The sequence below is a fragment of the Gallinula chloropus genome (assembly GCF_964237585.1).
Source record: "Gallinula chloropus genome assembly, chromosome: 8".
Classification (NCBI taxonomy): domain Eukaryota; kingdom Metazoa; phylum Chordata; class Aves; order Gruiformes; family Rallidae; genus Gallinula; species Gallinula chloropus.
Window position 1 is genome coordinate 7094605 of NC_140093.1, and position 105431 is coordinate 7200035.

Consider the following 105431-nt stretch of genomic DNA (forward strand, 5'->3'; position numbering starts at 1 on the left):
AACCAGAAAAGCATGTGATAGGTCCAAGACAGAATGATGGGGAAAAAAATAAAGATTTCCTTTCCTTATAATAGGTTGTATATCTTACGTTGATATTAAATAGTTTCCTCAGACAATAAGCAGCATTTATCATTATGAGGCTCTAGCAAAGTTCTAACTTCCAGGCCCATCAACGGTGACAATGAAGAAACGGATTCTTTCTCTAAAATTAATCAGTTCCTACTATTCAGAGCTTCTAATGCATAGGCTTAAGATTTGAGAACAGAGTAACTGTCTAGCAAAACCTCATACACAATATGAGTGTAAAAATAAACACAGGTCAGTCTTTGAGCAAAATTAGTATTTTCAAGCAAGCCTTAAGACAAGAGCAATTTGTCCATTTTGGTAACGTTTTCCACCTGTCTCGAAGGCCAGTTGCTCAATAAACTGCTTGATTCCAAGTGCTTGGAGAAAAGGTTCTGCTGACTACTTACAGTGAGAAGCAGAGCGAGCAAGCGAGCATATGTAGAGACTCTAGCCAGTATGTCGGAGCATCTGACTGAACGAAATCAAGCTACTTCCTTCTTAATCTAGGTAAGCGTTTGTTAGTGCTTATGAAGACGCTAATAGTCTTGTTGCACTTGCTTCCTGAGGTAGTACATAATCTTAAAAAAGCAAAATTAGAGAGTGAGACTACTGCTTAAAATAAGTATCCTCACTATCAGTGTCTACAGACGCTTAAAAAAAATGTAATTAAGGAAAATAAGGTAAACGTGGCTGTACTGAAGTAACTAAACGTAATTTATTTCAGGGATTGCTTCATCAAGGAAATACTTAATCTCTCCTTTTCAGTGCGAAACTGCAGAAATTACGCACAGAGCGCTCGATCTCCAGAAATGCTTTCTGTTTTTTCATTTGAGAAACTCTCCTTTGAAGCCTGAGGCAGTCAAACCGCTGCGTTAGGTTTTAAAGGCATTCTAAATGATGCAGACAAAACTGCGTGGATGGCCACGGAGCGAGGGGCTGAAGCTAAGGAACACAGGATTTCCTCATCTTTCTAAATTTACGGTCCCTGTATATAAACAACTTGGCCGATACGCTAAATACCCCAGCTGTCTGTGTTAATTAAGCACTAAAGCATTTGCTGTGAACTAAAGAGATGAAAAATAACGTAGCAGTCAGTACGCAAAGCAGAGGGAAGCCAGGGCGCTGGCACCAGCCTGGGTTTCACAAGGCACACGCAGATCTGATTACCAGGGATTATCAGAGCAAAATGGCGGCTGCGCCGTCCTGCCGCCGTCACCGGGCCCCGCGCTGCGGCGGGGCTGGCGGGCGCCGCGGGCCACGCGCCGCCGGGAAGATGGCACCTGTCGCGTCACCCCGCGCCCGGGCACCCAGCGCACCGTCCCGCTGAGCCGCTGCTTTCGTCTTTCTCCTTGCTAAGAGAAAACCCCAAAGACATGGTTTTAATCGCCAGGTAGCTCAAAAACAGTGAGTTGCTTTACATTCGAACCTAACGTTGCGTAAGCCTTTCTGTTACTGCGAGGGGAGACATCATGTCGCGGGTTAATATGCATTGCGTCCTCGGCTAGAGATTTAATGTAGTGCGGCGCGCAGCTATACCCATAAACAGGAAGTGTCTTCAACTTATCTGCAGCTGACGGCGGGCCGAGCGTTTGATGTGCCGGCAAGGCTCCCTGTTTCAGCAGCGGCGCGCCGGCGCTAACGGGCCGCACCGGGGGCTTGCGTTTTATGTGGTTCGTGCGGGATTGAGAGACAACCGCGTTTGAGCGGCGCGGTAGCAGTTCGCGATTAATGTCGTCGCAAGAGCCTTTATTTCCTATCTTGCCTTCGGTACGAAAAGGGGACGGGGCTTATACCGCGCGCGTCCAGCTCCACCGTGTGGGCGAGCGCTGCGAGGGAGCTCGCCCGGGCCGCGGAGCGTCCGGTCCGCGCCCCACAGGGCCGCAGAGCGCCCTGACTGCCGCTTCGGCGCGGGCCTGAGGGCGAAGCCTTTCCCAGGGCAGGAACTGCCGGACGCGCAGCGGAACGTGTTTTGTTTGTTTGGGGTTTTTCCCATTATTTTTAGGGGCGGATCACAGCCCTGTCGCGAGGCCAGGACTCGCTTTGGCTTTCGTAATGAGGAACGTCACCCAACAAAAAAAGCGCCAAGCCCGTTCCCAGCACCGAGAAGGGTTTAAAGGCTGTTTTCCGTGTGATGAGAAAGGCTTGTCGAAAGCGTGAAGTAGGAAGTGAGAACGTGAGTTAGGGATGCTAATAATAGGAAAGAGTTGCAAGTCTGGAAGAATGGCTTATCTGGTGCCTTCAGAGATCTCTGCTCCTACGACCGCAGCTAGCACAAGTTAGCTGACATGGCGGCGTTGGGCTGACGGTTGGACCGGGTGATCTCAGAGGTCTTTTCCAGCCTTAAAGATTAAGTGATTATAATCTATGATAAAATTCTTACACTAAATTCCACACCCCCCAGCTGTCTGAATTACGTTAAGAGGTAAGAGTGAGTGCGAGGCCGAATAAAATGATGTAAAGGCTTCTGAGGCTGTAATGTAATAGAGAAAGTAAATACCCAGTAGTAACGAGGAAGGGTGGAATGTTCAAAAGAGAAACAGTATAGATGCACTGCTTGAAATAACATGGAGCTATGTAGACTGGAGCACTAAGCTACATGCCGCTGCAAGCTATTAAACATAATTAGACATTAGTAAAACTTCCCTGCATGCCTGAGGCGGTGAGGAGACTGAAGGCATCACGACAGAGGCAATCCTGCATTGCCGTACTGCCCAGGTGGGGCTGGTGAACTGATTCCATAAGAAACCTGAGTTATCCATCAGAAGAGCAGTAGTTGGTCAGTAGAAGGTGCTCAGGTGGGCAAGGGTCAGGATAGAGCTGGTGGAGATGTGGGGTGTGTACTTGGGGTTGTTTGGGGTTTGATTTGTTTGTGGTGCTTAGCTGTTTCTGCTCTAGACCAAAATCGTGTCCTTTAGGGGAGTTAGTTACAGATGAGCGTCCCTTCTCAGTTGGGGCAACAGTCCGTAAACAAAGCAGAGAGAGCCTTCAGAGTATGTTCATAGAGTGGAAGGAAACTGAACATAAGAAAATTATGGAGTGAACGTGTTTCCATAGTGTCATGTTGGTAAGTACAAGAAAATCTTTAAAATCCTGGTGGAAATACGTGGAATAAGAAAAGAGAGAAAGAACAGTTCATCAGCATCTTGTGGTTTCTTACGTTCCCTGGGTACTAGCAACAGGCCCTGCATTGCCTTACAAATTTAAGTGACTTAAGTGAAATAAAAGCATTTCTTCTCATACGTAATAGGATACACTCGTCTGGCAGTGGATTTCAAAAGTCAAAACAAATATTCTTAGATTGCAACAGTTTTCTTTGGGAGCAAAAAAAATGTGTACCTGTTAAATTGTGTATTCATCAGCCAGAAAAACTTGTTTGATCTCTTCACTTCAAAGTTACAGTAATATAAAAGTTAATAGTAATATAAAAGTTAACAGTAGCTTCTTCCTTCTGCAGTGTCCACCTAGAGCTGGCTGCTCTAATGTTTCTAATTAGTTGTGTCACCTGTGAGGCCTAAGTACACAAATTTGTGTTTGGATGCATCAATCTCTGATCTTTCCATTAACTTTTAACATTACATGTTTTCATTTATGACTCTTGTCCTGGGGTAGTATTCTGTTGGTGTCAGAAAAGAGTTTAATCAACCTACTTAGGTTTCAGATAAATATTTATATCTTACTTCTTAATGTGATTCAACAGTTTTTAACGACAGGTTATGTCTCTTACTGTTTTTGCATAAAATCTGCAAATAAGGTAACTCCCAATCAGAAATCCTGCTGTTTAGATGCTAAAGCTCTTCATAGGTGCACCACAGTTATACTGCAAAGGTACTGTTCGGGTTCCAAAGAAATTATTTATGTCTGGATTGACAGCTAAATGTATCAAAATAACACACACATTTGTGTCAGAAAGGGTGGTATAGTTGGCTGAAGGGTTATGTTGACCTTCAGTAGGTCAAATGGTATTTACATATGTTTTTGGCCAACAGAATTTCTTCCATAATTCTTAAAAAAAAAATCATACAGGAGAATGCTAATGTTACAAACACACTTTCCAGTGTTTGAATCGAAAATGTTGATAATATATCTGAAAAGTTTGATCTCTGTGTACCTCTGCCCTAGCAGAGCTCCCGTGGCAACTGAAGAGCAGCTTTTCCATTTGCAGTGTGAAGTGCAAATGGAATGTAGAACATCCCGTTTATGTGTGCGCTAGGTAGAGCGTCCTGATTGTGTAGCATTTCAGGCACCTCTTTCACAAGTGTAAGCAGCAAGCCAGGTAAAATAAAAGGCAGCAGAGAGTCATCACATGTGAATAAGTGGACCGTTTGGGTAGTGCATAGGTGAGGTGAGAAGCAAAGAGTCTTGCCTCTGAAAATTAATTTGCTTGGAATTTTTCTCTATAACTTCCCAGTGAGATATATAGCAGATGGTCCAGCACACAGCAAAAACATTAAATGTCCAAACAGTAAATCACAGTTTCAACTATTTTTACCCAAGGAATCTAGTTGGGTGATTTATGGGAGTACCAAAATAACCAGGACTTTAAAACTGGCAATCTATTTACATGCTTAGTAGAAAGTGAAAATAATCACTTTTCTCCTTAGGAGGATAAATTTAGAAATAACTACTTGAATAATAAGACTTCTACTAAAACCACTTGGGTTTGTAGGCCTCGCTTATAAATGCTTCTTAGTATAGATGTAGCAGTCTGATATATTTAGCAAACAGAATGTCATGGTGTGTCTTTGAACTAAAACCAGCTGTCTCCAATAAAGAAACAGAAAAAACCCAGGCAAGTTCCTGTGGGGCAGTTCACTGGGAGGTAGAGTTGACATCATTTATTTCCTATACTCAGGCAGTAACTCTATCAATAGCTACTGTTGTGAAATGTTTTTGATGTCTGACAGTTGGTTTCTTATACCACATCACATGAGCAAGTCAGATGTAATCTCAGACATTGTCAATGAGAAAAAAGAATCAATTATGGGATAGTGGCTGCTTGCTTGAAGAAAGGCAGTCTTGTCAGTGTTCCTTCTGTAGAAGATGCGATATGCTAGAAACTATCTACAATTATATATGGGTTTTCAGATATCAAATCAAAGCAGATAACCTTACTTAACTACTGTGAATTTCAGGTTATTGTTCCAATATCTCTTATTTTAAGACAAGCAAGTGCAATAAACAAACACATGGTAAACGATAATTTTAAGATTTAAAGGCACGCACCAATACATCTGGATGTACAGCTGCTGTGAATGACAAGTTAATCAAAATAATACATCTACATTTGTATCAGTTCTTTTGATGGACTAATGTATTGGTATCCGTGGTACCTATAAGCATTAGTGCATGTCCCATAGTACTTGGTGATAAAAAGGATTACTTCCAATTGCCTTGGATGTGAGAGCCAGTGCTTTGCTTTTTGTTTAGTGAGTGTGGATCAAACTTTGCTTCACTGCTTGAATCAAACCCATCTTAATAAATATTTAATGTGAACATTATTAATGTGAACTATTTGGGGGTAAGGGTCACTGTAAAACCTTTGAAGCTTAACTTTTAAGCTTGGAGCAGTAGATGGAACGTCTAGAAGGTATTCCTACCTCATTAGAGGAAAATCTTGCAAAACATCTGTAGTTGGTCATTTTTTTTAAGATGCGTTTTGATTCCATGAGTTGAAAGAAAAGGGTCTTTAATAAATACACAGATTTATTTTTTTTTTACTGCAGTAATTAGTAAATGCCAGTAGGACGACTATTTCTTCATGACTTAAAGTCAGAAATGGGCATTAGTAGTTGAAAACACTACTCAGATGGGAAAAAAGGAACAAAACTCATTATATAGTGCAGATCTGAATTTGAATAAAAAACCCAAATCATCTGGTTAAGTCAAAGAGATTTTTCTCCAAATACATACTGTCAATTCATCTGGTTTTTCAGTCTGTTTTTCATTCATGTTTTGCATCTTTTATGTCAGTTAAACAAACTAGAATATTCATGCAGTAACAGCCTGGCTAATCTAAACATTTTTGTCAGCATTAAACCTCTTTATTATAAATTGGCAGTTATTTAACAGTTTTTACTCTTGTAATTAAATCTTATTATTTGGTAGAAATTAAGAACACCCTATCGAATTATGAAGTGTGAAAACTCTAAACTACAAGTGAAAAAAAAAACATTCTATTACTCTGTTTTATTCACTGAATTTGAAAATTCTGTTACTTAAATTTTCAGTCATTTTAAAGTAAATCTAAACTATCTACTAAAATTTAATCATTATTTAAAAATAATGTTCTGCGTATGTAAATAGTGTTACACATATTCTGGTGTTGTTTACAAAATTGAGTTGCATCTGTGTTCATTTATAAAGTCTTACCCTGTAACTGACACTCTACTGCATAGGATCTCAGGGCCTGGTTTTAGATATCGGCTTAATAAGAGGATCAGATGTAGTGGTGTTGTAAAGCCATTGTCTGACAAACAGCCTCAGAAAACAAAGTCCTTGGTATCTGCAGCACTGCAGCAGTTTGGCCTTGCCCATAATGTCTACCAAATACCTCAACCACATGCTGAGGGAGTTACCTCAAGGGTTCCCTGCATCACTGGCTGTGAACCTGAGCAGATGAACCCCTTGGCACACCAGAAAGCTGGTGGCTGCGACCCCCAGTGCCCGTGGGGTGGGCGACAGACCCAGGTGGGGACAGAGAAGATCCTCTGCATCTTGCTGAGATGCTGCTGGTGTGTCTACATCCTTTCAAGGCTTCAATATGTACATAGAGTAATTTCCGTGTTGTTGGTACAAGTGAAGGTGAGATGACTTCAGCCTGAAAAGGTTGGACAAAATTTTACTCGTTCTTAAAATTTAGAAGTTAACAAATTAAAAACATATATAAAATAAATATAAGACTATAAGCTTGACCTGTAACTGCAACGGATGGAAAACACCTTCTAAAAACCACCTTTTTTTTTCTTGTAGATGACAGTCATGTCCCATTCAAAGGACCTCAAGGACGACTTCCACAGTGACACTGTGCTTTCCATTCTAAATGAACAGCGCATTCGGGGCATTTTATGCGATGTCACCATAATTGTGGAGGATACCAAATTTAAAGCCCATAGTAATGTGCTGGCAGCTTCAAGCCTCTACTTCAAAAACATTTTTTGGAGTCGTACTATCTGTATTTCAGGTCATGTACTGGAGTTGGATGATCTCAAAGCTGAAGTATTTACGGAAATACTGAATTATATCTACAGTTCCACAGTAGTTGTTAAGAGGCAGGAGACTGTAACGGACCTTGCAGCTGCAGGGAAAAAACTGGGAATATCATTCCTAGAAGATCTTACAGATGTTAATTTTTCAAGTTCCCCCTGCCCCTATGCATACTGTGTTAATGAAAAAGGGGCTGTCAAAGAGGAAAAGCATGAAAAGAGACATGAAGACTCCGCTGTGACAAATGGACCACGAATTACAAATGCATTCTCAATTTTTGAAACAGAAAACAATTTGTTTTCTCCACTTGATTTGAGGGCAAGCTTTAAAAAGGTATCTGACACAATACAGCCTCCCACCATCAGCCTCGACAGAAGCGATGTTTGCAAAGATGCTGAGCCAGCTAGTACACTGGCTGAACACTCCTATGCAGTTTCTTCAGGAGGAGATAGTTTTCAAGGAACACCTTTCCTTGAACAGAATAGCAGCCCTTCATACAATGTGGGTGAAGACCACTATGAAAATGTGCAAGCCACACCACTCATTCAGCCAGGAAAACAAGCAAGCAGTACTCCCAAGACAGCCTGTAAGCCCCAGGCTACTGGTTCGGCTATAGCAAAAGTTCCGCCCTCTACAGTAACCACTACAGAAGCCCAACATGAAGCAGTTACTGATCAGACAAATACATCCTTTCCAAAACCTCAGAATAAAACAGGAGACTTCCACGTATCCAGAGAAGAGGAAGACAGTTCTGCTAATGGTTCTGGATCCACAGCGACTGTCACTCCACCTGTTTACAATTGTAACTGTTGTGCAAAATCATTCAATGACAGGGCGTTACTCAGTACTCATCTTCAGCTCCATTCAGAGCATCAGGAAACTTTCACATGCAAATTCTGCAGCAAACAATTTGCAAATCTAAATATACTGGAAAGTCATGAACAAGTTTGCATGAGATCAAGTAGCTTATCGGTTCACAATGGAAGTGAACAGAGTTTTGCAGATAACTATACTGCTACGGAAGGAAGGAATGGAAGTTCATATGCAAACACAGAGCCTCTATTGTCTGAAAACAGCATCACTGATTATTCTAATGCAAACTGCACTTTACCAGAAACAGATCATTTGGTTAAAGTTGTCGATGGGCAGATACTATATACTTGCATCGTTTGCAAGCGTAGTTACGTAACGCTGTCTAGCCTTCGAAGACATGCAAATGTGCATTCGTGGAGAAGAACGTATCCTTGTCACTACTGCAATAAAGTATTTGCGTTAGCCGAGTATCGCACCAGGCACGAGATCTGGCACACTGGGGAAAGGCGGTATCAGTGCATTTTCTGTCTGGAGACTTTTATGACTTACTACATACTAAAAAATCATCAGAAGTCTTTCCATGCGATTGACCATCGTCTCTCAGTCAATAAAAAGACAGCGAATGGAGGTTTAAAGCCAAGTATGTACCCATACAAGCTTTATCGACTTCTCCCTATGAAATGCAGGCGACTACCTTACAAGTCGTACCGAAATTCCTCATATGAAAATGTTCAAACAAGCAGCCAGGTTAATGAAACTGCTTCTACTACTACCTGTTTCATTCCGAGTTCTCTCAGCTCTGAACTACCGCCACTGAATTTTCCAAGTACCATAATAGCAAACAACAGAACTCTTGCCTTGGATACATCTTCATGTAACGATACAGTATCTTCCGCAAATACTCAAAATTCTTCCTCTTGGGGAGTAGGTATCTTAAATTCTGATCTGCAAAGGGACTTTTTCACAGCTGAAAAAAGAGTTTCCACTGCTGCAAATGACTCTGGCTCTCAAGAGTGTGATTCCTCAGTTGTGTCTTTAACCAAGGTGAATGAAAATTCAACATCTGTCATCAGCTACGGCAGTTCTGCACCCTCCGTTATAATGCACAGCAGCAGAGTTTCATCAGTAATAATGCACAGTAAAACAGTCACTTCTATGGAAAACAGTAAGACAGAATCGTCAAATAATCTACCTAGTCAGTCTGTAAGTGATGATTGTAAATATGGGTCAGATAATTATGGGAAGTGCATTACAAAATCAAAAACTGTTAAGGAGAAAAAGAAAACACTGCTGTACAGCAGAGCAGAAGCAACTGAGGATACGCAGCACGTCACAGGATCTGGAGGTTCATCTAGCAAAACAACGAACCCTGTCCAAGAATCAAGTAAAACTGAGACATACATTGCAAAACCTGCCTTACCTGGGACATCTACTGACAGCAACGTTGCGCCTCTTTGTCAAATAACAGTCAAAATTGGTAATGAGGCTATTGTAAAGAGACATATATTGGGTTCTAAGCTGTTTTGTAAAAGGGGACGAAAATCTAAACACGAGTCCAAACAGGACAATCTAATTGAGGAATCGGAAGTGGAGATAAAAGAGAGAAGCCCATCTCAGCTCTACAGCTCAGAGTGCCTGGAGCTGACAGAAATGTGTGATGACGTAAGTGACCAGGACTCCAGTGATAAACCCTGGAGACCCTATTATAATTACAAGCCAAAAAAGAAATCCAAACAGCTACGAAAAATGAAGAAAACCAAATGGAGGAAAAAGCACGGAAGCAAGAGCAGCATTATAGAAAGCCACAACACATGCAGTCGAGAGTACACGCTCAGGAATACTCCTGAGGAAAAGGTGATCAATCAAGAAGAGAACGCAGAAATGCCCAGTCTTCATTGTGAGCTCTGTGAAACAGATCAATCTTCCACTGCAGAAGTTCAAGATCACATACACTGGCATGGAGCTACTTCAAAGCCTTACATTTGTGAATTATGCCAAAAACAGTTTCAAAGTCCATCCACTTTAAAAATGCATATGAGGTGTCACACTGGGGAAAAGCCCTACACTTGCAAAACTTGTGGTAAATGTTTCTCAGTTCCTGGAAATCTGCAGAAACACGAACGTATCCACCTGGGTGTCAAAGACTTTGTCTGCCAGTACTGTAACAAGGCATTCACTTTAAATGAAACACTCAAAATACATGAAAGAATTCATACTGGAGAAAAACGCTACCACTGTCAGTTCTGCTTCCAAAGCTTCTTGTATCTTTCTACCAAAAGGAACCATGAGCAAAGGCATGTACGTGAGCACAATGGAAGAGGTTACGCTTGCTTTCAGTGCCCCAAAATTTGCAAGACAGCGGCTGCTCTGGGGATGCACCAGAAGAAACATCTCTTCAAAAGTGCGGGTCCACAAGACAGAAAAGAACAATTTTGTAATGACAGTCCTAAACTTCTGGAAAACCCACATTTCCTTGGCTCAGAAGGAAGTGAAGTAAAAAATATACAAAATGTAACTCCAGAAGTTATCATGTGAGTGACAGTTGTGCAAAAGAGAAGAAAAATTGGAAACTTTATACTGGGGAAAATATAGATGCATTGAATGGGGAAACATCTCTGCTCCAATTAGTATCACTTAAATGGTCAAATTTCTTTCATGTAAATGTGTCAATATATGCAAAAGGAGAAAAAATAACACAGAAAAGAGAAACTATTATTTGCAATAATACGAACTTAAGGTGAAAAACCCAAAATGCTTTTCCACAATAGACTTCTATCATATATATATATATATAATGAAAAACAAAAACTATGACCAACCAAAACCCTTCTACTCCACGTTACAGGACACTGGTCACTGAACTATTTTACAGTGCTGGTTTTGAGAATCATTCTGAGCAAAATAAATATGTAGGTTCACAGTACTCTCTAGAGGAATTTTTGCTGCAGAAACCATATATTGCAATTTTAAGCAAAAAGTAATGTGTTTATAAACAAAATAATTGTAATTTAGTGTATTCTAAAGTGAAGTTGGGAAGTGTTTCATGAACTTGGGTATGCTGAAGTACAGTTGAGTTCGGGCGTGCTTTTCTGTAACTCAACACTTACAAATCATATTCAGGAGTTTAAATCTCTTTTCCTTTCCATATTCAGTTTTGTAGTTACCATAATAACCGTTAAGTGTGAGTGCTTGTGTGGAAAGTATTCCCGCTTTATGATATCTCTGAGATGTTTAATAAAGATTCAGTGGAACTCATGATAGCCAGTCTTCCAAACTGCATAAATCCCAATGTCAGTGGCCTGGTAGAGCTATTCAGGTGCATTTGTCTAAAAAAGATTATTCTCATGAAACAGCCTAGCTTAAAGAAATAATGTAAATAAATGTCCCCCTCTTTGTGGGTCTGCAACTCCTGTCTTTTAGAAATACCATTCTTCTCAGCAGAAGAAGAGGAGATTTAGACAGTGTCTTCCTCCTCATCCTGGAATAATACCTGGACAACAGATGACAGAGCAACTCCCCGTAAAAACTTTTATTTTTGGGAGGGGTAGGTAAATTCTCAGATTCTTGCTTCCATATATATCCCTGAGGCAGTCCCAGTGTATAATCAGGGATAGGGCCAGTTGTTGGGGTTCCCTGTCATTCCCATGCCTTAAATATAACATCTAACCTTCCTATGTCCCTTCTCCTCAGTGATTCCCCCCAACCACGGCAGCACCTTGCCACAGGCAAGCTTGGTCACGGTGTCACTTGGCCCAGCACAACGGGCCTGTAGTGTGGAAGGGGCTGCTGGAGGAAGAAGTGTCAGCCCTTCTGCCTCCCTCATCCTGCCACACCGAAGGGTTACGGTGAGCCTTATGTTTGCTCAGAATCGGGAGAACAGGCTTCTGAAAGTCATCACCAAAATAGTACAGTGAATATCATTGTGTGAACATGTGATTAATTTTAACTGAAATTTAAGACATTTTTTAAAAGTCAAAGAAGGTGTTAGGTGTACAAGGTGCAGTTTATATGATAGGGCTCTGTTGTACTGTATCTGCATTTCTAATTAGTCGTGTACGTTCATCTCTATGAAACGTTAAAAAATTATGTCAGGACAAAGGTTAGTGAACCTCAACTTCATTCTATGTGCAAATCTGGTACACGGTTTGTTTACTTATTTTGTCTTCAATATTTTAAAAGAAACTATAGCTTGGGTACAATAAAACTACAATTGAAATGATAATACAGTATTGATTGAAGTAATAATATAGTCCACTTACTTATTCTATCATTGGTGAATGCTATGAACCCCATGAGAAATTTTTGGTTTCATGGCAGCTTTGGTTCCATTTAAATGAGGATAATAGAAGAGTAAACACAGGAAAGTATGATGATATTTCAAAGGAAGTACACAAAGATAACTTCAAAGTGGACTTGTATGGTGATAATTATAGACCAAAGCAAAAAAGGTAGAATATTTATAAATATAAAGATAATTTTACAAATATTTTATATAACTGTATAGTTCATAAGAAAAATATTGATAGCTTGTGTTAGGTTTGGGGGGGCTGGGTTTGTATATTTTGATAAAAACACAATGACTTTGTAACTCTGTATATTCTCCACAGTTTATAGCAAAGCAGTTTTAAGATGGCAATGTCATGTTTATAGTTCAATTGTGGCACTTTTACTACGAGTAACACATTGCAGTAACAAGTCAAGTATTAATGACCAAATTAGAATTAAAGTAAGTGTAAGAGAAGGTAAATACTATACGTTGTCAAAGACTGTAATTTGCTATATAATCGCATCTGTATTTTTGTTTAGAGGAAAATATTAAATGCAGATGTTAAGGATTGATAAAGAGTCTAATTTTATTTTTAGAGTGATTATAACTGTTTTTGCTTAATTAAAATAACATCTTCCTATTTTTCTGTAAGTCTCTCCATTTTTTAAGTTATGTTAATACTTACATGATCTATAAGATCCAGAGATACATATCTTCTAATAGTTGTTTCATTAGAAGATTAAGCAATGCAGTTACCAAACGTTCCCTTTGTTAAGGTCAGAACAGCGAATTGAGAACACACCAGAGCCCAAGGGAAGTGATGGTATCTCCTGGCATCGTACCATTAAGGGTGAACACAACACTGAGGTGAACAATATCTACCTGCTCAGTATCTTACAGGACTTGGAAGTCAGGTGAATTGTGTTTAATACTTTGCAACATCTTAAACGTGTTTTTGTGAGGATCTGAAACTTCTACAAAGTCTTTTCGATCTCGATCGTAACCTTGCCATAGAGAATGTGTATGGTACACACTGTACTTTAAATCTCTTGTGGCTCTCATCAAGAAACAGAGTTCAGAATGTAAATACCTCATTGTGCAAGGAAATACGAAGATACGTACAAAACAGAAGATTTGGCATATTCAAAGTACTTCCCCCTTCAGCTAGGTGTCACTAGTCTGTAACTTGCATTAAAAATTAAATCCGAGCTAAATTATGCAGGTCATTTTGGGATGGCCATCAGGAGGGGAGATGTATAACTAAAAAAATGTAGAAGTTTGCTACATGTTAGAGGTATTTTTTTCTCTGTTTCAAATGCTAATTAAAAAGAGGCGTGGACCATCCCAAAGTTTACGTATCTAAACAAAATGTTAGTCAGTCCTCACTTATGATACACCCAAAGTTAGAACAAATACACTGAATGATACTGCTATCTTCTGTGAAAGGAGATAACGTGACACAGCTAAACTACAGGCAGAGGCATATGAACTAAGCCAGTCAGTGTCGTCATTGCTTTTGTTTGTGCTAAGCTTCCTTAGTATAGCCGTTATCGCTGACAAGTCAGCACCCTGGCTGACATAAAAGGTAACATCCCAAGAGCAAAGATCCCCCAGCTTACATCCTCATTGTTAAATGAAGAAATCTTTTCCCTAAGTTTGCAACTTAGCATGCTAGTGTTTGTCTGAACTGTGTCCTTAGCCAAACAGACCCATCTAGCATAGAGGTGCTCCTAGTATGTAACTTAGGCCAAAAAAGAATGTTGGACAGTTGAAACAATATCCTGAATATAGTATGTTAATAAAAAAGCACTTTTAAAATAAAATGGATTGTCAGGAATGATGTAATGGCAAAAGTAAAAGTTGCATTGGTAATGTTGATAAGAGGTCTGTGCTTTGAAGGATGCTGATGCTAAGTTACACAGTAAACTCCAGCCCTGATGACTTCTGGGAGAGCGTGGAAAAGCTAGTTATACTAGCCAACCTTTAAAATGTTGCACGCTACAGTTTAAGCCTACATCTTCATTCTCAGACTCCTACCCTGCTACATTTCTCAGATCAAAGCTCTGACTGCTCAGTTCACCAGCCACCACCAGACAGGGTAGCTGACCTAAGTAGCCAACTGTAGATAATCAAATCTTCAATTTGTACTATAGAGGATCCTCATTTCTAACAGGGTAAAATTCGGTTTACTCAAACTTGTGTCTCTGTGCAGATCTGGGTTTTGCATGCATACAAGTACACCTGTTAATTGCTGTGATGAAGCAGCTTGTTCCCCACTGTTCCCCCTGCTCCCTACCTTTAAACACATGCCTGTCATACCCCAGCCACAATGGGGAGCACAGGGATGAGGAAGGAACGTCACCTCTCATGAATGAGCAGCATGGGAGAAGTTGTATGCAGGAAAAAGCCCCCCAGCAACACGAGACAGCAGCGCCTGACTGTTAGATTATATGGCTCGAGGCTATGTCTCAGTAATAATGCAAGATCTGTTCAGGGGAAATAAAAAAGGAGCACCACAGCAGAGGGCTGAGTTAGAGATAAATGACAGATGCTGGCCTGAAAATTTCCCACCTTCCCTTTGCTTTAATAGGACAGACTGAAGTGGTGTTTCTAGGTGTCAAGTGGAGAATACCAGTCCTCCACTGTGTTCTAACGCAGCTTTAGCCCACACTGCACTGCCTCTGGTTTGGGATGCGCCGGCCACTCAAGGCCTTTGCCAGACTGTGCCTGCAGGGCCCGCAGAGGCTGATGCAGCCCCGGAGCACACCCGGGGTGTCACCACAGCGGGCAGGCCCCTGCAGCTGGGTGCCTCATGCTGGCCTCAGAGGCCACCACTGAGGTGGGACTGGGCTGAGCTCCAGATGGAAGCAAGATCCCCATTTCGCATCAGGGCTCTTTACTCAAGAAACGCCAGCATAAAACACGATGTGAAGGCCCTTTTCTTTCTGGAGGGAGGCAGCCTGCTTCAGCTGTGCCAGCACCCCGTGCCGCGGAGCCCCGCTGGCTGTGGTCTGCCGGCAGCGCCGGGAGCTGAACCATTTCCTACTTGCTTCACGGCACTCCTTACGTGGCCGAACAGGCACACGTAAGCAAGCGACGGCAGAGAAGATTCCGCAGAAGGCACCACGTGCCTTTCCCAGCGAGGGGCACTCCGGATACCAGAAATCAGAGCCCCGTCGCTCGTTTCGGCCGCTCTGTGCCACGAACGCTGCAGCAGCAAAGACACACGCTCAACGTGCCTGGCAGGTCGCGCCCCTCTGCCCCTGTCAGAGGCACGCGAAGGAACGGCTGTCAGGCAAAGCTGCGGAAGCAGCCGATACCCCCAGGCACCGGCGAAGCGCAAACAGGACGCGAGGCCCCCTCGGGTCCGAGCCCGCCACCGGGAATCGCCAGAGCCGAGCCTGTGCGCGCTGGGCGCCACCGCCGCGACCGCAGGGAGGGCGGCACCGCCGCGCAAGGGCCTGCTGGGAGGCGGGCTCTATCGCGCATGCGCCCCGCTGCCCCTCGCCCCGCTTCGGTCTCTGGTGCCCCCCGAGGGCGGTGGCTAGCGTGGGGCGGAGCGGGGCGGCTCGCGGGTGTGTGGCGGGGCCGGGCCGCTCCTCTCCCTTCCCCCCCGTGTCCCGCTGCAGTGCGCAGGCGGCGGTGCTGGCGCGATGGCGGCCGGGGATGGCGGCGACGAAGTGCGGGTGCTGCAGAACCTCCGGGGGAAGATCTGTAAGTGCGGCGCTGAGGCCGGAGCGGGTTGTGGTGGGGCTGGGCTGGGCACGCGCCCGGGGCTGCCGCGCTCAGGTGCTCCTTCCCGCCCCGGCTCCACAGCGCGGGCCGCCGTCACCCCCTTTCCCAGAGCGGGCGCTCGCCGTTCGCGCGGCGGTGGTCGAGGCGGTGGGGCGCTGAGGGGACGGCGGCTCCTCACGGCGAGCAGAGCCCCGCCGAGGGGACACACACACACACACGGGACGGACGGCGGGGGGCCGCGGGGGCCCGGACCGCGCCGGGGCGGCGCCGGGAAGGGGCTTTGTGGCGGGCGCGGCCGGCACGTGCTGGCGGGGGCGGGCGGGGCTGGGCCGGGGTCTGCGCGGCCCCGGCGCCGGGCGGGGGAGGCCGGGATGCGGCGGGGCCGCTGGAGCCCCGGAGCGGCTGGGAAGCATCCGTTGCTCCGAGGTTTTCCTTGAGTCAGCGGGCGAGCAGAAATGCCCCCTCCCGCCCGGACCTCCTCGGGCATCGGAGTCTGTTTGTTAAGAGAAATTGCGAAATTATTGATGTGCAGGAAGTTGGTGGTGGAGGGCTCTTCTGGAAACGGTCATTAATGCTTCTGTTTCTTTGTGCGGCCTGTGCGCCAGCGGGAGGGAGGCAGGGAGAGGGGCCGGCGACTTTATTTTGGTGGTTAGGAAGCGCTGACTAAAAATACCTATACGTTCAGTAACGTGGGAAACTGAAGGATGAGCTGGGGAGGAGGGGCCGGGGGAAAGGAAAGCAGATAGCGTGGTGCGGCTCGGAGGACTTCAAAGCGAGTAAGAGAAACAGGATGTGCAGTGGCTTCCTGGTGGGGTATCAAAACGCATTCATACCATTCAGATGCAACCCATTTATTTCCTTTCTCACGCAGCCCATCGGCGTTTTTCAGAATGAAGCTGAACGCGTTGAGCTGGGCATGGCACTGGGACCGAGAGCCAGTTGTGAAAAGCTTTTGAAGGGTTAGGGGCCGGTAGAGGACTGGAGTTGTGTTTGCTTAGATACTGCCATGCGGTACAGACTTGCATATGTCTTTGGTAAATAGAAGATTGGGCAGTGGAAAAGGAGATGGAGTGAAGTACAGTTGGAGGTGCTCCGGCTCCCGTGTTGGTGGCAGAGAGCAATTGCCTGTTGAGTAGACAAGGCTGAACACATGGTTACCAAGCTCGTACGTTGTTAGCAGTCATCACAGTAATAATACAGGGCAGCTAGCCTTTTTTAAAGAAAACACTGTTAGCTTCGTGGCCAGGGCATTAATTACTGAAGCCGACTGACTTACTGACACCTTTCTGCTTCTTGACTTTTATCATAAGGTTGTTGTCAACCCAGGACAGCACAGCGTTCAAGGAGCTTTACCTTTTGTGATACTTGAACATGATAAAAGTTTTCCATGAAGCATTAAAAGACGAAACCTAAAATGTGTCTTCTTGAGACTAGTTTTATTGTCCTGTTTCTGTGCTCTGGATCGAGCCTACGGATGTACAGTAACTTGTAATGTTCAGTTACCTGGCAAAAGTAAAGGTAAATGGAGGTTTATGACCTGCTTCCTAGAGAATACACAAGCAGTTGGTCGCCAAAGATGGGCCTGTAAGAACCGTAGGACATCCTTTGGAAATGAGTGGAAGTAATTGGTTGCAACAGTGTGAAAACTGCTTTGTAAACCTACTTGTTTCTTCTAATGAAACAAAAACACTGTTAAAAAACCCCCAATGAGTTAAGTATGCTGTGGAAGCTTGTGAACACTCAAACCCCTAGATGCTCTTTTCGCTTCTTTGTATGGCACATACCAGCAAGAACTGAAAATAGAGACGGTATTTTACTAATGTGGTTTTTAGGGGAAAACTCCTTTGAATGAACAATAATAAACAAATGTAATATAATCCCTCTTGATCTGGCGGGATTAACAGTGGCAGACCTCACTTTAGAAAGTTGATGTTAGTAGTCTGTAAGGATTCCTTGTGACACGTTTCTTAGAAGTGGAATACGTTCTGGTTCCTAAGTTTTGTTTGTGTTTAAAACTCCTGACTCATTTTGTATGTGTTGCATGAGAGAGCGTGGTAGTTTTAATGAGGTAATGTCAGTTCTGTGTAATCCTGCACGTATAGAAAACACCATCTGCAGTAAGCTCTGATTTATACCGTTGTTCTACAGTGCACAAATAGATGGTAAAACCTAAGGTTAGTGATGTTATACAAATTATCATAACAAAACTAAGGCATATATTTAAAGGTGGCTTAAGTAGATGCTATGTACCAAGCAGTGAAAAAATGGAGTAGGAACACATTTGCTGGTGCTTTCTCTGTTTTGCAGCCAGGCTCCTGCCTGCAGTTTTGAAGTTAAGAGGCAAGATAAACTGGTCTTACTAGTTTAAGACCCCATAATATTTTTTGAAAATGTGGTATTGCACTTCAGCAGGCTTCCACCAGAAATCCACTCAACATCTGTCTATTCTTGATGATGACTCTTTTGTATTGGTGCCTCTATTTTATGTGTTGTAGCTTTACAAAGGTACATGGGTATCGTGTAGGTTTATGTGTATCTCATACCATAATATGATTTTCTTGTTTTCATTTTATGATGTGCAGTTGTACATTTTTAGGTAGTAAAGGACTTCAGTTACTTGGAAACTTTTTTGTTTTCTTTTTTTTTTTTTTGAGGTATTTTGGTCTTTGTGTGTATGTGTGTACTTAAACCTGTCTTCATGAAGTACTTGGAAAATAGCTCTGTTGTCTCCCAGAGCTTCTGTGACAAAATTCAGCATGCTGCTTTTTCAAACTTTTTGGATCGAATTGTTAATTCTGTGTAGTTATCTCAGATTATGCTGCACTCTAGGAGTGGATTTTGTTGTGCTGTGTACTAAGTTTAGTTCTGTGAAGTAAAGACTTAAGAGATTGTGTGTATAAATGTCTTCTAAATGTCTTTGTTCTGTATCCCCATCTGAGGGTGTACACTAATTGTGCACTTTAACTTGACAGATGATACTGTGAATAGCATTTATCTCTCCTCCTGCTGTTGCTTTGTTTCTGATGCTCTGTTAACAGTGAACAAGCTTTAACTTCATGTTTTCATGTCGTGTCTACACTTAACAAATGATGTGGAGACAAAGGAGTGTGACAGGACTGTTGTATTTGGTAGGTTGCTCAGTTGCTGTTACTACAAACTCGTAACATTAAAGTAATGTGGAGGTTTGAATTTACTAAATGTTGTACACCCAAATTACTATTGCTCTAACACTTGAGGTTTTATTAGCATTTCAGCTTTTCCCTTTTGTTTAGATTTGGCCTGATTTTATTTAAAGTGAGAGTTTACTAAATATTTCTTTTAAAAGCCAAATGAATGTGCATAACTGCGCAAAGCGTGGGGTCGTTGGAGCTTTTGAAAATAATTCTTGTTATTTTTTGCTGTTTCCCAAATGAGCTGAGTGACAATGAAAAGAAGTTAGTTCATTTAGAAGTCAGGTAACTAATTGCAATTGTGAACTTGGCTCTTTTCAGAATAAAATGTTGGTGTTTGCTATTACAGTGATGTATTTCACGGTTTCACTATTGAATTAGGCTACCGAATGTGTCGTAGGGAGAATAATTCCTGTTTTAAGTTAGTCTGGTGAATGAAACTGATGGATTGATACGGTCAGTACAAAATAAATCTGTTACTGCTGCGGGCAGGTTCATCGCTTGGATGTTGTACTGTTTGAACTGCAAGTTGCAGCATCACTCTCTCTAGCTTTGAAAGAACTGTGGTGAAGAAGCTTGAAATACGGTTCTACGGTTAGATCTAAAATTGTTTTAGTTTCTCTCTTCTCCCCAAAACAACTTTATTTGGAGTTTCTGACTAACCTTTTCTACTATCTACGCTTTCTAACCAAACATACATTTCCTCAATACACTTCTCTCACTTCTTACCTTTTTTCTGTTGCCTCTTTTGAACGGTGAAGCATGTGCAGTCCTTGGGTTTCAGAACACACCGAAAATCTAAACGTTCAAGCAGATATCTGGTGGTGTTCATACTTTATTTTTATTCAACTGTTTCAGCCCTAGGTTTTTGAGGAGAAAGTAAGACTTGGCGTGAGCAGTCAAAGACTTTGTCGGGTTTTTTTAAAAGAAAGTAAGTTTCTTGGAATAGTGGAACTACTGTCTGGCTGAAAAGTCTTCCACAATCACAGGTATTAAGGTGTTGGGAAAGATGTGAAATGGCATGCTTTGTACTTCACATGACAAGTGTGCTGATGTTATTTTAAACTCAGAACTGAGAATCACCACCCGCCTGCCCTCCCCAAACCTCAGTAAATTTGTCCATGCCTTAAAGCTAAAATGGGTTATAAACCAGAGGTTTTTATCTCATTATAAAATAAAAGCTTCTATTTCTCCTGTTCCCTTGGGTAGAAAGTTTCTTTTAATAATAAAAGTGTGCAGCATGGTAGACTTAAGTCGTGAATTGTGTAGAAATATTTCATTTTTACTCTTCAGAAAGCACGATACTAATTTTATTTCAAAATCCACTGTAGAGTGCTTTTACAGTACTGATTTAAGTAATGTTATATTTTAACTATCCTGTAAAAATAGGATGTGGAAGCTACAGAGTATTAACTAAAAAAAGGTTCTTGTTAGGAACAAAACTGGCACATACAGTTCATGTCTATTAATTATAAGCTACAGTATGAGAAGCTTTCTGGGGATTGCTACGTTCTTTCATTAATTTATTTTTGTGTTTTCTTTCATGTGTTTCATGAAAAAAAATTTTTTTAAAAAAACCCAACCCTATTCTTTCATGCTTTTCTTGTGGATTTTGTTTGTTTGTTTTATTTTTCTTTCCCTGCAATGTCTCACTTAAGGGTAATTTTGAGTTGAGTCTCTTTTTGGAGTCTAATGGCATTAAAAATAGGTTCTGTTCATGTGTCTCAATCTGTCAACATTAAGTGTGGTGTTCAAAAGTAGTAAGTATACTTCCTCCTATCCCACACCCTCACTGATGCTTCTGAGAGCACAGCTTTTAACTGTGGAAGTTATTTAAGTGTCTGTTCATGCTTTCTACCAGCCTGTGTATCCCTGACTTGGGAAGCATCAGTCTGCCCCTGTTAACCTCCAGCCTTCTTTGCTCAGGTGGGGTTGTGGTGGCCTTGCCAGTGCCAGGCATTACTTAACTTCCGAGACTGTAATAATCTGTTTTAACACACACACACACACACAAAAGGGGGGAGAGGTAGGAAGAAAGAGAGGGAGTAAACAAAATTCTGATTTTACATCTTAACAGAGTAGCCCACAGAGCTTGCTCCACCGTGCCTCATACCTGCGGTTTGTTAACAAAGGAACATACTCCTATGTATGACACTCCAGCTCTAAGTTACTAAAACTCAGTGGTATGATGTCTGTTTTCATCGGATTGTCTTTTAATACCTTACATAAAGTTCAGATAATGTTTTTCTGTATTTAATTGGGAGAGGTGTTTCCAGTGGTAGTGAGGATAAACACCCCTGTCAAAGGTTAAGGCCTAATGCAGAACACAATTCTGGTCGCTTGTATTTAGGATAACCAAGTGGAACAGGGGCAGGGTGGCTAGGTACCAGTTTGGTACTCTCTCTTACGAGAGGCTCCTGAGAGGCTTGTCTTGTTTCTTTTAGCAGAATAAAAGGTGAAAAGGGTCTGTTTGCTGTGTTCAAAGACACTCAGAGGTGAAGGAAGCATGGGGGGGTATGGGGAGGAGGGGAACTGTTTAAGCTGAAGGACAGCGTTCCCTTAAATAAATATAGATCTGTATGGCATTCAGATTTTGGAAGAGCTTTCCTGTTTGAGCACTGGGAGCTTGTTGTAGCTATGACTGCTTAAAGTAACCATTTCTGAAAAGGGCTGCCTGTGATATTGCAACGACCTAAACTCGACACCCAGCAAATCTTTGTCTTCCTGTGTTGACAGTCATCCTGTCTCATTAGAAAATTTCTTTTCTCCTTGGTTCTTACCCATGTTGTATTTAGTCAGTAAGTGGGGGGTTCCGCCCCCCTTCTCCTAGACCAGACAATTAGGGAAAAAACGAGGCAGTACTCATAGTTGAACCTTTGAAAATATATCAGTCAACATAAAATCAGCTGTTCATTGTGGAAAATGAAAGAAAGATTAATCAGCTTCCTTTAGTCAAAATAATTGCAGAGAAAATACCAAGTGAACAATAGCTCAGACAGATCATGTCTTGGTCTTATGACCTAATGCCGTATCACCTCAGGCTGCAAGCTTCTGGGATTTAGCAAGCTGCACAGGGTCACTCGAGCCCAGGATGAGCCCTCTCAAGGGAAAGTGCAGGTGCTGGAGGAAGTGGTGCTCATGAGTCAGTGCTGTCATCCTCCTCTGGACTCTCATACGACCTGAAGCTGGATGTAGCAATTTCTGTGTACTATTGGGTATTACAAGTTAAAACTGAGTAGAGCAGTAAATTTTGGATACATGGCACAACTGTGCCTAATATGTTGTGGTTTCTCTCCTGTCGATACTTACAGTTCTTCTCATTTACAGATGATGCCAAACACCTAGTACCCAACAAAATGAGAGACTTTTTCTGTACCATAAACTTGGACCAAGAAGAAGTTTTTCGTACGCAGGTAGTTGAAAAATCTTCAAGGTAAGCTTGATTTCCACATGAAGGTGATAAGCAAGACTGCTTGAGTTCAGCATATAACCGAGATGTGTGTCAATGCGCCTGTGCTTTGGCTTACGAGCTGACTTGTGGAGGCTGCTCAGAAGTGTTACAGCAACGTGTAAATCAGGAGAGCAGTTGAAAGTAGACAGAATGAAGGCTTGTGAGTAGAACAGTGCTTCTAAAATAGAGCGTGCTAAACCATACCTCCCTGTTACTTTATTATGTTCCGTTGGGCAGCGTAACATTCTCTTGCTGATACTGATAATCTTGCTGATACTGCTCTTCATGTCATTTCCTACTTCTGACATGCAGTTGGTCTGTATTGGTGGAATTGTGCTTTTAGCGTCTGTCTTGTAAAACCTGTTTATAGAGTGAAGAAATGGGAACTTTTCCATGTGTAAGGATTTTGTGTGCTGTGGGGTGTCCCCATGAATAGGCCTCATTCTCTCCTGAAATTCTTGCTTTGGGAAGTAGAACCTGTACTGACACAGCTGTAGGTTCTGCTGCGGTTTGAGAGTCTTAAAGCAATCAAAGTTGTCATAACAGAGCTGCAGTAGTGTGGGCACTTTTATGTCTCAGAACTCTTTAAGGTCACTGATGACCTGTACTGAAGGGTTGCTGCAGCTGCATTGTTCAGAATGTCTGAGTGATAGTTTGTTATCTGGAGGAGCTATTAATTCTTTCTTGTAAAACCCAGAAAGTCTGTTCAAACTCCTGAAAACTTCCCTCCTCTTGTTTCCGGTGGTTTTATTAGTGTTTGTTCTTTGAGATGTCTCTCTAGATGTTTCCAGGTGAGGAACAGCATACTGCTCATATGGCAAATTTAAATAGGGAATTTTCCCTTTTCAAACCATTTTAAAACCACCTTATGCTTCTGCATGAAAAGCAAACTCTGCATATGTGCAGTCAGGAACAGATATTTTGCTCATCTTCCTGATAGGTAACTGCTATAGTCAGATCCAGAAATTTTTCAGAATTTAACTGGCTGCAGTTGAGATGGATTATCAACAACTCAATTGAGTAGTCCTTTGGAGAAGAACATTAGGGACTGTACTGATAAAGCAGAAACTTAAAATGTCCCTCAAATAGGCAGTAGTTTGATGGGTAAAGAGGAACTCAACACATGCTTATGAATGAGGCCTGTTCCATTTAATGCTTATGCAGACATTTAAATTATAGTCCACTTAAGAATTATTAAATTTACATACTTCAATCACCTGATAATAAAAGAACTGCATAAAATACATTGCCTTAGATCCATAAATTACTTTTTTTAAAGTAATAGTGAAGAGTTAACTGAAACTTGATTAAAAAAACCCAGCACCATTAGTACCTTACAGGGGAAAGGAAGAAAAATCTCATCAGAACAAAACAACAACTTGGGGCATCTTAAGTAACACACACCAGCACCTCCTCCCCCTCAAATTGAGGATTTTTCTGGTTATATGAAATGAATATTTCTAGATTGAAAACTTTTATCAGGAGTTAGATGTTGGTGTTCTGAGTCACTCTTTGCCCATAGGTGCCCTTCTGTCTCCACTGACTCCATGGGGAACTCTGCTTTATGGCTGTGTTAAGTTAGATTCGGAGCACAAGTAGTGTTCCATACAAGCTGATGAAGTGTGATCAAGTAAGTCATCCTCCATTAGCCATGACCAGAGTTGGATACTTAGACTTGATCGCTGGTGTGTATGCTGTTATGAAGGCTGACACTTGTTACAGAAACTTTAATTATACCACCCTGTTGCTTATTACTAAGCTAGAATACCGTACTAACCTAGAGGTACTGGCAGGGAAGATGAAAGGTCTTGTCTCTTACTAGTCTGAAAACTTTTTAAGTTGCTCTTCAGTAGTGTGTAGTGCAGGATAATTTTATTCATAAATATAACTTTGAATTTAATTGTTCTGTTTTATATCATTTGCTTGCTTTTTCTTACACATGTAATTCTGTCTGTTTTTGTCACTGTATTCTGGGTTGCAAGTTCATACAGGCTGTAATCTGATCTGTGTTCTATGAATATCCGCTAGTTAAATGCCTGCGGAAGTAATTATCACTGGAAGGAAAAGGATCTTTGACTACAGTGATTGAAAACTAATAAATAAAACATATTTTTTTAAATGTGCAAATAGGTTTGGGCTTCCACAAGCACTGGGACTGTTGTTAGAGTACAGATGTGAAACAAATGACTTTTCAAAGTTAGGAAAACATCAGCTAATGCTGAAGTGAAAGGGTATTTTGGCTAATGGCTCAGGAAATATTTCCTGATGCAGTGTGGGTTCTGGTGAAAGATACCCTCCACCACCACCTTGGAAAGAACATCCATGAGCCTCTTCAGATCTCTGTGGTCAAATATGAGGAGTTAGGATGGGGAGGGTTTGTGGTGCATTTTTTAACGTAGACCAAATTCAGTTTATTTTTTTTCAAACTGATCTATGTATGAATGCAAGGTTAGGGGTAGGTTATAGCAAAAAATTAATTCTCTTGTTGCTTTTACTTGCTTTTTATCACATCAGATCTAGGGGCATTGGTTGGTTTCCATCATAAAACTGCCAGTTCACTGTAACAAGGGAAGAGCAAAGGAGTCACACATTTAATCTCCTGTATTACTTTAATCCAGTGCTTCCTGTATGACAGTCTGGTCTTCCTTTGAATTAGCACTGTCTTCTCATTTTGTATCCGTCAGTCTTTAAAGTTCTTGCATCAAAGTCACAAATGAGAGTATTAAACTGACTGAATCCCTGAGGAACAGGTTTAGTAAGTTCTCCATTTTAATTATTCTCATTGGTATAACCTATTGTACCCCTTCAGCCAGTTCTGTATCTACCTAAGAATTTATTTACTAATCCTTTGTATTCTCCACCTTAAATTTTCTCTCTGTGCCTCATGCTTGGCTAAAGAATAATCAACTGATTCATAAGGCAGTGGTGTTAATCTAGGTAAGGAAAAATGTATCGACACGAGTGAAACAATGCATTGCCTTCTATTTATGCTTATAGTATTGTTCTGCTTTTTCTTGTCAAATCACAGACCTCGTGTAATGTTTGTCAAAATAACGACTGTTATACACCTGTGTAATTATGTAATACATTTCTTTGTGATTAAGTAGCTGGTGATGCTGGACCATGCACAGGGAATCACCGTTAAACTTGCTATGGGGTCTAAACAGCTCAAGATCAACAGTTAAGTACAGAAAGATAATTTCAGTTCAACAGCAGCAGAGAGGCAGATAAGCCTTAACAATTAGATGTCCTTTCTCTGCTCTGGATTCAAAGGAATATGATGGAAATACCTTCGTATTGGTTCCAGCTAGTTCACCCGCTCTTTGCTCTTGCAGCTGTTATATCTCTCTGTTTGTACTGGTGCAAATACTATTTGTGTAGCTATTAGGGGAACCATAGCATGGAATTGACCCAAGTTTGACATAAGCCTTTGTTTCATATGTTTTTTTGGTCTGAGTTACTGTGTCAACAAAATTAAAATGAGCAGCCACGGTGATAATTTAGGCTGCTTAAGGCTGCACTGCTGCTAAAGGTAATGCTCGTGAATTTATACCCTTAGTGGTGGGGCTGACAAGAGCCCAGCCCTTGAAATCAAAGCTGAATTTGTTGGCTTTGAAATTTGGTGGAAAAAAGGTGAGAAGCTGAAAAACCACACATACATTTTCCAACTGAGAATTCTTAAATTATTAGTCTAATGCAAAGGCTAGTGCTGATTTGTCTGCCTGTGATAACAGATCTGCGTTCGAACAAAGGGAACATTTTCATTTGTGAAATTTACTCATAATGAATTTCTGCAGTTCAAGATCTTGTTACTAAAAATCAGTTCTAGAGATTTGGAATGGTAGATTTTTTCACTGGTGGATTTTTCCCTACTTTAAGTTAGTTACTAGCTCTTCTCTTATTTTTAACTTATTTAATGAACCTTCGTCCTTTAAGCACTTGGTGGGTTTTTTGTGTCTGTAAGTTTTTGAAGGATAGAGAGTAGGCATGATATGATATTCTTTGTGGTATGGTTTTTGGTAGGTAATGCTATGAACTGATAGCTGCAAACAGCTTATTTATATTAGTTTATTAAACTAATACAGCAATACAGTGTCAGAAAGGTACTTTCCCTTGGGAACAAACCCGAAACAAACCACCTGGGTTTGGTGTAACTCATCACAGTCCTTTTCTGTAGAAAGAAAGCAGAGGCTAAAATTGGTTTAGTGAAGCTACACGCCTTTCCCTGGTAAAGTTAGTATGTTGTAATTGAAAATATATTTTAAGTCTGTAGGAATCCTCTAGTTCCACAATAGCAGAGTGAGATTTTTGTGGATGCCCTCGATTTCCAGAACTTACAGCTTGCAGTGACACGAACAACACTGTAGGGCTTTAACATGCAGGAGAACGTGCATTTGAGATGAACATTTCTCTTTTTCACTGTTCTGCTTCATAGTTGCTAATGCTTACGACTTTTCTTTACGCATCTGAATCTTTGAGCATCAAACTTGACACAGTAGTTTGAGCTAAACAAATGCTGTCAGTGAAGCAATTGATAAATTGTATTTTAATGCCATTTAATCATGTACTTAATGAGAAGACAGCAACATCAAACTTGCAAGAGTCTCAGGAAGTAATTTGGAGTGGGGAGAGCACCAACTAGAAAAAGGAGGTTGCTGAGGGCACAACAGTTTTGTATGAGCTCTGATTTTTTTTTTCTTTTTCTGAATATACATAAGTAATTTTCAAAGTTTTAACTTGCAGTGTTGCTGAGTCTTGTAATGAAACGGTTGTGGGTGGGTTTGATAAAGTGTAGTGCAAAAGGCCACAGTAAAAATGTAGTGGTTTAGTGTTGGTCTTGTGTATGAAGTACAAAAAGTGATTTTCTATTTTACCTTTGTCTTTGCAGCCCTTATTTTGGGGAAGAGTTTTACTTTGAGATTCCAAGAACATTCCAGTGGCTGTCCTTCTACATCTTTGATAAAAGTGTTTTACAAAAAGACTTGCGCATAGGTAAGGGCTGGGATACTCTGTATCATGCGTGGTTACTTCCAGTGTTGTTACCTGTAGTATTCAGGATACAGTTACAGATCTGATGCGTTTTTTAAAACAGTGTGTAGTGCACTGAAACAATGTTTCTTTAAAGTTTGAAAAGCAGGGATCTGCTCCCTTGCTTTATGTTATTACACTAGAATACGTTTATTTTGTAGGCTACTAAGACATTTTATACCCTTACAGTGTCATTACAGTGTAAATACTTTTTAAAAATTTTTCTTCACAGTTTCATTGGAATAATTTAGTAATTGTCAATATTTGTAGGTCTTTAAAGAATGAATTGTGGAATAATAACTGCAATTGTGAAATAATTCTTAACTATATACATGTTTTTTTTCAGTGTCAGTGTAACCTGTAACTTAGTGACTTAAAAAAATCCTGCAAAATGCTTTATGTAGCCTAGGTGAAAAATTACAGGATGTAGATTTCCTCATCCCCCAATGGCTCTATTGTAGCTGCTAGTTGGATATAGTTGCTATAAAGTCCTAACAATCTGCTGTGGAGGAAAGCTTCACATTACTTGAATTGAGGAAGGAAATGATTTGCACCAGGATGCCAGATAATTTGGTATAATAAGAGCTTTCCAAACAGCAATCAGAAGTGTAAAAGGCATCTACCTTCAGTTCCTTCAACACTGTTACTGTTCTCTCAAATCTTTATTATGTTATTTCCAGCTACAAGTATGTTCTTTATTTTACCTAATCTTGTAATTAGTGATATCCAGGTAAGATTTTGTAATTTACTTAATTTAGCTTTATACATGTAAAGCTGATTTTCTGATTTACTTATACTTCATGTTCTTTGTTTCCATAAGCTTTTCATAAGCATCAGGAGCTCAAAAAATTCTAAAAGATAATTTAAACAAAAATGAAGCCTAAAATCTATTTAAATACTTGTTCTGTTTGGATGAAAGTGATATTTATGATTACCTCTTCCTGCCCCTACCCCCCAGGAAAGGTGTCAATCAAGAAAGAAGATTTATGCAACTACACAGGAACAGAGAACTGGTTTATGCTTCAACCTGTTGATTCTAATTCGGAAGTTCAGGTAACACACTAAATTGCACATTTAGGTTTTTTTTTTTTTTAAATTTAAACATAGATAAATGGATGTAACTGTACAAGTTTATATTGAGCTGTGGTAGATAGAGGTTACCGTTGGTCTAATTCTTGTGAGACAGCTGTGGCTTTAAGCTTGACTAGAGAATAATGCATATTCTACATTTCTAAAATCACTGCATTGTTCCTCCTGATACTTATAACTGGCAGAAGACTTGAAGCAACTCTTTGGGAAATGTCTTAACAATATTTTGATTTATAAAATCGTTGGTGCAAAGGAGCTATGTATGATTTGGGAAAAAAAATAATCTTTTTTTTTAGTCAGTTTTGGTGTTATCCGACTGATTATGTGACATAAAATGGTTAAAGTTTCCAGCACAGGAGGTACTTGTGCTGTTCTTTTTGTATTTTGAAATACTTTCTGCATTCAGTATCAAATAACTTACACTTCAGGGTTGTATTTTGGTCTGTGGTTCAAGTTCTTTTGACAAGATGGTGCTAGTAATACTTAGAAATGAGATGACTCTAGAAGTTGTAGCTAGTCTGTCTTTGGTTTGAAGAAGAAAACAGTATTCCTTAGAATGTCTTAGTCGTGTTGCTGTGATAACCAATTTATGATATTTTAATACTTTTCTTAAAAGTCTTGGTCCTGGCAGTGTGTTTGTATTTTTCTAGTAATTTGGAAACCCTTCTGGGTAGGGGGAATCCTGCCTGTGAATGTGCACAGAATCCTCAAAAAACCCCAGGTTGTTTTCCAGGGTCAATCACCAATGAGTTGTTAGTTTAGCTTGCAGCTGTTGGATATATAGGAGGGCATGTGGCTGCTTTACATGAAGACAGATTTTCAAAACATCTGAATACAAATTTATTTATCCGTTGGAAAGGAGCCCTTGTTCAGTTAGAATATAATAGAATAGCTGGAAGGGACCTACAAATCTAGTCCAACTGCAGGTTGTCTCCTTACTCAGTTTCTTCCATCTAATCACGGAGTGTTCTGGGAAGTCCTTTCCAAATATAAACTAAAATGCAGTATCTGCCTCAAGTTAAATATTGTCTTGCTTGCTATGTTTTTTATCAGTCATAAAAGTGTATTGAATTAAGTACTACTTTTTGTTATAATACTATACAAGTAAAATGAAAAATCAATTATGGTGTTCCATTAATAGAATGTAGCAATTTCTTAAACATTGGAAATAAAAAATTTAATTTTCCGTGGCTTTGTAGCTCACAGTGGAATGTGAATCTAGTGAAGGATGACCTTTTCTGCTATGTGCTATTCATGTTAATCTTTCCTTGAGTTAGAGCTTTTAGGTAGGTTTCTCCTCTGTCCTGCTATTTTTCCCCCTTTGTATTTGTAAGAGCAGAGCTGAGACCAGTTCCCATCTGCCAAACTTGGCTGAAATGTTGTTGGTTCGGATGTGGCATGCCATACTGCAGTGTATTCCTAGGAGATCCCCAAGATTACTGGGGGGACATGGCAGAAAATAGTAGGCTTTCCCATAGTGTGTGTGCAGGAAAAAATGCAGTAATCTTTCTAAAGGTGGGTAACAGTTTGGAGAAAAAAATATGTTTTCAGATGTGCTCTTCTCCTTATGGCATCATACATGCAGTTGACTTCTTTTTTCCTCTGGTTCCCTTCCTGGGAGTGGCCTCCAGAATGCATGATGGGTGTAAGACAACAGGATGACTTAGAAATATTTTGTGTTCCTTGACTGTGTGCAGGACATGCTGCAGTTTATCTGGTTTTGATACAGGCCAACTTTGGTATCGTGAGCAGCCTGTATATCCGGGATGTTGGTGGTGGAGGTGCAGGTTGAACGTTGTGGTGTACAGCTTGTAAATGTAAAGAATCCATACTGAGTCACAAGTGCTTGGGCACTAGCTGTCATCTTCTTTACAGTCTTCAAGCATATCTTGAATTTCTTTACAGTTCATCAGTTCTGTAAGTCTGTATGGGAAGTTCTCAGCTTACTGACATTTACTTACTGGCATTTTCCAGAAAGGCTTAAAAGTATATTAAATTTAACATTTTGTCTTTCCTGGAATTACAAAGATTAGAACTTTTTGATTCCTACAGAACTGAATTGAGAAGGTGAGGAAATAAAAAAAACCAAACTAGTGATTTTCTAAAACCACCTTAAGTGTTATAAATGTGGGACCTCTCTAGGATCATCACAATCCACTCCTAATGCAGAAGCTGTAGACTTTTCCTCTTGTATTCTGGTTCCACAGCTCTGTACTTACACAGGTAATCTGAAATGGGAGCGATTGCAAGTTAAGTAGAATAAAAGCATCGTGTGCTTGAGTTGATATAAGTTCTTGGTGATGAGTATTTCCTTTAAAGTGTGTATGAGAGGAGAGTGTCCTCTCCCCAGCCATTGAAAGTGTATAATAAGTACTTCAATTTTTTTTTAGAAAGCATCTGCTCTGTGTTTTGATCTTAGCTGGTTATTTAGTTTGTTTTGCTGCTGCTGACAGGATTATGAGTGGATATTCATCTTACTTTCTTAAAACATTTTCCTTTGTACGCTTACTATTGGAAAGTATACACGAAAGTAGAAATACTAAGTACATTCCATACACTGCAAGGACTTTACAAAGATGGTTCTGAGTGGATTATCTGTCTCTTTTTAGGTTTGTTTCTGGTGTTTGGGTTTTTTCAGTTGTTTTTTTTATCCAAGTTCTCTAACTTTTGGCTAGGAATTTTTTTTTTCTTCTGCTTAGATGTTGACATAGTACGTGTGGTATAGATTATCTTTCTTACTCTTACCAATTCAGTACTTCAGTTGTGATATTTGTTCCATTTGGTTGGGGGAAGTAGAGGTAAGAGGATGGAGACTTCAAGAGAAATATTATTTAGAGTTTCTGACATTGAGGGAGGAACTGGAAAATAACTGTTAGCATTTCTAATGCTGTCTAAACCCTATCACCACCCTCAGTAACTTTCCCAAGTGTAGACTATGCTTCAGATGAAAGACTATGTACCTCCTCCTCTTGAATTTCAAGGAGGAAAGTGGCAATGATCAAAATACTGGGGGGGGGGGGAGGAACAATCCACTCTAAACACAGTGTTAAAACGTAATAGCAATTCTAAAATCAAAACTGTTTAGCTAAATTGGTTTTGTAACTCTGAAGGTTAGATTGGCGACTTAGAAACTCCATGTGTAGCTCCTGCCCGTGGCAGGTGAGTGTGAGGTGTGTGTGGAAGTAGGTGATCTTTAAGGACCCTTCCAACCCAAACTGTTCTACATGGATCTTGGCAATGTAATTAACAGTTCCATCTTCCCCTAGTCAGTATTTGAAAATTATTTGTTAACCCATTTGTAAAACTAAAATGGTACCTTACCTGTCTGTGAACAACCCTGACATCTACAGATAAAAAGTGTATTCACATAAAGTAGACTGCTTAGTTAGTTATTGTGCAAGAATGGCTGATTTCTCTTTCCATTTTGATCTAAAACCAGTCTGTACAACTGTGTTTAGAAGCTGGTTGCATATTATATCAAAACTTCTGATACAGATCTGCAGATCAGCCAGTTTAGGAAACTGTCACGCTGCTCTCCACACACAAGACAACAGAAATGTACCCAAAACTCCTTTGTGTCAGGAAAATGTTTAGACCTATGTGACTGTGGCCATCATGGTACTGAGTTTTGAACAAACATCTGTAGGTAGTTCTCAGCAGTAGCAAGCTTTATATTTTGCTCCTACTGATCAGTGCAGAATACAATGATTTTAATTTTTTTTAAAGCAAAAGGAAGATATTTAGGCCATTCATAAGGTCTGTTTACTAAAACTAGTTAAATTCAGCTATTACAAATACCAGTAATGTTCTTTTTTCACTAAAAACCTTTGCTTTGTAAGGCAGCTGGCATGCTTCTTAGTATCCTGTTTTCATCCTCTAAATCTATTTTTGTCATTGAGTTTCTTTGCTTGACAAATATTTTCTTAATGTATCTGTGTTCCAATGCATGTAGTAACAGAATGCAAAACACTTGGCAAACATCCCAAAATAGTTATGTTTAAAACTTCCTTATAAAAGAAACTTCACTTCTCCTCCCATGTGACACGCAGAGAGAGAAACACAGCCCTTGCCCCAGGGGATTTACAATAAAAACATTTCAGTTTGATGTCAAAACATAAGTGCTTTAGAAATGTGTGCAAGGTCAGCTAAGGGTTTTACTTGCATTTCAGCACTGTACAGGAAAACTATAGGTTGGATTAGAGCTTGCTTCCTTTGCCACACTTTAAAATAACCTTTCAGGTCCCTCCTCTGAGGATCAGAATCATGGACAGAGCAGTGTCGTCTGATGATCCCTTTAGCAAACGGACAAATGGCAAGAATACTGAAGAGGATATGGTTTAGGTGAAAGACTGTGCTAGTGTCTGGTTATCTTGGATGTGGAAGCTGTGTATGATTAGCCATGCACTAGAAGGAATAGCATTGTTCAGGCAGTAGATGCTTGGAACGAGGGTATAGTAACAAATTTTGGTTATCCTAAAGAAGTTGCCTGTCATGGATTAGAGGCTTTGAAGCCTTGTGTGGAGAGGGTAGAGTAGACTGGTCCTCCTGAGTTCTGAAGTTAATCAACGTCATGTTTTTTCATTTATGGATTCTTTTTCTTAATACATCCTGCTGTCTCAGAAAAAGGGGAAGAAACCAGGCCTAGCAGCTACTGTCACCTTTTCCTCTCCTTTGGTTGTATTTACTGTTTCTTGTGTACATCAGCAGACTTCATGAGATAGATGAAAGATGCACTGGGATACATAATAAATTTCTAAATGTTCTTCAGTCTGGTGGGATCGACAAGATTTAATATCCAGTTGTGAAATCTTACCAGTTATGGCTACTGCATTCTAGTCTACTTTTCTAAATATACCTAACTGCCAGTCATGTTAGAACTTCGTGCTGAAATGCTCAGAAATTCACTGTTTGCTTGTTTGAGAGATCATCCCGTGCTTAGGATAAAAAAGCCGAGAGGAACTTTTGCTCCTGGTACTTCCTCATGCTCAAAGAAATACTTTGTGTGTTTTACATCTGTTGTGGCTGGACCAATACATGTGCTGGCTGCAGTTGAGGATAATGCTTCTCTTTATTATTGTCTCTCCAAGTTCAAATGCATTCATCATACCTATTTACATGCTTTAGAATACATATTTACTTGAGGTGGATATATTGAAATTATCTTAAATAGCTTCTACCTGTAAACTATATTATAGTTCTAATAGACTTACTTTCAAAATAAAAGCTTTAAAAACTATTTGTGTTTCTCTCTTGTTTTTTTTTTTCAGGGCAAAGTTCACCTTGAATTGAAACTGAATGAACTGATAACCGATAATGGATCTGTGTGCCAGCAACTAGTAGTACAGTAAGAAAATACATTAATTCTTGAATATGTAGTTGTTTGAGCATGACGTGATTTGTCTCTCAGTACTGAAAGTCTGCACATCCTGGTACCGATGTAACTTTCCTCAGAGCCTACCTTGCTGAGTGCTCACTTCTATTAGTAGTACTCAGCATGGTTGAGTGTATCATTAGTTCAGTGTCTTATAATTCCACCTGAATTGAGTTTGGTGAGAAAGCTAGGAATGGCCATTGTGGCTGACAGCCAGAACTTGCGGTGTTACTTCTACTGATGGAGTTCAGCTGCTGGTGGTGTTGGGAACACTGTTAGACTTAGTGTGGTTTGGTATGTGAAAATCCACTTTTTAGTTCAGAATTACTTTTCTGTGGTTAACCATGATAAGGAGTGCTTATAGAAAAACAAAGTACAGGAGTTGCCATTCTGGAGCAGCATATTGTTGCCGCATACCTGTAAAATTTCGTAGCAAAAACTTAAGAGTTTTCACTACCAAACTTAATTCTGACTCCAGAATGTAAAGTTTTGGTATATGTTATTTCAAAAAAGACTAATTTCACCAATATTAAAGAAAAAGCATGTAATGAGACATATTGGAAGATACTAACTAATCTGTACTCTTGTACTGTTACACTTAGAGCTATGTATAGCTTTAGGAGTGTGGCATTCTGTGGATGTTAGCCACAGAAGACCAAAATTCCACATGTACTGGTCATTCTGTTGCTTTTTATTTATTATTAAACAACCCAGCAACTGATAAGCAGCTAATGCATATACAGCTATTTGAAAATGTTTTGACACTTTCATAAGCAGTTTGTCTGATGAGGGTGTACTCGAAGATCATGGTCTCTCTAGAAACTAATCCTGTCCTTTATTTTGGAAGAAGTCTGGCAGCCTTTTGTGCTACTTGCCTCTGGGAGACTGTTGGCTTTCATTGAAGAGACTAGTGAAAACCAATGACTTGCAGACAGTGAGAGTGACAGCGTTCTCTTGTGACTTTTTATGCTCTGAGCATGAGTAAGGTTCAGGAACAAGGCAGTCTTACTGCAGTTTTTTGGTTTGGGTGCTTCAGAAAGAAAGGCAGGCTTTTCTGCACTTGTCTCCTACCAGGTTGTGGGATGGGCCATGTAAAGAAAAGGGTATGGACAAAGGGTTTATAAAGACTAAGATGAAAAAGTCAAAAGCTATTAAGATTCTTGAATTTTGCTTTCCAGTATTGTTTGTTAACTTAGTCAGAGAGAGGGGTTTTTTTTGGGGGTGTTTTTTTGATTTGTTTTTAATTTTGTCTGAGAGTTTTGTATGAAAGAATGGGTTGTATTGTGAAACTCTGAGGGGAGGAAATGGTGTGTGGTCTTCCGTTTGTCTCGTGTCTCAGTGACTTCATGTTCAGATCAGCTCCATGGAGCAGGGCAAGACTTTTACACTGTCAATCTTGCTAATATAATTTTCATTATGAAGTTTAAATTGCGTTTGTTCTGTCTTTTGTGAACCAGCTAAACCAAGATGAGTAGTTTAGTTGAAGCAAGGCCTCACAAAATAATCTCTTTGCTTTTCTGTTTGTTATTTGTATGAAAAGGGAACTAGTTCTGTGATAGAACTAAGCCAGTGAAACTGGTAATGTTTTAATGGCTTTTGAGGGCTGAGAATTCAGCTAAGATGTGGAAACTTGCTGTACATCAATGTGTATTTATAGCTTAAAGATAATTCTGGATGTGTCTCTGCTTGTGTAGTGGGTGGCAGCTTGGTTCATTGGGAGTACAGCTACATTTATTTTTGTATCTCACTTGCAGCAGGAGGCTGCTTATTCCCCCATAGATTATTCACCACAAAAAGCTGTCTGGACCTTTACGACTTTTATGTTTAACTCCCAACTTAACTCTCTGATGGATGTCATTGCTTAAATTTTCTTTTATATGTAACTTTGCATTTTAGTCTTAAATGATTTTTATTTTTAATACATGTTTGGATTTTTCATAGGATGAAGAAAAGTCGCTTTAGAAAGTTACTGTTGCAGATTGCAGTTTTGAGTAGGAAGTGGGTTACTCACTGTGCCCTCTCTTAGGATCTTTTTATGACGGAGATAAATGATCAAAAGGAAGCCAGGGTTCTCTCGTGGTTGCTGTGCTCACCCACTCACTGCCATGTGGGAGAGGATTGTGCGTTAAGCACTGCAGTATTACATCAGTACTTTTGTCTTCATCTGAGGTTATGAAATGCACAACAGTTCCTTAAACTACAAATGTTTAGTAGTATTTTATCACACACGCTGTTAGCCTTTAGATAATTGGATGTATAAGTAATATATTGTATGTAAGTGTGTTTTTTGGATGTACATATGAGACTGAAAAATAAATCTTGTACTGGATGTAGTATTACAGAAATGGATGTGAAGGCATTTTTGAAACCCTTTTGCTCTTAAAGCATAAGGAAATTAAGAATAAACATGTGAGATTCTTTACTAAAAAATTTACCTCTTTACAAGTCTGCTCATCTTGTAAATTTTGGAGGGTGATTGTTAAGTGATGCATTTATTGCTTGTTTTGTTAGTTACCAAGCCCTGAGAAGTGGTTATATTAGTAACACCTTTAAGAAAGCTGTAAGATAGGAAGTAGCAGAGCTGTGATTGAGTGTAAATAAATTTAAAAAAAGAAAAAAGGTCTATATTTCTGTCCCCATCTTTACGCTGTTCAACCTGTCCAAAACTGTATTGGCCAAAGGAAAAAAAAAAGGTAAAACTCATTCTTAAAATATGGGTTATAATAGTTGCCTTTAAGAGGCATGTTTTAATTCATGTCCAAAGTCACAGTGTGTCAGTGTAATGGAATAGGGAAGCATTAAAACCTTCACCAGCTAAATTTTTTGTAGGGTAAGAGAATTCTATGCACTCATGCTGGTTTCTGTGGATAGGTGAGTTTCTAATGGATTTTCACCACGCATTCCCTGAGAGTCCAGAAGTTTCTCAAAGATGAAAAATAATATCTGTAAAATAGTATCTGTAACTTTCACAAGATTAAAGACAGTGTGAAGTGCATAGACAGCAGCGAGTAATTAAAGGGTTTGTGATTCTGAGCATTATCTGGAATCTGCCGTTACCTTTTTGGTTTGTGGCTGGACCAAAGCAAAAAGATTAGACCTGAGTAGGGGATTCCTTCTTTCTGTGGACATGGTTTTGTGATGACCACTGAATTTAAAATTGAAGGTCATTTCATCAGGATCCATTATTATAAGTTCAGGGTTTGGACAACAGGGAGCTGCTGCTGATGTTACCCGCTTACAGCTAATGTGGGAGGGAGGAAGACTTCATTTCTCATGATAGTATGTATAGTAAACCCAACTTTTCAAACAAGAAGTTATTGGAAAAAGAACATGTCATTTTAGAAAGCTAACTGTTGAATATGATGAAGGTATGGTCAGTTATTGCATAACAAAAATTGCAATTCCTCATATTTCTTTCTTCTTGTCCTCTATCCCCCCACCCTTCTGGTTTTGTTTTTAATTTAGATCCCTGTTAGGGCTCTATTCCCCAACTTTTTGTAAGAGAAGTAGGCTTGGGGGAGGATAGGTAATAATGTATCACAAACTATGTTTGCATCAGCAAAGCTGTGAACTGCAGCCATAAAGCCCAGTTGCTTACTAAATCTGAAGTTTTCTAGCTTTGCTCATGTTGACAAAAAGTGGTCATGTGGAAGACAGGCCACAACTGATTGGCTGATCTGCTCTTACCTGATGTCATGGGAAGAAAAGGACAAAAAAGGCGGGGGGGGGGGGGGTGGATGGGGGACGGGGGAGCAGCTTATGTTTTCATAAGGTGATACTTTCAGAAGTCAGCTAGGGCCTCCAGGTTGTGTAAGCATGCTAAAACCATGATACTGAAATACATTTTTCACCGGAGAAAGTAAAATTAAGGTTTCTAATTGCTTATTTTATCAGTGAAGCCCTTATACTTTTTTGAAATACAAGCATAACATTAATGTTCCTTTCGTGAAGGCTATCTTAGAGCCAACTTTCAGTAGGCTAAGCCCTGGTTTTGTACATCATTTTTATATTTATTGGAAACTTTCCATTACATTTCATGCAGATACCCCCTCAGACCATTTCTGAATTAAGATTTTGTTTTCTTTCTGATTCTAGTTGTTTCCTTCTGTAATGTGTGAATGAGGAGGGGAAAAAGATAATGCAATAGATTAAGTGCTGACTCAGTGTGGGCTCTTTTTTTTTTCAAAACCACAAAGGCATGTAGAGTAGCACTTTTCAAAAACACATGCTTGCAGCTCTCTTTCCTGGGAGTCTGTAAAAACAAGTTTGTGTGACCATTGTTTGCCTATTTGCTGCTTCTAAAACGGATACTTGAACAGTTTCTTGCCAAATTAGGCTATTGGGTGGTAGTACTTGCCCACGTGACTTCAACTCTGAAAGAAGCAGTTGTATGTATTTACAATGCAAATACTTGAAAGCCCAGAAATGGCTTATTGCAGCTAGACTTCATCTTTCTTTGCTCTTTTCCAAATAAGATATACACGATAGTATCTTAAATTGACCTGTCAGATTGTTCCTGTCCTGTTTATCTGCTGAATGAAGTTGTCCTAGGGAACACAACCAAGCCAAATGGCTGCAGATACTTTGATTCTGCACTGAGAGGACTGTAGTTGATGTGAAGGGTGGAGGTAGAGCCCCATAGGCACTGAGTTGGTTGCGAGCTCTGTCTTTTTAAGCACTTATTTCCATCTTGTGAGCCGAATATACGCCAGTTGTATCTGAAAGGCGCGTATTTCCTGTATGAAACTCCTCTTGCAGAACGAACTGCTGAGATGTGAAGCAAGAATTCATGTTAACTGAAAAATCCCTTACGCTGTGTGTAGCTGATCAGTAGTTTGAGAAAAGAACAAAAGTCCTTCTGTTTAACTATTGCTTAGACTTTACGTAAAGATGTGGTAGTTTAAAATACAAAAGACTTTAAAGTTCCTGTCTGCTTCTTCAGACTCTGCATATTTATACCTTTGAATGAAAGCTGCTTGTGCCAGCCTAGATAGATGAAACTATTTGTCAAAATGAAAATGTTCACCATAAAGTAGAAATATATTTATTATGTTTATGGCTGTCAGAATATGAGTGTACATTTAATATTAGTTTCTTTTTTTGATTGGCCAAAGTGTTTAGGGGGGGTCACTGTGTGTTTTACTGGGTTGTTTTTTTTTTGTTTTTTCCTGTTGTAGAAGATTCTAGTTCTAGTACTTTTGACTCTTTGGGGAAGGGCAGTACTCCCATGAGATTTGCTAGCTGGTAAACTTGTGGAGGTTGCCCTTTTCCTGATAAATTTATGCTGAAAAGAATCACTTCAAACATCTCCAAAACCTTTTAAACAGGTTTACAGGAGGCTGTTAGTTTTAAGCTACTGAGAAATCTGAAATAATTGTGTCGTGTATTCAGCCCCTAGGGAGTAACAGTCCAGTTTGATAATGCCAAGTTGATTTAATGGCTTCCCACCTTTAATTGCTACTTGCCTTGCACTGTCTTTGGAGCTTGTGAGATCTTCTGCATGAATAGATTAATTCAGTTTGCCAAACTGACTGAAAACTGGTGTGAAACTTTAAGAGTGTTCTGTAAGATCAGTAAACAGAGTCACTGTAGGTGACAGATGCCAGGCAGGAGTACAGGAGGGGGGAGGATCTGCCATTTTGGTGCAGTTCAGTTGACTCAGCTGTGCTGTCAGATAATGTGTCTAAAGGAGGGAGACTCAGGGTAGTGACTGGAGAGTTAAGGGATGGTTATGACTGCCTGGCTTAGAGCAAGAGATGGATGGAGAAGTGAGGTAAATTTGGAGCAAATTCTTGAACCTGATGAGTCTGAAAAGGAAAGTTTTGGGAATATCGGGGGTCAGGGGGACTGGGATTTTTGGTTTTGTTTCTGGGTTTTGTTTCTGTGTTGGAACAGGGTAGGCTCTCTCAGCTATATAGACCTTGTGTGCTGGCAACAGAACTGGGACTTGGGCAGGAGGTGACAGGGAATGCTGGAACAGCCTACACAGGGAGACTGACTGGAGCATGAAATCAGCTTGAAGTGACAGATCTGTATGGTGAATCCAGAGATTCTAGTTCTGCTGCAAGGCTGGGTGGTTGGCAGTAAAATGTTTTTCAACTTGCAGGAGATCACAAACAAGACTTCCTTTAGTTTGTTTATGTTGTGGTCAGGCTGTAAGACAGAGGAGGCCGGAACAAGTGGTTTCTGTAACCAGAAGTAGGGCACTGTGATCAGTTTTTGTTGATAGAATAGTTTTCCAACAGGTTCATTATGTCAAGTATGTAGATTATTCATACAGTAGTCAGGGAGGGGAGTCCGAAACTCTGTACATAGGGAAAAGAAACCACTTTCTGTAGGAGTTATATCTGTTTGCTAGAGAAATCCAGGAGCTTGTTGAACACGACACAGGCTATAGAAAGAGAAACTGCGGTGTTCTTGTGTAAATAGTTGAAATCTATCCAGATAGGTTTGACTTGATCCATCTGCTCTGAATTTCCTGTGAGATTCAAGTTGAGACTAAGTTATAGGTATGCTCAGCACTCAACTCTGAAACAGAAAATCTCCAGGAGCTGCAGAGACAGTGTATTTAGTGCTACAAAATGCCTGATGCTCTGAAAGAGCCATGTCCTAGCTGCCTCAAGTCAGATACCACAAATGACTGAAAAGTCTAGACGCTTTAATTTTGTTGCCACTCTTCTGTGTCACGTGTGTGTTGGAGGAGGAATCAATTAATGTTTATGAAACAACTGGATGTTTCAAGAACCCATGTAAATGGTGGGTTTGAAATCACTGTAGGATTCATTGTAATTCAAAAATTATTGAAATGCTGAAGGCCACGTGCTTGAGAACTGGAAGAAAAATAACAAATGATTGTGCAGTGGTTCAGCACTAAATGTTCCCTGAACTGGCTAAGACAAAGGGACTTCTGGGGTGGGAAATACCATCTGGTTTATAATTGTGCATACTCCAAAGAGGGTGGAGTTTTGGGGCAGCACGGGAGCTGTTGTTTCCCCACTTGCTGGTGTTGAGTTTGCAACTCTTGTTATTCTTTCTATACTGTATTCTACAGTATAGAAAGCATTTATTTAGCAACATTGTATGGCTACTGTTGTTATGTAGCTTTTACTTGATCTTCAGAACCTAATATACCACACTGTAGTATTAGAACATTACTTGATTATTTATATGAACTTAGAACAGAAAAAACTATTTTTTCCTTGTTTTGTTGGTTTTTTGACTTAATTCAAACTGGTTAATTATGGCAACCAAAATTGCTTGTATTAATTTAGCTAATTCCTGTAATATATTCTTTAAAATGCATTCTTTTAATAAGATGTAACAGGAATAAAACATGTAGATCTCGCTTGTGTCTTAAGAAATTTTGTAATCTGCTGAATGTTCCTGGACTTAAATACTACAGTGTGCACAGTTACATTAGAGTATATTTTTTCTACAAATTCTGGTTTCTGCTGTAAACTTACAAAGTATTTTGCTTTACTTTTATTGTTCCAGCTGTTTTTAGTTAATACTCACGTGGGCAGCATCTGAAGGTTAGTCAACTTGCTGACCCAGTTTGGTTTCTAGCAGTGTTGCTGCTGTGATGATTCAAATAGATTGCAAGTTTCTAGAAAAACTCCAGAAAATGTGTCTAAGCATCCTGTCCCTTTTGGATCAGGACTGGTAAACAGTGTGCCTATGTACCTGTTAAACACCAGCTTAGAACTTAAAGTATGGATTCTGGAAGAAAATGGTATTTTTCAAAGGGTCATATAACCCTGACCATGTGCTATTGTGACAGTTTGAAAATTAAGGTCTATTTCAAAGGTAAACCGATTTTTCTGTCTGTCTGAGTAGTACAGATGGAACCTAGACATGCTAAGTCTGTATACTAATAGTTTTGGATGCTTAATTTTAAATAATGTTTCAGGGTCTAACTTTGCATTTCTCAGTTTGCTCAACTCAGAACATGGTTTAGCTGAAGAAAAATAACTTAAAAACCATTTTAAAGTCTTCCAGAGGTAGTTGCTGCAGTGTGGATGAAGCCAAAGAGCTTTTTGTGGGCTTTCCCCTTATACAGTAGTTCATTTTACTTAGCATTTTGCTATGCACGTGTGATACTAGAATGTCTTTGATCTAAGCAATGCCAAGAATTTTGTTCTCACAGAGCTCCCCTAAGTACTCAAATACTTGGCTATTACCTTATATTACTATCTGTAGTTGTAATCTCCTATATACATACAATATGCTGGATCCATGTATTTATTGGTGTGTGTGATACAGCAAGAGTTCATATCTTTTTTTAAAAAGAAAAGATTGTTTGGTGTTTTGTTGGGGTTTTTGAAGCCAAAGGCATTGTGTCACTAATATATTGATTGCCTTTTCCTTGTAGCATAAAGGAGTGCCATGGGTTGCCTCTTATCAACGGACAGAATTGTGACCCTTATGCAACAGTCTCTCTTGTGGGGCCTTGCAGGTAAGATTTTAGTATAAAATTAATGAATCTAAAATGCTGTGATCTTAAACTGGAAAAGAAAATCACAGGGTTTAAGCAAAATCTTTAAATATGGAAAAGTCTTAAAATGCTTTCTGTGTGCATCCCAGCTTTGGCTGTTGCTGTACGCTTCCTTACCCTGCCATACTCTCAAATTGTGAAAGCATTTGGTCAGACTGAATGGCCTGCACTAGTCAAGAATGACTCATCACTCAGTTTATTCTTTACTCTGAGGTTTTGTGATATCTGCACTGTACTTCCCATCAATTTCTGTCAAATTCCTATATGGGATGGTATAGTTCATTGCTCACTTGCCTTCCTTTGTCCCCTGTTTTTCTTAATGTGTGAATTTCTTTGCAACAAACGTTTGGCAACTGGGAGGGAGCTAGAGAGTAGAGGTTCTGGTGAGACCTTTCTAATGCCAGCACCTTCAGGATGCTACCTTCAAAGTTCCCACAGTTTAAATATCTCCTTTTTTGGGTAGGTAATCCCAAATAACTGTTATATCCTACATGTTGGCTGTCTGCAAGTCCCTGCCCAGTATCTAAAGCAAGCTAGGTCTCAGTTGTTTCTTTTTTTGACACGCCAAACCTAAGCCTATCTATTTTTTATGGTACTGAAGAATTACCACTGTGTGCATAATGCCAGAACGCCTTTTTGCGAACTCTCATGTTTTAAAGACTTTGGAAGGATTGTCCCTGACTAAGTGTTGAATGAATGGAGCATCTTTTCCTCTTTGGTAATGCATAGTAATTTTTTTTAGGTTTAGGTTGGGGGGTTTTTTTGGTGAGCAGTTTTTTGGTTTGGTGGTTGGGGTTGTTTTTTTTTTTTTCTTAAGAGGACTAGGGAGATGTGACCATTATATCTGGGGAGCATGGTGTTGATTCCTAAAGAAGGTAAATGGGCATATATTTCCTGTTTGAGTCCTGTGATCAGAGGGATCTGTTGGTCCCACAAAATATTTAGGCTGTTGGTATGGGAATATATGTGCGAAACTGACAGAAGTTGTGGTTAAGATTTTCCGATCTCATGCATGTGTGACTCATGTACCATGACTGGAATATTTATGTGGCCAGCGCCTGAGAACAGTTAGTTGATGTCCAGGACAATTTTTCTTCTCCTCATCTGTTTTACCCTCACATTTTATATTTATTTCTTTTAGAAAGCATTTTTATTCACTCATAACCCTCTACTGACTAAATAAGACTCAGAATTTTACAGGTTTTATAAAAGAATTAATAAATTTTCTATATAAAACAGGAGAGAGTGGGGAGCAATTGTTTTTGTTTGACCCTGTGCTGTTTAGGGTCTAGCAAAAGCAGTGATTTCTTCCAAGGAATAGTGAGCATTTCCCGAGTAAGAAGGTGGAAAAAGAGTATTAATTCTCAGTGGAACAAGATGAGAAAAACTCTGCACATAACCTGCAAGCAGTTGTAAAGAAATTTGTCGTCAGGCCTAAATTTGAAAAGCTGTAGGGATTGTTGAGGTGTTTTACTTGACATCTATAAGTTTTACTCATTTGTGAAATGAAATAGAAACTTTGATCTGGACAGATGCATGATTAACTAGTTTCTTGAAACTAACTTTTCAAACTATAATATGGAGATTAACTCTTTTTGTTGTATGATGTTCTTCATTGGTCAAAGTGATCTCTGAAATGACAAGAAATGTTTTAACTTAAATGCATAAATCCTTCTTGACAATAGAATGTCTTTATAATTGTGTGTTTAAGTTGTCTATGGTAAAAATTTTACCACATTGGAACAGGAATGACCAAAAGAAGACCAAAGTGAAGAAGAAAACAAGCAATCCGCAGTTTAATGAAACATTTTATTTTGAGGTAATTTTTTACTTGGCATTCTGCCTGTTCATCTATTCTATGCAACCCTTCCAATATTTTTAAGTAAGCTGCATAGTAGTACCTAACACAGAAAACTTTTTCAAGCAAATTGAAGAGCTTGTACTAACCACTCAACTGTAAGTGAATGACGCACTTAAATTTCTGGGGGCTTGCCAGACAATAGCATTCCCCTTCAATTAGTCTCTGAAAAACTAGATTTTCACAAGCACATATGTGAGGGTGGTTCGTTGTCTTGAATCACTTTATGTAGCATCTGTTGCCATTGGAGGAGTTCTGACAGAACTTTAACCTATCCTGTGGAATTCAATTAAAATATTTCCAAGAACATCCAGCTGGAAAAAAATTCCCAGTTTCTTTCTTTATTAAAATAATGTAACAACTATGCCGAGTAAAGGCTCATTTTATTTTATGTAAAAACTGTTAACTTTTTGTTATTTAGGATGTTATCTCAATTCTGCATGAGTTGTCCTACTATAAACAAATTGAGTTTGAATTTTCATCTGATTTGTTTCTGTAATAACACCTTCATTTGCACGTAAGCATACAATATGGTTCTGCTGAGGGTTGGAAGTAGTACAGCTATTAGGCATGCCTCAAATGTATTAAAATTTGTTGTGTTTATATAGATCCTGGTCCTGCTGTGGGTCTTCAGTGAGAAATAGTTCCATACCTACATATAAAGTAGGAACGTATGGTGTGTGTTTCTTGTGTTTGACCTGCTCCAGATACTGAGTGTAACTTCTTAGGAAGTAAGATACAATGATAAAAATATGATCCAAACCACTCCGATAATTGTGTGACTTAGGATTTTTTGGAGTTAAACTGAGAATGCAATCAGTCAAGAAATGAGAAAAATTAAAATAATATGTTACAGTTGTGGTGTAACTAGGGCAAGAAAAATGGACTTCTTGTTCATTGTTTCCTTAAACATTTCAGAACTAGCTTTAATGCTTTCTTAGGGCTCATGCCAAAACCAAATAGATTTTTGCCAATTTCATGTCCTACTAGTTCTGTTTTTCCTAGTAGATCCATACTCATAATTCCCTTGGATACCAGCTAGCTCTCATCAGGCTCCACCATGCACACTTCTTCCTATTTTTCACCTGCTTTCTGTCAAAACGCAGTTTGTTTGGTGAACTGAACGTTTTCTTTTTCAAAAAGGAACAGTAATTACTTACTTTAGAAGCAGGGTTTTCTTTGGGTTTTGGCATCCTTATTACAACAGTAAAAAGTGTGCTGATAGCAGGAATTTACTTGCAGGTAACCAGGTCCAGCAGTTACACCAAAAAGTCCCAGTTTCAGGTGGAAGAAGAAGATATTGAGAAACTGGAAGTCAGGTAAGTCATGTAGATTAGGAAGTGCTTTATCATTAACAAATCATAGTATTTTTATCATCAAGACAATAAAGAAATGTTATAATTTAATGAAACTCCAGAGGATTCCTGATGAGACTTTTAGAAAAGATCCTTCTAACATACAAAATAGCTCACATTTTTTAGTGTGTTTCTTACTGAAGATGAGGAGGTTTTGTGAATAGTGGTAGAATGCATCTAGCAGCCTAAACTTAGGTCTTAAGCCTGTGAGCAGAGAGGCATCGGGACCTCCTATCAGTATGTGTTTGATTGAGAAGAATATTGATAATAGAGTGTGCACTGAAGGATAACAGCATACCTGATGCTAGTCTGTAGTTTCAAATGTAGTTGGCTGGTTTTAATAAAAACAGAGAGGAAAAGCTGCTTTCATGAGATTATGATTCTGCATTGTTGCTTAGAGGAACATTTGTGTTGCGTCTTCTCCTTGCAAATGCAAAAAGTACTTGGAAGTATGTTCCCCTTTCCTGCTCCTTTACCCTCAGAGCAGGGGTGTGTTTATGCTAAGTAGTCAGACCAGTTGAGACCCCCGTACCTGGTTCCTTGATTGTGCTCATGCACACACATGCACTAGATCTGCTGAATGCTGAAAGTCTCCAAGGCTAGTATGTGTTTCCTAAAAGACATCAGAAGAATTTAGTGATTATTTTTAATAGCCACTGTAGAGCTAACTTGGTGTGTGCATTTTTAACTATGAGTTTCGTTAATATCTTAGAGTTGTATGTTTCATAATAGACATGAATATATTTAGAAAAATAGTCGTGCCCCAACAAATCTAGTATTAATTTTTTTTGTTCTTCTTAACAACTGCTGTCTGTCAGAAATGTCAGAGAGGTAAGAAGTAATAGAAGAAACCCAAGGTGCATGTCTGGAATCTGATTCCTTTTGAGGTTGTAAGCATATGAGCTGCTGTTTGGAAAAACAAGCGCATGTGTTGGTGTGGCATTGCAGTGTGCCAAATTCTAGCAATTAGATAGGGATATGTAAATACATTGGTTGAAAAGTTCACTCTAGCAACCTGAGAAGAAAAGTGCACAGTTTTGGGGGTGGAGACTGCTCAGAATACATATGTTGCCAATATCACTTTTATTTACTGATGCGCAAGGTCTGCGAGTCTAACTCTCACTGTTTGTTTGTCTCTTCTTTATGGGTTAATAAGCCACTCATTTGATTCTTCTTGATTTAATTAGAATGGAGTGAGATTTCTAACATTTTTCTGCCTGCATGCATGTGGATTAGTGCTGTAAGGCAGTTACTGTTGAAGACTTATTTTCCTCTGGGACAAAAAAAAATTAGCAATGTTCTTATTTTCAGGGTTGACCTGTGGAATAATGGAAATTTGGTACAAGACATCTTTCTAGGAGAAATTAAAGTTCCTGTGAAGGCGCTAAAAAATGATTCCTTTCAAGCATGGTGAGAAATGTTGGCTCAGAAGTGAATTTGCTTTTATTTTTCAGATCTTCCCTTGCAAAGGATATGTTTTATTCTAATTACCCTTTAAAAATACGTCTTCCTGTTCTAGCCTAGGCAAGACATCTTTCTGGAGAGTTTCTGTGCTGAATAAATGAACGTTGCCAGTGTGTACACTGAGCTTTCTTTCCCCAACTTGCATACTCCAGAGAATAGTTCGTGTGTTTGAGGGGAGACTGGGGAAGGTGAAGGAAGGAAGACTGAGCATGATTACCTTTCAGTTGGCTTGCTGCATTTTAGTGATCTGTGTACGCCTTGCAGCCTAACCAGCAAACCTGGAACTTCTCAGAATTGCATCAGCTGTAATTAAATTCCTAAGTCAGACTTTAAGAATGACTGATGAAGCATTTCATAAAACATGGCTCCCCCACCTTAGGGAGGTTCAGAAAGTATCTTCTGGAGTAAACCCAAAGTCATTTCAGGGGAGCAAGCACAGAAGTTAAGAAGCTGGAAGGGTAAGAGCATGGGAATTCAGAATGAAGGGAATTGAGGAAAGAGACACCTCTGCTTTATAAGGTAACAACTACCTTCCTCCTATAGCTCTTGCAAGCAGGAGCCAATCTCTAGGCCATTTACTGTCCCAAATGCTTAGTGGCAGGAAGTGTTTAGTACAACAGATTCATACTCAAAGTGTGTAGAATATTCTGTTTTTAGAGAACTTCTCAGTACAGAGAAATAGTGAAGGAAGCCCTCATGTGTCCAATAGAAAATGCATAGGAACTAGGTGGAATGCAGGTCTTGGCCAGGAACCATTATGGCTCTGCTCCACATACCCACCTCAGGCTCCAATAGTGTTTGAATGAGGCCCTAAACATCGTCAGTGTTTGTGTCAGTACTTTCTGGGTTTTATGCAGTGTATTGCAGACACAGGCTTGTTCTGCTGGTGCTCTGAACTGATCAAACCCAATCACTGTATTAACATAATGACATGCTGCCATTAACAGCCTGCTAACAGAAAGGTTATGTTGGCATAGGCTGATGAGCAGTGTGCTGTGATCATATAGCTTCATGAATTGACCTGACTCGTGTCCAGTTCACTTGAACCATCAGTCTGTCTGCTAACACATCTTGTAGGCATACCTTGTATGCAACATCCTCATAACTGATTATGTTCTGCCTTTCAAAAACAGTTCTGTGATTAAAAATACCTCATATTTAGTACTATTACTAATTGACATGAAAATAGTTTTTGATACAGGTGAACCAGCAGATAAAACAGTATCACTAGTACTAAATATTGGGAAAATAGGCCTGAGTCATACTGTCAAGTAGAGGTTCTCAGTTTTACTTTATCCTAGCATAACTTCATAGGCAGTGCATCCCATTAAAGAGTCTGATCTCTTGATTGTAGAGGTGCAAATATAAACGGTTGTCAAAGACTATTTGAAGATAGAATTACAGGTGTTTGGGCTGAATGTAGAAACTATACTGTGACATTACTCAAAAGCTGTTAGAATTTTTGTAGGATTGCACCACCTGTTGGAATACAGTTGTACTGCAGCAAAAGCCAATGAATTTCTTGATGCATTTGGTGTTGAGAGTAAGGGAAAATCCAGTTTTAATTTTTCTTAAATCTTATTTGCTTCTCAGGAATGCAGACCGTTAATGTGACATTTTTACTGGTTTCAGCCTAGTGCATTTAAATTCTTGACACTAGCTGTTCCATCTGAAATGTTCAGCACCTCAGTATAACCTAGATGTAAAATGTGAAGTTCCAAAGTATTTTCTACTATTCTTGCTATCCCAGTTGAGCCACAAAGTAGTATAGCCTATTTCACAGTTTGGAAAGATAGAGCAGAACAAACATCTTTCATTTGATGTTATAAGTGTGTTAAATACTGTTTTTTTGGGGGTGGGTGGGTATAGGGGGTTTTTGTGTGGTTTTTTTTTTTTTCTTTTTGAGTTTCAAAGGTGTTTTTAATGTAAATTTTATTGCTAGTTTTCAGACTCATTTATGTATACTGAAATAATTAAATGTGATACTTTGCTGTAGCCAAATTAATGAAATGTGAGTCTAATCTTTTAGAACTGCCCTGTTGCTTTCAGGTACTTACTTCAACCAAGAGAAAATGGAAACAAATCTTCTAAAACTGATGACTTGGGGTCACTTAGATTAAATATCTGTTATACTGAAGACTGTGTACTTCCATCTGAATACTACACTTCTCTAAGAAACTTGCTGCTAAAATCATCAGATGTTCAGGTATTTTGGTTGAAAATTTCTTTTAAAATGAAAACTTAAGATTCATATTGTCTCATACAGCATTGCAGAATTAATTATGTACTTAGAAAGCTTTTTTTGTCCATTTACATGTATTAACTTACGTGGATGTGAATTTTGCAGAGCATTTACTTCTGCTCCAAACAGCCAAGATGGTTTTCTTATTTTAGAAGAACTAGCAGAGATAGTGAAATAACGTGTGCTGTGTGACTGGAAGGGATGAAACACTTTGTTCTCCTGGGCTGCTCTTATTGACATTGTCTTTTTGCAGTCTACTGTTGCCCCCTTGGGATTTAGTGTTTTTTTGGGGACACTAAAGGGACAGATAATCACCTTTGCCAAAAATGGTTTGCTTCAGAATTGTTTCCTAACTGTGCTGCTTCTGAATTGCTTCTGTATTCCTCAGTATGATTATCAGCATGGCGTGCTTTCTCATGTGGATGTGGTCACAGAGAGGGAAGAGTGATAGATGGATAGTGTAACATGGAGACAGGAATCAAATTACCATAACCAGGCTTTATATTCCTCGGTGTTGTGGTGTTACCCCGGCTGAGAGCCGAGATCCACGCAGCTGCCTGATCTTTAAAGGAAAAGAGCGGAGGCGGGGGGTGAGGGGTGAGGCAAGGGAAGGGAAAAGGAAGGGGCAAATAACATTATGTCTTCTGTAGGCTTTCTTCACTTCAGTGTTGGTGAAGTACTGGCAGAGAGGAAAAGGAAAGAGGAAACAGATAGTGACTAGAATTTTTGCTAGCCTGTATTCAACTACTACTTCACTGGAATTCAGGAAGAGCTGAGTATGTAGCTAGTGGCAGTCTGCAGCTGTCTTTTTTTACTTAAATGAAATTACATGTTACTTCTTGTATTGACATTCCCAGCTGTAGAATGGTGGCAGACACTTGGAAGTGGGTGAAGTTTATTTTAAGGTTCTGTGAGTTCAGTTTAAAAAGTCCTGTGAAGGTATATGAACGTGATATTAAAGAATTTCTTACTGCCTCATGCGTGGATTAGTGACAAAGCAATACTCTTGGACTTTAGGGAGAACCGTATGGGTGAGTAGATGCTGAATTTCATTCTGCACTGTGAAGTGTAGCATAGGTAATGCCAGTTTTCAGGTAAGTGTATCTGTACAACAGAAACATTTTAATTGCCGTGTTTTGCAGCAAATGTTGAAACTTTAGGAAGCTACGTCTGTAGTCTTTAGGTTTGATTTGTACTTTGCCAAATATGTGAAGAGCATTTAACTACTTGACTAATGATTTCATATTCTGCTTTCTTACAGCCAATTTCTGCATCTGCTGCCTACATACTGAGTGAAGTTTGTCGAGACAAGTATGATGCTGTTCTGCCTCTTGTGAGACTGTTGCTGCACCACCATAAGCTAGTTCCATTTGTTGCCGCGGTGGCGGAACTAGACCTGAAGGACACCCAGTATGTATTTCATGTCTTGCCTTTTTAAATTATTCTTAGAGCTTCCTGATAGAACATTGATAAGTAAGCGTGTCAAAGTTCTTTCATTATGCAAATCAGACTAAATACATTCATGTCTTAATGCTAGTTTATAAAAGCATTCATTAAAATCACATTGCAGCTGGGAGTCAGTTAATGATTATGTTCTCTTTGGTAAAATTTTCTTGAGAGGTAGTATACAGCTTAGGGTAAGATGGCAGTTGAGAGTTGTGTCTTAAACACTTAGTTTTTATTTCAAGATGTCATAATTTGTCATTAGGTAAGTACTTAACATTTGTTAAATTGCTGAGAATCTTAGCTTGTTTCCTTCAGAATGTGAATTAAATGAGGGCTATTCTTCTCATGCAAAGATGCCCTGAAAGTCTTCTCCTACATGCCTTGAAAGTAGCAAGCATGGGAGTTTTTTCAAGAGCAGTGTCTGGCCTGTGAGCTTGCAGCTCTGCGTTCAGGAGAGAAATGAAGTAGACCTGAGTCGTGACCACTGAGGTGGAGATATGGAAGGGATTTAGTCACCATAGGATAGTTTATTCCTGGATTTAAATAAGGCAATTTAGCTGCCTACAAAGAGGTGACTCATGGAAAATAATTGGAAATAAAACTGCATTTTAGTAAACATGTTCCTTGTGTTACAATTGAACGGTAACAAAGATTAAACTAGATCTCTCAGATCAGGAAGATTTACTTTGCACAGCCAGGTCTCAGTTTTCTTCATCAGTTTAATGAATAAAAAGCATAACCCTAGATTAAACATGTTTTGGTTGAAGTGTCTAATGTCAGTGTAGGGTAGCAGTATGCTATTCGATGTTCTTTTACACCAGGGCTACTGGAGGAAGAATTGTGTATCAGTGAGGAACAAGTCATTGTTATTTTGGAATTTTTCGAGTTGCTCTTTCTCCCTTTCAGCTCTGGATTATAACTTAATTTGTCTATGATTTGTTAAGCTTTTCCTTACGGTTTTATTTATGTTTCTGGTTTTGGTAATAGTTGTAATAGCTTTCATGTTGTTCTCTCTGTTCCTGAGTGCCATTGTGAGCTGATTATCCAGGCTCTGCAATTCCTGACTGACATAAATGAAAAAATTCTTTCAAAAAATAATTATTGATAGTGAGATGAACTGTTAGTCAGATTTTGTAACTGAGCTGCTTATTTTTTTTGCTGTTCAAATAAGGTATTTTCTTTTTTTACAGAGAAGCAAACACAGTCTTCAGAGGCAACTCATTAGCAACTCGGTGTGTAGATGAAATGATGAAAATAGTGGGGAAGCACTACCTAAAGGTCACTTTGAAATCTGTTATTGATGAGGTAGGTTGTCCTACTGAAATGTTTTTCTGGACTCCAGGGGTATCCTGTCTCTTTGAATTGCGTTCTTCTTACAGTACCCTGTGTGGTAGTGATCTCTAAGGGGAATTCTAGAGGAAATTCAAGTTGAGCAATAGGTGGTTTAGTGGGAGGAGGTGCCTTTTTGTTATTTATGTTCCAGATGCCTGAAAATAAAGTTTATTGGCAATTGCTGCAGCCTCTAACACATGCATGTTTACCCACGTGATGCTTTACTGAACTGGCCTGTGTAAAAAAGGCACACACGAAAGTGAAGATGATTATTCCATGCTGTTAGGGATAGCTAGAACCTATTTAGAGTTTTACCCTCAAATCTAGGACAGAATCTGGTTTTCAATAGGTGTGTTTCCATGCTTTCTGTCAGAAAAATTGAAATCCTATAGTTTTGTTTGTTTATTTCAGATATGTGAGTCTCCTAAACCCTGTGAAATAGATCCTATCAAATTAAGAGAAGGGGATAATGTAGAAATTAATATGGTGAGTTTCCTTTTTTTCCCTAATTTAAATGTTTTTCTGTCATATTTTGAGAAAGTTCTAAAAAGCAGTTCTGTTTAATGGAAAATGAGTAACTTCCATTAGCATTGTAATTCTCTGATTCGAGACTAAACAAAGGACAAGTTGTATTTTCATATCCATGTTCATGAAAACAGCAAAGGAAAAAAGTGTTGTTGGTGTTGTGATTCCTAATGGTCTGCACTTAGCATCTAGATAACGAAGTTCCTAATTAGGACTGCTTTATCACCTTTAATTTAAGTTTTCCTTGCTGCTTCTTTATTACCAAGGGATGATATTTAAGCCAGTAGCTACTACAACACATTAAAATAGGTATGCACTATGTTTAATGCAAGTAATCCCATCCAAATATTATGAAGCTTTTAAAATAGGCATTGTACTAAAGTAAGTAATTGAATAGGCAGTGTATTGAAAAAAGGTGTTGCAGTGTTATGCTTGTGTTCAGGGGAAAAAAGCCACATAGAAATGCAAACTGTCTGTAAAATCACCTTTTTTCATAATTGCAGGAAAATCTACGCTATTATGTAGACAAAGTATTCCGTGAAATTGTGCAGTCAAGTATAAGTTGTCCTACCCTAATGTGTGATGTTTTTTATTCTTTGAGGCATCTGGCTGCCAAAAGATTTCCAAGTAAGTATTCTCTTTAAAACTTTTTTGAACATGGTGTTTGGAGTTCCGCAGAACTTGTTGTAATTGATAGTTATAATTCTTGCCTTGTCCAAAGCTGTGTCCTGAACTTCTTACCTTGATAATCAGGTGTTTGTGTTTCAGTTTGCAAGTTGCAGAAATAACTTGTGGTCAGTTAGCAACAATTTAGTCTTTACTGATGCAAAAACGTAGCAGGTTAGAAACACTGTGAGACAGCAGCAAGTAAGTCACGAACAGAAGAAAATTATAGAAGAAAAGTACAAGTAATAGCAATTTAGTTGAAAGATAGGTAAATTTTTTAAGAGCTGAGCTGTTCATTGCTTCTAAAGAAACAAGATGTAAACTTGTAAATAAACTCGTCATTTGCATATTAACTACATGAACTTATAAATACATTAACTATGACTAGCACATATATAACTTACATGAAGTTAACTTTACTACTTATAGGTAGTTTTGAGGGGGGTGCATAATGTATGTATTGCATTTGCAATGTGAACAGTATTGGAAAGGTTTTATTCTTTCCGAATGGTATTAGTAGAGGAATAACGTGGTGGGTCTGAAATACTCTTCATTCAGTCAACGAAAATCTGAAATGTCACATAATAAACTACAAAGGAAGAATATACTTCTCATAATCTGAAGTCTTTCTCTGATTAACGGTTGTCACTGTAACTGATGCCATAAATTCCTCTACTTCAGACAGGCCTTTTAGAATAGCTAACTTCCCAGACAGATAGATTGAAGCTGTCATTAGAGTAAATGTGATCCCACCATATTTCCCAGTATGAAGGTGGAAATAAACCCAAAAATATTAAATGAGAAAATTTTCATTTACAGCCTCAATGTTATGTAAGATTATGATTTTATGACACAGGTTTGAATTGGAGTTCACATGTGTTTGACTTAATTTGTTGTGCAGCATTAATATTTCAAAGTTCATCAGGGCTTATCCCTATGGGCAAATAAACCTGATAGCCCTAGTGTTTAAAGGCAACTGCTACAGTATTTTCTTTTGTGGTTCAATGTGCACACAGCCAGACATAATCAACACCCTGTATGTACATGCATGCAATAATCTCATCATTCCTAGTAGTGGAGCTGATGAGCCAGTTGTATGAGAACAGAACTTCTTTTCAGAGAAATAAACCCTTCATTACAAGTAGAACACCTATTACCATATCACCTTCCTCATTTCATGCACTTCATTGATTTTTCTATTCTGTTTTAAAATATAAATGTCTTCTCTGATGTAATCTTCTTATGTTGACTGTCTTCATTATTTCCTATTAAGTTTAGTGCATGTTATATTTCATGGTTTTTCTCTGCAGATGACCCTCATGTACAGTATTCTGCAGTGAGCAGCTTTGTGTTTCTTCGTTTCTTTGCTGTAGCCGTAGTCTCACCTCATACTTTTCATTTACGACCTCACCATCCAGTAAGTTTTGTGAAGCTTTGTTCTGTTTTATTCATAACCGTCAGATGTGTTTATCTGGGAAGGCAGAAGTGATTTGCAGTGGGTAACTGTAACTGGGAAATAAGGTTACTAAATGTCGCTAGGTTGAGTTTGCAATTTTGTACCTCTCAAAAGGACATTTGCAGTTCTGTAAGCCTCAAATGGCTCAGTCTTTGAGGTGGTCTCGAGTGATGTAAAAGACCTGTTGATATTAAAGATTCTGTGTCTTTTTTTGGACTGTGCTGCTCAGAATAGCAACATAACTCAGCTAAAGTGGCTGAAGTGCATTGGTTCCTTCCACTGTGGAAGCCAAACATGCAGATGTCACTTTTACTTTTAAAAAACAATTGCCATGTGTGCCTTGAACAGAGGCTGTAGAATTACCCAGTAATTGGTCTGTGTATTTATTCTGCACTCAAGTAGTTGCAGGGGGCTGCCAGACCTTCCATTTTTAGTTTTCAAGGCATTAGATGTGCATTAAAAACACTAAAATCTTTTAAGACGGGAATATGAAAAGAAGAAAATACACTGTATTATTTTCACATGTAGACAGAATATGTTTGAAATCTGCTCCATTGTTTTATCTGCATGTCTGTTGTGCTTTCAAAATAAAAAAAAACTACTTAAATTCATTCCTTTGACGTTACCTGGTCTGTTGAGTAAAAATATTACAGGATTTTATCACCTGAGGGTTACACATTTTAAAGGGAACAGCAAACCCCCTCTCTGTGGCTGTGTTTATCATCCTGTACAAAAATGCAAGCAGTGAGGTAGCAAAGAAGATAGGCAAAAGCCTAAAAGATCAAGTTCTATGTTCATTTTGTATTACAAGAATTTCTACTGTTTGTCTAGGAACAGTTCATTATGTGTAGTGTTCAGTTTTGAATAGTTCAGAGGCATTAGATGTGTAATGACAATTGCAGGATTTGATGGGTTCAAGATGTTTTATAGGTAAACATGGTTTCTGAGTAGAAATATTAAATTCTAGTGTTAGTGAGTAAAACATTAAACACTGCAGTAGCTGGTAAAATATGCATGCATTCACAAAGCACAAGTACCAGTAGTGGACTATACTGCATACTCATTTCTGTGGGCAAAGAGGAGAAGGAATGAAGAACGTGGCAGATAAAATATAGTAATTTTTGTGGCATTTTCATTTTTAATTCTAAGTTTTACCTGTAATTGTGAAAAAAGTGTGACTTGTGAATTTTGTTTGTTTATTTTAGGATGCCCAGACTTCTAGAACATTAACTCTTATATCAAAAGCCATCCAGACTTTGGGAAGTTGGGGAAGTTTGACCAAAAGCAAACTTGTAAGGCTATGAAAATTCTTTTTCATATCATAGACAATGTTCTTTGAAAGTTTATTTATGTCAATATACCTTTTCTTTCAGTCAAGTTTCAAGGAGACCTTTATGTGTGAGTTTTTCAAAACATTTCAAGAAGATAAATTTACTGAATCTGTTAAAAAGGTAATCTTCAACTAGATTCTTTTTTATGTTTCATTTATTTTGAGTCTTGTTAGAAGGTTGTGTTGTTCAATTTTCTATGAGAGAAAAAGAAAAAATGTCTTGTTTTGCAAGATAGAAGCTGAACAAAATCCACACAATTTAATACACAAGAGTGTAGACTGGTCTAAATTAGTATTTAAATAAAAGTTAGTATAATTTTTTTTAAAAGAAGACTTTGCTATATTTGCTGTTTAGGAACTAATTAAAGGACTCTTGTGTGGTGTTGGCATCCCTTGTTACATTGTTTCAGGTCCCTGCCAATATATTGTAATTTTAACTGTTGCATGAAGTATTGAGGAACTGTACATGTGTATATTTGCAAAATAGCTTTTGGCTGTCCTCTGTTTCTGAAGACTCAATATTCCATGTGTTTTCTTTAAGTTCCTAGATGATGTTTCCTCTACTGAAAGTAAAGAGCCCAGTGGCCTGAGTGAGGCAGTACATCTAAAAGAAGGGTAAGCATATTTTGATTCTATATCATGCAAAACAGAATTGACTTGACTGTCTTTTCATTAATGCTAACGTCAGATTAATGCTCATCACAATGTTTGACAGGCTGTAGAAAATTTGGTATTTGTTGTAACTCTATGTTAGATTGCAGAATTAGTTTAAATCAACATCTGTAAACTTTTGTAACTCATCCTTTAAATACATTGGAAAAAATACTTAAAAGCTGCTTAAAACCCATTAAAGCCTGTCTGTATTTCTATTAGAATTCAGTGTCTGTTCTGTGAAGGTTTATTCAGCATTGTGGGAGTCTGTTTTAAGAGAATCTACTAATTCAATTTAGAACTACTTTGCATGCTGTTTAAGACGAGCCAGCTAAATATTTCGCTTTTAAAGTAGGAAAAAATTACCCTGTAATTGGAATACTTAAAAGTATATGATAATTTTTTTCAATAAAAAACCGAGGTGAAAATCACTTTCTTTAAAAAGAAGTTCACTTCTTATGTTGATCAAGGGTAGACAACATTTGTGGGGGGAATTTATGGGGTAAAAATATTTGTGTTTATCTAAGAAGCAGATTTATAGCAAGTGAAAATCCGTCTGTGAAACCAGCATCCAATTTTAAATAGGGAAGGAATCTGCCTCTTCTTAAAATACTAAGTAGAAATGAAGGAGACAATTGTAATGGAACAACACTTAGTAACAACAGTTTGGAAGTGAGTCTGTAGTCTAAATGGTGGCTGTGGCTCAAAAGAAAAAAAAAAAAAAGGCCAGTGAGTGCACATAAGGCATATTTGATGTAGTTTGTGAGTCATGTTTGGCAGCATTTTAGTTACATTCAGTTTCCAATCCAGATAAGGCCAAGTACATTCAAATGTAGAAAGTTGCAGGAAACAGAGAATCTTGTAGTTGGATCACCTTACTCCCTCATGGGGAAAATTGGAGTTCTGCATCTGAATAAATACCCACTTCAAACTTACAGCTACAAGCTGCATCTGGATTGCATATTTTCCAGACTCCTTTCCTGTTTATGGTGATTGTGTACAGGGTTCAACATTGAGAGATACTGGTGAGGATCTATTTGGAACAACTAGTACTTTTTTGTAAACTGCAGTGAAGTAGATTTTTATGCTGCTGAACAATTATCTCAAATGGTTTTGAAAGCTCTTCAGCAGTTGTATTTCATTTGATTCTGTCTTTACAGAGAAATGTACAAAAGAGCTCAGGGAAGGACTCGGATTGGTAAGAAGAATTTCAAGAAGCGGTGGTTCTGTCTAACAAGTAGAGAATTCACCTACCACAAACAGCAAGGTAAACTGTTTATTTTTAAATTATTTTTATTAATATTTTCCAAGTGTTTGCATCCAAATTGTGCTTTTAAAAGGCATGCTTTTTTCTGTTCCTAAAGTACATACGAGTTTTAATTACCTTTGGTCTGACTACCATATGCTTCTGAGTCTTTTACATGTTCTCAGTAATAAGAATGCATGTTTTCAGAACTTAATCTCCAGTATCAGTGGACTGAGATTATAAACCAGTTTTCTAAAAATAGTGTCACTTGTCTGTTTACAAATTTTTTTACAGATAAAGAACCAATTTTCACTATTCCAATCAAAAACATCCTTGCAGTGGAGAAACTTGATGAGAACTCCTTCAACAAGAAAAATGTAAGTCAAAGGATAGTTTATATGTTAATTTTTAGTGTGTTCTTTAAATAAGTTAGCTTATAGAATTACTGCAGCCCTATTGATAAACACTTGAGCAAAAAAATATTGGATCAGGAATAAAAAGCTGTATGTAGTATTTCCAAATACTCTGAAATGGAACTTAACCGGGAGATTTGGATCTGTGCACCAACTTCTGACTGATTTTTGAGTTCTACTTGGCTTTTCCAAGTTTCTGGAATGAAGCTTAAACTAGTCTGACCTTACTACAAAGCATTTTTATGTAAGGTATTAGTAGTATGGATTATATTACGTTCTACTAGAAATGCAATATTACTAAAGTTCTGTTTATCCTTCTTGATATGAACGTCCTGCAGTACCTTTGTTGTTGCAGTTGTCTGTACACACAGCCTTGTTCTGCACCTGTAATGCATCAGTATTTTTGTTACTTCAGTCCAGAATTCTGAGGCAGTGATTGAAGTACAGCTGTTACTCCAGGCTGAGGACAGCTAAAGGAGAGACTTCTGGGAATCTCCTGTTACTCTCAGGACATGAAGCATGAGGTCACATGTAAAGATGTGTGAATGAAAAGGACAGAACCTGAATAATGTTCTAACTTTTTAAGGATTGTTTTTTTTGGCTGAGGAAATGGATGTTGGGTTGGGGTTTTTTTCACCCTCCTGAATAGGGCAGTAAAATGAAAGAGGTGAAAAGTCTTCCTTTTTCCCTTGTTTCACTTTGTGTTAATTTGGGTTTGTTAAATTGCTCGAGCTTTGAAATCTATTTCGAGATACTCAAAGCTGCCTAATAACTAGTTTCTTTTAAACTGAGCACAATAACATTGTATTCCTTCTACAGATGTTCCAAGTACTACATGGAGAAAAGCCACTCTATATCCAAGCGAATAACTGTGTAGAAGCTAGTGAGTGGATAGAAGCTCTGTGCCGGGTAACAAGGTGCAACCAGAGGAGGCTTAATTTTTACCATCCTTCTGCTTTTCTGAATGGGAGCTGGCTTTGCTGCAAGGCTACTGTAGAGAACACAGAGGGCTGCGCTCCTTGCACTGCGTAAGTTGCTTCTCAAATAAAAATACGACAAACAATGTATGATTTACTATACAGCTTGCAAAGCTAAAGGCAAGGATTTCCCTGCCTATTTTGGGAAGTTATGCTACTGAAAATATGCCTTACTAATAAGGTCCAAAGTACTGGATTTTACAAAGTATTATTTCATCGTAGGAATCAAGGGTAACCAATTCAGCATGTAAATATTGGCAGGTGAATTTCTTTTCGTACAGATTGATAATTATAACAGCCCGAGTTTAGTCAGATGCCAACCTGAATGCAGAAATCCGACACACACCTAGGTCATCCATATGAAATAATTGAAATACCTTGCTGCAGAGGGCTCAGCCCAGAGGTCTATTTCTTCCCCTAATGACATGGCCTTGTTTTATGCAGATGCTTTTTTTTTTTTTAAAACATATTTTAAAACACAGCGTGCTAAGAAAGTCAGCTAAGTCATCTTGGATGTAGATTCAACAAATCATTTGGGTCTTTTAGGTATGTCAGGAATGTGAGAAATGACTCAAAATGTAGTAATGTCTTTCTTAAAGCTGCTGATTTCTGAAAACTAATGCATGCTCTGATCTTTTTTAAAAAATAAATTTAACCTTCACTGGATAGATTGCACAAATGACAGGCTAAAGGTTTTGGTGATCTAAAATGCAGTAGAAGTCCTACAAGTACACTTTCTGAAAGTATATATTGTACTTTTTTAGTGTTGCTCAGTTAATTCTTCCTAGGTTTGCCAACCGTTCAAAGTTTGCAGTTAGTGAATAACTCCTGGTTGGTTTTGTCATTCTGTTGGCTGTTCTGGTTTAGGAGTGTGTCTTATCCTTCTGGTTACCTTTCAAGTATAGTAGATTTTAAAGTAAGTGTTTTAACTGTCATATAATCACAATTAGCCTTCCTTCAATATTTTAAAAACATTTTTCTTTTGGCATACTGAATGATAAATTCTATTGGAAAAAGTGATTTTTAGTATTGCTGATTTCATTGCCCTCAAAAGTACACGTGCCTGTTTCTGTAAAACATTTGCAGTGTATGCTGTTCTCTATAGCAATTGTGAAGCTGTCTGTGAGCGCCAGAAGTATTAAAAGGCTAAGTACATTGACACCAAATCAGTTTTTACTTTGAAACCTTTCAAGAATGACTTATCTTGACTATGTGTCTTCCCTCCTATCCCCATCTTTTTAGAGATGTTCCTGCTGATACTCAAATTGAGATTGATGGAGACAGAGAGACCGAAAGAATTTACTCACTTTTCACTATGAATATGTCTAAACTACAGAAGCTGGAAGGTACTCAAATAGTAATTCAGATGAAAGATTTTATTCATCTGGAATTCTTTAGGTCTATAACATCAGTTTACCTGAAAATAATAGGCAGAGACACAGATTATGTTTTTGTTGTCTTAGTGATCTGGTGTCAGATGTTCTTCACTCGTTTTGTTGCAGTAGACATCAGGCACACACAGTGTTCTATTTGAATTTGTATTTATGAAGTACCTTTAATAGGTACTAGGCTGCAACTATAGCTGGTTGGTCTTCTATCTTTGCTCTCCTTTTCCTGAGTACAAAGTGAATTCTGTTTAAACACTTGAATTGTAAGACAGCATTGGTCTTCAGTTAATGTGAACAGGAGAGAGCTGGTTGCTCAAGATGCTGAAAACAACCAGCAGAGAGTAAGCCACAGAGCTGTCAATAAAACTAGTTGATACTGTCCCTGGCTTCTGTCTAAACCCATTTAATGTATGAGCTAGAGTAACTTTTACACTTCAGAACTGGAGAATTGCACTTAATCTAAGAGTTAAATCCCTTTGTTAATGATCAAAACTCTGATTGTGCTGATGGTGGTAACTTTTGCAGAGGCTTGTGGCAGTATAGCGGTCTATCAGGGTCCCCGGAAGGAACCAGATGACTATTCTAACTTCACAATTGAAGATTCAGTAGCAACTTTTCACACACTGAAACAGATCATAGATATTGTAGAGAAGCTGAATGAATCACATGAAAAGTACCGAAAGAAGAGATCCTCTAGTGCTAAATACGGCAGTGAGTAAGTATCCTCGTGTGATTCTGGCATGCAGAAGTGTGTATTGGAGGGGGGAGGGGGGGAAATAATCTCAGAACAAGGCCAGGCTTGTTGAGGTAGAGATAATGAAGTGAAAGGAGATTTAGACAACACATCTCAAGTAAACACAATTTATCCCCATCTGCCTATCTCTCCCCACCAACACACCCCACTTACTCAGTTAAGGAAATAACGAAGATACCAAGTTATAGAAAACTGCTAAAATCACACTGCAGAAACATACCTGTCATGCAGTATATTTACTGATTATAGTTCACTTGCCATACTCAAATGCTATTTCAGGTGAAATTAAAACCCCCAGTATTTTCTTTGGAGTATGTTGTTGTTCAGGGAAGATTCTTTCAATTCTCTTCAGTCCAGGCTGAGACCTATAAAACACTACTAAGAAATTTTCTGATTTCTTCTTTGTATCAACTAGGCTTGGTTCACCAGGAAAGAAAAAGGATGTTCAAACACTCAAATTTGGTTTGCTGAGTTTAGACTTGGCCCAGGTTGTTTAGAAAAATTCCCTTAGATTTCAAGATCTTGCATGAAAATATATGAAACTTTCACAAGCAGTAGTTGAAATTATGCCCCAAAAAATGACAGGTTTGCCTAATAAATTAAAATTACCTAATGAAAAGTAGAAAGTGAATATTAACCTTAAAAATATTTCTTTATATTTTATTTCTTTCAGAGAAAATCCAATTGTTGGAAAAGTTTCCTAACGAAAGCAAACTGGCAGTCTTGGATGAAAAATGAAACTGGAAATGTTCTTGAGTGTTTTGGGTTTTTGTTTTGTTTTTGTTTTTTAAAGTTTGTTATATGCATCTTTACAAAGTATTTAAGAATGAGCATAAATGCTAGTTGTGTTGACAATCTATTTAATATTTAATAGAAAAATATCTACTTGGAAATCTGGTTTTAAGATTTATTCTCATTTTGCTGAAGAACTTGAAGTTCCAGGTTCTTGAAGTAACAGGTGTGAATAAATCCAAATGGTTTTTTGCCATTGTTGTCTTATTGGAAATAACTTTCTAAACAAATAAGCTTTTTAATGGAAGAAAATCCACACGGCATTTGTTGGTTGGATTACACCTCTCAATACACACACTGCAAACTTGCATGAGTTTACCATGAGTGCCTGCCCTGCTGATAAGGATCTTGATATCCCAGGATACTATGACATGGAAAAGATCAGAAGCTTCACACTCGATTCATTTGACTCCTCTCTTTATCATTTTCTTTTTTTTTTGTATTAGGTGTTGTCAGGACTTGATTTGTCTACAGTTGAAGTCTTAAATCATGCAGTATGCTGCATGTAATCTGGACAGCAGATACCAGTGTTAGTTATGTTTTTAAGTACTAAAGAAGAAATCAGGGAACTTATATTGTACCTCTTGTTTACATTTGGGGTGAGTAATATATGGAGTGACATTAGACCACTATCTATTCTCCTTAGGAATTTTTAAGGTACGTGTTTTTTTTAATCTAAAAACAAATGCAGGGTAGCAACATTCTTTTAAAACAAGTTTGGCTACAAATAGAAAAATTTAAATGTGAACAGATTGTGGTTAAACACTGATCAACTTACATCATCCCATTTATGATTTTTTTTTTAAATAAAAAGTAATAGCTAGGTCCAGCTCACCTTCTGACTACAAATCTAATAAATAATCTCTATTATAATCACTCAAAGCACTTTAGATATCTGGACTATCCCAGATTATTTTTAGATACTTTGTAGTATCTGCTTTTTATGATCAGTTGAATGATCAACATTGTTTTGTCTTTAAGCAATGCTTCAGTGAATATTTTTATATCTTTAGTTATATGGATTCCTATTTGCCACTTAACACAATTTTAAACTGGCATTCTTGACTTTAGTAAGATTAATTTTTGCTCACTTCACCTGAGAAGTTAGGTTTATGCTGAAAGAACTTGTATGTATATAACCAGGAAAGAAGCAAAGCTATTGTGACAACTTTGCTTCATCAGTATTAAATACAATGGTACTCCTTGGAATATTATTTTTAATAATAACTGTATGTGGTACTTTTATTTTTGGAGCATTTGCTGTGGGGTCTTTTGTTGTTGGGTGGTTTGTGATTTTTATTTGGGTTTTTGTCCAATTGGGATTTGGCCAAATAAATTAGGAATGTAATTTACAAATATAATAGAAAACCACAAAACTTGAAATTGTAAACCGTTTAAATTACTCTACATTTATTTTGCTGTTATAGGGAGGCTTTCTGTAATAGAAGCAAGTTGGCAAGACAGGATTGAAAACTTTTGCAATGAATGTAACTTATTAGAATATAACTGGTTGATTTAATACCAGATAAACTATTTTAGAATATGTGGGATTCAGTACTATTCTCTGCAGCGTTGCAATCATTTAGTCACCTCAACAGTTTTTTGCCTTTTCCTTTTTAACTTGTTTGATGTATTTGAAGGTACCTTAATTTGCCAACAGTTGAAATTGGGGGGGTGGGAGAGGGCTGTAGTATTGCCAAGAAATTTGTTTTGCCAAAGTAAATGGGTCTGATGAATTGCCATTAATAAAAAGCTGCCATTATGCAAAGTTGAATGCCATTGAGTGTCAAAATTAGGTTTTCTTGTATTTGGATTAACCCTGTGGCAAAGTGTTGGTTCCTTGGAGCCATTTTCTGTTGTTTTCAAAGTCAGTTTTATCGAAAAATAAGTTATATAATCTTGCAACTTTTTTTTTTAAGAAATATGCACTTTTTTGCTTTGGTACTGGAATATCTAGGAGAGAACACAAAGGCCACTGAATATTTGTGACAATTAAGATTTGATTTCTCATTCTGTAAGGTTTTAAAATGCGGTAGATGCTCTAGAATTTAATGAGGTACAAGTAGAATGATTAATAATAAAAGTTGCCTTCATTTTGATTAGGTTAGAAAGATGATGTTATGCAGTAATTAGTTCTGTTAGAATTGTAAATTATCATTAGTTTTAATTTGTATTATGATGATGTATTGTTGAATGTATTTTTATTTAAATTTTATTTTCTTATCAAGACATTTAAATGTTTTGTAACATTGCTTGAAGATAACTCACAAATAAATTACAACAACCTTGAGATACACTGTGCTTATTGTGAGGCCTGGCTTTTTAAAATGTTAGTACTGATGGATGCAGTGCTAGTTCATCATTCAGCATAACAGTGTGCATAGAAGCCTTAGGAATTTGACAGTTGAAAATGTTTTCATGACTAGTCTGTTTTGAACAATATCTAGAAGAATGTTGTTATTTTTATGACTAAGGTATTTTTTTTCTTGCTTTCTAATTTGCTTCTCATTACCTGCGCTGTTCTACCAGTACCAGCTATACAATTTATCTAGATCTATTTTAAATATATTGCATGCCAGTTAAACAAGCCAGAAGTCCTTCCATAGCAGTAAAGAGACTGTATCAGTGTTGCTGTGTTCAGATGTGATGAAACTGCTGCTTGAGTACTTTGTGTATTCCTGAGATGCAGCAAAATAGGCAACTGTTTAAAGCAAAACAAAAAACCTCAAGAGTTTGAGAGCAGAGCTATAAGAACTGAGAATATAGACCTGCAATTTAGCTAAAATACTTGGTTTAAATACACAAGTCCCCTAAGTCAGGGACAAAAAATTGATAATCAGTTGATCTGTAATCAGAATATGGTTTAAAAAGATCCAGAGGTTGCAGTGTTCAGGAAATGCATATACTTTCTAAGAATGGTTGGTTGGTTTTGTTTTGGTTTTTAAACAAAATTTAATCAATGGGACAGCCTTGCTGAATTGCTTTTAAAATTCTCCTTAGGTTAATAAATGTGTATGGAAGATAACAAGATTCATCCACAGATGTCGTATTTAACACTATGTTCCATAAAATAGTATAAGCAAACTTTTTAACTGTTTGAGGTCATAATTATTTTAGCACATGCTGTGGCAGGTTTTTATGAAGCCTAGTTAATGATTTCACCAAAAAGTACACTAGAAAACTCTATTCCCATTTTAGAAAAAATAATTATATGGATTTTTTAAAATGCAATCAGACAATTTAGTTTGCACTAAGGGGTTGTTATGTTGTTCCCCACTTTATCCTCTCTTTTTGGTCATTCATCCTACACAGGGAAAAAAAGCTGAGAGAGTCATAGAACAGCCAAAGTAAATGTGCTGTGTGGTGTGAATTCAAGACTTAAAGATAAAAGTTATCTTACCTTACGTGGTCCCTCTGAAATAGGTGTGCAGAAGATTTGGCTCACGTTTCTCAAAAAATTGAAGGTATCCCCTTGCTTTACTCCAGATGGGTGTTACAGTGACAAACTCCTCTGTGTCAGGGAGCAGAGGGATTATGAAGTTTTGAGGGATGTGTGTTTATATTATAAACAACAGAAGGCTGCAAAGCCAGCCAGACTCATGTTCATGCAGAGTTTTCCTCCTAGATCAGCAAGCAGATGCCATCGTACCTACTGAAGGGGTTACTCCAGTAGCCAGCTAAGAAGTTGAGGGGTGGGAGTTCCATGGGGCTTAACACCACCTGCTCAGCCTTCCCTTTTCCGGGAGGCTGTGACGTGTCCGGTAGGTGATGCGGAAACAAGATGGGGAAAAGAAGTGACAGGGACAAAATTAGTAAGAGGAAAGGTCCCTGCACAAGTCATGTGACCTGTAACAATGCTCAGGCATGACATAAGTGTATGCATGTTTCCTTCCATGTTGGAAGTCCAAGGAGGAGCAATACATCCCTGTAGTTCCTGTAACTAAAAAGTATATTTAAATGGTGCCAGGTGCAGGCAAAACACTTCATCCATACTTGGTCATTTTAATCCTCTCCAGTCATGAGTTGGCACCCCGAGGCTGACAGCGTGAGCTGAGAAGTTTCTACGTGCATTTTTCCATGTGATAATGATGAAATACAGCTTATAACTTACCTTGCAAGTTCTATTTAGCCATGTACCTTCCCCCTCCCCCCCCGCCCCTTGCCTTTTCTCTTAATTTTGCTGACTTACCCTAGTATGAATTGGATGAAATGTTATAGATTACCTGATTGATTTTACAGGTATCTTAAAATTGAAACAGGAATAATCCTAATCAGAAATCAGACACGTTAAATAGAGCATCAAGCTGTACAAATGGCAAAACAACCGAAATGATTCACCCAGCTTCCTTTGGAGTACTTGATTCAGATTCCTGTTGAGTCCTCCCAGTCACACAGTTCTATCGTGGTGTGGCATAGGTGGTTCTGTGGGGTTTTTTCATTCTTTATGTATATACTTGAGTTGTATATGTCTATATTGTGGCACAAAATCAGGCAAAAATTAAAAGTAGAAAGGTGGGTGAAAATCAAAAAATGTGTTGGCATGGTACACAGGATACAATGCCAGTAAGTGTGACTGATGAGAGGACAACCTTCACCAATGCAATACCCTCCAGGAATGTCAATGTGAGGGAAGGGAGCATCCATAAGGTAAGTTTCCATGTGGCTTCTCCTGATGGTGTGGTGGGGGTTTGGGGGTGTGTGGGGGGTTTGGGGTTTGGGGGGTTTTTTTTATTTTTATTTGAGGACTGGATTTGCTAACGGTGGCTGATGGGGGTCTAGCCTGAAAATAGGCAGAATCCAAATAGTGGTGGGATGTTAAAAAACACGGCATTCCTTAATGAAAATATGGGAATTGTCGGTTTTTCAAAATAGGCAGGAGATGTACCCCCTCAATGGTGGGGATGTATTTCTTTAAACTGCATTTGCTACTTTAGGTAGCATTTTATTTCTGCAATTTCTTCAGTCTCCCAGTGTAGAAGTGGTATGCAGTTTATTCTACCAATGGCAATATATTTCCCTAATTCCTGTTCTTTTTTCTTTTGTATTTCTGGATGTCTGCTTCATGCTTCTCTTTCACAGAAATTGCACAGATTAACATAGAAGTCTGTTCTCCATTTTGGCAATTGCATCAAGCAGCTTGTCACAGGGGATAAGCTACTGTGCCCATGTTTCCTATGCCATCTTCCTCTATTGCAGTCCTGCTGTCTGCCCTTACTGAGGTCTCAACTATCACCACAACAGTGTTATTAGTATTGTCCATTAATTGCCCTGCTTAGCATATTCCTATTTGTAAAACTGCACAGAGAGGTATAGATGAATCTGGAGTTGAAGGAATAGTTTTGGCTTAAATGCTTAAATTCTTTTGTTTGGCAGATAAATTGACACAGTACTAAAGTGTTCTGATATATGTTAGTCTATTGACTGAACAAACAGTAAGTATAATAATACAGTCCAGCATATGCATTAGTTTGCCAAGACACACAAATACTTACATAACTGTTCTTTGCATTATCATAAAATTGATATTTCGATAACAGATTTGTTATTAGTGAAAATATTTGATTCTGTGTTTCAGAGTAAGCAAGCTGTGGATAAAACAACAAAAAATCACAAGCCGTAAGAGGAAAGGAAAAAAAAAAAACCCACCACCAAAGCCAGGTCATTTCCAGACATCTCCATTCTCAAAAGATTCATGAAAATGTGAAAGGCACTGTACATGCTTCCAAGCTGCTTTCTGTGCAATATTCCAAGTTTGAAAAGGTGCAGTGACGACAAAAATATTTACACTGGGTGAAGATGAATCTGTATATTCATTTGAAATGGGATTAGGAGTATGAAAAGAAAAGTAGTATGGCAAGTATGTAAGTTGGGTGTCAACCACTTGGAGCCTTGAAGGAGTATTATTTGACAGGGAGGCAATCAGAATCCAGAATCAGTCCTTGATGAATTACACTTCACAATTTTCCAAATTTGGATACCTATTATCTACATTCCCTTTCACAGTTGCCAACCAAGTTGGGTTTTTCCCATTCTATAGCATGCAATTGGCTGAGCAGCTGTAATTCTAGCTGAACAATCACTGGATGGGCTGAAAGTAACTTAGTTTGAGTTCCTATATTTAGATGTTTAATTTGGAACATTTTCAGTAAAGTCTGAATGAGATAAGCAAATGCAGTGTTCTGCTGCCCAGTCTGAAATGATGAAGTTGTATTTACAGTCAAAAGCAGTGACAAGGTACCTAAGGGAAGCTCACTGAAAGAGTGTTTTGTTTTGTGCCACTCTCCCATGTCACCTCCTTAACATTGTCTGTAGGGAACAGATGGATTCTAAAGTGCCAGGACAGTATTTCTCCAGGATGGCTTGAAGGGTTTTCTTATACAGCCCTGTAGGTGATAAAATAGACAAGCAAATAATCATTAGGTGCAAACCTATTACTTTATAAAGCAATAGTACTTTATAAAGCAAGGTACCTGTATTGTGTTTGCTTTACAGCTGTCACTACTAGTGGAAGTTCTGGCACTCCACCATAAAAATGTGAGTTTTATTTTTAAGAGTAAACAAGACAAAGCAAGCAAGGGTATACCAGATCTAGTTGCCTCCTTTCTGTTTAGAAAAATTAAGTTTTCAAAACATTCCTTTTTCATGCTAATACTGAAAACAGTGTTTCATGTTGTCAGTCTCTCTTCTATCAAAGGATATTCCACTCTTGCAATAATTTGAACTAACATGCTCAGCAAAGTTACTGGTTCTACCCGATGGCTCCTTGCATGAGTGGGTGAGGAGGAGAGACTAAAATAAGAAATGGTTTCCATGACCATGTTTGATAATTTACTGACTTTTTTTCCTACCTATGAGCATCCAGGGCAGTTCCTATATACTTGAGCCACTTATTTTGCTGCCCCCCTCCCAGCTGAGCAGGCAAAACTTTGATGGCATCACGAAGCTATAAAGTTCAGGGTATGGCTACAGGTCAAAACTAGCATTGCCAGATTATTGAAATCAGTGTGGTTTATATTTGCATTTGCAAAGTGAACAGCAAATGTACTTTTTGACAGCACCCAAACATAGTTACTATCTGTGTCATAGTTTGTCCTTAAAACTGAATAGAACTGCCTCCAGGAGGGAAAAAAAAGAGTGACTGCAACAGGCTTTTAATCTCTGTAGAGGAAGTTGACATTTTACATAGCAGAAATCAAATGTACTTAAACTTATGATTTGGGGTTTTTTTTACTTTCAGAACAGATACATCCAGGACTCAAAATGTCCATACAATGTATTATTAAAGGAACATTATGTATACATTTTCCTTCCAATTTTTACAAAAAGCATTTTCAATTTTAAGTTTCAGATTCAGAAGTGCCATGATGGTTTAAAAAAAAAAAAGGGAGAAAAAAAAAAGAAGAATATGATGAGTTACAAAGAACTTAATTATAAAAGTTAATGAGAAAATTATGACTAGAAAGTAGTTACTTCAACTTTGTTTGACCTTTTCTTCTCTGGTAGCTGTTGGGAACCTTTTGTGAGAGGCCTATTGGTAAGATACATCCACAGTGAAGAAAAGCAAAAGCAATTTTATGTCTAAATATTTTCATTGTAGTTTAATTATGTAACATTTCTTTTTGATTGCATAATAGTGATTGGGGTGGTGTTTTTGTATAAATGCTGTAGTCCATGTTATTGCCCCACACTGCTGTATTAGCATAATGGTAGTAAGTAGTTTGAGCATCACATCAGCTACATATGGTGGATCCTCTGAGTTTGTAGATCTCTCAGCTCTTGCCAAATCCAGAGACTTGGTGACATCAAGATGGCAGCTACGTCCTGGCAGACTCCTGCAGGTTTGGGAATTGTGGACAGTGTGGATTGAGGCAAGTGTGAATCAGCTAAAGTGAGAGCAAAGGATCTCACCTGCTGTTTAATAGTGTTTTCAAGGGAATGGTAGGTCCTTCTGAAGTGATAGTTGATTATAGTAGGAATGGAAGATTTTTAAGATCACCATAACTGAAGTGTTTAAACTATTTTTTTTTTCACTTTATTACCAAAGGCCAGAATTTTGTGCCTTAGGTGCACAACATAGAAGCTGCTGCCAAAGTGTGTGGCTTGCTCTGAGCAGCCTTAGGAAGCAAGTCAAATTGGAATGCCAGGAGGATTTGGTAATCCTCCTGAGTGAAGGCAAGTGTGGTCCAGTCAGGTAAAGCTGTGATTCACAGCCAGAGAAACTTGTACCACAGCTGCTCATAATGCTCTCTGCATGTGGAGAAACAGCTTTTGTGAGGAATGTCAGTTTGACACCTACTAGGTGTCTAGTTTTGAAAATACATAAATGCAACTAAAAAATTTGGCAGAGTCACTTGGCTTTAATAATGTCTGATTACATATGTAAAGTTTTAATTTCAGTTTTCACTTTGCTTTACACTAGAGCACTTGCTGTGTGGATGTACCACTTACTCCTTTTCTACGCTAGCTGAGATTGATGCCTGGTCCACAGAATGACTCGGAGCCGCTTTCCTTCTCAGCAACTTGAACTCTGTCTGCTGTACCAGGCAAGCAGAAAATAACTTTATTTTAGAGTATCAAACCAGAATCTACTCTTATTTACACTGTATTCTTACACATCATTATTCCTGAGCCTTTGTAATAATATGTAACCCAGCTGTGACAGTCAGCAGCAATTGTTATTAAAGGAAAGTTGGCAAAAACAAGAAGTATTTTGAAACCACAACTTGCCAGCATTTCTGCTGAGCAGAGATAATATTTTTTTTAAGTGGTAGAGGGAATGAGCAGTAATCTAGCATAGTTCTTAAAGCTTTGTACAACAATCTGATGTAAATCCAGAGCTGGACTGGTCCTAGTACAGAATAGTAAGATAAGTACTCTGGTTGGTATGGCTTTTCTAACAGTGAGCTAATGAATAATCAACTGGTTTTAGTACGGTTCAAGTAGAAGCTGACTCATATTTAACATCTTGTCTCAACCAGTATTACAAGTGTGATTGGACTCATTTGGGTTTGCAAACTGATGCTCAAAGCTCAGCCCAGCCACCAAAACCAGTGTGGATGTACTGTGAGATTTCTGCAGTATGGCAGAAATGAAAGGGAAAGGAAGGGCTCTCTGTGTGCGCACGCACAAGGGTCAGATCCAGGGCTGGAGAAGACTTCTGCCTTCAGCTTTTTGCTTTGTGGATAAGGGAAGGTGAGCCAGTGTGGTCCATGCACATCTGTAATGTTGTGTTCATCCCTCCTGTTCAAGGTGTGTGATGGGGTTTTGGGTATACCTTCACAGAACTGTCCTAGACTACATATAACAATAAGTGCAGCATATGTATCTAAAGCTGCCAAGGAAATGATTTTTTGGGCACAGTCAGGTTCTCTAAATGCAGCTGATTTATTGGGTGATGTGAGAGGGAACTGTGCAGATGAAGTATTGGTAAGCTTTCAGAAAAGGAGTGGACTGTTTGTAACTTCAGCTTTTACAACTTCCATTCGTTTTGGGGTTTTTTTTGTCCTAACTTCAAATAGAACATTGTATCTGAAGTTTAATTTGTACATGAATATCAACATTATTTAACAAACTTACCTTAAAGTAGGCTTAAAGAGATGGGGCACTGTATTGTAGAAGTAATTTTTGTATACTTTTCTTTGGGTAAAGATTAGAAAAGAAATGCGAGTTTCTATTATCTTTTAAAATGCAGCTTCAACGTGTGGATAAGAACAAAGCTAAATTACCATTGTTTTAAGATGCATGTGGTTGTATATGTAAATATTTTTCTAATGTAGTCAGCCACTTTAAAACTGCGTTTAGCTTTTTAGTTCCATAGTGCTTCACAACTCTTATCTCTCTTCTGCTGTTTTTTTGCTCCACTCACAAATTAAAACTTGAATAATTAACAAGTAACAGACCATCCTACCCTAATGTAATTAAGCATTTCCATGGAGGATTACTGCTGTCTAACAAGACTTAGCTTTCAGTTACTGGAGACTGTAGACTTGGAAGAACTTTGAACACAAGATAGTTGTACTATTTTCATGGAAAGAATTTAGGAGGATTTTTCATAGTGTGTACACAATGAAATATAGGACCAATGAAAAACAGAAGGAATACAGAAATTGAGTTTTGAGGAATGTTGTGGTTCCATGTTAGGGGATAATGCTTTGAGCTGACAGGGCTGTTTATGAGCCCTTCAGCCTGCTGCTGTAGGCTCCCTGCCTAGTCAGACACACAGCTCGGTCATCCCAAGCCCTGCTCGTCAGGGTCCCTTGAGATAACCGCTCATGTGCACACCATGACCTGGGGACCACACCTTCCCCAGGCTGTGGTGGAGGAGTGAGGCTGATTGCCCAGCTCCCCTCTCTGCACTGCCTTCTCAGACACAGCTCCTCTTACTCGAGACCTGAGTTGTTGAACTCACTCGGGCAGGAGGCTGTGACAATACGGCTCTTGCCCTGCAGTAGTCATGGGGCTCGCCCCGCAGCAAACGCATAAAAAAGCCACTCGCGGGCTGATCGGCGCTCTCAATTACTTCTTTTCGTTCCTTTTCCTTGTGGCTGCGCACGGCCACCCGCCTCCAACAGGCCACTGCGGCCGCTTCTCCCTCACCTACCCCTGGGCAGCGCCTGCCATGGCCGCTCTGCCTCAGCGCTAGCGCTCCTGCCGGCAGCGCGCCCAGCGCGCAGAACGAGGCCGGTGCCTCTCGGCCGGGCCAGGCAGGGCCAGCGGGCCGGCCCTGCTGCCCCGCTCCCGGCGCGGGGTGGCGCTGCAGGCCCGCGCTGCCGGGCGCCGCCGCCGCGTCCCCGCCCCTCCGCCATGGCCGATGTGGAGGACGGGGACGAGCCGGGCGCCCCCCACTCGCACCCGGGCTCTGCGGGCTCCAAGGCGGGCGCCCCTGACAAGATGTTCTCGCTGAAGAAGTGGAACGCGGTGGCCATGTGGAGCTGGGACGTGGAGTGCGACACCTGCGCCATTTGCCGGGTGCAGGTCATGGGTAAGCGCTGGCCGGCAGGCCCCGGCCGCCATGGCCGCCGCCCCCGCTGCGGGGCGGGCGTTGCGGCGGCGCCGAGGCGCGGGCCGGAGGGGTGCCCTGCCGCCGTGCCCTCCTCCCTTCGCACGGCGGGCGGAGGAGGGAGACGCGGTTTCCGGCAGAAGGGGGGGGCTGCCCCCTCCGCGCCTCCTCTTCCTCCTCCGCGGCGCCTCGAGGAGGGAGCGGAGCCCCGCGGCCCTCGCTATCGCCGTGCAGCGCGCCTGAGGCTGCCGCACGCGAGCGCGGGCCTGTGCCGCCACCTCAGGCCGCCGACTCCGTCGGGGCAGCGTCTCCCCGGGCCGGCCCTGGGCTGCCCGCCCCGACGGAGAGGCCGTGGCGCCTGCTGGGCCCCTGGCCTGCGCCGGTCAGTTTGGGAAGCGGCGCAGTCAAGTGGGCTGAGCTTGTGCCAGGGCCCGGAGGCGGGCTGCGGTCCTGCCATCCAGCCCCCTTGTGAGGGTGTGGAGCCTGCAGACTCCTCCAGTGCTGCGTTACGGCCGCGGTGCTGCTGCTGGTGGCTTTTTGTTTGGTCTGGAGTTTTTGTTAAGGGTTGTGGGGTTTTGGTTTTTTTAATAAGAAGGAGCCGTAGATGTAGATATCAGTTTTAAAAATCTGTTAATCCAGAGTTTCTTAACATTTCAACACAAACCTCCTAATTAGTGCAGTTACACACACGTAAACGTACCCAAAAACCCATTGGGAAGGAAGGGGGGTTTTGTCTGGTTTTGAAATCTGGGGAATCTCTCTGAAAGCAGCCTTGCTGCTGTCTGGCATTACTGTTCTCTGGCATCTTTTGCGTGTATACCTATCTTCGATCTTTGAAAATTCTTTCAGTTTTCTTCTTTCAGTTTTTACCGTTGTGCTGAGTCATCCTGGGCATAACTGTCCTCTTCGTCTGGCAGGACAAATGACCCAAGATTCCCTCCAGGGCACCTTGCTTTTGTAGGTCCAGGAAACACGAGGCTGCAAATCTAGTCACAAATAAGACAAGATATGCAATGCTGACATTTCTCTTACACATTCTTACTGAGAACGTTTCTGTACCACAAGAAAGATGTAAAAGATGGGCAGAGGAAAAAAGATGCAGCTCAGGCTGAAGTGGTGGGAGATTCAACGTTTTCATGAGAATCTTCTGAAGATTGTCTGCTTTTAAATGAACAGAGACCACCCTGGATATATGAAATTGTCTTAATCTGCCATGTAAACCATAATTTTAAGAATTTATTTCATCCTCCTAGCTAGCCTGTTAACAGGACGCTATATAAAAAAGTCCTAAATGAACAAAATCTTTAACAGAGCTTTTATGGAAGTTAATTTAGAATTTTTTTATTACTAGACTAAAGGAGTATTAGTTTCATCTGAAACTAGCTGAAAAATCCGGTAGCCATTTTTTCAGAACAAACCATGTTGTTAGAATGTGAAACTTGATCATCACTGCCTTTGGTTTAGCAATTTCATGATGACCCTGCCAGACCTGGTCTGGTTCCTGTAGAGCCACTGCGTCTGCAGTAACCTTAGGATGGAGGCAGTGCCAGACTTAAGCTGGCACTTGTTGAAAGTTTGTTTGATATTTTTGCAAGGGAGGAAGTGTCAGCTGGCTTAATTTTCTACTGGCTTAACTCCTTGAACTAACATGGACTCAAAGGATCACAGAAGCACAAGGGAAAGAAGCAAAAATCGAGGTGTTAACTGGAAAGGGTAGGATTGCAGCAGCACTGACTCTAGATTTTCCTAACTTTGTCACTTTACAGACATATTCCTTCGGGTTATGGTGCAGGACTGGGTGCAGCTTACCTTGCTGTGGTTGCAGGGATTTCTCTCCTTAGCTATCTGTGTCACTTCTCTCTCTGAAATGGCAAATCTAGGCCTAGGACAGGGAAATGGATTTTACAGTGACTACTAGTCTGGCACAGCTTGCTGCCATGTGTATTGAGGTGACCACAACCAGTTCACGTTGATGTATCATGACAGAAGTTGAAGGGGCTTGGCTGAATCTTCCCTGCAGCTTGGCCCTGGGGTGCTGTGGAAATACAAATTAAAGAAGCAGACAACAGGAAACTTTATTTACTGCCTTACTTTTATTTCAGTGACGAAAGGTCAGCTCTTTCAGAGTTTGTCCTCTGTTGTTTATTACCTGAGAAAATGAGGAATGTCTGGGCGGATGACTCTGAAATGGAAGTACTGGCTGTATCTGGCACAGAAAGCAGTAATACTCAAATCTTAATTCTTTTAGCACATTATGTTTCTGGTGCAGCTAATGACACGTAGGCCAGGTCCAACCTGTGGGAGACTTTTTTTTATTACCTTTTCTTTGAAGGAGACAAAATGGTGTTTGCTCTCATAATAGTCGAACACTTCCTATTGTGGTGTGTGCACATCTGACTATGGCAGCCTGTGACAAGGCAAAGGAGAAACAAAGGCACTTTCCTGCTGAACGTGTGTGAGACGGTACTAAACATGGAAGTTGTCACTCCTGTATCTTACTGGGTCCATCCAGTCCCATAGCTACAGAATGGCATGCATAAAGATAGTAAATATTTTTAATTGGATATTGTTCCATGATAACTACTCAGATTGACCAGTATGTTTGTCTGTGTATGTGACTCTTGTGAAAATTACATGCAGGTACTTACTAAGGAAAGCTGCTTTATAAAAAGTAGTAGAAGGTGGGAGTTGTGGGGAGAAATGAGCAAACTAAAAAAAAAAAAAGAAAAGAAAATTGTGAATGATTTCCTTAAAAGGACATGCTGACATCTGAAAAACAAAGTCCTGTAATTAGGGTTTGGCTTTGTGCTTGCTGTGGTCTTAATATGCCTGAGTACCTTGGCACAGATCTGCTGGTTGTTATAGCTACAAAATGGAGAAGGCTTTTTTCAGTAGAAGTTATGAAAACACCAAAGCAATGGAAAATAAATTGCCCAACAAGTGTTTATAGTCATTCTGTTTTCTTTTCCGATGTATATTGCATTGTCTTATGAATGGTTTTAAAGTTTAGGGGGATTATTTAATGTCAAAGCGTTGAGGTAGACATCAAAACTTGAGATTTTCACCTCTGTAAATTGGTTTCAGTGTTTTATTTTCCTCTGACAAGCCTATTCTTAAGATGGAATCCTGAGAATCAAATTGAGTCTTGTTCTTGTTTACTTTTAGATGCCTGTCTTAGATGTCAAGCTGAAAACAAACAAGAAGACTGTGTTGGTATGTAGTGATTTAATTCGCTTGTTTTTCAGTTGAAGCTTTTCTCAGTAGGGTGCATTTAAAGTTTGAAGGGAATACTGCTTTTATTAATGCTTGAAAGGAAACTGGCATTTCATTCTATGTTGTGTCATCTTTTTACATTAGCAATATTTTATGGTTTATTTTTGAGCACTAGTAAAATTAGTCTTCACTTCAGACGTAGAACAAAACGACATCAACTTTGGAGTCAACACATGTGCAGCTGAGAGGTTTAAATTTCTCTCACCCTGAGCATAACTGAGGAGATGATAACACACACTTTAGAAGTGGGTAGGAAAAGGCTGTTTTTCTAAGATGTGTGGCAGAAGACACAATGGTAATACCAATAAAATCTGCTATTCTGAAATGAACGTTTGTCTGGGATAGAAAGCAGTATTCTTCCCAGTCTTAGTGCAGATGTAGTAGAGGCAGTTGGTTGTGTGTGCACTTTTCTTTTGAAAAAGTGAAATCATTTGAGTTTACTGTAATCCAGTTTAAACGTACTTCCAATTCCATATCAACATATGCAAAACCTAGTCTTAGTTACGGTATATTTAAAATGGAAAGAGTGAAAATAGTCTCAAAGTGTGCCTTCAACCTTCAAATCAGCTTTCACACCAGTGGTAAACTTTGTCACACCCTTCCCTTGTCTTTTCTGTTTTGAAATATATTGTCTCAAATTTAATCCATTGTTGGTTTTGATGATTGTTTTAATGGAAACTCCTGTTCTCATGTATCTTAATTGTCTTGCTAAGTGTCCTGTTTAAGATTGTCAGAAGAAAAAAACAAGTTTTGCAATGCTCCTTTGATTGGCACCCTTGTATTCTAGTAAGGAAAATGGGAACTAATAAAGGGGAAAAGCAGAGTAACTAATAGTCAGGAGTAGGTGGACAATAGGTAACCCTTTTTGTTGTGTTGAAACAGTTGTAGCCTATGAATAACTTCTGCTCTTAGGCTATATATTGTGCCAGAAGTGCCTCCTTGATACACGCTTAAGTTTAAACATGGCATTTCAGATGAGAATTTGGTGAGATGCTCTTGTGTGATAGTAGGTCAGTAGTGCATTGGCTGTATTTTGGTACTGGGGAAGATAAAGTGAGGAACTTAGCTACACTTATTTCCTGGACAGAATTGATTAATGTGTTAATACATAAAACTCTGTCACTTTATCCAGGAAGATGAGAGTTTCTGCATGTCTCCTTTTGTAACTGGAAACAGATAAAAAGGAAAGATAACAGAACTGTCATCAGAATGACTGTAGTAATCTAATCTCAGTGAATAACTCAGTGATGACCCATTTTGTGTCTAAAGCTTGCAGTGGTTATAAGTGTCTGAGAATGATAGCATGGACCTTGCTTGTAGCTGTTGGTTGGGCAGCTGAGTGTGACTGCAACATGTTCTTTCTTCTTTTTCAGTGGTTTGGGGAGAATGCAATCATTCCTTCCATAATTGCTGCATGTCCTTGTGGGTGAAACAGAATAATCGCTGTCCCCTCTGCCAGCAGGACTGGGTAGTCCAGAGAATAGGCAAATAAAAACACTGGAAACTTTTTTCTGTTGAACTTGTTGAAAACAGTGTATGTTTTGTACCATGTGTGCATATAAACGGATGGAGCATGTCAATCACGGCGTGATTTCTTTAGTTTATCTGCTATAGGAGCAGCGTGGATTTGTTTTGTGGTCTTTGCTGTACAAGGTGGCCACCGTCAGCCTCACTGCAGATACTGCTGCAACTGAGAAGAGCAACACTGTATTAACAGATGCATCTGTTACAATTTGAGTGTTACCTGTATCAGAGCATAGAAATGTGATGGTGCAGATTACCCTGGCATACATAAATTCATTTGAAAGGGCAGCCTTATCTGTAAGTCTGATACACTGCATAGTTTACTGTCAGTATAAAGAAAATGTTTTCAAAATAATATTGTAGGTAAAATACAGTTGATGAGGTTTTGAGAAAGTGTTCTGGTTTTTTTAATTCTGAAACGAATAGTGTGTAAAGCATTTGCTGTGTGCTTTTTCCACCACACTATACTAAACATTTCTAATTTAGGTCTTCTTTATGACTAAAAAATTGTGTTTTGCTGTATCTGAGTCTGTTGCTATATTGTATTCTATTAATGATTTCTACAACTGTTGTATTGAAATTAATCACATGAATAGTTTTTTAATTTATATTTCTGTGAATGTGTATTTTTAATCCAGAGACTTTTGGTACAAAGACACGTATTTGGTATCAGTTGACTAATGACGTAAACAATCTCTCTGGTTTGCTGAGAAAGCAAACAAAACTGATAATTTAGATGTCCCAAGGAAATGGGGTACAAATTAAATCTTGTTAAATTGTGGTTTTATGAAAATTCACCTAATAGAAGTTTCTTTATCATAATTTTATGGTTTACAGTGTTTTAGAAGTAGGAGAAAGGGTTGTTTCATTTATGTGGAAATCTTCACTATATCATCTTTTTAATATGAATAATGTGACTTGTTTTTTTTCCCTCACATATTTAAGTGGTTGCCTCTGAATTTCTTTTCCCACATATGCAAAGTAATTACTGTTAACCTGAACATATGCTGGGGTTTATTTGTTTGTAGTTTGGGGGGTTTTTTGTATATGTAATAGGTTGAAATACTGCTTTGAGTTTGTAACAAATTCGGGCTTAATAAAATGGTTAATAAACCTGAGTGAAACTGAAGCAATGCTATATGCATATTGTTGTTTACTTCAAAATTGTCATCTTCAATGTTTAAGATGAATGCAATTCTCAGCAGATGTATTTCTATCTAGTTCTGTTTAGTTTAACTATAAAGAGGTTTATCTGTTACTGTATGAAGTAGTTCCAGTGGCAGTCGTTGCGTTGTCAAGCATACATGCAGAGATTGCTGTGTTTTTGTTTAATACTTGTAATCTTGTTTTTAAAATGTTTTGAATTTTTTTAAAATAGCTTTTGTCTCATCACGCACTGAGATAAAAAAAAAAATGCTTTGTGACACTGCTAGGGTGTACCTCATCTGCTGCTGTTATCCCAGGTGATGTCTCTCTGAAAACTGAAAACAAATATGAAATAGGTTAACTGTGCCTATAACATTTATGTTGATGTAGAGTATTTCATCTTAGCTTTTCTGTTGGTGTAGAAGGATTCTTCCCAAAATGATCACAAAAAATCTGGTTGGATGAGGAAATAATTTCAGGTGTAGAAATAAAAATTCATCTTGGCACCTCTTTTCTCAGCCAGAATTTGGTTGCAGATTCCATCCTCTAACCTCTTTTAATTCCATCTGGTCCCATCAGAGGATTTTCTCTTTCATTTTGCTTTGTTTTTTTGGTGAATGTGGAAAATACCAAAGTAGTTTTCACCCTGCTTTCAGATCATGTCACATACATGATTAAAGTAGCTGACAATTACAATTGTAGACAAGTTTTACAAAATGCAATCTCAAATAGATTTTAACACTATTGAAGTATTAGGAAAGATAAAGTTGAAATCAAAATTTACTTATATCTATTTGTGTGTTATAGTTATCTTGTTGACCTGTAATTAGAGGTTCACCTAGCATGTAAGGGACTGAATTTTTAGTCCTCCATATTTTTTCTGTGATTTACGGACGATTAGTTTAAGCCCCAGTCTTCCTATAAGCTTTGCCTCAGAGAAAGTTTCACTTGTTCCAAGTCATACTCTGATGCTCCACTGGCATAGTTCTTAATAAGTACCCACTTTCAGTCCTGAATGATTTCACCTCTTGTACATGCAAAATAAACCAGTTTTGCTTCTCACCCAAACCTACTTTTTTTTGAGTAGGTAATGCTAATTTGAATAGCTGTTATTGACTAATAGATTAATGCTGATCTCCTGTTCAGTAAATGCTGGGCACATGGATAATTCTGCCAATCTAGCTGGAATCTTCTGTTAGAAGTGACTAGAGTAGTGAATACTTGCCCAGAGATCACATTGCTTCCCTTAGCTTTTTGCAAAGCTGTGCTCTTGTAGGGAAAGCTTATGTTCTGTAAGAATTGGGAAAGATTCTAATCGTCAGAGCAGAGTGGTCCTTGGAGCTGTGGATGTGTCTGTGTTGTGCAGATACCATCAACATTAGGTATTTTCTTGATTTGTGTAGGCAGGAATTGATCAGTAGCTGTTGAGTTCACCTTTACGTCCCTGGCTACCATTCATACTGCTGCTCAAAGTTTGAGCTGTTAGCAGCATTCTTGCTGAATGTAAAAAAGACCCTGCTGAATTGTGGGATGTGGAATTAAAGCTTTTATCACCTACTTACCTGCTTTTCTGTACCCAGGGTGCTATAGAAAACGTTGCTGTGGGTGCCACCAGCAGAACTGCACATTTCTTCCTCTGGCTTTCCTTGGTTTTGCTTAATCTGCTGCTGCATTATTCAGCCCTTTATGTAACCTCCTGCCCTGTGCTTGCGTTCACTTGCAGAATTAGTGACTGCTGCACAAGCAAGACCTTCAGGTGCTCTGCTGTGTTCTCACGCACACGTAGCAGCTTGCGATGGGTGGCCCCCCATCTAGGCACTGCTAGAAAAAGACCTCACACCTCTAATATAATTTTGTGGAGTCTAAATTATATGTCAAATGGATTCAATGCCAACAGGATTAAGCACGTGAAAACAAAATACTACCTAGTAGTAGAGTGACAAAGTGCAGCCAAGAAGGGCTTAGCACTTACAGTAGGGAGCCTGAGAGATGCCTGTTGTTTACTCCTAATGTTTAGCATTTGTGATTCAGCTCATGAACTTGCTCTTAAGAGTGAAAAAAGATAAAAGGAAACTTGACCTTGACCTCGAGAATACAACGTGACCCCATTGCTACTGGAAGAATCATGGAAGTGCTTTTCCTGTTCCCATAATACCTTCCTTATATTTACATGACCCCACAGCAATAGGGGGCTTAGCCTAGTAAGTGCCACACATGAGTTTTATTCTTTTGGGGAAAGAAAAGTGGAGCACAGGCTTCCTGGTAGGCTGGCAATGAAGTCAGGTGGAATTTGCCTTCACTTGATTATAATCAGCTTTGTCCCTTTGTTGATGCCTTCTCAGCCATACACTGTTCCTACCTTTTCATCCTGCCACTTTTACTGTCTTAAAACTCTGCAGGGAAAATAAGCTGAGGCCAGATCAACATGTGGAAGTGTCCTGGCAAGATTGGGCTGCTTGTTTGAAGTGTTTTTCCTTTTTCTGTGGGTAGGACGTCAAGTCAGAACTCTTACGTTGGTTTGCATATAGGGATCATTATTTTTAGACCAGCAGCAGGTCTTAGCCTCTGCATTTAATCCTCTCAGACAGAGCCACATGAGGCATCAGGGTTTGGACAAAGTGTCTCTGGAGCTCATAGTCTTGCTGTTGAGCATAACTTGAGTTTTGGAACTCTGGATGTTTAAAGGACTGAATTATGTGATAAAGTAACCTCAGTGACTCATACTTGTCTATGTCAACTCTTTCAGGCATGGCAGATTTGTGATAAATGCTTTTCATAAAATCAGATTCAACTTATGTAATTCTTGGTACATTGGTGCTCTCTGTGAGCGAGGGAGATAGGAGACTGTCCTATGAAACGTGGGCAGTGCCACTGAGTTTGGAGTGTGCATGTGTTGCAGCCAGGAATCTCTGCATGTTCTCAGCAGCCGGGCAGTGTGTATAGGGGGAGTCTTAAAGGCTACCTGGGCCCATTCTGAATAACACCAGCTGAACTGCATGTGTTTGGTGCTGCCAGTGAGAAGGTTTGCCTAGGATGTCATCCTTCAGCTATACATAGCAAACTCAAAGCTCCTTACAGAGAAACCTCTTACCAATCACTTTCCACAAATGGTGCATATACCTAAAGGTACTTAGTGAAAATCCTTGAGAGGTATTTAATGCAAAAGCAGTTAGTCTTTCTGGTGTTTTCAGAAAGCCCACACATACCACTGGCAGGGAGACCTGCAGGACAGCTGCAGCACAGCACCCGGGCTGGTTACTCATTTTGTCTCAACTAGGCTCTGCCACCCCAAGAGCTTGCCAGGATGTGTGACATGGGGGGGCTCGACAACCTGATTGCCAACACAGCCTATCTGCAGGCAAGGAAGAGTGGAGATGGAGACACCAAAGAGATGCAAAAGAGACGTAAGAGCCTCTCGCTGCCCAAGGTTGATCAGTGCAGAGAGGTTAGAGAGTCTGTTGTTGCTGATTATGACAGCATCTGTGAGCAGCAGCCCATCGGCAAGAAATTCTTCAGAGACTTCTTAGAGACAGTGCCAGAAAATTTGGTAGCTAGGGACTTCCTGGATGAGGTGTCAAACTGGGAGTTGGCAGAGGATAATGTCAAGAGCACTACCATGGAGAATATGATCACAAATTTTCTTAAGGCAGGCTCCAAAAATTACCTGGCTTTTCTGAGCTCTGACTTGGCTAGCAAATGCCAGGAAGCTACTGCGAAAGACTATGAGAATGTCATGCAGCTGGCCAAGGAGGAAACCAAACTCTTCCTTAAAGGCAAGCCCTTCCAGGACTTCCAGACCAGCCCCTTCTATGACAAATTCCTCCAGTGGAAAGTTTTTGAGAAGCAGCCAGTAACTGAGAAATACTTCTATGAGTTCCGAGTGCTGGGCAAAGGTGGCTTCGGAGAGGTAAGAGCTCATCCCTTCCCTTCCAAGATCAGCAGGTGGGTCTGCAAAGAGGAATGTTGCAATGGATTAAGAAATTGTCTTAAGGTTTTGCAAAACTCACTCCTTCAGGTTGCCTGTTTCCCAGAACTGAGGCTGGTCATGTTATCTGTACTACAGTTACAGGCCTCAGATGCAAGTTAGTGACAAGCTACTTGAAAATTTGTATTTTCTGTGTCTATGGTAGTAAAAAGGCAGGCTTCTTAACAAAGGGTGCATGATGACTCATGTAGTTAATTATTAGCCTGGTCCTTGTCACTGTTTTAAGCAGTGCTGGCCCACACACTCCCAGATAATTCCTAGGTGTAGTTTAGGGGATAGTGCAGATGAGGATCTCTTCCAAAAACACACTATGAATGAGGCTACCTTTTTATGAGATGAAAGAGAGTTGAGCTATGCAGATACAAGCTGTATATGCCACTATGCTCATGGTCAGAGAGTGGGTCCTTGTTCATTTTACTTGCTACAACATGTCTACTAATGGTGTCCTCGAGAATTTTGCATAAGGTCCACTATATAGTGGTCAGGAACAAAACATGTTGTATGCTTTTTTTTTCCAGTTAGTTTCTGTGCTAATATCCTCTGCCACAGAAGTTAGCATCAGCAGCTACTAGCAGGCATCCATGATTCCCCAGTTCCTTCCTATTACTGCCCTTGATATTCCAGTCTGTGTCGAATTCCTTCATTCCTTGTGCATCTTGCTTCTCTAGGTTTGTGCTATCCAGGTGAAAAATACTGGCAAGATGTATGCCTGCAAGAAACTGGATAAAAAGAGGTTGAAAAAGAAAGGTGGAGAGAAGATGGCACTGCTGGAGAAAGAGATCCTGGAGAAGGTTAACAGCCCTTTCATAGTCACGCTAGCTTATGCCTATGAGAGCAAAAGCCATCTGTGTCTTGTCATGAGCCTCATGAATGGAGGGGATCTGAAGTATCACATCTACAATGTGGGAGAAAGGGGTTTACAAATGAACAGGGTCATCTATTACTCAGCTCAGATCACCTGTGGGATTCTGCACCTCCATTCCATCAAGATTGTATACCGGGATATGAAACCAGAAAACGTCCTCCTGGATGATAATGGTAACTGCAGACTGTCTGATCTTGGACTGGCAGTGCAAGTCAAAGAGGGAAAAAGCATCACTCAGAGGGTGAGTAGAGCTTCATTGAACATGGGCAGTGGGAACGGAAGCTGTTCTATTTCTAATGCATTATGAGTCCAAGAGTTAATTCCCTGGGATTTGTGCTTTGCTAAAGACCTTACGTGGTCATTTCATTCTAAGAGACAGGTGGTAAGAAGATTTGGGTAATTAACTCTCAGGACGCTATATGTAGTAAAATAACTTCTCTTACACCAAGACAGTAGAACCATACTGACCTGTTGTTTCTCTTAAGATAAACTCTTGAAGGAGTCACTTTAGAGAGGCTAGCACCAGAGCCTTGTGCCTTGAGCTACAATGCATAGTCAGGAGTTTAACCAAGTAATTGTTCATGTAATGATCAGCAGTCAAAGATACGGCTCTGTGTGTATTCAGTTTTTGCTCTTAGAGCAACAGAATTTCTTCCAGATTAGTCTTCAGTGATGCTACAGCTCCTATTGCAGGTGTTCGTGGTGCTGCACCATAAACCATTGCTGACTTTCCTTCCTCCCACAGATTCATTCCTGAAAAAAATTAGCAGACTTATGAGAGTTTGCAAATGTCTGTATGTGTGTGGGGAGAAGGATGTGTGACCAACTGGGTTTTGCAGTGTGAATTACTGGGCAGAACTTTAGCTGTGCCTGTGGTCATCCCAAACTAATCCAGATTTCTAATGATGTCATGAGCTTTACACAAAAAAGGTGTATTGATGTAAGTGAACTATGAAAAAAGCATATTTCTCCCAAAGTATCTGCAGCATAAAAATGGATATGGTGTGTGAATGTCTCTGGCATACACTAAGAATATGAAGATATGGAAGCAACATTGTAAACTGGTCTGAGGGCCATATGTTGAACTCCCTGAGTCTTTTAAGTTACTTTGTAGAAGTTCAGTGGAAGAGAGAGGACCTGCAAGTATCCTTTTGCGTCATGCTTGAATGATGCAAACACAGGTCTTTTTACTTTGTGGCTTAATACAGTAATTTGTAGTTTAGAGGAAAAAAAAGGTGATATTACTGTTTTCAGTTCTTTGTGAAAGAAAATAAGGAAATGGATGTATTTTAAGATAGGAAATAATTTTAAAATGAGACTGCATTATGTCATAGACCTGAAAATATGGTTTCTTTGGAAGCTAAGGCAGGTTTTTAAGTAGAACTTAGCAGAAATGGGAAGGTGGCTTTGTGAAGATGGCATTTTGATCAGTGAATCCAAAGCTATAAACCTTACAGTGTTTTGCAAATGACAGATGCATGAAGTTGTTATCATCACAAAAATTAATTCTGGCAGAAGAAAAAGGTAATAATGGAGGAGTGTATTTAGTAATGTTTAACCACTTCTGTTGGTGCTAAGGTAGAATCTCAGAGAAGTAGTGGGCAAGAGTGGTGTTTCTCCTCATTTTCTATGACAATGTTAGCAAGTTACAATGATCTTTTGTTCTGTTGCTGTTCACTGTTTTTAGAAGTGCTATTTGCTGTTACATGGGTGCTTTTATTGGAGTGGAAATGGCAATGAATAATATGCTACATGATTGTAGTGTGGGACAAGGGATGTGTTAAAGGGGTTTTATTCGTACAGGAAACTGAAATAGGAGAAGGAAGAAAACAAAGAGGTGTTTTGATGTGATTTTATGCATCATAACTATGAGGGAGTTGAATTAATAATAAATCCCAGTATTGTTTTACATTTCTATAAACGGACCCTATTTGTGTAATTTGAAAGCTGGTACTAAAAACATTATATGATCATGTTATCACTATTATTTATGGTAATGTCATACACATACCTAAAAAGACCTTTACAAAATTTGTTGCATTAGGCTTCACCATTTACCCATGTAATAAAGTAAAAAAGGTGCTGTTCAATTAATTTTTATGTACTAATCACAGTTGCATTGCACTTCAAAGTTGGTAGAAAGGTTTTATCATAGAATGCTTTTTGAATATGACTACCAAATTGTTATAATTTGGAAAACTTGAGAGCAGATACTGGTGTAAGCTTGGGTTTTTTCACCCCAAAAATAAATCTCCAAGGCAGGTTTATTAAATTTAACCAGTTGTAGTATTTTGTAGGCACACTTTTATAAGGGCAATTTTATAAGCAAAAGCAGAAAATACAGTCCTCCAGTCCAAATTTGTATTGTACTGTGTATCTGAGTGAAGTGCCTAACATTACATAGCTGTTCCTAACTTTTGGTTGATGGTCTAAATTGATGATTTAAGGCTCACAATTTTCAGTCGCTAATTAAAGAAAATGCTACTGACCTATAACATGAGACCCTTTCATTTCAATTCATTTATCTATTTGCAAAGAATCCTTTTTAAACAGATACTATAATATGTTGAACTTCATTTCTCCAGCAGTTCTGACTTTAAAGCCTTGTAACCTCTGATGACCTGGTTCTTCAGTCATCATACTTGAAACACTGTTCTGTTGCACTGTGAAAATAATGCCTAACTTGGCTTTAATCATATTCACAAGTCATTATACTTCCTGAGAGTAATTAACTAATATCCCTAATACCAAATCAAACCATGTTTTTTGAAACCAAATCAAACCATGGTTTTTGAAATAAGCAGTAATTTATTTCATCTGTTAAGATAATTTTACTTGGCCAGTCTTACACAGATTACAATAAATATAGTTTATTTGTTAAATGTAAGGTAGAAATAATGTTTAAAATTGTATCTATTGTGGCCTTTCTGTAAGGTGATATATTAAAAAACAAAGGTTCTTCACCACCCCACCCCCCAACACACACATCCCGCCGTCTAAGGAAAGCTGGAGAGCTTGAGTAGTTGGTTATTTTACTGGTTTTCCTATTAGAAATATTGGTAGCAGCAAGTTTTCTATTCCCTATTTTACTGAAGGACTGTTTCAGAGGAAAAAAGATAATATGCTTTTCTGGGTCATATTTTAACAGTTTACTCACGCTGAACAGATTTCTACATTGCAAACTATGGTTCTATTCAGTATAGCTACTTTCATTGCCAAATTGTATTCATTCTGAGTATGGAGAGTTTTCATCTCACACTCTTAAGTGCAAAAGCAGAATGATGCCTCTTCTCAAACAGTGCTTTCCTCCAAATTGTTTTCTGCAGGTGTGAACTAAATAGAACATAAGATAACGAAGGGTTCTTCACAACTGTCTAAAAATCTCAATAATTTCAGTTTTTCCTCCTGAGTGGTAATCTTTCCATGATTTCTCTAGTTCTTCGGGTATTAAAGTGCATCTTCCTTGTGAATAAGCAGAACAAAATAGAAAGCTCTTCTGTACATCAGGAGGAGCCAACTATGGGGTAGATATCAGAGATAAGGGACCTGCTTAAAAATGTTCATCTGGTATGAAAACGTCTCTTAATACATAATAGATGGTAAAACAAAGCAACACTTTTCTGCCTTGTTTTCCTTCTGTGTTTCTTTTTTTGCTATATATTATGAAGTAAAAAATATCACGTGATGACTTCCATGGTATCTAATGTATGGATTTATCTGGGTATTTATGTCATTTGGGATTGCAAAAAATACAGTATTTTGATGCATTCTGAAAGTTTTGTGCACCTCTCATGGGTATGTAGGTCATTAAAGATAAATTTGTTATGTGTTCAAAGCATCACAGAAATTCCAGGCCTCCCATGTATGTATAAATGCACATCACACATAGCGCAGAGGGGGGTCCATAAATCCCTTCTGTAATCTTGTTAGGTGATTAGGATATCACATGGCACAAGTGATAAGCTATATAACGAGTTCCTGTTTTAGACATTTTCCAAGTTTTCAGTGAAGATTTATATCAAACTATAATGGTGATGTACTGTTTACCAGACAAAGAGTGGGTGGAAAGGTTTTTTGAACTTTAAATGGGTGACTTCAATGTGGTGGTCTTACAAAGTCATGTGTATTTATGCTGCAGAAAAAGCATTGTGCAGCTGATGATTTAATACTTACGTAATTGAAGAAGTAGCCTTGGTATCCTTTAAGTATTGTCATTGCACACACTCCCTTTGAGAAATATTTGGATGCTTTCTGCTAATAGTCTGTAACTATTATAAACAAAAACACCCTACTTTCAGAAATAATGCATCTTACAAAGATTTAGAGAGAGTTGGATACCCAGCTTTAGTTTTCTTTCTTTGTTTTCAGTTGTTAAAGCTGCAAGTAGAAATGTCTGGCTTTCCATGTCAGTGTCGTTTTGCACATCTGTATGCAATCAGAACAGTAATAATTACAGAGTTTTGAGAACTTAAATTTCACTTGTGTGCTGCTTTGTGAAGTGTTAGCTGGCTTTTGAGTGGAGAAATCACTAAAAACATTTAAAATATGTAAATCTGAACAGTAACAGTCTTAGAAATAAAAGAAGGCAATTGAAAACTACAGCAAACATGAATTAGATAGGATCTGCTCATACATGTACCTGTGTGATCTACCTAGAAGTGTGTACATGCACACTGACTCAGCAGCATTCTTACTGACATCACTGGAAACAGAAATAAACCCTTTGCCAGTGACAATATAATTATTCAGGACTTGAAGAAGAAATATCATTATGACTTTTCATACAGATGTGCCTGTAGCATCTATTCTCATGCAGTCATACCATGCATAAACTAGATTGTGTCTTAAAACTAGGCCTTCTAAAATGTTGATACTCCCTTTGCTTTATATAATGGAAATAGGCAACAATGAGAAACTGAGAGCCTGCAAAGATGGCTTTTGCATATAACAGAGATGAGGAGCCTCCATCCCAAGTTTATCCATTTGCACAGTTCGACCTGACATCCTTCTTCTTGAAGTCTCTAAGACTTTTTCTCGCATGACTCCAAATTCACTTGTTTTATGTGGGTCAAATGCTCCTGGCCTTAGCTGAAAGAGTAGTACTACTTAATTTTCTGAGGACGGTTCTAAGAAAAGTGAGCATGGGCTTTTCTTTAGGACCTTCGTATCTTCTGTATATTGAAATAGAGAGAACTTAATTCCATTTTTTTCAGAAGTTGGTGCATATTTGCTGTTTATTTTGGGAAGAGCTTTCTGCCCTTACTGTGCAAAGCAACTGTGGCATGTAAATTTTGAAGTACTTCTGTGCAGATGCATGTGAGCCAGAGAGCTTAGATTTTAACATAACAACTGTGAAAAACAAGACAAACATTTTTGTAGTATTTATAAAAGTGCATTCATATCTGCGGAGGTTTCGGGCTTCTTCACAGTTTTTCAGTGCTATGCTTTATATATTTGAAGGACATCATAATATTTTTATAGGAAAAACATGTTTTGGTTAAAATCTTACTCAAAATGTCCTTTTGCCCTCCTGTATGTTTGTTTATTATAAGATTCTATTTCTTAGGAAAACAGAAGGAAATCTATTTAGATGTTCCTGCAACTTGGGATTTAATTTCAAGGCAGTTGAAAAGTGGGAGGAGGGTTTAGATAGACTTGTGAAAAAAAAAATAACTCAGCAAAGTATTCTACAGTTGACCTTTGGCCATTATCATCACGTGGCATTCTTAATGGATAGGATTCTGCAAAAAATTTATTCTTCCTTTGCCCTTTGACAATTGACAGTCGTTCATTTGCTCAGAGTTGAAGTGACTTCCTGCTATTTACAGTTTCAGAATCACCATTCTGCTTGTGAGTTCCCAAGTATGACCTGCAGAATTGATCGCCTTACGGGCAGAACTTTGTTCTTGAAAATGTCAGTAGTGGCAGTTGTTGGGAAATGTGTCACTATGACAAGTATTTCAGATTCTTTTAATCTCTGAAACGGGTACTTTACAGGGTGCAACCTCATCAGCTGTGACTGCCATAATCATGAGAGTGAAGGGAGCAAAACTGATTTTGTGGGATCATTCTGCCTCCTGCAGTTTTGAGATGGCAGAAAGGATACTGTAGTCATCTAAAATTAGGAGAATGCAATGTGTCCCATGAAATGCTTTTCCTACACAGGGCATGCCAACCATGAGAGACGTTTTTCTGTCTGGGAAGACATTGGAGCCCTTTACAATGTAGCACCAGGTCTCTTCATGACTTGTAAACTTGTTCTTCATTCAGATTAGTCTGACAGTTAATAAATGCTATGTATTTTTATATTCTATAAAAGAGCAAGATAGAAGATCCCTTATCAAGTTCCTAGAGCTGGTAGAAAGATTAATTAAACTCTTCAAACATGAAAAATGCTCTGTAAGTACTAAATACTACTGCTTAGTCCCTTTATCTCTCAAGGCTCATGATTTGTTATGAGAAGTAATATACATTTATGAATTATCTCTTTGGCAAATCATCTAGTGGGCCACTTTTTGATTCAAAATTGTCGAAGGTGTTTTTAATTTCTTGGGTTAGAAATGAAACATTTGGCTGACAATGTAATTCTTTGAACTCTTGGTTTGACATTTTTGACCAGAAGTGGTATTGCAGGAATTGTAAGCAACAGGATGGTGAGGAATGTTGTACTTTTCTTCCTATTGGACCGCATGTGGCATTCCACTTACTGTGATGAGGAGTTTCAGTTAACAAAAATATAATCACTTTTTTATGAAGGCAAAACAAAATCCTGAGATTACAGATGCAAGCAAATAAAAACTGTAGGCTTGGTTTTGCTTGTTGTTCAGGTGTAAAATCTGCTTGTTGAAAGGTAGCAGGTTCAAAATGTGTGCAGGTGGTGCTTAACACAATGTGTAACTAGGCTGCAGGACTCTTGCCAAATATCTTACAGGGTCTAAGGATTTAGCTAGGTTTGGAGGGAGAGCGGACTACTGATGGAAGAGAACTCTGTTGAGAGAAACCATTTCTGTCTCTGGAAGCCCTGCAGTACCTGCATTGGAGGGCCGATGCTCTTCTCTGGGCACCTTGCAGCCCTGTTCCCTCAGTCACCCTGGCACCAAATTTCTCTTGGATGTTCCCTTTTTGAGAAAACCACCTACACGTTCTGCTCTAATACTGCATTTGCAGTCATTATAAAAAGCTCCACAAAATACACACAGACTAAGCAGATGGAGAATTTTCTCCCATATTTATGTTGTTTATACAAAATTCTGTAGTCATTAAATAGTAAAACCATAAACATCTCTGAAATTATGTATTACTATTCCCACATTAAAGATGGGAAATGGTCAGGAGAAATTTAAAGGGAAATAGAGAGAACCTTGTTACTTCTTGAATTCTAGTTGTGTGGTTATGAGTCTGTAACAAGTGTTCTGCTTGTCCTGTATGCTCCATTCCTGTAACGGCTGATCGCTTCACTGTCTGTGAATGCATATTTCTTCTGATGACTTCCCACTTCACCAAGGTGGGGATGTTAGCAGGTTCTACCTCCAAAAGGGATCTGAGGCAAAGATGATAGTGATTTCCATGCGATGATGACACTGGATGCTCTAGAGTTGGAAGTTAATAATCGATGCCTAGTTACTGGCCTGTCCTGAAGCCATTTATCCCTTTAATTTTCAACATCAAGAATATATATTGAAAAACACTCTGCAACTGTGTCTGTCTTCCCAAGTGTGAGCACAGAGGCAGCCTGCTGTTACTGTGCAGGAGTGGCTTTCTCTTCATTTGTGCAACTTCCTTGATTTCAGTGACTACTGATGTCCAACCTTAAAAGACTAGGAACTGATGGGGGAATTTTTTTACAATTACAATTAGTGACTTTAAACCCAGAGACCATTTTTCAAACCCAGGTTTCCTTTTTTTCTAATATAGCAGAAATTTGTTTTGTCCCTTTTGTGCTTTTATGGGTGTGGGGTTTTTTTAAGGCAGACAGCTTACCCTGTTAAAATTACCTTCCAGTGTGAAAATGAAAAAAACTTTGGACTTGAATTTTGTCTAAGCATGTGGGATTCAGTAGCACCTAAGTTGCTGTACAGCCTTTCTCATTATCTTTTCCTGGTACTCTGAACAGTCAGTCCTCCTTGTGTTGTTCTGAATCAGTAGCCCATCCATCTGTGATGGACCATCCCATCGTGAGGTCCTTCCATTTGCTAAGCATTAACAATATGCCAGAATCATTGTTCTGTGAGACTTTTCAAGGGTGTCTTTTGTCCGAATTAGATTTTATTTTTACTACTTATTTTAAAAGACAGTTGCCTGTTCATTTGATCAACTGTCTTCCTGTTGCTGTATGAACATGTGGTGGGAAGGAGCTGCAGTTCTCTGTGGCTCGTTTGAATTACGCTCCGTTCCTGCTCACAGTGGCTCCTGGGAGAAAAATGAAGATTGTAAAGTGAGTGACAGAGGCAGATCAGTTGTTCTTCCCTACAACTAGGGCCTATTAGCTTGTGTACAGACAAGAGTTTTCTGTGGCCCATTCCTGCATTCCTGCAGGGTCTGCTAAGGCCATTGCTGAAGGAGTGGAGGAACAGCTGGACAAGAGAACAAAGCAGGCAGTGGCACCCCTTGGAGGAAGGAAGGACCGAGCCCCAGGAAACAGCTGATAGAGCTAAACTCAGCTTGTTTTTTTTCCTCTGTTCAACAGTTCTTGTGCCATGGCAAACAAAAGATAGACATTCTGATTTGCTTTACTGTTTGGTTTGTGATATCAATTGAGTTTGTTTTGCAGAGATCTGTGGGAAAAGGTAGAGAGATTTAAATCCCGTTTCTCCTCATTTGCCTGTGTCTGTGTTGGTGAAAGCTCCAGAGAGTTCTGTGTCTTTCTCCCCTGCATCTGCTAGAAGCTGGGATAAGGACCATGTTCAAGGGACTTTCCCTCCTTGGGACAGCCATCTAAATAGGATGTGTGAGCATACTTAGCACTGTGGGCCACGTTCTGCTTGGAGTTGTGGTGTGCCAAATACCCATTGACTGGGAGCTGAGTGCACTTAGCGCTTCTCAGGATCACATCTTATGTTATTAAAAGATTAGAATTTGTGACTTTTTAAAAATTAATGCAAGATCACATTTCACAAAAGAAACATTTGTATACTTTCACGAGTCATTTCTACTCTGCCCTGTCAAACCACACTCAAAGCAATGATTCCACTTAACAGAACTCCTTCACTAATGTGAAGGACAACACTTGGCCATTAATTTTTAGAACATTATTGGAAAATTGTGTTTTGGGCTTTCTTCAAAATAGAGAAAGAACCCTTTTAAAAAGCAAGTCAACTAAAATTGAATTCACTGACACTTAATTGACTGAAACTGACCATTTTTTATATTTCAAACAGTACATACAAGTAAGGCATCCTGCTCATCATCACAAAAGACAGTATTAGATGGAGACCAAGCAAAAATTAGCATTGCACTGTGTGCCTCTGAAACAGCATTTGATTTCTACCTTCTGTAAAAAAGTTGTCATAATGTAACAGTCTTTCTCTCCTTTGTGATACATATTTTTTATTGCATCCCATTAGATACTTCCAGGGTAATTCAATGTTTATGTGTCTCTGAAGTTCACTTGAGCAGTGAACACATGCAACAATCTGTACAGGAGAGAAGAAGATAATGCTTGAGTTTAGTCTCAAGTCAAAACCAAATGCACGTCCTAGCAGTGACAACAAAAGAATTCAGCTTTCCGAGCTTGGGGGTTTATTTTCCCTGTCTCCATTAGAAGAGAGAAATTTATCCCTATCCAAAATAATATCTATTAAGAAAAAATGTTACTCAGTTAATACTGAGTAACTGAATTTACTTTTAAATTTTATTGAGTGAAAACAAATGCAATATTCCACAAACCAAATGTTTTGGGGTTTTTTGTGATGAACATACCAGTAACCCATACTTAGAGGTATCCATTCTAATGCATGTTCAGATAATTCCAAGGCAATTAAATATTCAATACCAGCCAATGGAAAATAGACCTGTTCTCAAAAATAATGCAATTGAATTTTTTTGTGATATCTTTTCCTTTGTTTCTGGCCTTTTACATTTTCCAGCTAATATGCTGGTTTTTTGCTGCTCAAATCTCACCACTGCTAGTGAGTATTGTACATCTTAAAAACTCCCTTCACTAAGCTTCTGGTTTACCCACTTAAATAAACCTCTCCTGAGTCACTGAAGCTGCCTTTCATGTTGCCACAGGATCTCTTTCCCTTGAAAGATGATCTGATTTTTGACATCTTGTTCTCTGTAATGAGTAGTGCAGGGATATTAGGTTTTAGCTTCCCTCTAATGCTATCTACTCCCCAAAGATAGAATTTAATCTTCATTTGAAAGATGTGTGTTCTTCCAGTTCCGGGGGTTGACTGAGTCTTTTTTTGTGTTCCCTAATGCAGCAAATGCTTATGGTTTTATCATCTTTCTTAGCAAATCATTTTGTTAAAGCTCCACATATGTCAAAATTGGTGGGAAAGAATAAAATTTAAACTCTCCCTTTCTTCAGATTGCTGTTTTAATAAATAATAAAGAAAGATGGTGGAGATTTATGTATTTCTCCCCCCACCCTGTTTTTGTGTTTCTTCCCCTTAAACATCACTGCTGACTACTTGTGAAATGTGTTTGTTTCTGCTGTACAATGGTAATGTTGAAGTGGGTTTTGAGTCTCAGGGATTGATTATGAGATTAGGTTTAGATTCCTACTTCTCAGCCTGTTCGTTACGAATTGTCGGAAAGCTCAGGAGAGTTTTGGTTTAAGATTAGGTTCACATTTTGATGAAATTCCTTGAGAAAAACAGTTCATAAAATTCTGAATTGGAATGGTTTGACATCTCAGAGGAACAATATTTTTCCAGGCTTTTCTCAGGCAGAGCTGGATCATCTCAATAGCAACTCAAAAGATTTCAGTGCTACTAATTTAGAATTTTCAGGTTTAATTGTTCTTCATGGTAATCTCATCCACAGTGTTTCACTTTACTCTGAAGGAAAACTGTTGTTGGTCCACCTCTATTTTCTGTTAAATTGTTGTCATGTGGCCTTTTTGATCTGCAACCTGGGAACCTACTTTGGCAGGGGGGTTGGACTCGGTGATCTCTGGAGGTCCCTTCCAATCCCTATAATTCTGTGATTCTGTGATTATGGTCTTGCATTCTCTGTTCATGAGAAATATGAGAGCCATGTCAAAGCAGTGTTCTTTATGGTGTGACTTAATGAAGGTTATGTGGAAAACACACGTGGAAGACATTCAAGTTACCTGGCAATGATTTCTTTTGAAAAAAAAAACAACTATGGAAGAAAGAACACAAGAAGGAAGAAAGAGTAGTAGTCTGATAGGAGCTGGAGACACATTTATGATTGCAGAATTCTGACTTTTCCATGTCAGATTTATCCAGTTCCCATATAAGGATGGAAAGTAATGTCTTATCAGAAAGACCATACTGTGCTGTCAGGGTACATTTTGATGATGATATGACTCATCAGTTCTTCCAGGCATTGGCGCCCCAGCTTCATCTCAGTAAAAATAAGAATGTTTATTGCTTCCCAGAAGGTAAAAAAAAAAAAAAAAAAGAGGACAAAAAATATTCCAGAAACCTATTTAGTGTCTGTGTTCACTAACCTGTAATGATGTAATGTCTCACGTCCTTTGGTACTGAATGTTCTCTGCTGCTTGCAGCCCCCCACCTCCTAGGTTTCATCTTCAGAGCCAGATGGATCTAGGTTCCGAGTTCCATATTTGAGCACTTGTCCCCCTTTCTGAATGCAGCAGTAATTGAACATAAAAATGTAATACTGTCAGGGTATCTCTCAATATTAGCTTTTATTTGGAGAAATTCAATGCAAACAGTGCCCATTACCTGTGGGATGATGTCAGCGGTTGCAATGCCCATGTGGCCCCTCTGCACTTCTGTGGTTTTAGCAAGGGAGGCAACAGTTCTGCTTTTAACCTTCTCATCTGCTTTCAGCCTGGCTGATGCTTTTGTTCTCATTTCTGGTTTTCAACCCTAAAAATAAAGACAAAGAAAAAAAAAAAGAGGAAAAACCAAACTGGATTGAACTTTCTGTCCATTAAGTTCATGATGTAATTGATGCTCAGGTGTTCCCTCTTACCTGCATTGTTTACAGTAGTGTGTGTGCCATAAGGCATAATGGCATGAGCTAAATTTTGCAGGGAGACCTGACTCAAAAATACTATGTCTAAGGCTGCAAAAATTAGAGTTGCTCAAACTCCATAAAATAAAATTAATTTCTTGAGCTGTACTTTTCACATATATAGTGTGCCCATTTTTTTAGTTCCCTTTTTCTAACTGTTTGGCCTTGGAGTCAATCTCTGTTACTACTTGTGTTCTGGTATCAATAACAATTCCTGTCTTCAGAAAAATCTAGTGGGATTTAGCACAAACATAAACTTTCATTTTAAATTGTAGTACTACTAATACATCAGTCCCAGAATTTCAAAAAGATATGAAAGAGGTTCAAGCAACTTCTGGTAAACACATAAAATAAGATACAGAATCAGATGTGTCAGGAAGTATTGGGTCAGCTGAGGGAATGCTGTTTCAGTTGAAATCTCATGTTCTCAGTCATGCAAAAGCGCAGCAGGAAGCGTATGGGTAGGCTGAGCTCTTCTCTTCCCTCCCAGGTGAATCAGCTCCCTAGAGAGAGCGGCATCAGGAGCTGTTTTGAACGCTGTGCAGTCGGTGCCCCAAGGGAAATGTGCCAGGGAAGGAAGCAGGCAGATTCCCCTCTCAAAGAGCGGTCACCACTTCTCTTGGAGAAGGGTCTGTTAGTGCTGTATGTAGTAGTACTCTTTATTCTAGAGGGTTTTTTCTGTTTGGAAATAGGAACTTGTTCTTTCACCTGAATGCAAGTAACTTACTAATTATAATTTTCATAGGTTTGCTTTCTTAGGGTAGTTTTAAGAGTTTTTCTTGGCCCTTGATGGTAGTACTTCCTTCCAGAAGCCAACAGGGAGTGCGGGTGAGAACTTCCTCATGCAGGTCAGCTACTGGCTTGATGAGAATTTTCTCACTGGCAGGACCCTGTGTTGGACCAGTTTTAACCACAGAATAGGGAGGGAATCAGTGATTGTTAGTCTGATATTTGTCTTTTCTGAATCTTTTCAAATTGTTTGCTGGTTGTGTTTACAGGACAAAGCTAACAACATCATCTTCAACAGGAAGAAGCTAGCTAAACGTTAATTGAAAAGGAAAGCACTTTTAGGTAGAAATTGCACAGACATTTCACTTTCGAAGAGCACATTTAACACAGTTTTCCAGTGTGCTAAGATGTTTAAAGACAGGTATAGTGCATGTGCTAAAACAGCCTTATACCTTGGAGTTTTTAGCCAAAAAGATATATATAAATTGTAAAGAGTTTCTAGATACAAAATATATCAATTACATTACTAATGTTTTGGAAGTCTAGTCTGTTTAATTGCATGCATTTTGTTGCTGACATTGTATAGTAAATCTGTCTGTGTGTTTGCAATAGGCTGGGACAAATGGTTATATGGCTCCGGAAATCCTGAAGGAAGAAAGTTACAGCTACCCTGTGGACTGGTTTGCTATGGGGTGCAGTATTTATGAGATGGTTGCTGGACGAACACCATTCAAGGATTTTAAAGAAAAGGTCGGTAAGGATGAAGTTAAAAGAAGAACTCTGGAAGATGAGGTGAAATTTGAACATGCCAACTTCACAGAGGAAGTGAAAGATATTTGCCGACTGTTTTTGGCTAAGAAAGCAGAGGATCGCTTAGGAAGCAGGTATGCCTTACTTCTCAAACTCAGTAAAAGCCAGATTAAAGCTTCAAATGGTATTATTATTTTACATGTTACACAAAATTATGTTAGGTCATGAATTTCTAGAGAATACTGAATTTTCTCTTTTACCTCTAGGAAGAGAGAATTTTGAAGATTATATGGAAATAAGGGCTTTTGTCACAGAACTATGATTGTCCAGCCTCACCCCAGACTACTCATAGGTGTTCCCTTCTTAGTTTTTTGTGGAGTTAAACTCTATATATTTTTGGGGGAAGGGAACAGCCCATTTCTCTTGCACTTTCCTAAAGGTAAAGAGTATTAAGTAGATAGCTGTATCTATGCTACTGCAGACTGAATGCAGAATCTTAGGCTGTATCACTTACTGGAATGATGTGGGCAAAAATCCAAATCTGCAGTGTGGATTCTTTTCCCTGCAGATATCTGACTTGAAAGGCTGCGTCATTGGCTCCTTAGTGAAGAGACCTTAACCCCTCTGCCTCACTGATGAGCTTAAAAAAAGTCTTGTAGAGGTTCTAGTCTTCCTGACTCATCCCAGGAGAAAATGGAGGAGAAGAGTCTTGGGCACAAATTCTTACAAAGCAAAACATTTTTGGGACTTCAGAGGCAGCTTTGGGTTGATGTAGACTGATGGATGTGTGTCCCTGAGATAGCAATTTCAAGTAACTGTTCAACAAGGAGAAAAATTTGAAAACAAAGCGTTGTGATATTTAACTTGTAGTATCTCTAATTCCACTGGGGGGGCTGTACTTATGTAACAAATGATGTAGTGCATTTCTACTGAGACAGATTTGGGGTCTACATTTGCAGTATAGAAAAAACAAATATAGTAAAATGCCGGGGAAAAAAAAGGAAACTGGTGGTCCACATCTTTAGAATGCACTGTGATTTGAATTACCTAGGAATACACAGTCTTCTAAACTTATATTTCATAACCACTTGGAACAGGTTTGCAAAATGTTAGTCACACATTTGCTTGAAAGAATTAATTTCAATGAAAAGTATTATATCATTAATATACATATTTTTATTATTCCGCTGCTACATGAAAGCAACTACTGGTTGTGTCTGTTGAATTTTCCCAACATCTGTGCAAGGCCACAGCATATAGAGTATGTTTGATATGGAAATCTGAATTATCTTTAATATAGTTTAAAAGCTTATTTAAGAAATAAATTTGATAATATCAGGTAGAGTGTTCTAATGTACAAGTCAGTATGCTTTGCAGACATTCAGCCTTACAGCATTTTGTGAAGTAAACAAATTTCAGAGTAGGGGAAATGAAATTTAGAGATTTTGAGTGACTTGGTCGAGTTAATTCAGCAAGTCTGAAGCAAAACAAGGAACAGACTATTCACTTACTGTAACCACATTCCCTGTGTCAAGGGAATCATTTACAAACATTCTGCCTGCTTACTGCACGTTATTTCTCAGCAATGGAGGGAATGTAAGGAAGGTAATTGCACAGATTCGTTTAAATTTTCTGCTATTTAAGATTTCCTTACTGTTAGGTGCCGTTCTTAGAGAAAGAAAACGGTAGGATGTATATACCATGGCTGGGCATGATACAGAATAAAAGCCTGCATGTACCTCTTAAACAGGGTGATACTATTCAGGACAGCTCATCCTTATGTAAAGATTAGCACTGTAATTCTACTAAGGACTGCAAGACCTTGGGTTATCTACATAAGTGCCTGTTGCATAAGTTAAAGCTGCTCAAGGACAGCTTTACTTTGTACACCTGACCTTTTAAAATACTTTACTCTCTTATTGAAGGCTCAATGTCACTGGCTAACTCTGGAAAGATGTATCCATTTTCTTCTACTCAAGCCTTTTGGGACTAACATCTCAAATGCCACATCTGTGAAGTGATTTTTTTTTTCTTTTCTTTTTTTTTTTTTTCATGGAGTAACACAAAATTGACAGTTTAGAAGAGTTTGGAAGATGTCAAGTTCAGGGCCAGCTCGTTGGAAGGTGCCCCAGCCGGTTCCAGTAGATGGCGTTCCTGTAGCTTGATGTTCTTAAACTTTTTACAGGTTTGGTGGTGTCAGAAAACGCATCAAGAGGAGAGACACCGCAGCAATCCAATTTGAAGCTTTCACCAGCTTCTGGTTTAATTCATTACAGAAAGAAAAAGTAAAAACAAGTGAAATTTTTGTGAGTGCACCTGTCCAGTAGGATCATCAGCGCTACCAGCTCACTAGTGTCCCAGGACACTAGTTAATTTGAACAGCAACTAGTACACTTCAAGCAAACAGTGACCATAAATAAATCATATCAGGCTCGTGGAGTGCTTGAGTGTGCACTATCACTAGCTAGTTAAGACATAACATTGCAAGCCCATGTATGCAGAGGTCTTGATCCCTGTTGGCTTAATGCATACATTCATAGTTGTATTTATGCAGCTGTTCTTCCATTGAAAACATAGTATTTTTTTCCATTGTCCCCAGTGCCTGGATGGCAGCATCTATTATTCTTCAGACTGTGATTTAGCATCCTGGTCATGGTGGACTACAGTGGTTAGTGGCCAATTTTCTAATAAGGCAGCTGGGTATTCTTCAAATGTATTATCCCCATGCACCCCAGTCTAGAGTTTAATAGATATTCTTATCCTAGTTAATATAGAGCCAATCATTGGACTTCCACTGTTGGACAGTAAGGCCAATGCTCCTCTTCCCCACCTTGCTATCTCTTTAGTTCTGGTTAAAGTGCATCTTTGGATATGCAGCCATCCAGTATCTGAAGGGACCTGCAGGAAAGCTGGAGAGGGACTGTTTGCAAGTGCGTGGAGTGATAGGACACAGGGTGATGTCCTTAAGCTGAAGGAGGGGATATTTAGATTAGATGTTAAGAAGAAATCCTTCCCTGTGAGGGTGGTGAGGCCCTGGCACAGGCTGCCCAGAGAAGCTGTGGCTGCCCCATCCCTGGCAGTGTTCAAGGTGGGGTTAGATGAGTCTTTGGGCAACCTGGGCTAGTGGAGGGTGTCCCTGCCTATGGCAGGGCTTGGGACTAGATGGGCTTTGAGGTCCCTTCCAACCCAAGCCAGTCTGTGATTCTGTGATACGGGTATCTCAGTGCGCTTCCATAAGCAGCACTGAAACTCTTCCATGGCACCTTGCCCAGACTAATTTACCCTGAGAGGGAGAGTGATGAATAATGGGATTGGGATGTTTTCTGCTTCTCAGCTTTGCTTATGTTGTGCAATGCAGCATTCTTTAGTTACAAAAAAAAAAAAGGAATTGCATTGTGGTGTGGGGGGATGTGTGTGTGTATGCATATATATATATATATATAAAAGAGCTCCTGACTTCAAATACTTTCATGTTTACAACACAAAGACATATCTGGGAGCAAAACACCATACTGATTACCAACCTTTTTCTTTCTTGCAGAAGTGAAGATGATGACCCAAGAAAACATAGTTTCTTCAAAACCATAAATTTCCATAGGCTAGAGGCAAACCTTATTGACCCCCCATTTGTGCCAGATCCATCAGTTGTCTATGCCAAAGACATTTCAGACATTGCTGACTTCTCTGAAATACGAGGAATAGAGTTTGATGACAAAGATAAGAAGTTCTTCAAAAAGTTTGCAACAGGTGCTGTTCCCATACCCTGGCAGGAAGAAATTATTGAAACAGGACTGTTTGAAGAACTGAATGATCCCAACAGAGTAGATTCCGGGGGATTCGCAAATGGAGGTGAAGCTAAGTCAGGTGTTTGCTTGTTGTTGTAAATAACATGTCATTAACAAAAAGAGTAGAAACCACCCCAGAACTTTCCAAACTGTGACACTGATTCAGAAACTCCATGCATCTGTTTAAGAAGAACCAATCAGTGTAATATGACATTGACAGGCTATGTGGGACCACCAGCTGTATAGACTGTGTTATTTTCCTTCGCTCGAGCAAAGGAGATAACATTTTTGGTTTATTGGAGGTTTATCAAGATGAAGAACCGTATTTCTCTAAGAAACTTAGAGTGATAGAAATTCTGAAGTATGAAAAGCGATGATAGAATGAAAAGGCAACACCTTTTGAAAATGACTGATGATAATTTTGAATCATTTGTGGGTTTTCTTTATATTGTTATTTCTACTAACATTTCCTCTTTCTTCTACAGTTTTCAGGAAAATCTTTTCTAATTTTCAAGTAATAATCTTAGTTAGACAGTGGAGCACATATACTGTGTCAAGCTTGGAATCTTACTGGTTAGTCTGTCTGTTTCCTTAATTTCTGTTAGTTTTTGGACTATTTGATTGTAATACATTCAAATTGTTATAATATGTAAAAGGCTGTACAGATCACTAGGAAATAGGACCAGCAGGATCAAACTGTTTTTAAAGTTGATTTTAACAGAGTGAAGATTGCACTAATTTAATTTAATAAAGCATTTATTTATTAAGTGTATTCTTTTAAGTGATAATACCATACACAAAGGAAATGTATGTATAAGTGAATACACATTCTTTTTGACAATCAATTTTGAACTTCTATTATATCCTCTGATAATTTTTCTGTATGTTGATCGTGAATTAAGCTGCAAAGGGACTGAAGCAATTTGTAACTACCTTTTTACAAGGCATTTATTTCAGTGCAATATCAATTTTAATTTGGTAGTTGTAAAATATATTACATTATTCAGTGATGTAGTGGTTTAAAGGTTATGTGTGCGAGTTGATGCCATCTTCACATGTTCATTGATTCTCATGCAAATTTTGATGTGTTTTATTTTTCAATTTTATGACAACCTATATTGAAATAACTGAAAACATTTCTGTGAACACTTGCTACTGTTGAAGCCTATTGCTCATGAGATACGTCCTACTGATTTGCTCTGGTAAGAAAATAGATGGTAGTTGCTTGCAACAACTTCTAAAACCGATTCTGCATGCTGTTTACTGTCATCTATCTAGCATAATTTCCATTGACTAAAGTGGAATTTGAAGCTCCATTCCTTGGAGTCCTGGAAGCTGCTAATACTCAGTTTCCTATTTTTCATAGAACAAATCTCCTACTGAACTCAAAGATGACTTCTCTATAGCCACTGTGATTGAACTCACACACTTTTGAAAGAGGAAACCTGATAGATAATGATGTCTTCTATAGTTGGGTCTATCATGTGCAGCACATAGCTTCAGTGTTTGTTTATAAATTAATAGCTCATCCCAAAGATTGCAGTAAACAAAAACTCTTTAAATACTTTAAGTGATTTAGTCACAGCTAAGTAATACACTGGTAATACATTGTGTTTTTCTAAGTAGAAGAATAATTGTTCCCATTTTTTCCTTTTAAATTTGCTTTTCTAGTGCTTTATATACTTAATTTTCAAGTGAAAATCATGGAGAACAGTGTTATTTAGGATTAGTGGATAATTCTGTTCATGAATTATGAGCATATAATCGTCTGCCTTTTGAGGGGAGACTTTCTGTCAAATACTTTAAAACAATATAAGCTGAATTCTGACTTGGACTTTTAACCAAGAAAGATGATTCTGAAGATTGTGAAAAGCAGAGGAGGTTGAGAGGAGAGTCATACAGGTCTGTCACAGTTTTGGGAGAGTGCTTCCACTGCTGACATCCAGTGATTTTATTTCCCTTTGCTTCCATGTGCAGAAAGCTCTCTGAGTGGTATTACACTAACATTTTTAAGAAGCCCAGACAGAAAAAAATATTCTATGTTCATTAAAAAGCCCCACCAAACCTCCATGTTGTTACAGCTAGGAGAGACCTCCTAGTGCGAGTGGCATCAAAGTTTTGTCCTGAATTGGTACACCTCAAATCAATAGAAATGCTATTTCACAAATCCTCCAGAACCATAAAGCACTACTCTGAAATGGCTGTTGTTTTTCTAATTTTTACTAATTATTCAGTATACACATGTGCCCATACGCAAAGTGGTGATGTACAGACAGAACCAGAATTTACTATCATGTTATAATCATATATCCCTTGTGATACCAGGTGTTGCAAGCCTGTTGGGGTTTTTTTGAATGTATTGCAATACTGAGATCTGTGAATTCAGGACATGACATGTGTGTAACACTAGGTTAGTTTTAGAAATGTTATAGTGTCAATAAATCTCAGCAGGATGTATATCACTGAGAGACGTAATGTGCAGTGTCCCATGAATCATTCCAAGCAACACATCAGAAGTCTGATAATGCATCATTTGGCACAGTTTGTAATAGAAAGGAATGTGTTAGTTTGAAATTAATAATTTCAATTTTCTACAGTTCTTTGTTTCAGAACGTGGACAGCTTGTGTTTGCACTATGAAGAGATAGAGCAGAGCAAAGATTATTTCTGTTAGCATTTTCCATGCATCTTAAAATTAATTTCAACTTAACTTAAAGAATCTGAGATTCTTGGTTCTTTTCTTCTTCCTGCCACATGAAGTTCCTTGTTAAACTTTCAGGAACAAAGTTATTTTAACATCCTGCCACACTGAAGCCATCAATCCTAAGATGTATGCATTTGGTGAATTGTTTTATTGCAGCCAGTGATGCTACTCATGTGAGTAAACTTAACTGTATATGCAAATATGCAAGATCAGGGGCCAAGTCAAAAGCATTGACCAAGTAATTGGGTGCTTATGATAGAAAATGAGGGATGAAGTTGTGGGAGAAAAATAACCTTGTGGTTTTGGGATACATTATTTTCTTTAGCCACAAGAACTTGAGAAATTTTAAATTGTAATTTTTTTTTCTTCTATCTGTCTCTCTTTTTCTTCCTTTGCCAGCTTTGTGGTGTCTCACTTGCCTACCTCTCTTTTCAGGTAGATGAGATGTATTCAAGTGTTAATCTAATCTAAAAGACTGAATTGTGAACTCTATTGCATTAAATGCCACCTGTGAAAGGTTACTGTGTGCTTTGGCCTCTCTGCAGTGATTTTACTGTGCTGTCTTTCATGCCCAGTTTTACTTAGTACTGTGATTAGCACTGATTCATAAGTGTAACTGATGAAGAGTGAAATGTGAGATTTATAATGGCTTGCAATCTATTAGAGCATCACTTAAGGTACCCCGGACAGCACCAGGCTGCTGGCACTGAGAGAGGGTGTAGAAAGAAAAGCTTTCCGTTGTATCCCAAGTCCAGATTTTCTTTGGTACCATCCTTTACCCTTACCATTACCCCACCAGTTTCACTGAGCACAGAGAGACAAAGTGAAGTTTAGTATTAACTAACGAATTATTTATTAGTATCAATAAAGGTCTAGCTGTGTACCTTCAGCTGTATCATGCAGAGGCTCAGTTAGT

General features: G+C 38.9%; 4 protein-coding genes across 6 annotated transcripts in view; all 4 read left to right on the plus strand.

Annotated features, from left to right (window-relative positions):
• Positions 1 to 13167, plus strand: part of ZBTB38 (zinc finger and BTB domain containing 38) — an 18941-nt gene extending 5774 nt beyond the window's left edge. The window contains exons 2-4 of one of the 2 annotated variants that reach the window (XR_014617451.1): positions 7036 to 10613; positions 11773 to 11927; positions 13131 to 13167. Coding sequence is in view for 1 of the 2 variants with exons in the window: in XM_084267658.1 (XP_084123784.1) it covers positions 7036 to 10613; positions 11773 to 11854 (3660 nt within the window). In the remaining variant the exon portion in view is untranslated. Of the gene's footprint in view, positions 1 to 7035; positions 10614 to 11772; positions 12330 to 13130 lie in introns of those variants that run through there. The other variant, XM_084267658.1, reaches the window with a different exon arrangement.
• A 2835-nt stretch (positions 13168 to 16002) lies between these two features.
• On the plus strand, positions 16003 to 62494 carry RASA2 (RAS p21 protein activator 2; the record flags this gene model as incomplete). Its single annotated transcript, XM_084267661.1, has 24 exons — positions 16003 to 16063; positions 22582 to 22687; positions 27594 to 27697; positions 28692 to 28786; positions 34090 to 34166; positions 42565 to 42648; positions 44434 to 44506; positions 45788 to 45864; positions 47212 to 47310; positions 49414 to 49570; positions 50868 to 51016; positions 52243 to 52357; positions 52796 to 52870; positions 53413 to 53536; positions 54886 to 54992; positions 56237 to 56323; positions 56405 to 56482; positions 56903 to 56976; positions 58173 to 58279; positions 58553 to 58635; positions 59491 to 59699; positions 60891 to 60994; positions 61562 to 61751; positions 62464 to 62494. 24 exons carry the CDS (start codon positions 16003 to 16005, stop codon positions 62492 to 62494), a joined length of 2466 nt encoding a protein of 821 aa, XP_084123787.1.
• Positions 62495 to 73385: 10891 nt separating this feature from the next.
• RNF7 (ring finger protein 7) lies at positions 73386 to 79507 on the plus strand (the record flags this gene model as incomplete). Of its 2 annotated transcripts, none has more annotated exons than XM_084267331.1 (3): positions 73386 to 73563; positions 76747 to 76794; positions 78228 to 79507. In XM_084267331.1, the coding sequence occupies 3 exons, from the start codon at positions 73386 to 73388 to the stop codon at positions 78344 to 78346; spliced, it is 345 nt and encodes a 114-aa protein (XP_084123457.1). In that variant the 3' UTR covers positions 78347 to 79507. The 2 variants fall into 2 exon arrangements, with proteins under 2 accessions (XP_084123457.1, XP_084123458.1); XM_084267332.1 differs by having other exon boundaries at positions 73386 to 73556.
• Positions 79508 to 82681: 3174 nt separating this feature from the next.
• On the plus strand, positions 82682 to 101911 carry GRK7 (G protein-coupled receptor kinase 7; the record flags this gene model as incomplete). Its single annotated transcript, XM_084267457.1, has 4 exons — positions 82682 to 83431; positions 84178 to 84615; positions 97890 to 98161; positions 101569 to 101911. Exons 1-4 carry the CDS (start codon positions 82829 to 82831, stop codon positions 101909 to 101911), a joined length of 1656 nt encoding a protein of 551 aa, XP_084123583.1. The 5' UTR covers positions 82682 to 82828.
• Positions 101912 to 105431: the final 3520 nt, after the last annotated feature.